At 42.6% G+C, this 144,179-nt stretch overlaps 2 protein-coding genes and 2 long non-coding RNA genes across 22 annotated transcripts; 2 read left to right on the forward strand and 2 right to left on the reverse strand.

Moving 5' to 3' along the window:
- The first annotated feature begins 55,743 nt into the window (after positions 1-55,743).
- On the forward strand, positions 55,744-58,245 carry LOC148755201 (uncharacterized). The gene is made up of 2 exons (XR_016018943.1): positions 55,744-55,995; positions 56,356-58,245. It is a non-coding gene; the product is annotated as an uncharacterized LOC148755201 (long non-coding RNA).
- A 19,384-nt stretch (positions 58,246-77,629) lies between these two features.
- HNRNPF (heterogeneous nuclear ribonucleoprotein F) lies at positions 77,630-96,472 on the forward strand. 12 transcript variants are annotated; one of them, XM_074337307.2, is made up of 6 exons: positions 77,630-77,709; positions 78,030-78,095; positions 87,996-88,466; positions 88,887-89,020; positions 90,339-90,403; positions 94,580-96,472. In XM_074337307.2, the coding sequence occupies exon 6, from the start codon at positions 94,629-94,631 to the stop codon at positions 95,877-95,879; it is 1,251 nt and encodes a 416-aa protein (XP_074193408.2). In that variant the 5' UTR covers positions 77,630-77,709; positions 78,030-78,095; positions 87,996-88,466; positions 88,887-89,020; positions 90,339-90,403; positions 94,580-94,628; the 3' UTR covers positions 95,880-96,472. The 12 variants fall into 12 exon arrangements, with proteins under 12 accessions (XP_074193408.2, XP_074193404.2, XP_019573981.2 ...); XM_074337303.2 differs by having other exon boundaries at positions 87,996-88,154; XM_019718422.3 differs by lacking the exon at positions 90,339-90,403 and having other exon boundaries at positions 87,996-88,154.
- An 8,948-nt stretch (positions 96,473-105,420) lies between these two features.
- On the reverse strand, positions 105,421-111,612 carry FXYD4 (FXYD domain containing ion transport regulator 4). 8 transcript variants are annotated; one of them, XM_019718418.3, is made up of 8 exons: positions 109,834-110,416; positions 109,526-109,624; positions 108,411-108,470; positions 107,160-107,192; positions 107,029-107,052; positions 106,277-106,351; positions 106,136-106,172; positions 105,421-105,592 (listed from the first exon to the last, which is right to left on the reverse strand). In XM_019718418.3, the coding sequence occupies exons 3-8, from the start codon at positions 108,448-108,450 to the stop codon at positions 105,436-105,438; spliced, it is 366 nt and encodes a 121-aa protein (XP_019573977.1). In that variant the 5' UTR covers positions 108,451-108,470; positions 109,526-109,624; positions 109,834-110,416; the 3' UTR covers positions 105,421-105,435. The 8 variants fall into 8 exon arrangements, with proteins under 8 accessions (XP_019573977.1, XP_074193413.1, XP_074193414.1 ...); XM_074337312.2 differs by having other exon boundaries at positions 109,808-110,416; XM_074337313.2 differs by lacking the exon at positions 109,526-109,624 and adding an exon at positions 105,809-105,846 and having other exon boundaries at positions 109,834-110,026.
- Positions 111,613-111,655: 43 nt separating this feature from the next.
- On the reverse strand, positions 111,656-114,421 carry LOC148755202 (uncharacterized). The gene is made up of 3 exons (XR_016018944.1): positions 114,188-114,421; positions 113,852-113,997; positions 111,656-112,488 (listed from the first exon to the last, which is right to left on the reverse strand). It is a non-coding gene; the product is annotated as an uncharacterized LOC148755202 (long non-coding RNA).
- Positions 114,422-144,179: the final 29,758 nt, after the last annotated feature.

The following is a 144,179-nucleotide window of genomic DNA, read 5'->3' on the forward strand; positions in this document are numbered from 1 at the left end:
CAAAGCAAACACAGAGAATCAGCTAGAATGAGGAAACAAAGAAACATGTCCCAAATAAAAGAACAGAAGAAACGTCCAGAATTGGAACTAAATGAAATGGAGGTAACCAACCTATCAGACACAGAGTTTAGAAAACTGATGATAAGAATGTTTAAGGAACTTAGTGATGACATAAAGAAGGATAGAGAAATCATAAGAAACAACCAGTTAGAACCAAAGAATACAATAACTGAAATACAGAACACACTCTAAGGACTTACCAGGAGGTTAGATGAAGGAAAAGATCGAATCAGTGATTTAGAAGACAAGACAGCAGAGATCACCCAAACAGAACAACAAAAAGAAAAAAGAATAAAAAACAGTGAAGATGATTTAAGAGACCTATGGGATAACATGAAGCGCAACAACATGCGCATCATAGGAATACCAGAAGGTGAAGAGAGGGAGCAAGGGATCGAGAACATATTTGAAGTAATAATGCCCGAAAACTTCCCTAACCTGGTGAAGGAAATTGACATACAAGCCTAGGAAGTGCAGAGAGTTCCAACCAAGATGAACCCAAACAGGCCCACACCAAGACACATTATAGTTAAAATGGCAAAGGTTAAAGACAAAGAAAGAATCCTAAAAGCAGCAAGAGACAGACAGCAAGTTACTTACAAGGGTGCTCCCATAAGACTATCAGCTGACTTTTCTACAGAAACTTTGCAGGCCAGAAGGGAGTGGCAGAAGGTATTCAAAGTGATGAAAAACAAAGGCCTATAACCTACACTGCTTTATCTAGCAAGGCTGTCATTTAAAATTGAAGGAGAGATAAAGAGCTTCCCAGAAAAGAATAAGCTAAAAGAATTCATTACCAGCATTGCAAGAAATGTTAAAAGGGCTTCTGTAAGCAGACGATGAAAACAGAAATATGAAGACCAGAAATACAAATAACTAAATGGCAATAACTGTGTACCTATCAATAATCACTTTAAATGCAAATGGATTAAATGCTCCAATCAAAAGACATAGGGTGGTTGAGTAGATAAGAAACAAGACCCTTGCATATGCTGTATACAAGAGACTAACCTCAGATCAAAAGACACACACAGGCTGAAAGAGAAGGGATGAAGTAAGATGTTTCATGCAAATGGAAATGAGAAAAAACCTGCAATAGCAACACTTATATCTGACAAAAGAGATTTTAAAATGAAGAATATTTTAAAAGACAAAGAAGGGCACTACATAATAATAAAGGGATCGATCTGACAAGAGGACATAACCCTAGTAAACATCTATGCACCCAACATAGGAGCACCTAAATATATAAAACAGATATTGACTGACATAAAGACAGAGATCAACAGTAACACTATCATAGTAGGGGACTTCAACAAACCACTGACAACAAGGACAGATCCTCCAGACAGAAAATCAATATGGAAACAGCAGCCTTAAATGACATATTGGACCAGTTGGATTTAATCAATACTTTTAGAGCATTTCACCCCAAAGATGCAGAATATACATTCTTCTCGAGCACACATGGAACATTTTCCAAGACAGATGACATGTTAGGCCACAAAACAAGTCTCAATAAATTTAAGAAAACTGAAATCATATCAAGTGTCTTCTCCAACCACAGTGCTATGAAATTAGAAATCAATTACAAGAAAAAACTGGAAGACATACAAATACATGGAGGCTGAATAACATGATACTAAATGAATGGGTCAACAATGACATCGAGGAAGAAATCAAAAGATATCTCGAGACAAACAAAAATGAAAACACAATGATCCAAAAATCTATGGGATGTAGTGAAAGCAGTCCTAAGAGGGAAATTCATAGCAATGCATGCCTACCTAAAGAAACAAGAAAATCTCAAATCAACAGTTTATCCTTACACTTAAGGGATCTGGAAAAAGAACAGCAAAATAAGCCCAAAGAGAGTACAAGGAAGGAGATAATAAAGACCAGAGCAGAAATAAATGAAATAGACAATACAAAAAAAATACAAAAGATCAATGAAACCAAGAGCTGGTTTTTTGAGAAGATAAACAAAATCGACAAACCATTAGCTAGACTCATCAAAAAAAAGAGAGAGGACCCAAATTAATAAAATCAGAAATGAAAGAGGAGAAGTGACAAGAGACACCAAAGAAATACAAACAATTTTAAGAAATTACTATGAGCAAATATATGCCAACAAATTAGACGATCTGGAAGAAATGGATAATTTTCTAGGAGCATACAATCTTCCAACACTAACTCAAGAAGAAATGGAAAATCTGAATAGACTGATTACTACCAAGGAAATTGATTCACTAATCACTAGGCTCCCAACAAACAAAAGCCCTGGGCCAGATGGTTTTACAGGTGAATTTTACAAAACATTCAAAAAAGAATTATCATCTATTCTTCTCAAACTATTCCAAAAATCCAGAAAGAGGGAAGGCTCCCAAACTCTTTTTATGAGGCCATTATCACCCTGATCCCAAAATCAGACAAAGACATTACAAAAAAAGAAAACTACAGGCCAATATCCCTAATGAACATAGATGCAAAAATCTTCAACAAAATATTAGCAAACAGAACTCAGCAATACATTTAAAATATCATATACCACAATCAGATAGGATTCATTCCTGGTATGCCAGGGTGGTTCAATATCCACAAATCAATTAACGTGATAGATCACAAAATGAAAAACTCATATGATCATATCAATAGGTGCAGAAAAAGCATTTGACAAAATCCAGCAGCCATTTATGATAAAAACTCTTTAGAAAGTGGGAATATAGGAACCATATCTCAACATAATAAAGGCCATTTATGATAAACTCACAGCTAACATCACACTCAATGGGGAAAAGCTATAACCATTTCCCTTAAGATAGGAACAAAGTAATGTTGCCCACTTTCTCCACTTTTATTCAACATAGTACTGGAAGTTCTAGCCACAGCAATCAGACAAGAAAAAGAAATAAAAGGCATCCAAATTGGTAAGAAGTAAAATTGTCATTTAATGCAGATTACATGACACTATATAGAGAGAATCCCAAAGATGCCACCTAAAAACTATTAGAACTGATAAATGAATTCAGTAAAGTAGCAGGATACAAATTAATATTCAGAAATCAGTTGCATTTTTATATACCAATAATAAACTATCAGAAGGAGAAATTAAGAAAACAGTCTTATTTGCAGTTGCTTCAAAGACTATAAAATATTTAGGAATAACTTTAACCAAAGAAATAAAAGACCTGTACTCAGAAAATTATAAAACACTGAAGAGAGAAAGTAAAGAAGATACAAATAGATGAAAACACAGACCATGCTCATGGATAGGAAGAATTAAAATGTCCATAGTGCCTAAGGCAATTGACAGATTCAATGCAATTCCTATCAAACTACCAAGGACATTTTTCACAGAAATAGAACATATAATCCTGAAATTTATATGGAACCATAAAAGACCCCGGGTACCATGGTAATCTTGAGCAATAAGAACATTGCTCAACATCCACAAATCAATTAACATGATAGACCACATTAGTGGTCTATCACAATGCCTAACAGCAAATTATACTACAAAGCTATAGTAATCTAAACAGCATGGTACTAGCATAAAAACAGACACATAGATCAATAGAACAGAATAGAGAGCCCAGAAATAAATCCATGCCTATATGGTCATTTAAGCTACAACAATGGAAGCAAGAATTTACAGTGGGGTAAAGACAGTCTATTCAATAAATGGTGCTGGGAAACCTGGACAAACACATGCAAAAAAATGAAGCTGGACCACCTCCTATAGAAGAATAAATTCAAAATGGATTGAAGCCTTAAATATAAGATCTGAAACCATAAAACTCCTAGAAGAAAATATAGGAAGAAAATTTTCAGACATTACCCTTAGTAATATTTTTACTGATGTATCTCCTCAGGCAAGGGAAATAAGAGAAAAAATAAACATATGGGATTACATCAAACTAAAAAGTTTTTTCACAGCAAAGGAAACCATCAATAAAACAAAAAGGCATCCTACTGAATGGGAGAAGATATTTGTCAATGATACATCTGATAAGGGGTTAATACCCAAAATTTATTTTTTTTAAAAAATCATTCAACTCAACACCAAAAAAACAAACAACCCAATTAAAAAATGCGCAGAGGACATGAAGAGACATTTTTCTGAAGAGGACATACAGATGGCAAACAGACATATGAAAAAATGATCAACCTCACTAATCATTAGAGAAATGCAAATAAAAACTACAATGAGATACCACCTCACCCCAGTCAAAATGGGTATCATCAATAAATCAACAAACAAGTGCTGGTGAGGATGTGGAGAAAGGGAACCCTGGTGCACTGCTGTTGGGATTGCAGATTGGTACAGTCACTATGGAAATCAGTATGGAGGTATCTCAAAAAACTGGAAATGGAATTGCCTTATGATCCAGCAATTTCACTCCTAGGTATCTTTCTGGAGAAATCCAAAACACTAATTCAAAAAAATTTATGCACCCCTATGTTTAATGCAGCTATTCACAATAGCCAACACATGAAACAAAAGAAATGCCCATCAGTAGAGGACTGGTCAAGAAACTGTGGTACATTTATACAATGGAGTATTACTTGGCCATAAAGAAGAATGAAATCTTACCATTTGCAATGATATGGATGGACCTAGAGAACATTATGCTAAGTGCAATAAGTCAGACGGAGAAAGACAAATACAATATGAGCTCACTTATATGTGGAATCTGAAGGATAGAATAAATGAACAAACTAATCAGAAACAGTCTCAGAGCTATAGAGAAAAAAAGCTGAGCGTTGCTAGATGGAAGAGGTGTGGGGATGGGGGAGAGGGTGAGGGGATTAGAAAGCACAATCGGTAAACACAAAATTTCCATGGGGATACGAAGGACAGTTTGGTGAATGAGTAATGTTGTAAAGATTTTATAGGGTATCTAATGGATAGTAGTCTTACTGGGGAGACCACTTCATGGATGGTGTAGGTGCCCGACAGCTGTGGCGTGTGCACCTGAAGCTCAATAGTGATGGGTGGCGACTATGGTTTAATATATGTGTGTGTGTGTGTGTGTGTGTGTGTGTGTGTATGTGTATATGTATATATGTATATATGTTAATATGTATATATGTGTGTGTATATATGTGTATATATATATGTATATATAGAGAGAGAGACACGGGATGTGGAGTGCAGCACAGGGTATGGGGTCAGTGGAACTATGGCGGCTACGTGCGATGCAGTAGGGGTCGTAGGTTGGGGGTGGGGGGTTGTGAAGGGTGTAAATATCTTACTATTACATTGTTTTGTACACCTGAAACAAAAAAATAAATAAATAAATAAAGTAGAGATAGTAAATGGTTACCAGGATATAGAGAAATTGGAGCCCTCTGCTGACAGGAATGTAAAAGTGCAGTCACTGTGGGAAACTGTTCCACCATTCTCCAAAATGCTAAGGATAGATTTACGGTAAGACCCCGCAATTGCAGGTGTAGGTATACATCAGAACTGAAAATACATGTCTACACAAAATCTTGTACATAGCAGCATTATTGCTAATAGCCAAAAAAAGCAGAAAAGCCAAATGTCCATCAACTGATGATTGGATAAATAAAATGTGACATATCCATATGATGAAATATTTGACCACACACAAAAAAATGATGTACTGACATACAAGTAAGCCACAGCATGGGTGAATTTTGAAAACACTATGCTAAGTGAAAGAAGCCAGACACAAAAGGCACATATTGTACGTAAAATATTTATATATTTGTATGAAATGTCCATTATAGGCAAATCATATAAAAAGACCGAAACACACACTTTAAAAAAGATATAAAAATAGTTAAGAAACATGAAAAGAAGCTCAAGACATCATCAGTCATCAGAGAAGTGCAAATTAAAACCACAATGAGATGTCAGTACATTCACCCACAAAATACTAAAAAATAAAATAAAGGAAAACCTCACAAACAATAGCAAATGCTGAGAAGAGCAGCAGGACCTCTCACATAAAGCTACTGGGAGTATCAAGTATGCAGCTACTTTGTCAAAACATTTAAAAGAGTCTATCCAAGCAAACATGTAGGTGTTATGATGCATCAGTTCCACTCCCAGGATTGCATCCTCACAGTCAAGTGCACATGTACACCAAAAGACATGCACAACAGCCAGAATTAGCAACAGCCCATATCTCTGTCCAGAGCAGAATGGATGACTGTGGTGTACTCATTCTTACAATGGGAAAAGGCAAGCTATTGAGATCATCCCACGGATGAGCTCACAGACACGACATTGAGTAAAAGAACTCAGATACAAAAGAATGTATATTGCAAAATTCTTTTCATATGAAGTTTAAAATGAGACAAAACTAATATATGATAATAGAAGTCAAAATAATAGTTACCTTTGAGTGAGAGTGGGCAAGTACAATTTTGGAAAGAACACAAAGAAGCCTTCTACGGGGCAGGATAAGGGCCTTCACCTTATTTTGTTCAGTGAAGCTATCCAGATGCAGAGCACATGGAAAATTCATCAAATTGTAACCTTAGGATTAGTGCACTTTACTCCAATTGCAAAAAACAAAGGAAATATTAACAACTTGGAAGATTTGATCACTGACTGAATGTCTGGGCAGCAAAGGACAGCACTTGGAATAAATGCCGTGGCAGAAGGCTGTGTACGAGGGAGTTCAAGACGGCAATGACCCTGTTCCAGGCGGAGCTGAGGAGCTGGGAAACCAACAACAGCCAAGCTGCGGGTAATGATGGCTGAGCCACACCCAAGGGCCTCCTGATGTCCCCAGCTTTGTGGAATCTGTGGATGAATACCAGTTTCTGGAGTGCCTGTCACCCCCCACCAGCACCCCAAAGCCCCCAAAACATGACCATTATTCCATTCCTAGGGGCTGGAGCCCCCCCAGAGATGCGCCACCCTCCTGCCCACTCTGTGTGGCACTCTCGGATGTACATGTCATCCCTGTCTACAAGGACATCACACATGGCACCCACCAGATCACTGGTCACGATGCGGAGCGGGACATCTGGGCCCTGCAGGACGTGGAAGATTTTCTGAGCGCACAGCTGGGAAGCCACCTGTCACTCAGGTCAGTAAGGGGAAAGGTACCCTGTAGGTCAAGGGCTACTCTGACCAGCATCTCAAAGCCTGGCTCCTAGAAAAGGGCATCTGAGGCGCAGGTGAGCAGCCTGCGTGACGGTGTCCCCCACAGACGGGAGTCCAGGGTGTCCCAGGAGGAGGGAGGTGGGCGTTGGGGCAACTAGACCAGAGCTAAGGGCTTATGCAGGATCTAGTGAGGGCTAAATGTCTTTGGGGCAGGCCTCGTTTGCATAAAGGGGAAAATGGGACCCTCTGCATAGGTGACAGCACTGGAGGAGGGCTGTCTAACTTTAGAGACCCACCAGAAACAGCAAAGCTAGTAGGGAGCATTAGTTGCTGTCCCCTTCTGCCCCAGACTTTGGCCTGTTCCTGCTTTCCCTTCCTGGGATCAGCTATTCAAATTCTGGAGGTTGTTAACTATCCCTCTGGAGCAAGCAATAGCCCAACCCAGTTTAGGGGAGGGGAGCACAGAACAAACCCCTTGGGCACATTCCTTCCTTGGCCCTCAGACCCTCACTGCTGCAGACATTCCCAAGCCCTTGCTTTAAGCCAGACCTGCTTGGAGGCTATGGAGACCAGAGAACGGACGATTCAGACACGGGTCCTGGAAGTCTTCAGTTCCAAGTGAAGTGCCGGGCACAGGGGCACAGAGTACCGTGTCAGCCCCTGGGCTTTCTTTCTACCGATGGAGAGGTAGAAGGCCCAGTCCCCTCTGTTCCATTCCAGACCAGAGTTGGGCCTGAATGGGTTTCCAGCTCCGGGAAGCCAAGTGATGAGCTTTAGCTGGTCTGCCCACAAGGGACTGCTTGGGCGCTCCTGGTAGCCCAGCATAGGGCCGTCCTTCCCAGCTTGCTGACCTGTTATCAATGCCGCCTGCTTTGCAGGCAGGAAGATGCTGGCCTTTTTGCCCCTGCCATCCCATCCCACCCACAGCCACTGAACTTTCACACTTGCCCCATTTGTCACAAGGGCCAAAGGCCTGAGTTCTCACCACCATCTCAGCATCGGACTGGCTAAGAGAAGAGTTCAGAGCCTGACTCCCCTACTCTCTGACCTAAAAGGGGTCAGAGGGATGGTACTTAACATTTTAGGGGCTCAGTTTCTTCATATGTAATATGGGTACATCTTCCTAATAGTTTAATAATCAACAATGTGCCCAAGGACAGTACTGGCTTCTATAAATAAATCCTTACTCCAGGAGGTTCCAGGCCAGTCTCACGTCTACTAGAGCCTGAGCAAGAAAAAGGAGCCTGGCACACTATGACAGCAGCTCCATCAATTGTTAATGTAAGTTTTTATTTGGCTGTGGAGGGAACCAAAGTTTTGCCACCTGAAACTGCCTTTTTGGGATATTGATTTTAAGTGGTTTGTTAAGAAACAAAAGACTCAGAAAGAACCTTTGAGCCTCCCTCTTTTCCTGCCCAAGAGGGTCAGACAGAAAAACCAGCTTTAAGAAGGAAATCTTAGGATATTCACCTTACTCTAATTTGAATTAAGTATGGTAAATAGGAGGACTTCAGGCTATTAGCTAGACATCCATTGTGTCCCATTGTTTCTGGGTTGCCCAGAAAGAATTTTCCTGCCATGTGTGTTCCTCAACTACTTGTAAATCACCCATCCTTACTTCTGAAATCTAAGACCCCATGCCCACCTTTTCTCCTTGGCCAAATGTCATACATATCCAATGTTGCCTCATTGTCTTAGGAATTTTCATGCATATGTGAATTCCACATGCACATGTATTAAAATTTGATTTTTTCCTGTTAGTCTGTCTCTGTTAACTTGATTAGCCCAGCTAGAAGAACTTTGAAGGTGGGAGGAAAAGTATTAATTTTTAGCCCCCATAGGTGTATATACAAGCTATTAAAATGTGTACAGTATTTACAGATTTTTTTAAAAAAGGAATAAATGCCATGTTTGTCACCTGGATGATGGACTCCTGGTGATGACATTTGATGGGAAATAAAGAAGGGTGTGGGCTGTTAATAACAGCTTTTCCTTTTGGGTCTTCAGAGTTTGAAGGGCCTGTAGAAGACCTGTACAGACATGTACAGCAGAGAGGTGGCCACAAAGTCTAAGGAAGAGGAGAAGTCTGAGCTTGAGAGCCAGATTCAAGCATCCTACTAAATGGCAGATTCCCGGAGAGATCAGTAAGCAAGACCAGGAGAGTGAAGACAATAGGAGATCAAAAATGGACACTTTGAGAGAAGCAAAAATAAGAGGCAAGAAGAGGAAAAACACTCCATGGAGAAGACAGAAAGAAATACCAATGATGGGGAATTCCGGTCAAGATGGCAGAGTGGGTAAACGCTATGCTCCATCCTCCATGACACATCAAAATTACATCTAAATTATAGACACACCACCTTTGAAAACCTGAAGGCTAGCTGAATGGAATCCTATAACTAAAGATATAAAGAAGGCACATCAAAACTGGTAAGAGGGAAGGAGACACAAAAGGGCTGGTCCCACACCCAAGTTTGTTGGTTAATAGAGAGGGATAGCAGGGTTGCAGAGGTCACACCATCTGGAAGCAGGGTCCCCAGCCCCACACTAGGCTCCCCAGTTTGGATCACCAGTGACGGGAAGAGGAGTCCCCACAATATCTGGCTATGAAATCAGCATGTATTCTGTCCGGATGAGACAGAGGGTTGCTGGAGTCCCAAGCATTCCTCTTAAAGAGCCCACACATGGACTTACTTACTGAGAGAATCACTCACTCTGAGTTCCAGTTCTGGGGCAGCAGCTCAACAGGCACTAGGGACTTACAGGGAGGAACTGAATCAATAATTACTTTAAATGAAATGGATTAAATGTTCCAATCTAAAGAAATAGGGTGGCTGAATGGATAACAAAACAAGGTCCATACATATGCTGCCTACAACAGACCCTCTTCAGATCAAAAGACATGCACAGACAGAAATTAAGGAATGGAAAAAGATATTTTATGCAAATGGAAACAAATGAACAAAAAAATCTACAGTAGCAATACTTATATCCAGTATAAAAGGTTTTAAAACAAAGGCTACAACAAAAGATAAAGAAGGTCTTTGCATAATAAAGTGATTAATGCAACAAGAAAATATAATCCTTGTAAACATTTACACACCCAACCTAGGAGCACCCAAATATATACAGCAAATATTGATGGATATAAAGGGAGAAATCAACAATAATAATACAGTCATAGTAGGGGTCTTTAACACCCCAGTGACATCCAAACACAAAATCAACAAAGAAACAGAAGGCTTCCATGAAACAAGACCAGATGTATTCAATTGATATTTCTACAACATGCAAGCTTGGTTCAATATCCACAAACCAATTAATGTGATAAACAAAATGAAGGGGAAAAATCATATGATCACGTCAATAGATGCAGAAACAGCATTTGACAAAATCCAGAATCAATTTATATAGTGGAAATAGAGGGAACACTTATCAACAACTTGAAGCTGAACATAATAAAGGCCATGTATATCAAACCCACAGTTCACATCAGACTAAATGGTGAAAAACTGAAAGCATTTTCCTTAAGATCAGAAACAAGATACGGATGTCCACTTTCACTGCCTCTGTTCAACGTAGTATTGGAAATCCTAGCCACAGCAATCAGACAAGAAAGAAATATAAAAGTCATCCAAACTGGAAAAGAAGTAAAACTGTCATTATTTGCAGGTGACATGATTCTATATAGAGAGAACCGTAAAAAAAAAAACCTATTAGAACAAGTATATGAATTTAGGAAAGTAGCAGGATATAAAATTAATATTCAGAAATCAGTTGCATTAACAAATTATCAGAAATAGAAATTAAGAAAACAATCCCATTTTCAATTGCATCACAAATATAAAATACCTAGGAATAAATTTAACCAAGGATGTAAAACACCTGTACTCAGAAAATTATAAGATATTGAAGAAGTACAAATAAATGGAAGCAAATACCATGCTCATGTATAGGAAGAATTAACATGGTTAAAACGTCCATACTACCCAAAGCAATCTATAGATTCAATGCAATCCCTATCAAAACACCAATGACATTTTTCACAGAACTTGAACAAATAATCTTAACATTTACATGAAACCACAAAAGACTCCAAATAGCCAAAACAATCTTGAGAAAGAAGAACAAAGTTGGAAAACAAAGTTCGAGATCAGATCACACTATCTGATCTCAAACTATACTACAAGCCTAGAGTAATCAAAATAGAATGGTACTGGCATAAAAACAGACACACAGATCAACGGGAAAGAACAAAGAGCCCAAATATAAACTTACCCCTATGATCAATTAATCTATGACAGAGGAGGCAAGACTATACAATTGGGTAAAGATAGGTTTCTTCAATAAATGATGTTGGGAAAACTGGACAAATACATGGAAAAAAATGAAACTGGAAAACCTTACACCATACATAAGAATAAACTCAAAATGAATTAAAGACTTAAATGTAAAACCCTAAATCATTAAACTCGTAGAAGAAAACAGCAGCTCTTAGTAATATTTTTTTGGAAATGTCTCGTTGGGCAAGGGAAACAAAAGAAAAAACAAACAAACGGGACTACATCAAACTAAAAAGTGTTTGCACAGCAAGGGAAATCCCCAACAAAATGAAGACAACCTACGAATGGGAGAAGATATTTGCCAATGACACATCCGGTAAGGGGTTAATACCTAATATATATTAAAAACTCACACAACTTAACACCAAAAAGACAAACAATCTCATTAAAAAGTGGGCAGAGGACCTGAATGTTCTCCAAAGAGAACATACAGAGGGCCAACAGACACAGAAAAAAATGCTTAACATCACCAATCATCAGAGAAATACAAATAAAAACCACAATGAGATAACACCTCACTCCTGTCAGAGTAACTATCATCAATAAATCAATGAACAAAAGTGTTGGCAAGGTTGTAGAGAAAAGGGAACCTTCGTGCACTGTTGGTGGGACTGCAAATTGGTGCAGCCACTATGGAAAACAGTATGGAGACTCCTCAAAATATTAAATATACATCTATCATATGACCCAGCAATCCCACCTCTGGGTATTTATCCAATGAAATCCAAAACACTAATTCGAAAAGATATATGCAGGACTTCCGGAAAAATGGCGGCGTGAGGTGAGCCTCTGTAAAGCTCCCCTGGAATTTACAACGAATCAAACAACAAAAACTCCACAAAGGACTCCCTGCACAGCAGACAGGCAAGACGAAGAGGCCCACTACGGACTGAAATCACCTACAGATGGGAGACTCGCGCGAGTGGAGGGAGGAGGAAAGGGAGAAGTGCGCGGAGACGGAGCCTCGCGGGTGCGGGACGCAGACCTAGCTCAGTGCTCCGAGCTCGCTGCTTCCCGGAACTACCGCAGCTGCGGGAGAGGGAAGAACTCGGACTGCTAGGGCTCCGCTTGTGGCCCACAGGGCTGAGGGGACAGCATATAACATGGCTGAACCCAACGCTCACGGCAGAGACCTCGGAGAAAAGACTGAGGGAAAAAGGCTGAAAACGGTGGTTTAAGCCCGCACTGCCGAGCAGAGAACGGAGCCTTAGGCACTGAGACTAGCCGCCCCCTCCCATCCCTCCCAGAGCTCGCCCCGCCCCCACCTGCCCGGTGCTAGAAGCGAAACAGTAGCAGTGTCAGATCAAAACAACAGAAAATTTGCTGTTTTGAGAACTATGGGCCGCGGACACAGATTCACAGCCCAACTAGTTCCGGAAGAGGGGAGGGAGCGGTGGAAGCAGGACCGGCTGTGGTGGTGGTCGCCGCCATTGCTCTGGGCCACCTCTCAAACCTACCCCGCCCCTGACCCCACCTATCTGGGCGGATCCCTGCAGGAGTAAACAGAACTGCTGAAACATACGGGGTCTGAATCAGGAGCTTGAAGAGCTTTGGAACATCAAAAGCTCTCCGCATACCCACCGGGACACTGCGCCCTGTGACCTAGACGAACTATTAACAGAGGAGAAGCCCGTCTCCCAGGGAATCCCCCCATTGTATGAGAAGCAAGAATAGTGCAGAGAAAACAGCACTACCGTGTGGGAGAAGAAAAACAAATTGCAGTTGGAGAAATAATAAGACATTCTAACAACAAGTACTGGAAAACAAAAGAAAGACCTCTTCCTATCAACTTGTTGCAGAAGTCACTCCTGTAGATGTCTAGGAAGAGAAACAGTAAACCAGTAATCGCCATGAATAACCAAGGCAACAAGATAGCTCAGAAAGAAAGTGAAAAATCTCCAGAAAAGGCACTTAAAGATACAGAAATATGTGACTTAAGTGACGGAGAATTCAAGATTGCAGTTCTGAAAAAACTCAACGAGATACAAGAAAACACAGATAGGCAGTTAAATGAACTCAGAAACTCAATCAAAGAACAGCATGCGCATTTTACGAAAGAGATTGAAATTTTAAAAAAGAACCAAATAGAATTTCTGGAGATTAAGAACTGAATAGAAGAAATTAAGAATGAAATAACCAGCCTAGGTAGTAGAGTTGACCAGATGGAGCAAAGAATCAGTGACATCGAAGATAGAAACCTGGAAATGACACAGATAGAAGAAGAAAGAGACTTGAGACTTAAAAGAAATGAAAGAACTCTACAAGAACTTTCTGACTCCATCAGAAAGAGCAATATAAGAATAATGGGCATACCAGAAGGAGAAGAAAGAGAGAAGGGAACAGAGAATATATTCAAACAAATTGTCGATGAGAACTTCCCAAATTTGTGGACAGAACTGGACCCTCGAATCCAAGAAGCAAATAGAACACCTAGTTACCTCAATCCCAACAGGCCTTCTCCAAGGCACATTGTGTTGAAGCTGTCTAAAATCAACGACAAAGAAAGAATCCTCAAGGCAGCCAGGGAAAAGAAGACGGTAACTTACAAAGGAAAGCCCATTAGATTATGATCAGATTTTTCAGCAGAAACTCTACAAGCCAGGAGGCAGTGGAACCAAATATTCAAACTATTGAAAGAGAGAAATCATGAGCCAAGAATAATATATCCAGCAAAGATATCCTTTAGATATGAAGGAGGAATAAAGACGTTTCCAGACATACAGAAGCTGAGGGAATTTTCTAATACACGACCTGCACTACAAGAAATACTAAAGGAGGCTATTCGACCACCATCAACAGGGACAATTTGTGGCAACCAAAACTCAAAAAGGGGGAGAGTAAAGGCCTGAACCGGAATATGGGAATGGAGAAAGTAAGTGTGCTGAAGAAAATGGAATACTCTAAATATCAAACTTTCTTTTACATAAACTTAAGGGTAACCACTCAAAATAAATCCAAAATTGAAATATATACTGAAATAAAAGAAGAAACAGAGGGAAACATCATAGAATACCACCACACAGAAATAATAGACAACAACAAAAAGGCAAAGAAACAATGGAGACACAGCCTTACCAGAAAACTAAAGATAGAATGACAGGAAATCCTCACATATCAATAATCACCCTAAATGGAAATGGACTGAACTCACCAATAAAAAGGCACAGAGTAGCAGATTGGATCAAAAAACTAAACCCAACCATATGCTGTATCCAGGAGACACATCTCAGCTACAAGGACAAGCATAGACTCAAAGTGAAAGGGTGGAAATTGACACTCCAAGCAAATGGTACCCAGAGAAAATCAGGTGTAGCCATAATGATATCAGATGAAACAGACTTCAAGGTGAAAAAGATAACAAGAGACAAAGATGGACATTTCATAATGGTGAAGGGGACTGTACAACAAGAAGACATAACAGTCATCAATATTTATGCCCCCAATCACGGAGCACCGAAATACACCAAGCAACTACTAACAGAACTAAAGGGAGAAATTGACCAAAACACAATTATACTAGGGGACTTAAATACATCATTGACAGCTATGGATAGATCATCCAAACAGAAAATAAATAACGAAATAGTAGCCCTAAATGACACATTAGATGAAATGGACATAATTGACATTTATAGAGCACTTCATCCTAAAACATCAGACTACACATTCTTTTCTAGTGTACACGGAACATTCTCAAGGATAGACCATATATTGGGACATAAAATCAGTCTCAACAAATTTAAGAAGATTGAAATCATACCATGCATATTCTCTGATCACAAGGCTTTGAAATTGGATATCAACTGTAAAAAGAAAGCGGGAAAAAACACAAATACATGGAGATTAAACAACATACTTTTAAAGAAGGACTGGGTCAAAGAAGAAATTAGAGGAGAGATCCAAAGATACATAGAAACAAATGACAATGAAAATACATCCTACCAAAATTTTTGGGATGCAGCGAAAGCAGTTTTAAGAGGGAAATTTATCTCATTACAGGCCTATCTCAAGAAACAAGAAAACTCCCAAATAAATAACCTCATGTTACACCTTAAAGACCTAGAAAAAGAAGAACAAGTAAAACCCAAGGTCAGCAGAAGAAAGGAAATAATAAAAATTAGAGCAGAACTAAATGAAATAGAGAACAAAAAGACAATAGAAAAAATTAATGTGACAAAGAGCTGGTTCTTTGAAAAGATTAACAAAATTGACAAACCCTTGGCTAGACTTACTAAGATAAAAAGAGAGAAGACACTGATTAACAAAATCAGAAACGTAAAAGGGGAAGTTGTCACGGACACCACAGAAATACAAAAGATCATCCAAGAATACTATGAAGGACTATATGCCACCAAATTCAACAACCTAGAAGAAATGGACAAGTTATTAGAAACATATAGCCTTCCAAGGCTGAACCATGAAGAACTGGAAAATCTAAACAGACCGATCACCAGTAACGACATTGAATCAGTCATCCAAAACCTTCCCAAAAGCAAAAGTCCAGGACCAGATGGCTTCACTACTGAATTCTACCAAACCTTCAAAGAGGATCTAATACCAATTCTGCACAAACTCTTCCAAAAAATTGAAGAAGAGACAGTACTCCCTAACTCATTTTATGAGGCCAACATTACCCTGATACCAAAACCTGGTAAGGACAGCACAAAAAAAGAAAACTACAGACCAATATCGCTGATGAATACCGATGCAAAAATCCTAAATAAAATTCTAGCAAATCGAATACAGCAATGCATTAAAAAGATTATTCATCACGACCAAGTGGGGTTCATCCCCGGGGCACAAGGATGGTTCAACATACGCAAATCCATCAATGTGATACATCACATAAACAAAATAAAGGACAAAAATCATATGATTATATCAATTGATGCAGAAAAAGCATTTGACAAGATACAACATCCATTTATGATTAAAACACTTAATAAAATGGGTATAGAAGGAAAATACCTTAACATAATAAAGGCCATATATGAGAAGCCCTCGGCTAATCTCATAATTAATGGAGAAAAACTGAAGCCCTTTGCTCTACGTTCAGGAACACGACAGGGATGTCCCCTATCACCTCTGCTTTTCAACATAGTGTTGGAAGTCCTTGCCAGAGCAATCAGGCAAGAGAAAGAAATAAAAGAAATAAAAGAAAACTACAGATCAAATTGGGAATGAAGAAGTTAAATTATCACTCTTTGCAGATGACATGATGCTATATATAGAAAACCCTAAAGACTCCACCAAAAAGCTATTAGAAACAATCAACGAATACAGTAAAGTTGCTGGCTACAAAATCAACGCACAAAAGTCCATTGCCTTCCTATATACCAACAATGAAATCTCAGAAAAAGAAATACAAAAAAACAATTCCTTTTGCAATTGCAACAAAAAGAATAAAATACCTAGGAATAAACTTAACCAAGGATGTGAACGACCTATATGCTGAAAACTATAAGACGTTTTTGAAAGAAATTGAAGAAGACACAAAGAAATGGAAAGACATTCCATGCTCATGGATTGGAAGAATCAACATAGTTAAAATGGCCATATTACCTAAAGCAATATACAGATTCAATGCAATCCCCATCAAAATCCCAATGGCATATTTTAAAGAAATAGAACAAAAAATCATCAGATTTGTTTGGAACCACAAAAGACCCCGAATAGCCAAAGCAATCTTAAGAAAAAAGAACAATAATGGAGGTATCACTCTTCCTGACTTTGGCTTGTACTACAGGGCTACAATAATCAAAACAGCATGGTATTGGCAGAAAAACAGAAACATAGACCAATGGAATAGAATTGAGAACCCAGAAATAAAACCACATAAATATGGACAGATAATTTTTGACAAAGAAGCTACAAACATACAATGGAGCAAAGACAGCCACTTCAATAAATGGTGCTGGGAGAATTGGATAGCCACGTGCAAAAGAATGAAATTGGACTGCTATTTGTCACCATGTACCAAAGTTAATTCAAAATGGATCAAAGACTTAAGCATAAGACCTGACACAATAAACTGCATAGAAGAAAACATAGGTACTAAACTTATGGACCTTGGGTTCAAAGAGCATTTTATGAACTTGACTCCAAAGGCAATGGAAGTAAAAGCTAAAATAAACGAATGGGACTATATGAAACTTAAAAGCTTCTGCACAGCAAAAGAAACCATTGACAAAATAAAGAGGCCACCAACTGAATGGGAGAAGATTTTTGCAAACAGTGCCTCCGATAAGGGGCTAGTATCCAGAATATACAAGGAACTCATGCAACTCAACAACAAAAAAACAAACAACCCAATTGAAAAATGGGCAGAGGACTTGAAGAGACATTTCTCCAAAGAGGACATACAAATGGCAAATAGACATATGAAAAAATGCTCAACATCACTAATCATCAGAGAAATGCAAATCAAAACCACAATGAGATATCACCTCACCCCAGTCAGAATGGCTATCATCAACAAGACAAATAGTAACAAATGTTGGAGAGGCTGTGGAGAAAAAGGAACCCTCATACACTGTTGGTGGGAATGCATACTGGTGCAGCCGTTATGGAAGGCAGTGTGGAGGTTCCTCAAAAAATTACGAATAGAATTGCCATATGACCCAGCAATCCCTCTCCTGGGTATCTACCCAAAAAATCTGAAAACATTTAGAGATAAAGACACGTGTGCTCCAATGTTCACTGCAGCTTTGTTTACGGTGGCCAAGACATGGAAACAACCAAAATGTCCTTCGATAGATGAATGGATAAAGAAGTTGTGGTATATATACACAATGGAATACTATTCAGCAGTAAGAAAAGATGATATAGGAACATTTGTGACAACATGGATGGATCTTGAGAGTAATGCTGAGCGAAACAAGTCAGACAGAAAAAGCAGAGAACCATGTGATTTCACTGATATGTGGTATATAAACCAAAAACAACAAAAGAACAAGACAAACAAATGAGAAACAGAAACTTATAGACACAGATAATAGTTTAGTGGTTGCCAGAGGGTAAGGGGGGTGGGGGGTGGGGGTGGGAGATGAGGGTAAGGGAGATCGAATATATGGTGATGGAAGGAGAACTGACTCTGGGTGATGAACACACAATGGGATTTATAGATGATGTAATACAGAATTGTACACCTGAAATCTATGTAATTTTACTAACAATTGTCACCCCAATAAATTTAAAAAAAAGAAAAGATATATGCACCCCTCTGTTCATTGCAGTATTAGTTACAATAGCCAAGATATGGAAGCAACCTAAGTGTCCATTGACAGATGAGTGAATAACAAAGATGTAGTTACATATACACAAAGGAATATTACTCAGCCATAAAAAATGAAATCTTACCATTTGTAACAACATGAATAGACCTACAAGTCTAGGTTGTCTTTTCATTTTGTTGGGAATTTCCCTTCAGGGTACTGTGGTAAATTAAATGTCAGACAGAAAGACAAATACCATATGATCTCACTTATATGTGCAATCTAGAATAAACAAAATAAATGAACAAACAAAACATTAACAAACTCAGAGATACAGAGAACAAACTGATGGTTGCCAGATGGGAGGGGGGTTGGGGAGGTGGACAGATGAGTGAAAAAGGTGAAGGGATTAAGAAGTATAAACTGGCAGTTTCAAAATAGCCATAGGGATGTAAAGTACAGCATATGGAATATAGCCAATAATACTGTAATAACTGTATGGTGTCAGGTGGGTACTAGACTTATATGGGGACCACTCATAGGCTATACAAATGTCTAACCACTATGCTGTACACCTGAAACTAATATAATATTGAATGTCAACTGTAATTAAAAAAAATTTTTAATTAAAAAAATAAATAACCACAGAAGGAGGAATCAGAAATCAACCGAGAAAACTTTCCAGGAGAGATTGACTTTGAGCCTCAACTGGAAAGAATGTTCAATTAAGGCAAACACTAAAGTATCCATGACATTTCCTCATAAGGTCATTGGTGTCCCTTACCTGACAGATCCAATAAGTGATGTAATTTGAAATGTGAAAGGGAAATGGGGAAACATTAGCCAGAAAATACATCTTTAACCTACCTTCTGCACAATCTATTCATAATATTAAAGGAGATTATCTGAAGGTGAGATAGTCCATTCTTTCCTGCTGATATCCCAGCTTCTATGACTGGTCAGAAAGAGATCCATGGGACCACAATGTTTCAGCCCCTAGAAACCTGCATTGACTGAGTTCTCCTTTGGCACGAAGTATCCTGCTCCTTTGAGGAGCAATTACAGGCAGCTGAACTAATTTGCAGCAGTCACTGAAAGATTGTTTATTATGTTACCTACAGGAAGACCAGGAAAGGGACATTTTTTAGAACTCTTAATGTCTCATGAGGAATTAGAATGATGATTTCTTTAAGGGCCAATGGAAATTATGTAACAGAACGTTTGCATTTTTGCTATGACCATCAGAAAAATCAGACAAATTTGGCTGATAATAGCACAGAATAGCACAATAATAGCAGAGAGCCTGTATATTTCTGCATACCACTTTGTCCTGATATTGATATGTTCCTGTATATTTTCCCTGAAGTTGATTTTCGTCTATTCCCATATTTCAATTCCGACCTACCGACTCTTAAAAGCCTCATAGGAGACATTGTAAACAAAGTAGAGAAAACAATAAACAATTCATCTGAGATCTGCTCATTTTCTGCAGATCTTGGAAACACATAGAGAACGACAAAGATGGAGCTGGGGAGAAGAAAGAAAGAATGGATCACAAGAGATCTGATCTGCTTTGAACCTCTTGAATCCTCCTGCCTGTAAAGCTCCACTCGCTAGTTGGATAAAATGTCCTCCTGTAGGGGAACATCCTTTGGTTCTGACAACCTTGGCAGTAGCTTTTCAGTCTTTTGACAGAAACTGGTTTTGACTTAACTATGTATGAAAATCTGACTACTGGCCAGGGCACTGATGAATGGGATGACCCAGACATTCACCTTCTCAGGCCCAGTGGTTTTCATCTCTCATGCTACACAGAAAAGAATGATCCAGGGAGCTTTTTCCTGCATTACTTTCTAAGTCTGTGAAGTCAATATGGAGGCAGCACACACATCTTTCAACACTGCATGGCCCTTCACACCATGCTCTGGAAAGAGCAGCGAATTTAAAAGAAGTCAAAGGATGTTAGGGAGGTCTGAGACAGAATTTTCTTAGTGGTAGGTGGTATTTCTTTCCCCCTGACCATGCTCTCTCAAACCCTCAAAAGAAGTGTAATTTCCTGGGTGGGCTTGTCCCTTGCCTTGGCCCCTGCTCACCTCTCCTGAAACTTGTCTCAAACCTCAGGTTGTCACAGTTTGAAGCGTGGCTTGTGGAGAACGAGGAGCACATATTGCCACTATTATGCAAACCTAGGGTCTGCTCTTTCTTGGCCTCCGTCCTCTTCTGTTCTGCACTCCTGATGGGAGGCCTGGGAGGTCGCCATTCAGATGAGCCATCTTCCAGATAGGAGTCCTCCCTACCTCAGAAAATCTGCTTTGTGCCTCAGAACCAGGAGTTGAACCTAGGAGACAAAGTCATTTTAGTTGGAACCTACATGAGGTCCCCAAATCTTGGAACTTCCTGTGCCCGGAATCTCTGGCTGGTCTTTCAAAAAAGTCAATTCAGGACCACTGAGAATACCCAGGCTGGACAGTTCAGACCAGGCTCAGAATTAACCATTGTGAAGTGTGACCCAAGAGCCCTGAAGAGACCAAGAACCCCGGAAATACAAGCACCCCGTAAGATAACGAATATACTTGACGGCAACGCCGTTTGGCTCTAGGCAGAATCATTTTTTTTAGGAGGAGCCAGACGTGGATGTGTCTCCTAGCGCCGTCTCCCGCGGAACAAGTGGTCGTGAGGTGCTCAGCGGGCTTTCTGCGTCGGGGGACGGACCCCCGGCAGCCGTCACTGAGCGCTCCGCTGCCCCAGAACTGTGCCGCCAACCCTACTGCAACCTCCGTGAGGACCCGCAGGCGCCGCTGGGCACGTAAGGACTAGAGCGACCCGCTGCGGTCGGCAGCTCCAGCTCTCCGGGGTCCGAGGCGCGGGCCCCGCCTTCCTGCAGGCTCCGCCCCCCGCCCCAACTGCGCTACAAACCGGGGCGGCGCCCAGAGCCAGACAGCGTGAGGGGCAGCGCATGCGCCAGAGCATCCGTCCCTAGCTTCCAGGTGGTGCGCGCGAACACCGGAGGGGCATTTTCCCGGCAGGCCCCACTCGGGGACCCCGCCAGGGTGGCGGGGCCGAGCATCGTTGGCCAGAATCCAGAAGGGTCTGGGCTCCAGAAGGAAGTGAGGCCCTTCCTTCTGGAGCCCAGACCCTGACGGGGCTACCGACAAGTAGAGGAGACCCGCAGTGCGAATATTTAGAAAAACAAGCCCCGACAGCAGGGCTTCAGAAGCTGGGTATAGTGGTAGCAATGATGATAAAATGTAATGCCAGATTCTCGAAATTATTTGCAATACACGAAAATTGTAGATGAATAAAAATACAAATTAAAACGACCGCCATACAGCCGCATCCCTTTTAGACGACTGTGTACAACCTTCTGACAAAAGCTTTTTACAAAAATGGGATTGTAGGGGCATAACTATTAGAGCAGTTCTTCCTTATTGAAAATTGCAAACAAATAGAGAATTTGAAAGACTTCAATGAGCAGACATACGTCTAGTTGTTACTATGGACCCTAAGAAAGAAGATACCTATGGAGAAGGGCTCCTGACGGCTAACTGGGCTCAAATTTAAAAGTGGTGCCTAGCAGCAGCTCCTAAACAGTGGCCTTTCACACAACCCACAGTTCAGGGAGAAACCTGCGCCAAACCGCCAGCCTCCCACACTAAACTGTCTGCCTGCACTGTGTTGCCGCCAGCTGAGTTCCTGAAATTGTGTTTCAGCCAATAGGACTGAGACTTTCCCCATCCAATCAGAGCTGTTCTGACAGCCTTGCTGCATCACAACTGAGCTGTTTGCACTGAATAGTTTCCTTCTTCACATTCCAAATTGGGGGTTCCGTTTGGTGTTGAATTGGCACCAACGACCATTGGTTGATATTACTAAGCTAGAGGTCCCTGCCCTATGCACATAGAAGCCAATACTATGACACCAGTTTTTGAAGAAAAAAAAAACTTTTACTGTGAGGCGGAGCAATAAGGTGACAGACAAGTTTCAAATCTGTCTTCCCGATCCAGGGACCACATCTTCCTGGACAATGGACCCTTTGCCTCTGAAAGAGTTCCAGCGTTCAAGTTCTGGTCATGTCCTGGTCCTTTAGTTCCCTAGTGGGGAACAATTAAGGGGTTCACAAGAGTTACTCGTGAGTGGTGTATACAAGGTTTAAACTTTGGTTCCAAGTCTTGTCAGAAAAAGCATCTGACCGGTTTGTGCTGATTCTGAGGTTACAGAGTAAACAGCTGTTATTATTTTGCCATATTTGCTTTATCTAGATGTGTATTTATTTGTGATGACACATCAGCTTTAAATATGTCATCATGTAGCTTCTCAGATTAAGGACATACTCCTACATAATCACAATACCATTTTCACACCTATAAAATTTCACAGTAATTCCATAAAAAGCATCTAACATCAAGTCCATATTCAAATTTCCCCAGTTGTCCCAAAAATGTCTATTAGAGGTTTTGTTAAGTTTAAAACAAAAACCAGAAGTCAACGAAACCCACATATTATAATACATAGTAGTGATGTGAGGAGTGTGTAAGTTTAGACATGAGATTCACTCCCTAAATAATCAAGCACTAATTTTTCCGTTGGAGTAAGTATAGAGTATTCTCAGAGCATAAATCTACAAATAGAATAGAAAATGTTTGTTTTAATTCTGGTTCACATTTTCTGAGCATTTCAGACTGTTCTCTACCATTACTACTGCACAGTGCATCAAAATTAAATGTTATTAGAAATCAAAATTCTATTCCAGATTTATCATTTTTTTCAGATATGTCTTACAGCACAAGTATTAAAACCACGTCTAAATATTTGTGTTAGTTTAAAACTTGTTTTTAACAACATTGAGTATTAAAATAGCAGCACAAGTCAGAAGATCATTCACAAAAGTTTCAAAGCACATAGACAACATTTATAGGAAACTGACATGTGGTAGAGTTAAATTTTTTGTGTTAGTTTAAAGGGGACTAAATATAGCTATAAACACTGCCCTCAATTTGATGTTCAAGTGTTGCGTCCAGCGCAACACGGGCAGTGAGGGTGCGAGAAGGGGCGGTTTGGGTTAAGTTTTTTAGAAAGAAACAGAGACTTAATGCAGTTAAATCTCTCCGAAGGCCAGGGGTCTCTCAGTCTCAGAGGACTGGACCCCAGAATATGGCTGACTGGGGGTTTTTATTCAATAGGTATGCAAAAACAAGAGAAAGCAACATTGTTTCTTACACAGTCTCTGAAACTCACACATCATAACAGAAAAATATTTATCTCAATCACCCTTTGTCAGTCAACAGCTGAAGCACAAGGTCCCACAATGTCCTAATTAAGGTACATACCTTCTCAGGGTCAGAAGGGTCAAGTCTCTTATTTTGTAAGTTCCCGTTGAGCTAAGTGGAGAGAACTGATCTTTGTTGTTTTTGTAACTTCTGGCACAAACAGGTGCCAGGGAAAAGGCAGAGCTGGCAACAGCTTTTCCCAGGCAGGGGGAAGAGGAGGAAAGGCCCCTTCCCATATCCTTCTAAGGCAGCTCATTGGGGTCCCCACTCAGTTCCGCCTGGCTTAAGTTGTATCTCCCGTGAGATATCTTACCCGTCTTTGGCTGCAAACCATCTTTTGGGGACCAGACAGAGAGACATAAGGTGTAAACATAAGGATGGAACAAAGACCCAGAAAGGCACAGTCTCACAGACTCTTCTTTCCTTAAGGAAAGACATGGGGGGACAGTTGGCTAGGCTGTTGTGTGACTACATTCAAGAGTTTTGAAATTCTGTGATTCCTAAAAATATTATTAAATATTAAGAGTATTGCATTATTTGAAACTTTGTGAATAATATAGAACTTTCAACCATTTCTCCACGGTATTTTTGTTGACGAAAAACATCCAGCCTAAGAGAAAGCTTATAAGTTTATTTGAGCCAAACTGATGACAACTGCCAGGAAGCAAAATCTCAACGGATTGAGAAAATGTTCCGCAAAATGGCGGTTTGCAGCTTATTTTGTACATAGAATCAAAGGAGGAGGGTTCCATGAAATCCACTGGTGGTAGATTAAGGGGGTAGGAAAAAGCAAAGCGGGGAAATATCTGATTGGATAAAAGTCAATTGGAGAGACAGGTACTTCTTCCGCAAAGGTGGGTACAGGATAGTTAATAGTTCACTTTTTATAGCATATAGAGACGTTAATCAAGGGACAAGAATAATAACCAGGGATTCTGTACTTTCCTGCTCTGCTCCGGAGAAAGGGATTACTGACATTCCATTTTCCATTTTAGGTGCAAAAAGACAATAGACAGGCTCACTTAAGGTAAAGATTGACTTTATGAAGGAAGCTTCAGGCTTAAGATGTGATTTCCAACCTTGGCCCACCTTAGTTATGAATTTTTTTATATTCATGCCATCTAATGTGGTTATTTTCAGTCTCCTGACTTTGTCAGGTTTAACCTGTGGCCCCTTTTTCATCCTCATTTTAAATTTGCACAAATTACATTCTCATAAGATGTAGCAGCACTATACATGACAGGCAGTCCTTTGCACGGTTCAGATATATATGAATTTCAGTCACCATGGTTTTGTTAAATAATACCAGTTCCCTAACAACACAATTCAATTCAAACTTCAGTTGCCACATTATGTTAACTGTGAGTAATCACATAAAGTACAAACTTGGCTGCTAACTCTTCGGGCTATAAATCACTACATTAATAATAGATATGCATTATAATCAGTGACCAGTCACATCACTATTTTCAGTCTTTTGTGACCGGTGTCAACGAAAAAACATCCAGCCCAAGAGAAAGCTTTTAAGAGTTTGAGCCAAACTGACAACAATTTCTGGGAAGCAAAGTCTCAACAGATTGAGAAAATGCTCCAGAAAATGGCCGTTTTGCAACTTATTTTATACATTAGAATCAAAGAGGAAGGTTACATGAAATCCATTGGTTGTAGATTAAGGGGGTGGGAGAAAGCAAAGCCCGGAAATCTCTGGGATTGGATAAAAAGCAAAATGGAGAGACACACACTTCTTTTACATTGGTGGTTATAGGATAGTTAATAGCATTTAGCAGCACAGAGATGGTATTTGGGGAACAAGATAACAATGAGGGATTTTGTAGTTTCCTGGTGTAGTGGGTTGTGCTCCCTGGGAGGTCCAGAAAAAGGGATTACTCTGACATTCCAAGGGTATGTTTAGATGCAAAAAGACAACAGACAGGCTCACTTAAGGTAAAGATTGACCTTTGTCAAGGAAGCTGCAGCCAAGGATGTGACTTCCCGCCATGGCCCACCTTACTTAGGAATTCTTATGTTCACACCATCCTATGTGCTTATTTTCAGTCTCCTGAGCTTGTCAGGTTTAACATGTGGCCCCTTTTCCATCCACACTGGTCACTGCAAATTTGTCATTCAATTCACGCAAAGAAAGCAACAGCTATAGCTGTGTGGGCTCTTTGTCTCCCAGTGATAAATTCTTGTGGTTACTAAGAATTGTACAACTCTGGGCAAAGAGTCCCTTCAGAAGTCTACAGAGAAAACCAAACTCTAGCATGGCTTCAAGCAGCATAAGGCTGTGTTCCTAGGGTGACACCTCTTCCCTCCAATCCTGAACCCACCCTGCACACCCCCACCCCTACCACAAGCGCGTGCACACACACACACAACCATTAAAATGCCTGCCCTAGGAAATGCCAGAATTTACTGTTAGTTCCAGCCAACACCTGACGATAGGCCCCTGACCTCCTTTTCTTAGATCATTTATTAAAAAGGACTTACAATTATAAATCCTTCCTCTGTCCCTCTGAGATGTATGTGTGTCTCCCACAACTCAGAAGTGTCTCTCACAAGGACCTGAAAGCCATTCCTTTAAAATGTAATCATCAGAAAGGATGATTACATCTGTCTCCCAGTCTGTAGGGTGGAACTGTAACTTGATACTTGCAGACACAGCTGGCCTTGTGTGTTTACACTGACCAACACTTAGTAATTTATCACTTCTCTGACTACTTGAACCCCTACTTGTCCCCTGCCCCCATTCTCCTTTTTAAAATGTCACCTCTGCACAAATCCAATGGAGCTCAGCTCTTTTCCTCCTGTCAGTAGTTACTGAATAAAATGTTTTCACTGCTTTAACTGATTTTCAGCTCTGTTTATCTCTGACATTACCCAGAAGAAAAGAGATGGACTCCCCACCCAAAATTTGCTTTGGATGTCAAAACTGATCACACTCCACATGCACAAAGAGGGTATGAAAAGATTTATTACATAACGAGGCTTTCTGGAGTGAAGAGCAATGGCTCCCAAGCAGGGCCAAAAATGGCTTGAGAAAGCAGGGAAGACTGGCTTGAGGTTTTTATTGTGGTTAAGGGGTGTGGCTGAAGTGTGGGTTCCAAGACACATGCCAGGACTTGTATGGCTTGTACTTCCCTTCAGAGCCAAAGGAGGGAGCAACTGGGCTTCCATTGCAGCTTGCCCAGATGAGGGGCAAAAGGGGAAGGAAGATTGGTTGAGCTTGAAGGCTGTCATCAAACATCAAATATGGAGTCAGACTATTACACAAACCCATGTTACAGTTTACATAAAGTACATAAAGAGGGAATTGGCCAATGAAGATGAAATTGCAGCAAAGAAAGGAAAAATGGTAACACTGGAAATGAAATGTGAATTGAACATAAATGGAGTTACAGAGGAAATAGCTGATGGAGGTGTGGGGGGGTGTGGGCACTGCCACCACTGAAGAAACTCTACATTTGCACCAGAGGAACTTGTTGGAGGGGAGCTCACCAATAAACGGGAGAAGTGATAGAAAGGATAAAGACATCCCAAAGGAAGTGACGCTGCTTTTCTGGAGTTTTATTCTGAGTCACTGTTAGTATTCTATCAGAAGGCCTACTTAATATGTCGGTGTCCAGAATTTCAGAGGGTGTCCAGCAAACTGCTTCTGCACATATGAAAACAGTGGGGTCAGCTGTCCCTTGCCAAGTCAGTTCTCTCAGAAAATTGTTACAATCACAGATTTCGCAGGCAGTTTTTCAGTTATCTATTGCTGCATAACAAATTGCCTACAATTTAGTGGCTTAAAACAACAAATACTTGTTACTTCACACCATGTCTGAAAGTGAAGAGCCTTATCTGGGTGGTTCTGGCTCAGGATTTCTCTTGGGGTTGCACTTCAACTTTCAGCCAGGCTGTTGTCATCTGAAGGCTTGGCCAGGGCTGGAGGATTCACTTCCAGCTGGCACACTCACATGGCTGTTGGCAGAGGCCTCGACTCCTTGCCATGTGTGCATCTCAGCATGGCATCCGTCAGGGCAAGCAATCCAAAAGAGGCAAAAGCCAGTGTCCTTTATAATCTTGCTCAGAGTGACATGCCAGCCACCAGGAGCATTTGAGGTCTTGTTCCCCAGCATATGTCGTCAGTTTGGCTCAAGAAAGCTCTTATAAAAATTACCTAAAAAAAGAAGTAGAAAAAAAGAAGTGGCATGCCATTTCTGTCACATCCTATTTGATGGAATAGATGACCCTGACACAACATGGGAGGGGACTATACAAGGATGTGAATACCAGGATGTGACTACCACTGTCATCTCCCTTCTGGATGATCTGTCATTGTGGGATCACCATGCCTGTGTGAGGTTCTTTGCACCCATCCATATTTTTCTTTTCTAGATGTTTTACTGCATTGTTTTCATTTTTTGACGCTCTTCCCTTGTATTCTGCTCCTGCTCTTTATAGTTTAAAAAATGGTTCAGAAACATTTTTATAGTTGAATGTGTTTTATAAGTTCAAGTCCCAGGTTTGATGAGTTATGCTAATTTTGTTCCTCTCCCAGTGTGAGGGTTGCAGGCTTTGTGACAGATCAAATCAGGGAATTCTGATTTTTAATTTGAAGGGGGGGGGGGGGAGTTACCAACATGCCACCACTAGCAAAAGGCCTACGAGAGGAGAAAGGAGTTAACTGTCCCAGTCCTAGGATGGGAGGCCACATGCTCCTACCTCTGCTCTTAGAGGTCTTTTAGAGCACCACGTTTTGGCTGGACAGCTGCTGGTAAACATGGACATAAGTGCCTGATGCAGTACAAAAGCCCATGTTCTCTATTATCTGAGATCCTAAGGTCCTTCAGTATATATTTAAGCAAATACATAAAATGGGAGGCGATGGTCCCTAATTATCTATAACATCTGCCTCTATTGATAATCTGTATATTTCAGACACTAACCCGATGCCTAGCCCTGAATATGACCAAAGATCAAGTTCAGAAGCACGAAGGCCAGTTAGGAGGCCATTGCAACAAGTCACATACAAAATGATGGTGGTAGATGGGGTCATACTGGTGGAGAGACAAGTGGTCAAATCTCAGGTGTATTATAGGGAACACCTGATAGGATTTGCTGACAGTGCATGAGATGTGTGAGAGAAAGAAGGGACTCAAAAAATGACTGAAGTTTTGGGCCTGAGTAATTGGGCAGACAGAATTGTCACTATTATGGGAAAAAGTCAAGAACAGGTTGATGGGAGATTAGGAATCTCATGCTGGACACAGTGATTTTAATATGCCTACTTAACAACACACAAGGTTGTGCAAGGTTGAATATGTGACTTCTGGGTATCAGGGTAGGGATCTGGATTGAAGATCTCAGTATGAAATTTTTAGGGATACAGATGTTGTTTAATGCTTTGTGATTGTATACGATCACCTAAGTAAACAGTGAGACAGAAAAAAGGTCAACCAAGTGCCCTGCTGTAAAGATTTGGTTATCTGTTGAATATGAATGGATGTTTTTTTTTTTTAAGATTTTATTGGGGAAGGGGAACAGGACTTTATTGGGGAACAATGTGTACTTCCAGGACTCTTTTCCAAGTTGTTGTCCTTTTAATCTTAGTTGTGGAGGGTACCGTTCAGCTTCAAGTTGTTGTCCTTTCAGACTTAGTTGTGGAGGGCGCAGCTCAGCTCCAGGTCCAGTTGCCATTACTAGTTGCAGGGGCCACAGCCCACCATCCCTTGAGGGAGTCGAACCGGCAACCTTGTGGTTGAGAGGACGAGCTCCAACCAACTGAGCCATCCGGGAGCTCAGCGGCAGCTCAGTTCAAGGTGCCATGTTCAATTTTAGTAGCAGGGGGCGCTGCCCACCATCCCTTGCAGGAATCGAGGAATCGAACTGGCAACCCTGTGGTTGAGAACCCACTGGCCCATGTGGGAATCGAACGGGTAGCCTTTGGGGCCAGGAGCACGGAGCTCCAACTGCCTGAGCCACCAGGCCGGCCTGAATGGATGTTCTGAAATCCAATTCCAACTTGAGGGGGGTTAGGGCATCCCCACACCAACAAGCGATTCTGACACTATCTAGCAGGAGACAGAATCAGATTCCACAGGTAAAGGGCTCAGTGCTACAAAACTGCCCCACACTTCAAATGACAGTCACAAACCGAGGCTACTACCGATGCTTCTCACTAACCAGTTACAAATTGGAGGTTCCAATGTGTTGTTTGATTAATTTGCTAGAATAGATCACAAAACTCAAAGAAACATTTTACTTACTAGATCACCAGTTTATTAGAAAAAGATATAACGCAGGAACAGCCATATGGAAGAGGTGCGTAGGGCAAGGTATGTGGGAAGGGCATGATACTTCTGTCCTCTCGAGGCACGCAACTCTCCTAGCATCTCCACGTGTTCACCAACCTGGAAGCGTTCTACAACCTGTCCTTTTGGGATTTTATGGAGGCTTTTATGGAGGCATGATTGATCAAATCATTGGCCAATGGCAATTGAACTACATCTCCAATCCTTCTCCCCTACCTGGAGGTCGGGAGCGGGGGAGGGAGAGCATGGGGAGAGGCCTGAAAGTTCCAAACCTCTAATCACATGACTGATTCTTTTGGCAACCAGCCCTCAGGAGGGGGTCCAAAATCACCTTCATTGAATGAATAAAAGATACCTGGATCACTCTCAACACTTAGGAAATTCCAAGGGTTTGGGGAGCTGTGAGCCAAAAACTGTGGATAAAGATAAAACACTTTATAAATCACAATATTGCAGAGTAGATTATAATTTAACATGAACACTTTGAGAATGGAAATGAGGACTACTAATCATTAGATCTAGATAACAGGAGTAGACCAAGACTTTCAAACCAGTAAGGATGGCCTTCTTGCTGACAGGAGCAGAGAACATACTAAGTATTGAAATAATTAATGTATGAAGTAAGTATAAAATAATTGTCTGGAATAAAGGAAGAGTAACTAGACTCTGTAGTTACATATGGTATCATTGTTGAACACATTAATTGTCATGAATTTGAAGCAATCAGAATGACATTGTGTTCACCCAAGTCCAGCTGCATGGCTGGAGTCACATAATAGGCAAAAGAGCCAGGTTTAGGGTTTGGACAAATGACAAAGCAAGAATGGAGGGATTCATAATGATTGAACATCAACATTAAGCTGGCCAAGTAAGTAAAGGGGACATCACTTTGTGAGGGACACCTAGAAACAACAAGGTCTCATGCAATAATGACAATGAGCAGGGCACACAGGTAGAGAATTAAACCTGTGGAGTCGTCACAGGGATGAACAACCAGTGTGTTTGACTAGTCATTTTGTGGATACTAAAATTACCAGTTCTGACATGGATCGGTTGAAGAGAATGAACCAGTAAGAAGGCTAAAGTTTTCAAAGAATGAGAAATGACCAAAGATCAATTCTGCACTTCTCAAAGACCCCTTTACAACTTCACAGACTTTTAAAAAATCTACTATAACCAGGCTTCTCCCAATTCAGCATTTCTCTTTCAACTCCAGAGTTCTTTGTCATACTAGCTATATTTCTTCCAGCTCCATGACTGAGTGCCCAGCTTAACAATAGTGTTGGGTAAAAAACTCTACAATAGAGTATATTTTCTACTTTTGTAAAGTTCCTGCTGGCCTCAAACATATGGTAAAGTAGGGCAGTTTGCCATCCATGCGGTGGTCATGACTGTTCCATATCTGGGTGGAGATGGAGTGAATTTCAAGAGGTATGTTGGGCATTCATAGGTATGAGACTAAAAATCCATCATGAATATCATTAGCCCCTTTGTAACTCTCTAGATCTTCAGGGTTTAGACAATCCCATATTGATCAAGGTCATAACTGACCATTGTACATATTTCTTACTCACCATTCAATGAATAAAGTAAAAATATATCCAATTAAAAATATATCCAATTAAAAGAGGATCCCACCCCACCTGACGCACCCAAAGCCACAGGCACTTCCTCAGTAAACAGCCAGCCCCATCCACATTACGCTCTTTCATGGATAACTCTAGGGTCCAAGAGTCCCACAGACAGGCTGTGACTGGCCTCAGTGTGCTCTAAGACTTTTCTGAGTAGCGTCAGGCTCAGCACTAGCACCAAACCAGAACCTACATTAACCTACAGAACACCACTCATCCCACCCTGGTGACTCAGAGACCCCGCCTCACCCAACTCGCATACCATATGATGTTTTATCAGTGGCTGACACTTACAGGAGCTTGCAGGTGGCAGCAGGCCTTGGTGTGTCCTGGCTTTTTGAGGAGCTACCCCAGGTGTAACTACCTGGAGCTACACCTGGTGACAGCCATCCTCAGATCACAGCATGGCCTCTCCCACATGCCTCAAGTTCCAGCATAAGCAACGAACCATGGATCGCTTTGTAGCTCCTACCAAGTAGTCCCTGGTTGGTCACACGCAGTGGGTAACAGGGGCCAGCACCAGAGTCCCTCCTAAGAAGCCTTAAAACCATACTTGGAGGTTGCCTTCAGACCACAGCAGAGTATCACCCAATTAGCCCCAAAAGAAGCACATACAAAGGGCAGTCTCAACAGAGCCCATTGGGGTGAATCCCACTCTGCAGGGTAAGTCCCCCATACAGCAGCCTGTAAGCTGTGGAAGTGGCCAAACCTCACAGCTAGTCAGTCTAAGGGTCAATCCCACCCACTGATATGCCAAAAGCAATCATGATTCAACTATAACAGGAGCGCATAAACAACCCACACACAGGACACTCTTGGAGCACCCAACACAAGTGACCAGGGAGACTGTGCCACTGGGCCCCAGAGGGCACCTACTACATGAAGCCACCTGGCCAAGACTGGGAAATGTAGCAGATCTACCTAACACATACAAACAAACACACAGAGACAGCCAAAATGACAAAACAATAAAAAATGTCCCAAATGAAAGAAAAGGAGAAAACTCCAGAAAAAGAACTAGATAAAACGGAGGTAAGCAACCTACCAGACACAGAGTTCAAAACAATGGTTATAAGGATGTTCAAGGAACTTAGTGAGAACTTCTACAAAGAGATAGCAAGCATAAGGAAAAGACAAACAAACCATAAAAAAAAAAAGAAAGTCAGAAGTAAAGAATTAATGGAGAATGAAGTAGAAAAAATCGCCAGCAGATTAGATGAAGCAGAGGATCAAATAAGCGATTTGGAAGATAAGGTAAAAGAAAACACCCAATCAGAACAGCAAAAAGAGAAAAGAATCCAAAAACAATGAGGATACTTTAAGGGACCTCTGGATAATACCAAGTGTAACAACATTCATATCATAGGGGTACCGCAAGGAGAAGGGGAAAAGCAAGGGATTAAGAACCTATTTGAAGAAATAATGAATGAAAACTTTCCTAACCTGGCAAAGGAAATAGAAATACAAGCCCAGAAAGCACAGAGAGTCCCAAACAAGATGAACCCAAACAGGCCCTCACCAAGACACATTATTGTTAAAATGGCAAAGGTTAAAGACAAAGAGAGAATCTTAAAATCAGCAAGAGAAAAGCAGGTATGCACAAGAGAGCTCCCATAAGACTGTCACCTGATTTCACAACATAAACTTTGCAGGCCAGAAGGGATGGGCACAAAATCAACATGATGAAAAGCAAGTATTCCAACCAAGAGTACTCCACCCATCAAGGCTATCATTTAAAATCAAAGGACAGATAAAGAGCTTTCCAGAAAAGAAAAAGCTAAAGGGGTTCATCACCACCAAACCAGCATTACAAGGAATCTTAGTGAGACTTCTTTAAGTTGAAAAAAAACAAAATCAAAAATATCAGTAACAAAATGGCAATAGCTACATATCTATCAACAATTACTTTCAATGTAAATGGAGAAAATGCTCGAATCAAAAGACATGGGGGGGGGGGGGCTGAAGGAATAACAAAACAAAACTCTTACATATGCTGCCTACAAGAGACTCACTTCAGATCAAAAGACACACACAGAATGAAAGCAAAAAGGTGGGAAAAAGTTATTTCATGAAAATGGAAACAAACAATAACAACAAAAAGGCTGGGTTAGCAATACTTATACCAGAAAAAAATAGACTTTAAAACAAAGGCTATAACAATTGTTTCTTGTTAGTAGTCCCACTTCTGAATATTTATCCAAAGAAACCCAAAACGCTACTTCAAGGGGACGTGTGCGTCCATAGTTCTGACAATTAAGTTCGCAAACTCAACCTAAAAAAAGTGCTACACACCTCACTGCTGAATATCATTATGGTCACCTTCGAAGTACTCCCCTTGGGAAGCTATGCACCGATGTCAGCGCCTAGTCCACCCTTCAAAGCAATTTTGGGACTCTTTTTCTGGAATGGCCATCAGAGCTGTCATTGTATTACCTTTGATGTCCTGAATGTCATCAAAATGTCTTCCTTTCAATATTGCCTTTATCTTTGGGTAAATAAAGAAATCATTGGGGTCCAGATCAGGTGAGAAGGGAGGGTGTTCCAATACAGTTATTTATTTACTGGTTAAAAACTCCCTCACAGACAGTGCCATGTAAGCTGGTGCATTGTCGTGATGCAAGAGCCATGAATTGTTGGTGAAAAGTTCAGATCATCTAACTTTTCCATGCAACCTTTTCAGCTCTTCCAAATAGTAAACTTGGTTAACTGTCCAGTTGTTACAAATTCATAATGAATAATCCCTCTGATATCAAAAAAAGGTTATCGACATCGTTGCAATAAGTTTGCAAACTTGTCAGACCTTCATATGTTCATTGCAGCATTGTTTACAATGGCCAAGATGGGGAGGCAGCCTGGGTGTCTGTCAATGGAAGAATGGATAAAGAGGAGGTGATACATATATACGGTGGAATATTACTAGGCCATGGAAGGGTATGGGTTCTTGGCATCTGAGGCGGCATGAATGGACCTGAAGGGTGTTGTGCTGAGTGGAGTATGTCAGACAGAGAAAGACAGATGCAATGTGATTTTGCTTATATGTGGAATCTAAAGAACGAAACAAACAGACAAACAAAACAGAAACAAATTCACAGATACAGAGAATATTTTGATGGTTGTCAGATGGGAGGGAGGTTGGGGGAATGAGTGAAAATGGGGAAGGGATTAAGAAGTGGCAAAATGGTTGCTACAAAGTAGTCAAGGGAATGTAGAGTACAGCATATAGTCAATAACATTGTAATAACTATGTATGGTGTCAGATGGGTACTAGATTTGTTGGGGTGACAGATGGGAGGGGGTTGGGGGTTGGGTAAAAAAGGTGAAGGGATTAAGAAGTACAAATTGGTATTTACAAAATAGTCATGGGGATATAAAGTAAAACATAGGGAATATAGTCAATAATATGGTAATAACTATGGATAGTGCTAAGTGGGTACTAGACTAGTCGGGGTGGGTCACTTCTTAAATTATATAAATGTCTAACTACTATGCTGTACACCTGACATTAATATAAAATAATATTGAATGCCAACTGTAATTAAAAAATCAAAAAAGGAATGAAAAAAGTGAAGTGGAGTAAGAGGATTTTAAAAAAAAAGAATAAATAAAAGAGAAGGGACAGTTCTTTCTTACAAAATAATTCCAACAAATAAAATGAGAAGGAAGAGGGGAATGTGAAATCACCACAGGGCAAAGAGTATGGTAGCAAAATCAGTGGCAAAAGTTTGAGAAACACTGTATGTGTAATCTCAAAATATCTCCCCACAAGAAAAGTAACACTTACAAAGGAAAAAATACTAACTTTATAGTGGAGAGACCCAGAAGACACCACCTTAACCAAATGACCAAAATTAATACCACCAGCAATAAGACATATAGACATCAATGACACAATAAGACCTATCACTTCTGTTGTAGTCCTACCAAAAGTGCATAAGCCCAATCTAATTATGAGAAAATAGTAGACAAATTCAAATTGAGTAACATTTTATAAAAATAACTGGCCAGTACTCATCAAAAGTGTCAAGGTCATGAAAAACAAGACTGAGGGAGTCTCACAGATTATAATGAGACACAACTAAATAAAATGTAGAATTCCAGACCGAATCCAGATCAGAAAAAGGATATTAGGGAGAAAACTGGTGGGATGTGAATAAAGTTAGTATAGTTAATGTATTATATACCAATGTTAGTTTCCTGGTTTCTACGGTTCAGTAAGTTGTTAACATTAGGGGAGGCTGGCTGAAGGGTATACATGAACTCTATACCGTGTTTCCCCGAAAAGAAGACCTAGCTGGACCTTCATCTCTAATGTGTCATTTGGGGGCTGGCCCGGTGGCTCAGGCGGTTAGAGCTCCATGCTCCTAACTCCGAAGGCTGCAGGTTCAATTCCCACATGGGCCAGTGGGCTCTCAACCACAAGGTTGCCGGTTCAACTCCTCGAGTCCCGCAAGGGATGGTGGGCTCCGCCCCCTGCAACTAAGATTGAACATGGCACCTTGACCTGAGCTGCCTCCTGGGTGGCTCAGTTGGTTGGAGCACCGGCTCTCAACCACAAGGTTGCCAGTTCAAGTCCTTGAGTCCCGCAAGGGATGGTGGGCTGCACCCCCTGCAACTAGCAATGGCAACTGGCCCTGGAGCTGAGCTGCGCCCTCCACAACTAAGACTGAAAGGACAACAACTTGACTTGGAAAAAAGTCCTGGGAGTACACACTGTTCCCCAATAAAGTCCTGTTCCCCTTCCCCAATAAAATCTTTTAAAAAAAATGTCTAATGTGTCATTTGGAGCAAAAATTAATATAAGACCCCGTCTTTAATATCATCTAATATAACACCAGGTGTTATATTAATTTTTGCTCCAAAAGACACATTAGAGTTGATGGTCTGGCTAGGTCTTATTTTCAGGGAAACACGGCACTATTTTTTCAAATTTTCTGTAAATTTAAAATAATTTCACTTAATATTACTAATCATTAGAGAAATGCAAAACAAAGCCACAATGAGGTACTTTATACCCATTAAAATGGCTATCATAAAAAAAAAAAGCAGAAAACATGAGTTTGGACAATTAAGTTCGCGAATTTGTTGCAATGATGTTGCTAACCTTTTTTGATATCAGAGGAATTATTCATTATGAATTTGTAACAACTGGACAAACAGTTAACCAAGTTTACTATTTAGAAGTGCTGAAAAGGCTGCGTGAAAATGTTAGACCTGAACTTTTTGCCAACAATCCATGGCTCTTGCATCACGACAATGCACCAGCTCACTGTCGTGCTGCATTGTCTGTGAGGGAGTTTCCAGCCAGTAAACAAATAACTGTATTGGAACACCCTCCCTACTCACCTGATCTGGCCCCCAATGACTTCTTTCTTTACTAGAAGATAAAGGAAATATTGAAAGGAAGACATTTTGATGACATTCAGGACATCAAAGGTAATACAATGACAGCTCTGATGGCCATTCCAGAAAGAGTCCCAAAATTGCTTTGAAGGGTGGACTAGGCGCTGACATCGGTGCATAGCTTCCCAAGGGTAGTACTTCGAAGGTGACCACAGTGATATTCAGCAATAAGGTATGTAGCACTTTTTCTAGGATGAGTTTATGAACTCAGTTTTCCGACCTCGTAAGTGTTGGTGAGGATGTGAAGAAATTGGAATCCTTGTATACTGCTGGTGGGACTGTAATGTGGTGCAGCCATTATGGAAAATGGTATGGTAGTTCCTTAAAAAATTAAAAATAGAATTAGTATATTATCCAGCAATACCGCTTTTGGGTATATACCTAAAGAATTGGAAGCAGGTCCTTAAAGAAATATCTGTACACTAATGTTCATAGCAGCATTACTTACAATAGCCAAAAGGTGGAAGCAACCCAAGTGTTGATAGATGAATGGGTAAACAAAATGTGGTACATACAATGGAATATTCAAAATTAAAAAGTAGATGAACCTTGAGGACATTATGTTAAGTGAAATAAGTGAGAGACTCAAGGACAAATACTGTATGACTCCACTTATATGAGGTACCTAGAGTTAGCAACTTTATAGAAAGTAAGTAGAATGGTGGGTGTAGGACTGGGATGAAGAGGAAAGGGGAGTTGTTTAATGGGTGTGCAGTTTCAGTTTTGCAGGATGAAAGTGTTGTGGAGATTCGTTGCACAACAATGTGAATGTACTTAACACCTCTGAACTGTACACTTAAAAATGGTGAAGATGGTAAATTTTGTTATGTGTGTTTTCTGACTAAAAATACAAGTTATACAGAGACGGATGGTGGTGATTGTTGCACAATAATGTGCATGTAAATGGCACTGAACTGTATGCTTAAACAGTTAAAATGGTAAATACTACATTATGTGTATTTTACCATAATGAAATAATTTCAAAATCAGAAGTAAGCTAATTCAGACCATAAAATTTGAAAGGAAACTATAAACCCCAAGAGCCCTCAAAATGGGTGTTAACCTGTTTAACAGGTTATGTTTTAAATGTTTAAAAGTTGGGTCGTGTATATGCAAAAGACTGAGTCACACAAAATAAAGAGATTACTAGAAAAATAAAAAGGGTGCCAAAGAAATGTACACACATTTTAAAAAAGGAAGAAAACAGTGTTAAAATTGTAATACTCAATATATACCGATAACAAAAGATGAATACAAGTCACGTTTGACTTCTGCAATTACAAGAGGTGCTCAAAGTGGTTATCATCAGTGTCCAGACACTTCTGATTACGGCGAACTACTGCTTGAGCAACGTTGACCAAAGTGCCCACTTGTATCACTGCATATGCCATTTCAGTTTCTTCACACAGTACCATGCGCCTCAAACTTATTATGAAATGTGTGCAATTGTTAAGCATCTTGGAGGTTCTGTTGCATACTCATGCCTCCATTGTCATCGTACTTCCACAACATTCTTGAATTTCAAATACCACTTCAAAATGGTCTTAACGCTCCTTGAGCAACAGTGCTTCCGCCATTTTCTTTGTCCTGCCTGTCGCATGCTAGCATTCATTTGATTAATGCCATGTTTTAAGCAAAAGTCATACTACACATTGCTACCATAATTCAATTCAACTTCTAAAAGTAATACATAGATTACATCTCTTAAAATGTGTAACCATTTTTTTGGCACCCCCGGTATTTCCAAACTTAGGTTTTTAGTCAGACTACAGAACAGAGTGTCAATCGATTCACTCAATGGGCTGACTGCTTTTTCAATTGCTTATTGTCTGCATACTCCATAACGCTCTACCCAGAGCATTAAACTGTCCAGAGATATTATCAAAAGCCTTTTTCTTCAGACTCCCCACTCAGTAAGAATTGTGATCCTTGATTTGGTAAAATTCCTCTGGGAAGAAAGGTTGACTGTTGTTGTGCTTGCTCCCCACACCCCAAAATGGAGATTACCAAAAAGACTGCAAATACTCTCCCTTCTTTATACATTCTTGTTATTAAAATTAAAAACAAAAAAGGAGAGGGGACAAATAGCAAGAATAAGACATTGGGGTAAAACTTGATCCATACATTCATTCAATAAGCGAATTATCATAATTAATAATACCTCTTTCTCCTTTGTGAAATATTCTTTCCTCCTTAACCTGGTTCCCTTTCATAATTTTAGACCCAGCAGTGCTGTCCAACAGAAATACAGTAAGAGTCATACATGTAATTTTAAATTTTGCATTGGTCACATTAAAAAAGTAACAACAGGTGAAATTAATAGTATATTTAGAACATATATTCAAAATATTATCATTTCAACATGCAATCAATATAAAAATATCAATGTACTTTACATGGTTTATTGCAAAGAGTTTTTATATCACTAATACTTACCAGTATTTCACACAATTATCACTTTGGATTTTACAAGTCACAAACTCTGAGCCTCGGTGTCTTAATCTGTAAAATGAGAATACTAATATGCATTTTATCAGGTTAATATAGGACTTAGATAGCTTATGCAAATTACTTGCAGCAATGCATGCCCATAGATGTTTATAGTTTCCCCTTCTTCCATTAATCTTCATAACTACTCCAAGCAAAAAGTAAAATTGGTATCATCCCTTACCTACAAATGAGAACACTGAAATGCAAGGACAGACTTGTCCATGTTAACATGGTAAGGAAAGGCCACCCAGGTACTCTGCCCCCAGCCCAGTCTATTCACTCATTTACATCCATAAACTACAATTTCTGGGGAGGAACCAGTAAACAAAACTGTTGCTGTTCTCACAGAGTTTATGTTTTAATGGGAAGACAATTAACAATGAATATTTATTTCATGCATATAGGGAAGCAAATAAAGCAGACTGAAGGGATGAAGATTGACGAGGTGTGGTGAGTGAGGTGGGGCATTTTATGGAGGACTCTGAGGAAAGTCTGTGAGGAAGTCATATTTGAGCAGAGCTCTGAAGGATGAAAGGAGTGAGGCATGTCTATACCTGAGAGAACACAGCAAGCCTGATTGCTGAAATCTAAAGACAGCAAGGCCAGTGGGGCTGGAGGAAGCTGAGGTAGGAAGAAGAGCAGCGGGGTGAGGAGCAGACTCCGTAGTGCGGGGCAGTCCCTCATTCTCCCACGCTGCTGTTCTGCTCCTCAAACCCCAGTGTAGTTACTAGTTTGTGATGCAGGAACTCTTTTAGTACTTCCATCTTAGCATTAATTAGTAGGCTTTGTAAATGCTCTTAATACCAAAATGATGTAAAATTTGAAACTTACAATTCTCCTCCAAACAGATTGCTTGTAAGCTTGTCAATCACATTTAGCTGATGTGGAAATGCAAACACTGATTTTTTTTGTACTTTGTCTTCAATATCTGCTGTGTACTTTACAATTAAGAGTATCTCAATTCAGATGCTAAATTTTCATAAGAAATATTTGATCTATATTTAGATTTCACAAAATTTACTATTGAAAAAATATTGTTTATGTACCAAGTTATTCAAGGCACACTTAAAAGTTTTCTAATAACTGAATCAAGTATTTGTATTTAAACTTATATTAACATTAAAAGGAAAAATTCAGTTCCTTAGTCACACCAGTCACATTTCAAGTGCTCAACAGCCACATGTGGCTTCATATTGGATAGGGCAGTTTTAGACAGACATTACCTTTTCAAGGAATAAGCTTTGTGAACATCCTAATTTGTGTTTCCACAGGATTTGTATTTATCTCTTCATTGTACTTAACATATATCATTATAAGTGTGTGAGGGTTTTTGCATCTTTCCTTGGAATAAGACTATGTGATATTAAAGGTATCACTTTTATTCACCTTCCTCCCTCCACAGCGTGGATCAAAAGAGGGACTCTGGCAAGTTGTTAAATTTAGTAAACAGAAGAGTAGTATAGTAGTTGAATAGTGGCCTCCAAAATGATATGCCCTAGTCCTAACCCCCAGAACCTGTTAAGGTGAAATCTTTTCTGGAATAAGGGTCTTTGCAGGTGTAATTAAAGTTAAGGACCTCAAGATGAAATTATCCTGGATTAGGGTAGACCCTAAATCTTGTAAGGATGTGTGTCCTTACAAGACAGAAAAGAAGACATACAGAGATAGAGGTAAAGGCCACAGGAAGATGGTGGCAAAGACTGGAAGGCAGCCACAAGGAACACCAAGGACTACCAGCACTCCCCAGAAGCTAAGAGAGAGCTGGAATGGACCCTCTCTCAGAACTTCCACAAGGAGCCAACTCTGCTGACACCTTCGTAACAGACTTCTTGGCCTCTGGACCTGTGAGAGAATAAATTCCTTTTTAAGCACCAGGTTTGTTGCAATTTGTACAGCAGCCCTAGGAAATTAATACAGATGGTCTGTATCACTACCATGGATCAGGGATCACGTCAGAAAGTAGAAAGTCTCAGGAGTGATTGAAATAGATCGCCACCTCCCCAGGTTTTATTAATAACCAAAAGGGGTTTTGTGACTGGGATATAGATGGTATGCCACAAGGCTCTGAACATGATTTTAGAAAAGAACAGGGAGATAATATAATCCTGTAACAGAACTGAAGCGTTTTAGATAGCCCCTATGTAATATTTTACCTAATTACTCACCACTAAAAGAACTCCACAAAATTGTTTGGTTACCAAACAAGGGTACTTAGTATCACTATTATTATTACTAATATTAATACTGTCCAAAATTCTTATCAATGCAGTAATTCAAGAACAAAAGTAGGATACCTATTAAAAAGAGATTAAGTTTTAAAAACAAATTGAAGACCAAACTAAGGAAAAAAAATTTACTGAAATCTAGCAGGACATTTGAACTATTTAAGCAAATCATCTAAATCTTTCCCATTGGCCAATAGTAATTTGACAAAATATGATGAAATTCTATTCATATTGCAATAAATATGTAGGTGTCAAGGTGTAACTTTACTGAGAAAACCATGACATTTATAAGGACAAACCAGAAATGGTGTGGAGAAATACAAAGTCGAACATGTTAAATGGGATAAAACGGCGGGGTGGGGCATCTGAGCACTGAGCAATCCAGCTGGGTCCAATTCCAGGACAAGCGACAGAGGCCACGAGGGTGGTTAACCTCTTCACCTTTCCAGTCCAGGGATCATCATGTTTCCTTCGAGGCAGTAATGCCAAAGAATAAGCAACACCATACAGACGGGCAATTTGTGATTTATTAACAGGATCAAGAGGAGAAATGAGCTTCCAATATCCAGACTCTTGAGAAAGTCTTCTAAAATATTTGCTTCTTACCCCCTTTTCACCATCTCTCCTGTCACACAAATCCCTTAGGAACCATTACTACAAGTCTCATCTACAAGCTGTGTGCCCTTAAGTTACTAATCTTCTATTTGCCTCATTTGTAAAACAGTGATAGTGACAATACTACTGTTACCAACATCATAAGAAGGGTATTCTTAGGATGTACTTCAGTTGCTGTTATTTCAACACGGTCCTAAGGGGCTTAACCAATAAATTATTTTACAGTCTTATATTTGGATCAGTGAGCCATTCTGAGTTAATGCATCAGGTATGAGCTTTCAGTTGGGGTTCATATTTTTTTTTGCTTATGGATATCCAGTCATTCAAGTACTTATTTGTTAAAAATTATCCTTTTTCCATTGAATTGCTATAATTTTGTCAAATATCAATTGGCCATATTTGTCAATTTCTGGGCTCTTTATTGTTCCACTAATCGATCTATCCCTTCACTAACACCATGCTAGCTTGATTCCTATAGCTTTATAATAAGTCTTCAAGTTGGGTAGTGTGTTTCCTCCAACTTTAGTCGTCTTCTTCAAAACAGTTTTGGCTATTCAGTTTTTTTCATTACATACTGTTTCTCTTTCTCTCTGGTAATTTCCATTTTTCGGAAGTCTACTCTGGTATCAATAATCACTTCAGATTTCTTGTGTTTCTTGTCTGGATCTTATCTTTTCCACCCCTTTATCTTTAAAACTACCTATATCTGTAAGCAGTCATATATATAATGACTTTCTGATAGACACTGAGTCACTTTTTAAAATCCATTCTGTCAATCTGTTGTTCAGCTGGTGTATTATGCCACTTCTATTTTGTGCCAAAAGGAGTTAGCATAGTACACCTGAGCCTGCTATCCTTAGAAAGGCCTGCTTGCAAGGCCGGCCCTTGGCTGGCATCTGAAAACTTGCCTGGTAAACAGTTGCCTACACACATATTAAACTTTCCCTAAATGATAAGAGTGGCTCACTGTGCCTAAACTAACAAACAATGTGGTATATACTGAACACCTGCTTTCATCCCGGGTGTCTGGAATTTCAGTGACTCTCATCAGTCAGGAATTGTGTGCCTCCATGACTGACCCCTGAGAAAGACTCTGGGCTCCTAGCCTCAGTGAGCTTCCCTGGTAGACCACATTTCACATGAGTTGGTGCAATCTATTGCTGGCAGCAGTTAAGTGCATCCCGTGTGACTCCACTAAGAGGACTCTGGGAAGCTTATGTCTGGTTTCCTCTGCACTTTACCTCATGCACCTTTTTTTTCCCTTTACTGACTCTGCTTTGCATCCTTATGCTGTAATCAATCTTAGTCATAAGTATGACTGTATCTTGAGTCCTGTGAGTCTTTCTGTGAAAAACAATTTATTTTAATTTGGTAACAAAAAATGTAGTTAAATGTTTCCCTTAGCAAAACACAACTAAAATGAACAGAAAAAGAGAGCTTTAAATTAAGGCTTCACAATTGCATATAATCACAAAGACCAAAATCCTACAGTATTAGTGTTATGTTTAAATTTTCATATTTAATATTGTAAAATCTTATCTTAAAGGATTATAAAGGAAAAAAAAAGATTAAAATGGAAAAAAAAATCAAATTTAAAAAAATTTATGGATCTAACACCTTTAACTGAATTTTTCAAAAGCATGTCTGTTGAATGTATTTAGAGCAGCATGGTATAAAAGTAGTATTTCAAAAAAAAGTTGTATTTCACATAACCAAAATTACTTCAATATACATATACAACTTCTGAGGTACGCTACTGCAATATAAATTGAAATAGGCTCAAAATGCAAGAGCCATTTTGAGGTATTATGTAATACTGAAAAGGAATTTTTTAAAAAAAATACTGATTTCACAAGTTCATGGTGCACTTGTTTATATAGCTTCCACTTCTGTAATAACACCTATTTCCTATAGAAGGTTAGACTGAAATCAGTGGAGTTTTCCTATAAAACTGGCTGTATCAGCCTGAGCTGCCTTCACTGGTACTATGTTGTGTCACTGTGCTTCAACACCCATCTGCTTCGGTTCTGTGGGACCTGAGTTCTTCAATACATCTGTGTCCCATGGTTTTTTTCCCCAGGGCCATTTGATATAATCTTCTGACCAGAGTTCAATAAAAGGTTAAATAAACACCTGATGCCCCATCTTCCATACTGGAAATTCTGCACATTTTGGCAAACAGCACCCGGGAGAGCTAGGCCGCCAAACCTCCACAGCCTAGGGGCAAAGCATCAGAACACTTGACAGGCAGACATCAAACTTGTTTGAATATATCTTTTTGTGGCTGCAAACAAAGCAGAAACTACATGTTTCATTTAATATACATAATATGTAATAAACATTATTTTCCCATTTTATAGATGAGAAAGGTAAGCAAGTATAAGTGACATTACATAAAGAAACTCGATTATAAGGAACTCCTCTGTAATAGTCTTAGTTATAATTATTAATTGTAAAAAAAACTCTTACAATTAACCAATAATACTGGTTAACTTGTTTGTGATAGGAGGTATATTTATACAGAGTATGACTAATAATGGAAGCTGAATTTCACCTGATGTTCAAACCTTAACATTTTTAACCCACTATCTATGGCTTTAATAATTGTTATAATTAACAGAACTAATAAAATAATTGTTCTTAATGCCTTGTGGTTATAAGCAACTACCTGCTTTATCCTTATAAAACACTTAGGTTAACATTAAAATAAATGAAGAACATATCAGAATTTTCTAAACCACAGGTGGAAAATAAAAATTTTGGCCAGCTCTAGAAAAGAACCAGAATCACATCAGCAATAATACTTATAGGAATACAAAGGAGCAATGGCTTCTATGTGCCAAGGGAATGTAATTTTGATCCTAAAATTCTCAATTAGAAAAAAAGCAATCAAGTAATGCCTAAATGCAGATTTATTTCAATCCCTAAATACTATTTTTAAGAATTATTAGAGGATGGAGTCTATAAAATAAAAAACTGATTCTAAAAAGAAAACATGATACAAATAAACAATAGTGATAAGCAGAAAAGTATATAATAAATTGCTAAGTCTAAATTAATATAGAGTTTTTAGCTAAAGTAAATTCTAGAATTAAGGTGATAATTTCCACATGGACTGAATAAGAGGCAGGATATACACATGCATAAACTATGACCAGCAATCCTGCTTTCAAGTGAAATATGGGGAGGAACAGAATAATGTTAGATGAACAAGCAGAAAACGGAAGTTTAACGGAGTAACTATCACATATCAACATGATGTGAAAACACTGTGCTGGAGGACAAATGAACAAATTCGCCAGCAGAATATTAGTTATGTGCATTGCAAATAAATTGCTCAATAAACAAGTTATACATTTTACAAGTTCACATATAATAAAAGGATATACGTAATTCAAACTAGAATTGTTGCCAATGAGATCAGAGAATGGAAATAGGAAATGCGGATTAAAGGGAATATATACATACATAATGTATAACAAAATGGACCATAGAGTGTTGTAAAACTAAGAAAACAATGTACTCACCACTCTGTGCTCTGGTCCAAATTAAAAAATAAACTTAAAATGACTTGAGTGAAAATAAAAACAAGGGGTGACTGATTAGCTCAGTTGGTTAGAGCATGGTGCTAATAACACCAAGGTTGCCAGTTTGATCCCTGCATGGGCCACTGTGAGCCGTGCCCTCCTTAAAAAATAATAATAACAAATAAAAAGAAAAAGACATTAAAACAAAATATGGAAGACTGCCACCCCTAGGCAAGATAGAGTGAGTAATGGGGATGAAATTAACCTTCCAACCTGAAACAATCCAAAAAGTTAACAAAATATGAGGAAAAAAATGTTTCCATGACAACGGACGTCAGGCAACAAAGGAGAGACAGAAAACAAATGAGATGAACCCTATGACTACCCCAGCTTTCCGCCTCGAGAAGTTTTTGAGCTATGGTGCAGGAAGAAAAAAACTGAGGCAGAGCCTGGCAGACTCCCACAGTTGAAGAGACAGATTTGAGAGTCTGGGGTGATCAAGGCAGCTAGAGTTCATTGAACAGAGCATCAGAGAAGAGAGAGATACAGGGAGAGAAAAACCCGGAGATCTACAGAGGGTCCCCCTTAAGCACTCAGCAGAATGTAGCTAAAGAATTACCCAGGTCCTGGGAAAGAACCACCCAAAAGCATTAGAGGGAAAGGTGCCCAATGCTCACTGAGGGCCTGTTCCTGGAATACCATGTTTCCCCGAATATAAGACCTAGCCAGAGCAATCAGCTCTAATGTATCTTTTGGAACAAAAATTAATATAAGACCTGGTATTATAATTATTATGTAAATTATATTATGTTATGTTATATTATATTATATCCGATCTTATAGTAAAATAAGACTGGGTCTTCATTAATTTTTGTCCCAAAAGTCACATTAAAGCTGATTGTCTGGCTAGGTCTTATTTTCAGGGAAACACAGTAGGTAGTGCCTGTTCTAAGCAGGCAGACTGAAAATTTTCATAATTCATGGTCAATTGGGTAGAGTACTCAGAAAGATCTTACCTCAGTAGTGGGGAATAATTAACCCTAGACTGAGAACTGCCCTGGACCTGCCTAACAAATCCTAAAAAAATGATGAAGACCAAAAGGATCAAACTATTTTCAAGTAACTTAATTATAACTCAGAACAGAGCTCAAGAAGATTTATAGGAATACAAAATATCCAACATCCAAAAAAGTAAAATCACAATGCCTCACATCCAGTAAAAGATTACCAAGCATGAAGAAAACATGATCTATAATGAGAATACTCAATAAATTGAAACTGATCCAGAACTGACACAGGTGTTAGATTAGCAGAAAAGGATACAAACACAATTACTGTAACTGTATTCTGTGTGTTCAAAAAGTTAAGTACAGGCATAGAAGATGTAAAGACCAAAGTCAAACTTCTAGAAACAAAACAATAATGTCTGAGATGAAAAATACACTGGATGGGACAAAGAGCAGGTGAGAGACAGCAGAAGAAAACATTACTGAACTTGAAGGCAATCAAGTTCATTTCTCCAAAAATATCCTCCCAAGTTGAAAAGAACATCTGTGAGCTATAAGATGACTTCAAGCAGACTAACATATAGATAATTGGGGGTGAGGGGCGTAAGGAAAACAGCAAAAATATTTGAAGAATGATGGCCTAAAACTTTCCACACTTAAAAAAAAAAAAAAAAAAAACTAAAAAACTAAAACCTGCATTTCCAAGCTCAATGAACCCTAAACAAAAGAAACATTTAGAAAACTACACCAAGGAACATGTAATCAAACTGCTCAAAACAATTAAAAAATAAAAAAATTTAAATCAAACAGAAAAACAGATATGTTAAATAAAGAACATATATCAAGATAACATCAGATTTTACACTGGAAACAATGGAAGTGAGAAGACATTAGAGTGACATCTTTAAAGTACTGAAAGAAAAAACTGTCAAACTCTAATTCTAGAGATAGCAAAAATATCTTTCAAAAGTTAAGGCAAAGCTTCCAGTTCAGGACAAGACAGAGTACATACTACATCATATTCTTCCCACTAAGTGCAGCTAAACATCCTGAACATTACATAAGCAAACATGCACAGAGTATAACTAATGGCAGCTGAATTTCACCTTGATCAAATCTAATTTTTAACCCACTGTCTATGGATTTAATAATTGTTACAATTAAGAGAACCAATAAAATAATTGTTCTTAATGCCTTGTTAGTGATAAGCAACCAACTGTTTCATCCTTATAACAAATTTAGGTTAAAATTAAAATGAAAAGAAAAATAGCAGACCAAGAAGAGATCTTGGGACACAAGGAATGACATGACATTGGGTTCCCTGGGTTTTATTTTTGCCTCATATATTCCAGACTGGGTGTTAGAGAAACAAGCAATCTGAAAGTGTCAATAGGTGCAGAGTTTTAAAGTCTAAGAAAAGCCTGTTCTCTCTAGCCAAAGGACAAAGAAAGAGGCAGATTTGTAAGACAGAAAACTTGTAGGCAATAACCACCCTACTATAGCCAAACACCATAGAAAAACAGTCTGACACCACCCCACCCATATCAATAAAAGACTAATAGGAATCCCAGACTTCCACCCTCACCAGGCTGCAATACAAAACATCACAGGCATGGTGTTGCCACTGAAGGTCCAGTGGGGAACCTGAAGAGCCACTCACTCCACTAGAATGAAGCACCGCTCCCATTCCCTCTCCCCACACTGTCCACAGAAGCTGAGTGGAGAACTGACAGTAATGAGGCAGAACTCCCCTTCCCTTGCCAGTATGGTGCTAAAAACAGGAGGTTTAAGTAAAAGCTAGAGTCTCATCTAAATGCTCAAAATGTCCAGAATCCAATAAATAAAAAATCATCATCATAACAAGAACCAGGAAAACACCCACTTATATGAGAAAAGAAAGTCAAAAAGATACTGAAAGGGAACAGAATGTCACCCCAAAATGTGCCACTTTGTCATGTGGATTATTTTGAGCTAAAGGCAATCAAGACCCAGCAGAATCAAGAAAGTTTCACTTCTCCCTTATCTGCCTAAAAAAATGTGGATATGGGGCCTGGCCTAGAACGAGAGCCATTACCAGAGAGAACTTCATCTGAAAGACTCACTGACACCTGCAGGGCAGGGCAAACAACGGATCACCAAACATCTGCTCTTCTTATCTCCTTGTGAACTGCCCTCCTCCCCTTTGAAGCACCAGGTCCCTTTCCCATTCTTTGTTAAGGATGGCAGATAAGCCTCAATTGCCTGACTGCCTTTGATTCCGATATTTTTATGGGGCTTCCTTACATACGAAATTAAATGTTTTTCTCCTGTTATCTGTCTTACGTCAATTTAATGACCAGCCAAAGAACCTAGAAGGGAAGAAGAAAAAACTTTTCAGCCCTTACATCATCAAACACCAAAATGCTAAAATATCTGACAAAAACTTTAAACCAGCCATCATAAAAATGCTTCAATAAGCAATCATGCATATTTCAAGTAACTGAAAAAGTACAACCTGGCAAAGAAAGATTTAAAGAACCAAGCAGAAATTCTTGAACTGAAAAAAATAATTACCAAAATAAAAAAACTCACCAGATGGGCTCAAAGTAGAATGGAGCCAAAGGGGAGGGTGCGGGACAGCGAACTTGAATACAGAACAATAAAAATTACCCAACGTGAACAACAGAGATAATACAGCAGCAAAAAATGAACAGAGCTTCAGGATCTCTGGGACTTCAACAAAAGACCTAACTTTCATGTCAAGAGAGTCCCAGAAGGGAACAGTGTGGGACTGAAAAGTATCTGAAAAAATAATGACTGAAAAGATTCCAATTTTGGTAAAATGACCTCAAAGGGTATAATGGGAAAACTATAAAGATCTCCATTCACAGAAGTTTGACAACTGAGATGAAATGTACCAATTCCTAAAAAGCCTACTAACTGCAGCTCACTCAACGTGAAACAGATCATCTGAATAGACCTATAGTTACTAAAGGAATCGAATATATAAATTAAAAACTCCCCCCAAAATCTCCAAATCCAGATGGTTTTACTGGAAAATTATATCAAATATTTACAGGAGAATCAAAACCAATTTTACACCAGCTCTTCCAGAAAATGGAAGAGGAGGAAACACTTCCCCAACTCACGTAGTAAGGTTCCTGACAGTGCAAAAAAAAGAAAACTAGACCAATAGCCTTCATAAATATAAATGTTAAATCCTTCTCAAAATATCAGCAAATAGAACTCAGTGATAGAGAAAATAATTATATACTATGACCAAGTAGAGTTTGGAATGTGAAAGGGTGGTTCAGCATTTGAAAATCAATCAATGTAATGCAGCATATCAACAGGCTAAAGAGGAAATAATACACAATTACATATGAATTGACATAGAAAAAGTATTTGACAAAATGCAGCACCACTCATTCATGATAAAAACTCTCAGCAAGTTAGAAATGGAGGGGAACCACCCCAACTTGATGAAGACCATCTATAAACCACACTTAATGGTGAAAAACTGCATGCTTCTCCCCAAAATTAGGAACAAGGCAAGGATGTCCACTTCACCACTCTAATTCAATGTCATAATTTAGTCCTATTCAGTGAAATATGGCAAGAAAAGCAAATTAAAAGCATACAAATTAGAACATTAGAAGTAAAACTACCCCTTCAGCAGGTGGCATGATGGGCTACATAGAAAATCCCAAGAAACATACCCCCCAAATTCCTAGAACTAATAATGTAAGTAGTATCAACATATAAAACTCAACTATATTTCTATATAATAGCAATAAAATATGTAGAAATCTAATGACAGCTCAAAAAAAAATTCAGGTATCTAACAAAACATGCAAGACTTGTATGCTAAAAACTGCAAAATGATTATAAAAGAAATCCAAGAAAATCTAAGTAAATGGACAGACATTCTGTGTTCACAGATTGGAAGACTCAACATACTAAGATGTCAATTCTTCACCAAATGATATACTGTATAGATTTAACACATTTCCTATTAAAACCTCAGCAAAAGTTTTTATAGATATATGGACAAACTTATTCTAACATTTATATAAAAAGGCAAAGGGACTAGAACAGCCAAACAATTTTGAAAAAAGCCAATAAAGTTGGACTCATACTACCCAATTTTAGAAATTAGCAAAAAGTTACAATGAAGACAGTGGAGTATTGATGAAAGGATACACATATAAATGAATGGAACAGAGTAAAGAGTCCAGCTCTAGATCGACACAAAAATGGCCACCTGATTTTTTACAATGAAGCAAAGCCAATTCAGTGGAGAAAGTATTTTCAACAAATGGCGTGGGAACAAAATTATATCCATATGCAAAAAAAGAGAGAGAACCTTGATCTAAACCTCACAGCTCATTCAAAAACAAACAAAAAAACCTTACAGTAAACCTTATACTTGTGTGTAAAATGTCAAATTGTTAAGATAAAACTTTTAAAAGAAAATATAGGTGAAAACCTTCAAGTCCTAGTGTTGTGCAAAGAGTTCTTAGATATAACACCAAAGGCAAGATCCATAAAATAAAAAGTTGACAAACTTCACTTCATCAAAATTAAAAGCTTTTGTTCTGCAACGTATTAAGCTACAAACTGGAAGAAAATTTTGCAAATCATATATCTGGACTTGTTTTAGAAAGTATAAAGAACTGTCAAAAATGAACTGGAAAGAAACAAGCCAATTTTAAAAAGTGGGGAAACCACTAGACCAGATAGATACTTTATAAAGGGATATAGGATAATCAATAAGCTCATGAAAGATAATCAACATTATTAGCAATTAGTGAAATGCAAATTAAAGCCATGAAAGAACATAATCATATACCCCTATGGAATGACTAAAATAAATATTTTTAATTTTCTAAACTGATGATGATATCAAGTGCTGGGAAAGATGTAAAGTCACTGGAACTCTCATACATTGCTAATGGAATGCAAAATATAAAGTTAAATATTTACTCACTATATAATCTAGCAATCCCACTAGGTTACGGAGGGAAGCTGGTATACCTGTTTGGAAAGTGTCCTTATGTGATGAAGTTGAATGTGGACAAATCCTATGACCCAGGAATTCCATCATAGGTATGGAGCCTAAAGTAAGTCTGGCACATGTGCCCCAGAAAACATATGCTGGTTCAAAGCACCACTGTTTATAATATCCCAAACTAGAAACAACCTATATATCCTTTAACAGAACAGTGGAGAAATAAGTTGTTGACTGCTTATTAAACTTATTAAATACTATAAAACAGTGCAAAATACTATGGCTTTATGCTCGGTCTTGGAATCATCCTGCGAAGACAACAGGCAAGATTGATTAACAGAAAGGCACTGAAAAAACATAAGAGTATGGAAACACCTTATATATAGAATCCAAGGACATCCAAAACTATTCAATACATTTTTTTCTGGGATACAAATAACTTTTGTCCAATTATAAAAAGCAAGTAATTGACAAGAATAAAATTCAACACAGTGATTGGAGAAGGATGTGCTGTGATGATTTGGATTTTACAGAGTCATAAATGTAGAGAGAGTTCTATTTAAGATTAGTGGTGGATACACAGATCTTAGGTTGAGTAATATTCTTTACACCTTTGAGATATGTTTTACAGTATATCTCTTACATGTCATATTTCCTGTTTTTTTAAATGGAGGGAAAAAACTACATACAAAAATCTTTTTTTATATGAGTTTACTTGAGCCAAACTGACATATGCAAGACAGCAAGATCTCAAATACTCACCCAAAATCTTGATCATAAAGAAAATATATATGAGCCTGAGACAAAGCCCTGGACCTACTCCTAGCACCTGCTAAATTCAGTCTCATTCCAGCTGTCAAAAAAGAACCAATGCAAATGTAAGATGTGTGATCAAAAACTACGGTGAATGTTTAAATTTTTTTTTTTTAATTTATTACAGTAAAAGACACATTGCCATTAATCCCCCTTAAAATACTCCCCCTCACTTCAAACACATCCCATCGTACTTGCCACCTTCTGAAGCAGTTCTGAAGTTCTCTTTCGTGTCTTTAGTTGCGCTTACCTTTCATGGTCATTTTGACTTTGGGGAAAAGCCAGAAGTCTCAAGGTACTAAATCTGGTGAATAAAGTGGATGAGGACACACCATAATGTTTTTATTTGACAGAAATTGCCATACCGGAAGCGATGTGTGACAAGGGGTGTTGTCATAATGGAGTATGAAACTGTTTGCCCATTTCTCAGGCCGTTTTCTATGCACATCAGTTCTTCAACGCTTCTAATAAGCCCTTATAATATTCAGAGGTCACAATAGTGTTCCTGGGTACAAACTCAGCTCACACAATTCCATCAAGGTCAAAACACACAATTAACATCACCTTGTTGTTCAATCTTGATTGCTGTGCTTTTTTCGCACGAGGAGAACTGGGTGATTTCCATTGAGAACTCTGAACGTTGGTCTCAGGATAATAACCATAGACCCAAGTTTCATCTCCTATGATGACATGTATTTAAAAAGCTGGAATCTGAAGCAGCACCATTGTACAACTCCAAAAATACTGACAAATGCTGTTGCTTTTGTTCGACCGTCAAAATGCAGGGAACAAATTTCCCACTCACTTGCCTCTTGTTCAAATCTGTTGTTCAAATGCTTTGAACGGAACCATAAGAAATGTTCAGAGCCTCGAAAATTTCCCTACTAATCAATCGCCTGTTTAATCACTTACTCTTTCAACATTCTCTTGGGTATTTGATGTAGAAAGATGTCCCCATCTCTCCTAGTCTTCAATTGATTCACAACCATTACAAAACTGCTCAAACCATTTATAAACCATCTTCATGGTCACTACAGAATCACCATAAACTAATTTTAACATTTCGTGTGTTTCTTTAGCACTTTTTGCAGTTTGAAACAAAATTTCATGTTAATGCGTTGTTCACGATCTATGATTTACGGCACACTTTAAAACACACCTCTCAACCGTAGCTCACACCCAATTGACTGCACCGAACAAGCTGAAACCTGTCACACAGCAACAAGGTTCGATGCGGCGCTTCCAGTATTGAAGATCCCTGCCTTTCCATAGGATGGCACTTGGCAGCAGCATTCACCATATTTTTTAATCACACCTGTAGTCAAGGATGTGACTAGAAAAAGGGAAAGAAAAACAAATGGCCGACTACACACACGCAGCAGCAAAGTGTGACTAGGAAGCAAAGGAAATCAATGAGGAAATATTTCAGACCAAATTTAGTGAAACTGGAGAAGGAAGAACACAGCGAAGAAATGCAGATACCAGAGGAAAAAATAAAACTTCTGGAGAAGAAAAGTTCAAAGGTTTGAAAATATTTCCTGAGGAAGCAGGAAATAGAGAGAAAAAAGTTTTTGAGTGATAAAGCTGTGTGCAAGTTTGTGACTCTTTTAATATGTGAATGTACTGCCTTAAAAAAATACAACTAAAATAAAAGGTCAAACTAAAGTAAAAAGAGCCTCTTTCCCACCAAGTTTCAAAACCCTTGAAAGTGTCCTTGCAAGCTGGCACAGATCCCTCAAACCTCCAGGTCCCGGGATGCCCACTGACCCAGGACACCCTTCCCCCAATCCCTGCCCGAAGGAAGGGATTCTTTAAATTTGGCAGCTGCTGGCTTCCTTGGTCTCCATATCCCGAGGTGGGCTGGCGACTTCTCACCTGGCTCCGTCTGCAAACTCCTGCCTCCCCGTGCCAAATATCCGGCCTGCTGTCCCCACCACTGGGGTGCCCACTCCCCGGTCAATACAGGGTCAGTCCCCGGTTGGTCCAGCGTCTGTGTGGGCGTCGGGCCTTCCGCCCGTCCTGCCCCCTCACCTAGGGTTCCGAGTCTCCACGCACCCACTCTTCTTCACACCCCGCACTTCGGTGGTCGCTCTGGGCACCCAGAGGAGGGTGGAATGCAAGGGAATCCATAGTACCCTGTTTCCCTGAAAATAAGACGTAGCCAGACAATCAGCTATAATGCATCTTTTGGAGCGAAAATTAAATATAAGACCAGGTAGTACATTATACAGACCCGATCTTATAATAAAATAAGACTGGGTCTTATGTTAATTTTTGCTCCAAAAGACGCAATAGAGATGATTGTCTGGCTAGGTCTTATTTTCCAGGAAACAGGGTAGCTGCAGCTGTGGCAGCTGAGGCTTATTTACCACCACCATGAAAACCCCTGGCAGCGAGCCCTGGGAGGGGCCTGAAGGGAAGAGGTGATCTGCCCAGCGTGCTGTGCGCATAACTCCCGCCAGCCTTGCTCACGTGGCATTTCCGGAAACGCTGCTGCTCTCGGCGTGCTCCGCCCCCGCTCAGCCCTGCGCCCCAACACCCAGGAGCCCGCGCCCCAACCCCGCTTCTGGCTGCCCACGTGACCCTGGGTCGGTTTCCCCACGGGACTCCACCTTTTCCAGGAGGACGCGACGTAGTCCATTCTTACGCAACCACAAGGACGCAAAGGCCGTGGTAGGGTGAGGCGTGGCCTCCTGGACAGGCATCCGGGGGCGGGGCGACGAGGGCGCTATTGTGATGGGACGGAGCCCAGGATTGGTCAGCGGGTGGGGGCGGGGCCTGGGCCTGTGGAGGGGAGCGCGGGACTCCAGTGATCCGGGCTCAGGGGAGGGAAGCGTCAGCTGAGCATTTCTGTGTCCCTGGAGATACTGGGAGTTCTCCCCGAAAACAGTGAGCCCAAAGGACGCCTGGGTTGAAGACCCGCGTGAGGGAAGAAAATGAGAGCCGTTTCCTGCGGAGGAAGAAAGAGGGAACCGGAAACCGGAGACGGATAATGGAGACTATGAGAGCTTTGAGAAGTAGTTACGGGTGTGCTGTCTGTTCTTGGGTCACTCCTCCAAACCGTCAAGTCGACCCAACTGGCTCTCGGTTCCGCCCGAGGGCTGAGCTTTGGCCTCGGGTCTGGTTCTCAGGGACAAAGTGCTGGCGCAGAGGGTGTCACCACTCAGGTCACTGCTGGAGAAACGCACCAGTTCAGTATCACTTGAGTTCCTACCAGCTGTGTTTTTATGATAAAGACAGACTAAACTCGCCAGCCCTTAGTGAGGAGTTTTTGTTAAGCACGTGTACGCAGTCAGAGCTAGCAGTGTCAGGGACCAAGAGTTGTCAGATCTCTGTAGCAAAAGCTGATAACAATCTCTTTTTGGTTTCTATCTCAATTATGATTAGGTGCAGCACTAAAAAGAAAAGCAACCCTGAGAGCCAAGAGTGGGAGCTGGCTTGGATGCCCCGATGAACATAAGCAACGTCATGGAATAGTGACATCAAATGAGGACTCTGATGGGATGGAAGGAGAAGAAAATGATTAGTCATGCCTGAAAGATAACCATACTTTCCCCAGCTAACTTGAGTGACTACTGTTTCTCCAGTGACACCTCTAGCCCTGTTCCATCCCTCCTGCTTTCTAGATAAAAGTTGCTATGTTTTGCTGTGTATAATGTGCTCCCGTGTATAATGTGCAGTCACGTTTTTTGCCCAAACTTTCAGGGGGAAAATTTCGTTTTTTTAACTCAAATTTTTATTTGTTTGCATTTAGATACTTTGTCGGGTGCAGCACAACACAGGCAGTGAGAGAACGAGAAGGGACGGCGAAGGGTTAAGAAAGAAACAGAAATCAAGAAAGTTATGAAACGGGGCCAAAGGTCTCATAGCCTCAAAGGACTGAGAGCCCCCGAATCAGGCCACCTTCTGGCTTTTATTGATATACACGCAAGGAAGTAGTATTGTTTTCTCCACTGTCTGAGTCTCATACATCATACCAGAAAACTAATTCAAATCAATCATCCTTGCCTGCAAACAGCCGGAATAGAAAGTCCCATGATGTCTTAACAATTATGATATGTGCCTCCCCAGGGACAAAACCTTTATGCTGAAACTTATTGATAAGAAAGGAAGGAGAACTGATGTTATCACATCATTGACTCACTTCCCAAGCAGGTTGTGGGAAGGAATATGGCCACAGAAGCAGAAGCTCTCCTTAGCCAGGGGAAGGTGGGGGTTGTGCCCACCTCTATTGACCCGTGAGTTCTCCTGGTGGTCCATACATGGTTACGCCTGGCTTGGGTTGTTCCTCCCGTGAGGAATCTTACCCGTCATTGGCTGACCAACTGTCTTTTGGGGGCCAGAGAGACATGAAGTGTAAGCACAAAGGTGAAGCAAAGTCCCTGAAAGGATCAGTCTCACAGACTCTTCTTTCTTTAGGGATAGGCACGAGGGGACAGACAGTTAGACTGCTGTGCGACAACAATACTTGTTTTTTGTATTACAAAGGAATTTTAGCATTTATTTTTTACCATATTACGCTACAAGAAATTTTACATAACAAATAATTACAAAACATAAGAACAGGTACAAGGTACAAGAAATTTTATGTACTGGTAACAAACTTATGATAGAAGGCAAAGAACTCTTAGTGGTTGTAAGTTCATCTTAAGTTCAACAAAACCGATTATCATATTCCAGAGTATTATTTTGCATACAGATATCGTTATTGATTTCTACTATTACACTTTTAACGCATAAGCATAAATAAAATAATTAAAAACATTTACATAGATGTAGAATTAGTACTACCCATGTATAATGCACATCCTTTTCTCTCACAAATTTGGGCAAAGAAAAGTGCCCATTATACACTACAAAATACGGTATTAAGCTAATCACTGAATTGCCCCTGCTGATAGCACCAGAATAGACCCGTTTCCATGGACCCTCCCCCAAATCACCTAACAAGTCTAAATGCTATAATATGCCCTCTTTAACACCCCCCTCAGTGGTGTGAGATCTCCCTCACTATAGCAACTAACCCTTCACTGTTTGATCATAACTATGTCTTTGGTGGACATCACCAGTATGAATGAATTTATATCTGAACTATACATGACCATACACACACACAAATAAAGCCTTAAAGCCTATAACCTAATGAGAAAATAAACATTAATGTGAATGGTAAAATAGGGGAGAACTTGGTATATAATAAATGCAATGTGGGACTGTTGGTTGGATTTTAAACAGTAGGACGCTAATGGTAAAATCACATTAAAGTCTGTAATTTAAGAGCATTGTACCAATATGAATTTCTTAGTTTTGACAAATGAGCTATGGTTGTATCAGACATTAAATATAGGAGAAATGGAGAAGGGTATACAGAACCTTCTTGTACTATCTTTGCAACTTTTCTGTAGATTTTAAATTATTCCAAAATTATTTTTTTAAAACTTAGGCACAATTTATCCTCTAGGGAGGAGGCTAATTTTTGCTGTTAACTCAGGTGGTGGTGGTGGTGGTTATTGCATCTTGAGTGACCTTGGTGTGAGCAACAGAAATATAGTCACAACAGCTTTTCTGCTTCAATTCCAGCTTCTGGCTGTTCCCTACCCAACATTTCAGGGTTCTTTCCTGGATTCCCTTACACACCCTCACCACTCTGGACATGTGGCCATCAGTCACTGAAAGTGACCACACCTCCTCTAGGTCTTGCCCCACTATTTTGTTGTCACAGAGGTGAAAGTAATCCAGGATTCCTGACTGCTTTCAGAGTGGAAATAAGATGTAAGTAGGTAAGAACCACAAAGATACAGGAGGCAAAGTTGTGTCAAGGCAGCATTGTCAAATCAAAGGAGAAGGAAGGAAACTTTGCAAACACATTAACACATCTCCTGAGCTTTCCTTGGTGTGGCACTGTCCTGCAGCCCAGAGCCTTCACCCAACAACAGGAGTTAATCAACTCTGTAATGGAAGGCATCGGGCTATTATACACCAACACAACATAGAAAATAGGATACCCAAGCCTGGGCACCAGATAGTCACCGGGGGACTAGATATAACAGACAGCCCAGCTTTTCGCAGTAACAATTGATAGAAATTTTCATTCAGGGACTCCTCCCATGTAAAAGAATGATGGGTGTAAATATAAACAGCAGAAGAGAGGATTAAGAGAATTTATTTGACTTACAACTATTGGGACTCCAGGAGGAGTTGTCTTCTGGAATCTGGTGACTTGCATTATGTCAAGGAGTAAAGGCTACCTCTATAGTAGTGCTTGCTGTCCGATAGAAATATAATGTAAGCTACATACGTAATTTAAAATTTTTCTAATAGATGCATTTACAAAAGTAAAAACCAGTTAAAATTAATTTTAATATTTTTATTTGTGTTATATCCAAGATATCATTTCATATGTAATCAACATATGAAATTATCGATGAGATTTTTTTTTTTTTTCTGTACTAAATTTTGAAACCTGGTGTGTATTGGCCACATACAGCACATCTCAATGCAGACGCTAAATTTTTATTGGGAATACTTAATGTATATTTAGATTTCATAAAATTTACAGTTGAAAAAGTAGATTCACATATCCACATTGTCCCAAACATACTTAAAAGTTTTCGAATAACTGAATCAAGTATCAGTTTTTAAATTAAGGCAAGGATGTGGAGAAATTGGAACTCTTCTGTATTGCTGATAGGAATGTAAAATGGTGCAACTGCTATGAAAAACAATATGGCAACTCTTCAAAAAATTAAAAAGAATTACCATATGATCCAGCAATTCCATTTCTAGATATATACTCAAAAGAACTGAATGCAAGGTCTCATAGCATTCCAATGTTCATAGCATGATTTACAATAATCAAAAGGTGGAAGCAACTCGTTCATGTTCATTGACAAATGAATGGAGAAACAAAATACTGTGTATACATGTATTGCTGTTCAGCCTTAAATTGGAAATTCTGAGACATGCTACAACATGGACAAACCTTGAGGACAATTGCTACATGAAAGAAGTCAGTCACAAAAAGACAAGCACTGCATGATTCCACTTATGTGAGGTATCAAAAGTAGTCAGATTCACAGAGCCAGAGAGTAGGATGGTGGTGTTGCCAGGGACTGTAGGGAGGCAGGAATGGCAAGTTGTTGTTTAATAGGTATAGACTTTTAGGTTTTCAAGGTGGAAAATGTTATGGAAATTGGTTATACAACACTCAATGTACTTAACCCTACTGTACTTAAAAATTGTTAAGATGGTAACTTTTATGTTATGTATTTTAGCACAATTAAAATAAAAAGTCAGGTCTTTAATCACACTAGCCACTTTTCAAGTGCTCAACAGCCCTGTGTGGCCAAAGGACCCACTTATCATAAAGTGCAGCTTCATACTGAGAGAAAGGAGGAACTAAAATCCTATCTTCAACTGTCACTCTGAAAGGGCAGCCTGTGGCTATCTCTTTTCTAAGCCACTTTCTTTCTTCACTCCGCCAGGAGAATTAGAACCTGTTACCTAAGTTTTGCATGTGGTAAATACACTGATTACTTCAGAATAAGCTTCAGCTTCCTTTAGGAAATTCACTTGTGTATAGAAGGAAGTGCAGTCTTCTAATAGTTAGGCACCCACTTTAACTCTGTGGGTGTAATATTTCTCAGAAGGGAGACACAGGAGACTTCCTCTACTTGTCACCCTGTGAAATTTCACCCCAAATGGATTATTTCAAACCGAAATCACTATGATCCAACATCTAAGATTTGAAAGCAGCTTTTATGAAGTTGTCTGATTTGTGAGTAGCACAGATATTTGGAATCTCAGGGTGAAGGAGCAATATGAGACATCATCAAGGTTTGCTCTTGACTTTCCTCCTAGAGCTTAACTGGTTGGCTTTTATTTGTAGCTTTTAGTACAGTTCAGGGTTCCTAACAGGTGTTCAATGTGTATTTTAGACAAGGACTTATTGTAGTCGTGTTTTTATAGTAATTGTATTTTGTTACTATGTGATTTAATCAAATTTTCTATTCTCAAAGTATTTTTAATTACATGTGGCTCCTGAGAATACATTACCTTTCAGAAAATAATAAAAATCCCTAGCATGAGAAAGACACACAGACCAATGGAACAGAATTGAGAGCTCAGAAATAAACCCATATGTAAAAGGGCAACCTATCTACAACAAAGGAACCAAGAATATGCAATGGAAAAAGTAAAGTCTCTTCAATAAATGGTGTTGGGAAAACTGGACAGCCATGCAAAAGTATAAAACTAGACCACTATCTTACACCATACTCAAAAATTAACTCAAAGTGGATTAGAGACTTGAATATAAGATCTAAAACAATAAAAGACATAGAAAAAAACATAGGCATTAAGCTTCTCGACACTGGTCTCAGTGGTGTTTTTATGAATTTGACTCCAAAGGCAAGGGAAACAAAAGCAAAAATAAATGGGACTAAATCAAACAAAAAAAGCTTTTGCACAGCAAAAGAAACCAACAACAAAACAAAAAGGCAACCAACCAAATGGGAGAAGATATTTCCAAATGATACTTCCAGTAATGGGTTAATATCTAAAATATATAAAGTACTCGTACAACTCAACAACAAAATACAATCCAATTAAAAAATGAACAGAGAATTCGAATAGACATTTTTCCAAGGAAGACTTACAGATGGCCACCAGGCATATGAAAAGATGTTAAAAAAAAAAAAAAAAAAAAAGAATGTTCAACATCACTAATTATTATAGAAAGGCAAATCAAAACCACAACGAAATATCACCTCACACCTGTTAGAATGGCTCCCATCAAAAAAGAAATGAAAGGGGCAGCTGGATTCCTCAGTTGGTTAGACCTCAAGCTCTGAACAACAGGGTTGCTGGTTCAATTCCCACGTGGGACTGTGAGCTGTGCCCTTATTGAAGACAATGATCTGCTGCTGAGCTTCCCAGGGGGGTGGCCAGGTGGCTCAGGTGGTTAAAGCTCGAGCTCTCAACAACAAGGTTACCGGTTCAATTCCAGCATGGGATGGTGGGCTGCGCTCCCTGCAACTGAAGATTGAAAATGGCGACTGGACTTTTGGAGCTGAGCTGTGCCCTCCATAACTAGATTGAAGGAATAACTACTTGAAGCGGATGGGCCATGGAGAAACACACTGTTCCCCAATATTCCCCCAATAAAATTAAAAAAAAAAAGAAATGAAAAATAAAAAATAACAAGTGTTGGAGAAGATGTGGAGAAAAGGAAACCCTCACACACTGTTGGTGAGACTGTAAATTGGTACAGCCACTCTGGAAAAACAGTATGGAGGTTCCTTTAAAAATTAAGACTAGAGGGGCCAGCCCGGTGGCTCAGGCGGTTGGAGCTCCATGCTCCTAACTCCGAAGGCTGCCAGTTTGATTTCCACATGGGCCACTAGGCCCTCAACCACAAGGTTGCCAGTTTGACTCCTCGATTCCCACAAGGGATGGTGGGCTGCACTCTCTGCAACTAAGATTGAACACGGCACCTTGAGCTGAGCTGAAGCTGAGCTCCCAGATGGCTCAGTTGATTGGAGCGCGTCTTCTCAACTACAAGTTTGCCAGTTCAACTCCTCAACTCCTGCAAGGGCTGGTGGGCTGTGCCCCCTGCAGCTAACAACGGCAACTGGATCTGGAGCTGAGCTGTACCCTCCACAATTAAGATCAAAAGGACAACAACTTGACTTGGAAAAAGACCTGGAAGTACACACTGTTCCCCAATAAAATCCTGTTCCCCTTCCCCAATAAAATCTAAAAAAATTAAGACTAGAACTACCAAATGATCCAGCAAATCCTCTTCTGGGTATTTACTTGAAGAATATGAAAACACTAATTCAAAAAGATATATGTGCCCAGATGTTCATTGCAGCATTATTTACAATAGCCAAGATATGGAAATAACCGAAGTGTTCATCAACAGATGAATGGATAAAGAAAATGTGGTAAACATCTATAATAGAATAAAAAAGATGAAATACTGCCATTTGCAACAACATGGATGAATCTTAATGGTATTATGCTAAGTGAAATAAGTCAGAAAAGGACAAAAACCATATGATTTTACTCACATGGAATATAAAACAAAGTAACAAATGAACAAAACAAAATAAACTCCTAGACACAGACAACAGAATGGTGGTTACCAGAAGGGGGACAAATTGGGTAAAGGGGGTCAAATATATGGTAATGGAAGGAAACAAGGCTTTTGGTGGTGACTGTAGGGACAGAGCCAGGAGGGCAGTTTCCAGGCTCTCGGCCTCACATGGAAAGTTGCTGACTCAGGTAGTAAACGGCCATCAACTGTGATTGGATGGCCATCAGCTGTGGCTAGTTGGCCGTCAGCTGTAACCAGTGAGCCATTGGCCACTAATATAGCTGCTGTGGCTATGCTAGCAGCAAATGGGGGCTAACCAGAAGATGGTGGCTGAGCTGGCAAGCAGAACAGTGAGGGTTGCAAACAGTGTGGCTCTTGCTTCCTGTGTCTACAACCCAGCCGCCAGCGAGAATATAGTGGTATGACTCCCCTACCTATGGCTCTGTGGGTGTTCCTTTTTGGCCTCACCATATCCTGCGTTCTTATGTGGGGAGCGGGAGCTGACACCCCGCATGACACCCCGCGTGACACATGGCGCAGCCAAAGCTCTCCGAAGGACGGTAGAGCAGTTTGTGCGTATGAACACTCAGTCTCAGGAAGACCAGGAGGAGCAGCTGCCGGAGAGCTGGACTCCGTGGAGGGGTGGGAAGACGTGGACGGTTCTCCAACCAGCATAGGCCGGAGAAAGCAAAGGTTGTTGCAGCCCTGTGGGCTAGGAAGTACTTGCTAAGGCAGCCTGAATGCAGGACTTGTAGTCCCAGGAGGAAATGCTTGCTGAGTCCTCCGTGGGAGATAAGGGTGAAGTCAAGGTCGTCCCTCACGAGCAGGACAGCCCTGGTGAATGACTATGGACTATGGGGAATGGGCTCCATCCCTAATTTAACGGACCACTTGACTGTTTGTTTGGGAGCATACCACCATGTAGTGGAACTGGGGGATGTTTGCTTTTGTGTCTTGACCGGCTGGGAGAAAATGTGAGAAACCCTGGCGGTGCCCTGAGAGGCCCAGAGAGAGTGGCAGTGCCCTGAGAGGCCCTGGCTGTGTCCAGGAGGTCTGGCTGTGTCCAGAGAGAGTGGCAGTACCCTGAGAGGCCCTGACTGTACCCAGGGAGACTGGTGGTGCCCTAAGAAGCCCAGGAAGTCTGGCCATGCCCAGAAGGACTGGTGGTGCCCTGAGAAACCCTGGCTGTGCCCAGAGAGCCTGGCTGTGTCCAGGATATTGCATTCACGTCTAGGCTCTTCGCACAGGGCCCCTCGCGGAAGACGCTTGTCGCATAGATTGTGAGGCGAGACCCTGTAGGGGTGGAGTGTGGGGACAGAGCCAGGAGTGCAGTTTCCAGGCCCTTGGCCTCACGTGGAAAGATGCTGGCTCAGGTAGTAAATGGCTATCAACTGTGTTTGGATGGCCATCAGCTGTGGCTGGTTGGTCATCATCTGTAATCAGTGAGCCATTGGCCACTAATATAACTGCCGTGGCTAGGCTAGCAGAAAATGGGGGCTAGCAAGAAGATGGTGGCTGAGCTAGCAAGCGCAGATTGCAGTTAGCAAGGCGGATTGCAGTTAGCAAGTGGGGTTGGTTGGCAGAGAGAAGTGGACAGTAGGTAGTGGATCATGTGGTTTCTGCTTCCTGTGTCTCCGACCCAGCCGCCAGCGAGAATATAGTGGTATGACTCCCCTATCTATGGCTCCGTGGGTGTTCCTTTATGGCTTCACCATATCCTGCATTCTTATGTGGGGAGCGGGACCAGAGACCCCGCCTGACACCCTGCCTGACAGTGAGCACACAGTAAAGTACACAGATATCAAATTATAATGATGTACACCTGAAACTTACATAATATTATTAACTGTTACCTCAGTAAAAATTTTAAAAATAAATTAACAATCCCTAGCATGGTGGTAAGGTCTCTAAACACAAGGACAGAACAATTTATTTTTCTTTATCTTCTATACCATTAAGCACAGACTCAAAATAAATTCTCAATAAGTATTTGCTGATTGTTAGAAATGCTTTTTCTGTAGGTATTCGTGTGTGTTTTAAAGGAAATTATCCAGTTTTGTTTAACAAGGGTTAAATGTCTTTGTTGCTTACCAGTAATCAAGGCCAGGGTCCAAGTTTATCTTAGTTACTGCTGTATCCAAAGCAGCTGGCATAGTCCCCTGTCTGAAGGAAGGACTCAAGTAATGTTGAATTAATAGATAAATAAATGGAAGCTAGCAACTTTTTAAACTAAACTGCTTTGAAATGAATAGATAGTTGCATTTATTAATCCTTAGGAAGAACTCTCATATAAATATTTTAAGTGTTATAAAATAGAGCAAAAGAGAAGTTTTCGACATCCTCTCAGATTTTATAAACATAAAGGCACATTTTTAAGGGGCACAACTGCCCAAGGGCATTCAGCCCCAAGAGCTATAATCACAGGAGCTCTTGACCTGTGTGGTTAAGATCAACAAAAACTAATTTTGTGACTCCAAGTCAGCCAACATCCCGATAGCAAACGAAGAGCTTATAGTTCACATTTTCAGGAAATGCATAATTGCTTTTCATTTCATTTACAGACTTTAGTAATTTGTTTATAGATTCAATATTCATGACTGCATTGAGGATTGAATCAGTAGTAATTTATAGATTGCCAATTAGCAGAAGTCAGACTGGCCAGGACAGAAGAGAGTCACAGCTAGGACCCCTTATTTCACTGACCATGCTAATGGTCTCCTGCTTAAGCTAAACTGATTCTTTGCTGTATGTTTATGCATGTACATGTGTGTGTTCCTCACTTTGCATGTAGTGTGGGACTATAAAAGTGACCATGCAAGTTGAAATCGTGCAAAACGATCTTCATGCTCAATGGGAAAAGTGATGGTTTTGTCACATTTAAAATTTTTAGCCAAAACATTTAAAAATCTGACAGTTATATCAATGTATTGGGAAATGAAAACAAAACGAATATTTACTCAGTATTTTGTAACTTGATACATTACATTGAGAATTAAAGTGTTTTTATTTTAAAAAACTTACCGAGAGTATTGTAGTTTGAACAATGCTTGCCTCTTCCTTTCATCACATAATTTATGATAGAGTGAGCATTTGCCTCTGCATTGGCAAATTGTCATACTTCTTTATCAATTTGGATCACCTTCCAACATTTTCTCCTTTGCATTTTTAATGCCATGAAATTCCTCCAAGACTCCTTTAATGTGAAGTTTTTTGCCTGCATCATTTCCCCCTAGGACACCTTCATCCTTTTCATCACACTTTCCTCACTCATGGTCATAAGTTCTCCTTCAACAAGCATCTCTGGCTGCAAAGCTAGTCTCCTGAACAGAAGCAGTGTCAACACACTCCCAGTCAGCTATTTCTTCTGTAACTCCATTTGCACTCAGTTCCAATTTCCTCCCAGAATTAGAACTTTTCATTTACTTGCTGCACTTTCATCTTTGTTGGTTAATTCCCTCTTTCAATCATCTATTTATGTAAAAATGTCAGATGGTTTATTTGGGGAGACAAGAAGCAACAGAAGCCCACGCTTTTCTGTCCATGTGTAAGCTAAGTAACAGACTCCAGTGGTCACCCAGACTTTTTAAGAGAACTTACCTGACTGTTCACTGAACATAATGCACATGTGTTATTTACGTAGCCATTTGTGGCCTGATGATCTAGCAGCCAAGTTTATATTTTATGTAATTAATGTTAACATACCATAGTAACTGAAGTTTGAACCATATTGTTAGGGGACTGAAGGGGACTTAACTAAACCACGTAAGTGAAATTTGTGCATATAGGAACCCTACAAAGCAAGGTTTGGCTGTGTCCAGGTGCAACCTAGTAGAAAGTTTAAGAAGAACATAGACTTAAGGGTTCAACAGACTGATTTAAATCTAGGGTCTGTCACTTCCTAATGGATGACCTTAGGTAAGTCCCTCACCTGTAAAACAGATAAAACTATCCATCTCTCAGGGTTACTATGAGAAGCAGTGATCACATACTTACTCCAAACAACATTCGGCAGACGCCTGCCAGGCATGTGAGTAGGAGTACAACAGAAATAGAATCCAAATTTCCCATAAGCAATTCCAGAATTGCTTTCAGATTCTTATTGATATAAATAAATGCAGGGAGATAAAATAGTTTAAGAAAAGCATATTTATTCACCTTCTTGCATTCTGAAACCTCTTAACTACTAAGGTGTCTAGTTTTGAGGGGGTGGGGAAGGAAGTTAGAATGTTAAAAGCAAGAAACCATGTAACCACCTAAGAGGATTATTGCCTTGTTTCCCAGGAAGAAGGAGATGGAGCTGGGCTGTAAGAAGAGGAAAGGTTCTGCCCAATGTTCTATATTTTTCTGAGTCAAATCTACATGGTGCCTTCATTATTTGGTTTGCAATAATGCCTAGAAGATTTGCCAGTCTATTCACAAGTGCAAGAATAAATACATTCCAGTAACACATAAAAGTGATATTATCTCTCTGACATCTGTAATTAGTTTTCTATGCCACTGTTGTATTCTAAGAGAGTATATATAAAAGTACAGCTATACTGGTGAGTCATAGACATTAAGGTTAACACAGTAGATGACTCAGTCTTTATTACCATTTTCTTTCCTCACCTATAAAATCGTCATTCAGGAGAGTGTAAGATTTTTTTCTCTGGGGCAGCCGGTTGGTACTGTGGTTAGAGCACAGTGCTTGTAACACCAAGGTAGACGGTTCGATTCCCACATGGGCCAAAGAGCTGCGCCCTCCACAACTAGATTGAAAACAATGGCTTGACTTGGAGCTGAGCTGCATCCCCCACAACTAGACTGGAAACAACAACTTGACATGGAGCTGGTGGGTCCTGGAAAAACACACTGTTCCCCAATATTCCCCAATAAAAATTTTAAAAAATTTTTAAAGAAGAATTTTTTTTCTCTGATGAGGAGAGTGGTCCTCAGATTCTGGTGGTTGCCAGCAAAATTAACATTGATAATAGGCAGTAAGAACAAAGAGAGACGACTTATTTCAGGAGGCACCCAGATGACTTGCAGGTGAGTTTGCTGCAATGAAACCCCTAAGTTTGGAAAACTTTGAAGGTCAAAGGATTGAAATAATAGATGGTTCTCCCAATACTCAGAAGAGGGGCACAGTAGAGAAAACCACTGTTAACACTTTCAGGACAACCTTCTAGAACTTTTTAATGTATGTAGATATATATTGCACATTTAATCACAATACCAGAATATGAGGTATGACAATTAACTTCGCCAACTCATCCTAGAAAAAGTGCTACATCCCTCATTGCTGAATATCACTATGGTCACCTTCAAAGTACTGCCCTTGGGAAGCTATGCACTGATACCAGTGCCTAGTCCACCCTTCAAAGCAATTTTGGAACTCTTTTTCTGGAATGGCCATCAGAGCTGTCATCATATTACCCTTGATGTCCCGAATTCATCAAAATGTCTTCCTTCCAATATTTCCTTTATCTTCGGGTAAAGAAAGAAGTTACTGGGGGCCAGATCAGGTGAGTAAGGAGGGTGTTCCAATACAGTTACTGGTTTACTGGCTAAAAACTCCCTCACAGATAGTGCCGTGTGAGCTGGTGCATTGTCATGATGCAAGAACCATGAATTGTTGGAGAAAAATTCAGGTTGTCTAACTTTTTCATGCAGCCTTTTCAGTACTTCCAAATAGTAAACTTAGTTAACTGTTTGTCCAGTTGGTACAAATTCATAATGAATAATCCCTCTGATATCAAAAAAAGTTAGCAACATCGTTGCAACAAGTTCGCAAATTTAATTGTCTGACCTCGTACATCATTTTAGGAAAATGTAAAGTGGACCACTTTATTTATTTCTATTTATTTATTTATTTATTTATTTATTTATTTATTTATTTATTTATTTATTTATTTATTTATTTATTTAAAGGTTGTATTGGGGAAGGGGAATAGGACTTTATTGGGGGAACAGTGTGTACTTCCAGGATTTTTTCCAAAACAAGTTGTTGTCCTTTCAATCATAGTTATGGAGGGGGCAGCTCAGCTCCAGGTCCAGTTGTTAGTTGTAGGGGGTGCAGCCCACCACCCCTTGCGGGAGTTGAACCAGCAACCTTATGGTTGTGAGAACGCACTCCAACTACCTAAGCCATCATCGGGGAGCTCAGCTGCAGCTCACTTCAAGGTTCTGTGTTCAATCTTAGTCTCAGGGTCAGAGCCTACCATCCCTTGCGGGAGTCAAGGTGTCCAATCGGCAACCTTGTGGTTGAAAACCCACTGGCCCATGTGGGAATCAAACCAGCAGCCTTCGGCATTAGGAGCACGAAGCTCCAACCACCTAAGCCACCGGCCAGCCCCTACAGTGAACCACTTTAAAAAAAAAAAAATCTCTGCTGCCATACTTCAGGAAGGCAGCAGTTAACTGCTTGTCAGAACAGGTGATTTCTCTCTCCCATGTGTGTTTTGTACTCACAGATAAGCACTAAGAACTGAGCCATGTCCCTAAGTACCCATTTATTGTATAAGTACAACTGAAACTTTGAGTGACTTTCTGTACCAAGGTTCAAAAAGCGGAACAGAACCACCAGGAGATGTGTATGTATAATTTGTTACAGGGAGTTGACAGTTAGGTCACTGTGGGAACTGGTTAAGCAGAAGGAAAGATGGATGTAAAGTGGGGGACAGCAAAAACAAGCTGGAACTCACAATGTGAGTCAGCATTGGAGCGGAAATTCATCTGTTCTCCTTGCCTTGGACCATGGATAGCCAATAGAAGACCCTTCCTTGCTGAGCTAAACACACACCTGGCCCAAGAGTCAGGGAAGTTAAGGGAGGATCCGGGAGAAGTGGAACAGTTGAAAGGCTGGCCACTGCCGCCCACCAAGGAGGGTAGTAGGTTCCACCCCCACCTAAATCTCACACAAGAATCTCTCTTGTAGCCCTGTCCCCAACCAGAAATACACAGGGAAGGGAGTTCTGGGCAATGGCCTTCAGCTTAGCCAGGCTGCCAGCATGAAGCCACCACCCCTGGGTTCTTTATAACACCCCATGTGGCCTGCCTCTTGGGATGCCCTGACAAGAGCAAGAGTTCAGGAAGCTTTAATGATTCCTGACCTGAGGCTGTCTGTGATACAGAAAACTTTTGGTTTCTTCTTCCTTGTACAGAAGAGCAGTAAACCCTATTCTTTTATTTCTGTCTCATTACCACTCACATACACCAAACCACTTTAACTCAGCTGATCTTCTTTAACTTATAAACCTCCTTTTTTTTCCTATTGTAGCAGAAACTTTCAAAGTCAACATTATTAAGAACTCCTATTATGAAGATAAAGATCTCATAATTTGTTCAATGTTTCAAGGATAAAACTTGAGGTTTATTTTTTCATTAAAAAAAGTGTTCCAAATGTAAATGTTAGCAGGACACATTGCTGCTTAATAAACCCAAAGTGATAAAAAAGAGAACTTTTGAAAAAAACATAGGTAATGAAATTGCTTAGCATATATTCAGCTCACAGAGGGAGGACTGGAACCCGTGTAGCCTGGTCTCACACCTCTTTCCCATGTGGAGTGAGGCTCAGGAATCATTGGCCAACGCTGGCCTCCTTGCTCATTTGCCCTTGGGGAGCAAAAACTCTGCCATGAAGAACTGGAGGCAGGAGAGGCTGCTCCCCCACAAGGGCTAGCACTCAGGAGCAATGTGGGGCTGATGCAGGCGCCCCAGGGCTGGGCTCCCTCAACAATCCAACCATGATGGTTTTGAAATGGATGCTGCAGTGGGAAAGAATTGTAACCATATTATCTCGGTTGAGGTATGGTGAGGTCAGATGCAGATCATGAGAGAAATACCAGAAAGAACTTTACACTTTTTTGTACTCATAGCTCTCGGGGAGAACACAGCATACCAGCCAAGGCCACTCAGGGGAAGCACCAGGTTGGTCACGAGGCAGAGCGAGGGCAAGCTGTAGGCAAGCACTTTTATTGTGGCTTCGGCTGGAAGGAAAGGGTTAGACAGAGCAAACACAATTAGGAATAGCTAATTTAAATAATTTCAGTGGGCTCTGGAGCTATCCTTGTTTGTCTGATACCTGACCCTGGGGCATTTAGAGTAGGAGTATGGTGGCCCAGAATATGAGAGCCCAATAAGGGAAGAGTTTGGTGGTATGGACATAATCAGCTGTTTAAGAGGAACCGACAGCTTCTAGCCAGGGCCTCAAAAATGGATCAAGATAGCATATACCTACACACACAATCTATATGATAGGAAAAAAGTCTTTAAATAAATTTATGTAAATGGGCCACACATTTTGTTACTTCTCTGATCCCAAAACTTCAATATTCCCCACTAACTGTATATTGCTTTTTAAAGAGTTGAAAACCACCTCGGAGAACAGGTTTATCTGTAATTTTTGGTCTGAAAACAATGGAAGGAAATAGTCAATATTTCAAAATATCAGTATATTTTATATCTGTACAATATCTGTAACTTTCTGTGTTTTATTTATAATTTTTAATGAAGTTACTGCAAGAGAGGCAGAGAGAAGCTGCAAGCTGCCTTGTACCCAGCACCTTTTTTACCCCCTTCCAGCTTTAGAATTGATATATAACAGTACATCTTGATCCAAATGAAGTTTTCTGACTCTCCTGAGGCCCCACAGAAGTGAAGGCATCTAAGTGTACATATTTTGGGGTGGGAAAACTCATTATCAGGCTGAAAGCTGACAAGTCAATATGGAGAGAGATAGACCTCACTTCACTAATGTCCAAGCTAGGGCTTGTTGCAGGCTGGGCCTGCTGCAGAAATGGTTAAAGTTAAGGGCAAACACCCAACACTGCTTAGTCTCTACCTGTAGTCTTTTGCTAGGCAAAGAAACTAATTCAAGCAAGTACCCATCAAGCTAAGGGGGTACCATAACTCCTTTCACTAACACAAAGTGCTGTTTGAAAGAACTGTAAACGCAGAGGCCAGTCTCCCCTGGTGGGAACTCACATGTTGTTGTTGTTGTTTTACTAGTTTCAGGTGTACAAGACAATGTAATAGACACTTACACCCCTCACAGTGATAACCCCCTCCCCCAATCTACTACCCCTCTGACATCGTATATAGCTGTTACAATTCCATTGATTATTCCCAATGCTGTACTTTACATCCTGTGACTATATACATATTATAGTTGACATTCAGTATTATTCAGCCTCAGCTTCAGGTGTACAGTGCAGTAGTCAGGCATCTACACTGTCCATGAAGTGGTCTCCCTAATAAGACAAATGCCAATCTGACACCCTACAAAATATTTACAACATTATTGATTATATTCCCCACGGAACTCCTTGAATAAGTATTAGCACAGCTTCATAGGTGCATTGTCTATATTGATCAAGAAAATTAAACAGACAAGGCTGTGACTGCTGAATTTGACTTCATCCCACCTGGGCTATCTTATTCTCATCTCTACCTACCAGACAGAGCACCTGGCCTCAAGGAAAAGCATTACATTTGGACAGGACCTATACTGTGTCTGGACAGTTCAATTTGCTTTCTCACTTCATTCTTTCCTTCTCTCAGATGGGAAAGGGAGGCAGAAGAGGGGCCTGAAAAACCTCCTCTCCCTGAGCTCAAAAGTGCAGCAGTTGGGCGGCCAGTTGGCTCAGCTGGTCAGAGTGCCATGCTAATAACACCCAGGTCGCCGGTTCGATTCCCACATGGGCTAATGAGTTGTGCACTCCACAACTAGAATGAAAACGACTTGACATGGAGCTAATGGATCTTGGAAAAACACATTGTTCCCCAATAAAATAAAAACAAATTAAAAAAAGAAAAAAATAGTGCAGCAGATGAGTGCAGACTCCAGAACCAGAATGTCTCAGCTTCATGCCCAGACTGTCACCTACAAGCTGAGCAATCTTAGGAAAGTTACCTTAATGACTTTGTACCTCAGTTTCCTTCCACTTAGTGTGATGATTGTAATAACATCTACAGCTGTTTAAATGAGATTAAGTATTCAGAATAGTGTAAAGCACATTGAAGGTGAAATACATGTTAGCTATTGTTATCACTGCTATGTGGCAGATACTGTGATTTTTGTCTAAAAGCCTTCGCTGAGCTAAGGTGATCCTGCCTACCCACTGGTATTCTCCTGGAGAAGGAGGTCAAACTTAATGCGTAAAGTGTTCTTTCAAGGGTTATCAACTGGAAAATTTTAATAGACCATAGATAATACAAACCTCTGTATCATCTGTTATGGACTAATGGTTTCCAGAGAGGAGCTTATTTTAAAACTTAAAATATTGAAAGTTATTAAATTTGTGATAATCTATTTACATAAACAAAAGGCAGGTACGTCTGTAAGGATACAGCTTGGAGTGATCTTCATTTGTGGTGAATTCAATTGTTTTTAAACCATATACCTTAAAGATACATCTCCGTACAGGTATTCTCAAGAATCAAAAAAACATGAGATTTCAGAGCTTAGATAAGACACTTCTGTAGACACAGAGATGAAAAGAAAGGGTGGAGGCCCCCATGGCCCCACAGCTGAAGTGGTCCCCAGTTGATGAGATAAGCCAGACATTTGTGAAGAAGGCCTGGGATCTGTAACACCAGTGGACGATTCCTGCACTTGCCGTGGAAGTGGGCTTATATGCGACTCCTCATATCATAGTGCACACCTGGGATGACTTCCTAGGACTAGACACAGGCTCAAAATCAGTCCAAGGCCCTAGCCTTTCATTGAGAAGAAAGATTATTGCATCATTGATGAATGATGGAGAACTCTCAGACTTGAAAGGATCAAAGAGCTGCTGGGTTCAAAGACCCTCTTAATGGACTAATGAATATATCTTCCGGGACATGGTTTCATAGTCCCTAAACTTAAAAGCAGTACTATTTTTTGGTTTAATATTTGCCCTAGATTGACTACTTCCATTTTCTCTCCAGAAACAGACTTTTCTACACCATGAACTGTGATGGAGTCATTGTGGGGCTTCTTAAACATACCTACCTGATTTTAGTAGGACCCGTTTTCTGTAATTTTGCCTTTGATTAATTTTCACCTCTCTGACAGCTCCTATTTTTATTCTTCCCACTTTTGTCTTTCTTGGAAACAACTTTTTTTGACAAACAGTGCTCCTTCCTCTACTATCTTCCAGTCATAATCTGACACTATTTCAAGCACTCCCTTAATTTAACTGGTGATTTTAAAATAATATTCTGCTTAACTTGTGATGAGTGCCTTGATTATTTTTTCTTTTTTTTTTTTTTTTAATTTTACTGGGGAAGGGGAACAAGACTTTATTGGGGAACAGCGTGTACTTTCCAGGACTTTTTTCTTTTTCCAAGTCAAGTTGTCCTTTCAATCTTAGTTGTGGAGGGTGCCGTTCAGCTTCAAGTTGTTGTCCTTTCAGTCTTAGTTGTGCAGGGTGCAGCTCAGCTCCAGGTCCAGTTGCCATTGTTAGTTAGCAGCCCACCATCCCTTGGGGGAGTCAAGGAATTGAATTGGCAACCTTGCAGTTGAGAGCCTGAGCACCAAACCAACTGTGGGGGCGGAGCCCCAGAGAGTAGTTTCCAGGCTCTCGGCCTCACATAGACAGGTGCTGGCTCAGGTAGTAAATGGCCAACTGTGATTGCATGGCCATCAGCTGTGGCTAGTTGGCCGTCAGCTGTAACCAGTGAGCCATTGGCCACAATATAACTGCTGTGGCTACGCTAGGAGAGAGGAGAGAAGGAGAGAAGAAGGATGGGGCTAGCAAGAAGATGGCGGCTGGGCTGGCAAGCGTGGATGGCGGTTTGCGGACAGTGTGTATCCAGCCTCCAGTGAGAGTATAGTGCCGCCAGAGAGAATATAGTGGTATGACTCCCCTACCTATGGCTCCGTGGGTGTTCCTTTTTGGCCTCACCATATCCTGCGTTCTTGTATGGGGAGCGGGACCAGAGACCCTGCAGGCCTCCCCGCACGACAAATGGCGCAGCGAGCAGGGTCTCCCGCACGACACATGGCATAGTCGGCAGGATATGGTGCCAGCCAAAGCTCTCCAAAGGACGGTGGAGCAGTTTGTGCGTGTGAACACTCAGTCTGAGGAAGAACAGGAGGAGCAGCTGCCGGAGAGCTGGACCCCCGTGGAGGGGTGGGAGGACGTGGACGTTTCTCACACCAGCACAGGAAAAGCCATGCAGCTGCTGGAGAGATGGAGCCCCGTGGAGAGGTGGAAAGATGTGGACGGTTCCCCAACCAGCACAGGCCGGAGAAAGCGAAGGTCGTTGCAGCCCTGTGGGCCGGGGAAGTTCCTGCTCAGGCAGCCCGGATGCAGGACTTATAGTCCCAGGAGGTAACGCTTGCTGAGTCCTCCGTGGGAGATGAGGGTGAGGTCACGGTCGTCCCTCACCCCCAGGACAGCCCTGGCGAATGACTATGGACTATGGGGAATTGCCTTCCATCCCTAATTTAATGGACCGCTTGACTGTTTGTTTGGGAACTGTTGTTAGTGGAACTGGGGGATATTTGCTTTTGTCTCTTGACTGGCCGCCATTGAGAATATGTAAGCACCTTGATTGTGAGTCGCTGTTGTTCCAGCAGGGTACCCTGCGAGGCACAGAGAGAGTGGCAGTGCCCTGAGAGCCCTGGCTGAGTCCAGGAAGTCTGGCTGAGCCCTGAAGGTACCCTGGCTGTGCCCAGGAAGTCGGGCTGTTCCCAGAGAGAGTAGAGCCCTGGCTGAGTCCAGGAAGTTTGGCTGAGCCCTGAAGGTACCCTGGCTGTGCCCAGGAAGTCGGGCTGTTCCCAGAGAGTGGCAGTGCCCTGAGAGCCCTGGCTGTGTCCAGGAAGTGTGGCTGTGGCAGTGCCCTGAGAGCCCTGGCTGTGTCCAGGAAGTGTGGCTGTGCCCACAGAGAGTGGCAGTGCCCTGAAAGCCCTGGCTGTGTCCAGGAAGTGTGGCTGTTCCCAGAGAAAGTGGCAGCGCCCTGAGAAATCCTAGCTGTGCCCGGGGAAACTAGTGGTACCCTAAGAAGTCCAGGAAGTCTGGCTGTGCCCAGGAGTACTGGTGGTGCCCTGAGAAACCCTGGCTGTGTCCGGGAAGACAGGTGGTACCCTAAGAAGTCCAGGAAGTCTGGCAGTGCCCAGGAGTACTGGTGGTGCCCTGAGAAACCCTGGCTGTGTCCGGGAAGACAGGTGGTACCCTAAGAAGTCCAGGAAGTCTGGCAGTGCCCAGGAGTACTGGTGGTGCCCTGAGAAACCCTGGCTGTGCCCAGAGAGCCTGGCTGTGTCCAGGATATTGCATTCACCCCCAGGCTCCTTGCACAGGTCCCCTCGCGGAAGACGCTTGTCGCGTAGATTGTGAGGCGAGAGCCTGTAGGGGTGGAGTGTGGGGGCGGAGCCCCAGAGAGTAGTTTCCAGGCTCTCGGCCTCACATAGACAGGTGCTGGCTCAGGTAGTAAATGGCCAACTGTGATTGCATGGCCATCAGCTGTGGCTAGTTGGCCGTCAGCTGTAACCAGTGAGCCATTGGCCACAATATAACTGCTGTGGCTACGCTAGGAGAGAGGAGAGAAGGAGAGAAGAAGGATGGGGCTAGCAAGAAGATGGCGGCTGGGCTGGCAAGCGTGGATGGCGGTTTGCGGACAGTGTGTATCCAGCCTCCAGTGAGAGTATAGTGCCGCCAGAGAGAATATAGTGGTATGACTCCCCTACCTATGGCTCCGTGGGTGTTCCTTTTTGGCCTCACCATATCCTGCGTTCTTGTATGGGGAGCGGGACCAGAGACCCTGCAGGCCTCCCCGCACGACACCAACTGAGCCATGGGGGGGGGGGGGGGCGCAGCTCAGCTCATGGTGCCGTGTTCAATCTTAGTTGCAGAGGGTGGAGACCACCATCCCTTGCAGGACTGGAGGAGTTGAACCCGCAACCTTGTGGTTGAGAGCCCACTGGCCCATGTGGGAATCGAACCCCCGTAGCCTTAGAAGTTAGGAGCACGGAGCTCCAACAGCCTGAGCCACCAGGCCGGCTCCTATTTTTTTCTTCTTTATGAAGACTTCCCAAAAACAAAATGATAATAATTATTGCCTCTAGAACACATCAAGAAAATCTGCTCCACTGTCTCAGGCTGTAGACATCCATTTCCAGCCAGCGGGTAGGCTCAGGTACTAACTGAAAACCGTGCATTCCCCCTGAGTCTTGAGTCACCTTCAAAGGCTTTGGGACTTCTTAGCCCAAGTGATAGTCACATGAGCAACCTCAGTCAACCTATTAATTCCTCCCTGAAGCCTGCCCTCCGAACCTCCTTTATCCGTCTCTGCTGTTCCGTTTCCTCTTTCTTCCTCCGCAGGAAACGACTCTCATTTACTTCTCTCATGCTGGTCTTTAACCCATGCATCCTTGGGCTCACTGTTTGGGGGCCTCCCCCAGTCAGTAACTTAAGGAGCAGTAGGCAAACGCATTCGTCAGCTGAGCCAGGCTTGCGCACGACCCGCCGCTACCCTTGGTGCACCCTCCCCTCCCTAGGCTCCGGCTCCGCCCCCATCCGGCTGACCAATCCCCAGCTCCGCTCAGAGCGCGTCACAATGGCGGCCCTGCAGGACCGCCCCCGGACGCCTGCCGCGAAGGCCACGCCCCGCCACGGTCTTTGCGTCCTTCCGGTTCTGTGGTGGAAGTAGGACTGCGTCTGGTCCTCCTGGAAAAGGTGGGGTTCAATGGGGAAACCGACCCTCCGTCGCGCGGGCAGCCAGAAGCGAGGTGGGGGCGCGGGCTCCCGGGGCCGCTGCTCCCGGGTGCTGGGGCGCAGAGCCGAGCGGGGACAGGCACACCGAGAGCAGCAGCGCTTCCCTAAGCGCCGCGTGCGCACGGCGGGCGGGAGTTGTGGGCACCGGCCCGCCGCGCGCCTGACCTCCTCCCCCAAGCCCCGCCCAGGGCGCGCTGCCAGGGGTTTCCATGGTGATGGTAAACAAGCCTCAACTGCTTCAGTTACAACTGCCAAGTCTCCCGCGTTCTACCCTCCTCTAGGTGTTCAGCGACGACCAAGGTGCCGGGTGTGAAGAAGAGCGGGAGCGTGGAGACTCGGAGCCCGAGGTGAGGGGCGGGACGGGCGGAATCTCCGAGGCCAATAGCCGCACACCGGGGACTGGGCGCCCTCGAGGTAGTGGCGGCGGGGCTGAGAATTGGGTTTGTCCCAGATGAGCTTGAGGTCGAGGGCCTTACATTCGGGGACTAAATCTCAGGGCTGAGATTTGGGGTCCGAAGACGACGGGCCCACGGCGAGGAAGGGAAAGAGGGCCTCGTGCGGAGCCCAAGCGCCTCTGCTAGGAATAAGGGGAGAGCACCGGGTGACCGTCGGAGAGGGAATTCGTTTAAAAATGAAAGGAGTCCCTCCACGTGGCTGGAAGCGCCGGGGAGTTGCGCAGGACTGGTTGGTAACTGACTCCTCCCCCTCCCACGTTCCCGCTCGCCCGGCCTCCACTTTCGGCCTTTGCGGCCTTTCTTCCTTTTGGTGCGGCGTGTGTGCTCTGAGCGTTTGTCTGCGTCTGTCTCCTGCTCTGAGAGGTATGTGTCTGCATTTTGGCCGAAACTCTAGTTCTTATTATCTTTGCCTGTTGACCACACTTCTGCTGAGCGAGGTTGATTATTTAGTCGTTTCTTTTTTTCTTGTCTTGTACATCTTTGTATCATTGAATATATTTGGTGGTTCTTGACTGCGCCTAAGAAACTTACGGACGCTGTAGGCTCTCGCACGGCGCCCTATGCTTCCCCTGTCTTGCGTGGTTCACCGAAGGTGGCGCCGGCGGCCTGGGTGACGCCGCGCCAGTCGCGTGGACCCGACCTACCCTGGTCTTTAATAGAAACGGTTGGGAAGCCACAAGCCGGGGAGAGCCCCCTTCCCAGGGCACTTAGGAGACTGCCTTCCTGCGTCCCGTTGATCCCGCGGGGTCCCTTCGCGGCAGTTTCCTTCCCCTGGAGGCCCGAGGACGAAAGAACGTGCTTAACTATTTTTCACAACTGTTTGCAGGGTGCCGGGGGCTCCCTGCCATTGCAGGCTGGGGTGTGGGGGGGGTGAAGAGAGAGGAACCCGCGAGCGGCTGCGCGCTGAAGGGACCGTGAGGCGGCGGCAGCTTCCGGGAACCGCGCGGGTCGGCGGAGGGTAGAGGAAGGAGATCCGAGGCGCCTGAGCTTAGGGGCGGCCCTTGTGCGTCCTAAACCTGGTGGAGCAGGGAGAGTTTTGAATGCTGAAATCTTTTAATTCACAACCCATCGAAACTACCGATCTTAATGTAATTCTCACTATTTCAGTCACGTTTTTAAAAGTTTACTATCTGTTTCTGAATTTCTAGTAATGAAGATACCTTGGGCTCTCTGGTTAGACAAAACATATTAGGATCTATCGGTGGAAAGTGATGTTTTCAGTGCTAATTTCTAGACGAGACTGCTTGTCACTGATGTTAAACGAGTCCATTCTTTGTCTTGGGGATCTCATGTTCCTGTCTGCATTTCTGTAAATTGAGTAGGTTTGTTATTTCCATGTTATGGTCTTTTTGTTTTTAGCTTTTTTTTTTTATTTTAGTAACATTCTTTTTGTAGTATTTGCTTTTATTACCTTTTTAAACTGACAAGTGACTGGTTTTCACTTGAGTATTATTACAAAGCTCCCATTAAACAAAATATTTAAGTAAAAATGTGAATCGACTTAAGGGCAAAGAGTGATTCAACAGGACAGTTAGTCCTTGTATAGGAGGGCCAAAACTGAAGGATCGTGTGGAGGCACACGGTGCCCATCAGCAGAGGTGTCTGGAGAGACTGCAGAATTGGGAGGGTTTCCCCCTTCCACGGAGGTAACTTCCCAAAAACTTCCCCTCCCCAGTGTGAGCTCTAGCTCTCAGGTTCTTTGTAGAACCACATTAATTGACCCTTACTGGGTTCGGCACAGAGTTAGGTGTTTTACAACATTTTCTTAACCACATGCTCATAACCAGGCTATAAGGGGGGGTATTGCTTTTATATCCCCCATTTTACAGATGAGAAAATGGAGGCTGGGAGACAAGACAATTTCCCAGTGACACAGCTGGGACTAGCACTCAGGTCTTTTTGACAGGAACAGCCCTCTCCTGCCAGGGCCCCTGCCGCAACCTGGTTGCCCTGAAACAGGGTTCTTGTGGAAGACAAAAGGCAGGGCAGAAGGAGAACCAGGCTCAGCTAAGACCAGCCTGGTTTGTTTTACAGCACGTTCCAGACATAAGATTTTTATCCATAAATATTTCAGTTTGTATTTCTAAGGACCTTTAAAATATAATCACAATATCATCACACCTAAAGAAATAATAATTCTTTGATATCAACAAATACCCAGTGTTCAAATATACCTGATTGTTTAATAAAGTATTTTTATACAGCTGGTTGGTTTGAATTGGGATCCAAATAAGGTTGCACCTTAATATTTGGTAGATTATATCTTTTTAAGTTATGTTTTAATACAGAGTAGTTCTGTCCAATAGAAATGAAATGCAAGCCACATAGGTAATTTTACGTTTTCTAATAGTAAAAAAAAAAAAAAAAAGATGCAATTCACTTTAATAATTTACTTTAACCTAATGTAGATCCAAAATATCATTCATGATGTAAATTTTTAAATTATCTTTAATTTTTTTTTAAACTAAGCTTTCAAAATCCAGTGTGTACTTTATATTGACAGCACATATCAATTTGTACCAGCCATTTCAAATATGACAAGTGGCTATCTTATTAGTAAACATCAAGAGGTTCTCTGCTCTTAAAAGATTCTTTGTTGAACAAATCAAGTTTTGTGTCATGTAGAATTCCTTCCTTACTCTGGGTTTTTCTGATTGCATTCCTATGGTGGTGTTTGAATCTCTGTACTCTGTCTGCATTTCCTGTAAAACGGTATTTACCTCTAAAGGCTGTTCTGATTCTGTTGAGATTTTTTGTGGAAATAACTTCATTTGAGGGACTGTGTACTCCTGCCAGAGGGCACATATTGGTTGGCAGTTTCCCCTTTCTGATCTTAGCAGGCTTTGGTGATCATTCCCTAGATCCATTGTTTTGTTAATGGTTTCCAAATTAGTTTATATTTTAAATATTCTTTCTCATTTATTAGCAGGAATACTTATATAAAGAAATTGCTTCGTTAATCATTTGATTACTCTAAAATGTACTTTATAAAAGGCAGGTTACGTTTCTTTTTAGTCCTTATGTTTATCAATATCCAGCATTATGAATTGAATTCCTAGCATGTGCCAAAGACAATTTTTAGGATATCATTATGAAGTCATTGATTTTAAAATATAGGGTGTATTTTAATGTAGGTTTTATTCTCTTTGATGCTCAAATTATCCACTTTTTGGCCAGTGGGAGACCTTCGTATTGCTTCCTTAGTTTAAGGTATAATACTTCATTAAATGGATCCACAAAAGTTGATTCAACTGGACCTCTAGTGATGGGCAATTGGGTTGTTTCTAGTTTTTTCCTACTAGGAAGTGCTGCAGTGAATAGCCTTTGCAGGTGTTTTTTTCCCTGTTTTGACGAACAGGGGTTGAACCATTTAATATTTCCACAAACAGTATTTGAGAGAGTCTGCTTATTATCTACAACTTTGTCAAGGGAATGTGTTTGCAAACTTTTATATAGATATTTTAAATGTCATTTCATTTAAAATTTTAGTTTATCTTATATAGGTGAGCTTGAGCATCTTTTTATGTTTAAGAGCATTTCTTTTTCTGTCAACTGTCCATACCTCTTTTTGGATTGTTGGACATTTTGTCTCTTTAGTTCTTATACTTGGGAATTAAATTACAAATATCTTTCCTATTTTATCATTTGGTATTTTTGCTTAGCTTATGGTGGTTTTAGTCATGCATGCATTTTCCCAAGTTCTGGTTTTTGTGTCATGGTCAGGAAAATTCCCACTCTCAGATGATAGAGGAATTCATCTGTTTTCTACTTTTATTATTTAGGATATTTCTTAGCATTTCTCACAAAATATGAAATATTCTTAGTTAACATTTTGCCTTCATTAATATGTCAGTGCGACAAATTGCAGTGATGATTATCTACAGTTGCATTCCTGGAATAAACCCAACTTGGTCATCGTGTGTTACTGCTTTGTGTATTACTGGATTTGGCTGGCTAACATTTATTTTAGGATTTTTCCCCCTGAGTTTTTATGAGTGAAAGTAGCCTGTGAAACTTTGGGCAAAAGTAACTGCGGCTTAAAAGGTTAAAAATAATTGCAAAACACGGCAATTACTTTTGCACCAACCTAATAATTCTAAAACTCTTGGAAATGGAAAATCAATTCCAGATTGTTGTAGATCAAATGTAAAAATGCAGTTGCAAACAACAGGGCTTCATAAGTAAAAAAATAAAAATAAAAATGTGGCCTTGGACTAGGAAATTGTTTTTATTAATAAACAGGACATAAAAGCAATATATAAGGGGAAAAATGATAAACTAGAATGAAATATTCTAAACTTCTTTTAGGCTTCCCCTGACAGTGTGCCTCTTTTTCGAAAACTGTCACCTACTAGGAATATTAAAAATTCCTATTTTTATAATTTACATTGTAAAGATGACCATCGCTGACATCTCCATTCTTCATCTTCCCTAGTTGAGATCTCTGTTCTGCTTTACACAGTATTTGTTTAGAATAGTGCTGTCCAATAAAATTATGATATGAATGACAAATTTTCTGTTTATTGAGATATAATTCACATACTATGCAGTTCACCCTTTTAAAGGGTACAATTCAGAGGTTGTTAGTATATTCACAAAATTGTAAAAACAATCACCACTAATTATGGAACATTTTCTTATGTTAAAACACTGTAAGCATTTCTGGGATAAATTCTACTTGGTCATGGTGTATAATGCTTTTTATATGTTTCTGGATTCGGTTAGTAGTTTGTTGAGGAATTTTGCATCTGTATTCATAAGTGATATTAACATGTAGTTAGCCTTTTCTTGTGATAGCAGTCTGGTTTTAGTATCATTGGTCTGCTAGGGCTGCCATAACAAAATACTACAGGCTGAATGGCTTAAACAACAGAAATGGATTCTCTCACAGTTCTCCAGGCCAGAAGTCCTGGATCAAGGTGTCAGCAGGGTTGGTTCCCTCTGAGGGCCATGAAGAAAGAATATGTTCCAGACCCCTCTCCTTGTTTTGTATAGTGGTGTTCTCCCTGTGTCTTCACGTTGTCTTCCCTCTGTGTTTTTCTGTCCTAATTTCCCTTATATAAGAACACCAGTCATATTGGCTCACTCTAATGACCTCATTTTAACTTAATTATCTCCGGAAAGACTCCAAATCCAGTCACATTCTGAGCTACTAGGGATTCAGCATATGAATGTTTGGGACACAATTCAGCCCATAACACGGGAATACTGGCCTTTTAGAATGAGTTGGGAAATTTTTAATATTTCAATTCAGTATATTTTAATATAGTTGGACTAACTCTATACATCCAAAATATTTCAACATGTAATCAATATTTGAAAATTGATTTTACATTCTTGTTTTAATCTTTGCAATTCAGTGTGCATTTTATACTTAGAGCACATCTCATTTTGTACTTGCCATATTTCAAGTGCTCAGTAGCCACATGTGGCTAGTGGCTACCATATTTTTATTCTTTGTACCTAACCCGTTCAGCAGTTTTTCTCTATACTGTAAATTTAGGAGTTTTACCACATACTTGCATTGGGTTGTGTCTTTCTAAAATACCTTTTGGGAACGACACAATTTATCTTAAAGCCACAAAATCTCCTTCCATTCTTTATCTGTTCTCTTGCCTCCATTTTGTGTCTTTTTCTCTTGGAACTTCTGTTATTCACATGTTAATTTCTCTTGTCCCAAGTTATATCTTATGTCCTGCAAATTGTATATCTTTTTCCCCTTACTATTTCTAGTTTTTTTCCCCCTCTGTTTTATTTCTTCAACTTGGTTTTCCAGGCCACAATCCTTTCTTTCAATTCATTACTAACTTTATAAATTTTAAACTCAATTTTTAGTACCGGAAAGATTTTAATTTTGTAGTTGAGTATCTGAAAGTGCTCGCTATTTTTGGTTAAATATTTACGGTTTTGTCTAGCACTTGTTCTCTGCAAACTGCTGTTCTGAGCTGTTGTCTGATGTATGGTATTTCTGGGTGCTGGAGACACTCTCGCGTACATTGTCCACATGTCTTCCCTCCTCTTGGTTTTCTGTTCTCCACTTGGTTTTCTCCACGCCCCCAGGACAGTGTGCTGTGGTCCCAGTGGTGAACACTGAGCATTCTCCACTCCTGTGGCAGCTGTATGGCACCTAACAAGGTGTCAGCTCTCCACAGAACCCCAGGAGGAAGCTCTAGGCCCCCTTAGGGACACCTGGAGGCAGCTGTGGACATGTACTGCCAAAGTCTCCCTGGTGACCATAAGCTGCCCTGCTCCCAGCTCTAGATCTGCTGCTTGCCTACCTAGGGGCTGCTTGCTCCAGAGGAGCGAGTTACAGGAAAGTTGGTAGGAAGACTGTCTTCATAACAGTTGTATTTTCTATAGCAGAATACCGTCCGTTTCCCCCCCCCCCCATTTCTTAGCAAGGCTAGAATCATGTTTTCTGTGGGGAAAGCCTACTAATTAATACAGATGATAAAATTTTCCCCTCAATTGAGAACAGATTTTACCTTTAGCAAAGGAAATCTAATAGCAATTTCTTTTTCATGAAGACCTCACCTGATACATTTTTTGTTCTGTTAACTTTAGATCTTGATTTTTTGAGTCACCTGCAAAATGCAATCAATATAGAACAATAACTGTCCAATACTGTAGAAATGTGGCTAGTCCAAATTGATATGGGCTGTAAGTGTAAAATACACACAGGCTTTTAAGATTTAAAATGAAAAAATGTAAAATTAAAGTTAAAAAACAGCAATGGTTGCTTGTTCTGTTGTATAAAAATTTATCCCTATGTTAATTTTAATACAAGCATTACAGATATAGTTTATCTAACATCACATTATACTTTTTTGCTTTTTAGTTAACACAGCTTTTGCGAAATGAACACTGAGGAAAAACAGTGTATTACTCCCAGACTTAGTTACAATAAGTAAACTAAAGGGCCTGACAGTTAAAACATAATAAACAGCTTTCCTGTTGCTTACAGATCATGATATACACCCTTTGATGGATAAAAATGTAGTGATAGCAATAAACACTTAAAATAATAGTAATGTATTTCATGATCTATCTACAGCTTCTCTCTTTTAAATAGTTTTGTGTATTGAACTTGACATGTGCAAATTAGATCAGAGTTCTCACTCTTCAGGTGCATGAGCCCCTTGACATTTTAGGTACAACAGTATGTGTGGGCGCATTTTTTTTTTTTTTTAATAAGTTGGTCTAGGCCTGCATCATATTATCAAGTGAGTCCCTGGCAGCAAGAAATGTTTAAAAGCTACTAAATTGGGACTTTATAAAATTGGTGGGTTGGAAGAGACTTGAGGTTTTCAATGTAATTTCTAGTAGAGAAGGAAAACACAATAAATAGGGGTCTGGGATTATGACAGGGAATTGCTTCTTCCCCAGAACTCCCAAGTGGAAAACAGACATGAGCAGCAGAAATGATAATCAAATCCTCTTGTGGCTTTAACAAGAACTCAATATAAAGATTAAAAGGATGTACTACAAAATAAAAGTATTTATACAAAGCAACCAACACCAAGCAAACATATCCTGGTAAAGGGTTGCATTTTAAAAATATAAAGAATTTGAACAAGTATTCAGGGGGAATAAGTAGGGTAACATACAAAGGAAAAAAAGAATAATAATTAAACTTAACGCTTTGAAACCTTAGGTGGGGGGTAGGCATTGCTTCCGGTGTATTTAAATGTCACTTTCTCAGAACCCCTATGTAAATTAATCTCCATTTTCTAGTTTTTGGTCATTTCAGGATTTGTCATCAGACCTTTCTTTCATTGGTTTCCCAGTTCACTGTTCTGTGGCCCTAGCACAGTACCTGCATCATGTAAGAGCACAGAATGGCTCTAAGTTTGGTTAATTTTACCTACTGCACATCAACCAAATCCTTTCACATGGGCAATTTCTACCACAGTTTCTGTTGCAGGGTACGATCAGCCTTCCTAAAATTGCCTAATTCCTTCCCATCTCATTTCCATGCATCTGTTCTCACCTTTCATTCTACAGACAGCAGTTACCTTGTTCTGTTGAAAAGCAAAACAATACATTTTGAAACAATTACATGATTTTCCGTTGGCCTTTGAATAACTTCCAAACTACCAAACTAGGCCTTCAAGGCTATAGCTATCTTTCTCGGCCTACCTCCTTTGTTGGGTTCAGCCCTGGCTGCAGGGGTTTTCAGGTGCCTTCTGTCTCAGCACAACAGGCTCTCTGTGTCTTCTGTGTATGTTGTTCCTTTGCTGGCAGGAATCATTATCATGAGTGATCAATTATTAACACTCCTCTTGCTAGTGTCACCAACCAGTTAAGCCAGGAAGGCTCATGTCAAACTACTTAACTGCAACAAATACATTCAAATAAAATAGGTGTGAAAATGCATGCTGGTCATGTAAATTACCAAGAATATATTTTGAGTTAGATTTTAAGAAATGAAATAAATGCTTATGAGGCTGTCAAGGTACCCATTTCTATGTAGATATTTCGAAAAACAAGCCAATTTTGTGGTTTAACTTTTTTCCACAATATTGTTTTACTTCTCTTGAATGTGAGTTTTTAGTGTCTGTTTCTCATTTTCCATGGGATGGCTAGATTTTGAATCCTATCACTCAGGTTCAACAATTACCAATCATGGACAGTTTTTCTCTATATCCTCCATCTACTTCACTCAGATAATTTTGAAGCAAATCCCAGCCATCACACCATTTCATCCACAAATACTTCAAAATGCATTTCTAAAAATTAATTCCTTTATTTTTAAACCTAAGTACAATGCTGTCATATTTAAAATAAATAACAAATTTCTGGTTAATATTCAAGTATCTGTTAACTTCTCATAAATGTTTACCAGTTTGCTTAAATCAAGATGTATTGTGAATCCTTGATAAATCTCTTAAATTTCTTTTATTCAATAAATAGCCCCTTGTTTTTTTCCATTGCAGCTAATTTGCTGAAGGGCTGGCTCATTTGTATTTGTAGTTTCCTACAGTCTAGTCTGGCTTTGCAGACTACATCACCATATTCTTACCTAGTACCTTCTTCCTTCCCTATTAATTCTCTAATTTGGTAGTTATTTCTAGTTTTTTCTCTTAAAAATAATTTAATTACTAAAAGTGTTAAACATATACAAAAGTAAAATAAGGAAACTCTGTATGCCATCACCCACCTTCAGTCATGACATGCATGCTGTTTCATTTGTATTCCCTCTCCTTCCAGATTAGAAACAGATTCTAGACAGCAGATGTCTCTAAATAATGACCCTTTAAAAAAATATTTAAAATTATTTTCATTTATAGTTGACATTACATGATTCAAATAAAATCAAAGCAACATAATCACAAGTAAAATTCAGTCACTGCTCACATTTCTGCAATTGTCTTTTACAGTTTATTCATTTGAATCAGGATTTAAAGGTTCATAAAAATGGAATTACTTGTTAGGTATAAAATTTAAGAATTCCATATTTTAAAATTAATCTTTTAAAAATTATGCAAACCATTTACATGAGTCTATGGTGAAATCTACAAAACAAGGTACTGTATATCCACAAGTTTCCATTCTAAATTCTTCCTGTCTTCAGAGGTGATTTTTTTTTTCTTTTAATTTTACGATTTCTCTTTCCCTGTAAGCCTTGCCGCTACTCCCCACTCTCCTCCCCTCTCCCCCCGCTGGCACTCTGGACTTTTCCCTACCCTGGCACCTTTCCTGAGAACTCGCTTAGAACGGTCTTCCTCGTTGCTTTTCTTCCCTCCTCCCCCCACTTCCTGCCTTGGCCGACCGCGCGGGCCGCACCTGCAGAACGCGTTTCCATTGGTGACATCTTGGCGGGCCTGTCGGTGGCACTTCCTCCTTTACACCCCGTGACCCACGTCCGGCTCGCCGCCCTCCCAGTCACGCGGCCTCTGCCTCCGGGACGCAACCCCGCGCGCCGGCCTTCCGGACTCCGGACCCGTCGTGGTGAGCTGCCGCGAGCGCACGACCCCCACCCGCTCGCCACCCCCTAGGCCGTGGGTGGGGAGCTCTTCCCCAAAACCGCCCAACTCTTTCCCCCCCGCCCCCCGCTGCCCCAGGAACTCTCCCCGCCCCAGGAAGTACCCCCGGCCGGGGAAGCCACCGGACCCCTGCTTGTCCCGGGAACTCTCCCCGGCCTCCCTAGGAAGCCCCCCTCTTAATCGGGAGCTCCGCCCCTACCCCCGTGGCTCTGGGAAGCTCGGCCGAGAACTTCCTCATCCCACCCCCGGCGGGAGAACTCTTTCTCCGGCCGCTCCCGTAAGTGCCCCTACCCGTAGCCTCCCCTCCCGCCGCTCGGTCCGGGAAGCCTTAGCCCCGTGCTTTCTCCCCCGCCCCCATCCCCCCATGAGGCCCAGGGAGCCTCTCTCCTCCCGCCTTCCCCCCCCAACCCCCCCGAACTCGCTCCGCACCGGAAGCGCCCGCTGACCACGCCCAGGCTCGGGTTGGGGCGCCCAGGGGTCCGGCCTTGTCCCCAGCTGGGCGGATAGAGACTGTCGCGGCGCCAAGTGGAGGCGGGGTGAGCTGCTACCCTTGTACCCTGGCCTGGTGGGTCCCAGGAGCTCGGCGTCCGAGACCGCGGCTGCGCTTCCCGCCGAAATCGCTCCGACGCGCCCCTGGTGGCTAGCTGTGCTTCAGCCTCAGACGAACGCGCCGATAGCCAGGCGGTTTCAATTTCAGGTTAATAACAGGAGATGCACCTGGACTTGCCCCGGAGCCCTCTGCATTTTTAAGCATCGGGTCGAATTGGGGTCCTTTGGCTGTAACCCGTGTTCACTTGATGAAAATAGAAATCCGCCCTGCTCCGTTCAGCGGTAAGTCTTACAGCAAAAAAAGTCAACTGCGTGACCTTTGAGGCGGGTTGAGATTTAGCAGAACTTTTTGAGTAATTAAGGTGTCCAGGACAACCTGTTTTTTGCGTGCTGCCAGCTGTAGGTTAAAATTCGTTTACAAATAAGGGTGAAAATGCTCTTCGGTTCTCACTGGAACAGGACTGAAGGAGGGTGAAGCCAGGCTCCCACCAAGTTCTTGATCCCTGAACCTTCGAGAACATGGGAGGTGCGGTTTAAGCCGCCCTGTTTATTGCGCAGATAAACCTAGTCAGTCCGGGCCGCGGAGGCGCACCCAGTTTATCTTGATTGGATCTACCAGTATCCGAACCAAATCCTGTCTAACCAGTTGAGTGATGGAGGAGCGTATTCGGGGTGGCCTCACAGGAGTCCAGGCAGCCTGTTAGAATAGCAGAATATCTCGGCCCCAGACCAAATCTGTCCTTTTAAACTGCAGTACCCTACATTTACACAATGTTTTTCCCCAAATAGCCTCATGTAATAGTCACAGGACTCTAGTAAGAAGGCAGATACTATCTTTAAGACAACGTGTTCAGCGAAATTAACTTTCCCAGGTCTTTGTTTCCAAAACTAGGGAGGTAGCTTAGTTTTCAGACGCATTCCCTGGACTTCACATAGACTAGGTCTTTGGGGGCAGCTTTGTCACTTGGCTGTGGGCGATGGTAGTAATGGTGTTTTTCCTTTTGAAAAGCACGTTTCAACATTTTCTCTTACTCCTCAGTTAATTAAAAGATCAATGTCAGGATACAAAAAGTGAAGTTACCAAGTAAACTGGGAAATAAAGTATTTTTGAGTATCTCCATCCTGCTCCCAGGGATTTTTATAAATTGTAAATTCTGTTAAACGATTTCTCACAAACCTTTCGCTAGACTCCCTTCCAGTGAAGATAGGGTCTCCTATACCTGTGCGCACTGCTGCTCCGTCCTCCCCTTCCCCGGACAGCTCTGGTCTTGCCCCGCCAGCCCTCGATATTTAAATTTTCTTACTGCGATTAAGAGTCCTAACTCGGGAGTTTGAATAGGTCTCATCAGGGCGAGTGGGGGGTTACCCTCTGTGTGCCCTGTGAAAAAGGTAAACCTTTTAAATGCTTGGGCGGGGGGGGGGGGGGGGGGGCGGGGGCGGGTGTGTTCTTGACTCAGGAGTCCTATCCCTGCCTGCCTTCCCGGTATCCCCCAGCCCAGCCCCTCCCCGGGGACTGCCGCCTCCGGCACTGCTGAGTGCTTCGGTCACTCTGCTGAGTACTTCAGCACTGAGGCTGGACGACCATATCGCTCTTTTTTAGGATAATTCGTATCTGCCAGGAGTGTCTCGGACTGTTGGCACCCCCCCCCCCCTTGTTCTTTTAAGGTGAGCTTTTTTTTTTTCTTTTTAAAGTAATTACTTAGTTTATATTTGAATTATTCAAGCGGAAATTTTTCTTAGGAATGTGAAGTAAAAATTTTCATGTTACTTGCTGTAAATCTGACGTTTAGCAGAACTGCAAGACTTTTCTGAGTTTTAGTTAATGTCCTAAGTACTGTAAGTCCACAAAGGATCTAAATGTGTAGAGGATTCTGAGGGCAAGAGTGAGGCTATTGTATAATGTTAGCACCAGAAATTAGGTTTGAATTTCATTCAACGTTCAGAAGAATAAGAAATTAAAAGTCATAGGACTTTAAATGAGAAATCAAAGATAAGAATTTTGGAGTAAAATAAGCAATAAATGTTTAAGTATAGACATGTGTTTTGGGAAAGAATGCTCTTTTTACCTTGCCTTCAAAGAAATCACTTTGTTTTTTGAAACATTTTCTGAAACAACATTTGTGATCTGTACTGTTTTAGGCATTTTATTTTTTAAAGTTTTTGTGTTGCTTAATTACACAATTAATTGTTACATGAAATGTCTTTTTTATGCTTTTTGCATATGTGTTTTTCAGCCTAACCAGGGACGTGTTGAACCCACACACACACTTCACCCTCAGTTAATCCCTTGCTAATCTTTGGGCTGCTTTGCTGGGGGTGGGGTAACAGTGACCAACAGAACAGGCACCGTCTGTCCCTCATAGACTCTCAATGTAGTTTTGAAGACACCTTTTAAACAAATCACAGCAAAAATGCCATGGGAGCATAGAACTATAAGATTTAGTTTGTTAAAGGGGAAGCTCTTTTGGAAAAGTGGAATATTTGACCTGAGACCTTAAGGATTAGTAGGATTTAGCTAGACAGAAGGTTGAGTGGAATATACTTGGAAAGAGAATTAACACGTATCAAAGGGAGCAGAGAGCCTGGCACATTCCAGACACAGGAAAAAACAGGTTTAAAATTGGGATGGGGGCTAGATAGTGTGTTGCAATGCTTGAGCACCCCTTAGCCCTGTGGTTTGTGTAACATCAGTGGGAAGCTGCCAAGGACTTGGAACAGGAGTCACATCAGATCACCTTAAAAGAGCACTTCAATTGCTGATTGGGTTGCAATAGGGCTAACTATTAAGCTTGGAGAAATTGAAGATCCAAGTATCCTGTAATGGGCTTTTCGTATGGGAAGTAAAAGGTAATAAAAGGGCAATGCAGAAAGTAAATGACAATTAGATAATTCGGATCACAAAGAAAGGAATTAGTGAGCTCATACTTTGCCATGCAGTGCACTGGGGCCGAGTACAGAGCTGTGAGAAGCCTTGATTGTTGAAGTCCAGAGTTACTGAGTAAGGGTTGGGAGTGTGGTTAGGGTGGAGAATGGCACCACCTGGGAGAGAGGACAGATTTCATTGAATTTGAGTCCTTGGGAGAAGTTCAAGGATTACTTTAGTTTCCTTCTAGAGCCTCTTGACAGGTAAGGCCATTTATGCTGCAACCAAGGTGCTATAGAAGTTTCAGAGTAAAAGGCTTCGTTCGTTTATGGTACTTGGGGAGCTGTGGAGTAAAGTTCTGTATACCATTCTGGGTTCAAGGAGCCTAAGGCTGGGGACGGGTGTCTTGAGTGCAGTACTAGTTGTGGAGATGAGAGATCGGATGAGGCTGCATAGTAAAGGACAGGGCGCAACCCCAGTGGTTCCCTATAGTTACATATGCAGAGGAAAGTCTCAGGAAAAGGCTGAGAGAGCGTCTAAGGAATTAACAGGAGATAGTTGCACCAGGAACTAAGGGAAGAAAGGATTTTCAGATGGAACAGTTAACTCCTGTAGAAACAAATAAGATGAGGATAAGAAAATACTTGTTCTCTTTCTTGCCGTGGAGGTCCTTGGCAGAGTGAGATTGTGCATTTTCAATGGGAGTGACAATGGAGGACTTTTGAGATTTTAATTGAAAGGGAAAGCAAATTGATATCAGGAAAGATACATATTCCAGGATTAGTTAGAAAAGAGTGGTGATAAAGAATTTGTTGAGGTTGGATGGAGTTGGGACCAGAACAGATTTGTAGATAATGATCTTGGTTGTAAAGACCAGCAACTCCTTGTTTATAAATTCCTAGACTTTGTGGCAATTTCCTTCACGTGGTCCCTATTCTTTGAAGTAGATGATGATCAGAAGTAAGGGAAAATTGGAATATAGGGATTTAGGACAGACGTCTAAGATTTTTGGAAGAGTGGGGGTTGTGGTGGAACTGTATATGGTTGGGGACCCTGATTTTCTACACTAGTCATTCCCAAGTTGGGGTAATTTTACCCACCAGGGAGTGTCGGGAGACATTTTTGGTTGTCACAGCAGGGGAGGAGGATACTACTGGCATCTGGTGGGTAGAGCCCTGGGGTGCTGCCCAACGTCCTGCAGTGCGGGGCCTGCCCTCACAGCAAAGAGTGTCTGGCCCAAAATGTGAACCATTTACCCCCTCTGTTCCACTGAGCCATTCAGTACACCCAGGGAACAGATCTGTGCAGCCCCCGGGACACTTTTTATTGAGTACACAACAATGAAGGAGGAAGTGCATACAAATTGTTGGTTTATTACATAAAATATTTAAATTATGAAAATTATGAGGGGTCAAAATGTAACTTGTCATTAATTTGTTTTCCCTGGTAGTAGTGCAGTTGAGCATTTCATATATTAACAGTTTGCTTTTCCTTTGCTTAAATTTGTCTCTCCATGCTTCCTAATTTTTAAATCGTGGGGGTTTTAAGAAAAATTAGTTTAGGAACTATATATTTGTCTATATTTTGCTCTAATCGTGTAAATACCCCATTCCATCTGGGATGTTTTTGTGATTCATTTGAGTTAAGGTTCTATTTTATCTTTCGCTATTCATGTGCCCATATTTCTTGAAAAGGTATCTGTCTCTGCATCTATTACATTTGATGTAAAATGACAGTTTAATGAAGCATTTAATTTCCATACTTGTGCCCGTTTTGAACATTGATTGACAAAAGTATATTTTTGGCCCTATCAATATTTTTATTGTCTCTGGTATGCGTATATTGCTACCCGATGGCTCAACTCCTATTCTTCTGAAGACTGCCCTTCCACTTGGATTTGACCTTTCTCTTTCAGTATGGACTCTGGGTGCCACGTGCATTTCATGACACCCTATGGGAGGGGCACCTCTCATCCATCTTGTACACGGAGAGGTGTTCATTCCCTTTCTTGGCAGTCTCAACAAAACGTAGCAGTAAGCGTGGGTTTTATGTTAAGCCTTTTATTTATATGTGAACTTGGAAAGCTTATAGTTTGATTTCTGTATTTGCAGTGTGCATAACATTCGGTTGATGGACTTGTCTGCCATGCTGGATATGTCTTCACACTTGGTCTCACACTTAACTCATTTTCTTTGATTTGATAATTTAGGAACAAAATGATCCATAGACCCTGGAATCCATTGTTGTCTTGTATCTTCTCGACAAAGATAACTGATCTCTGGTAACCTAATGTCAAAACATTATTCTATATTGTGGTTCAAAATAATCCGTTCATCACTTATTTTTTACTTCTGTAGTATTTTGCCACAAACAAGCAAATTGATTAAATGTAAGGCTTGTAGTTTAAGAAGAATCTCACAGAGGAGCTCTTAGAAATGAAGTACCAAATTTCATCGTGACAAATATCTGGAGTAAATATGTAACAATATGTTCTAACCTGACTAGTAATTTAGATTTCCCTGTATTCAAGGCACCAAGTTACACCTAATCCTGCCTTTTATTAATACTTTAGCGATACAATAATATACCCCATGTTTTCCTCCAGTTCTGAATTGTCTTACTGTTTCTGAATGTTGCTTCCATTCTTTCATTCTTCCCTTCTACAACTTACACAATTGACTATTTATAGATTTTGACTTACTGACTGAAGCTTCTAGGTCACATATTTTGCTTTTCAAATTTTACTCTCCATTCCGTTTCACCTTTTTTTTTAAGACCTCCTGGTTGGTTCTTTTCAAGTCTGAATACTATGCATATTTTTGGAGAGACCTGGGCTTGAATCTCAGATCAAGTGTACTTGGTGTATTTCAACTTCACTTAGCCTACCTCATCAGTAAAATGGAGAAAACTGTATTTACTGCATAATCTTGTTACACATACTAAAGGGAAAATTACGTAGTTTTTTGCTTTCTTTTCAGCCACCAAGGCAGCAGCTGACTTGTTTGAAGTCTGCCCTGTCAAGTGTCCATGATGCTGGGCCCCGAGGGAGGTGAAGGCTTTGTGGTCAAGCTCCGTGGCCTGCCCTGGTCCTGCTCTATTGAGGATGTGCAGAATTTCCTCTCCGGCTGCATAATTCATGGTGGGGCCGCAGGCATCCATTTCATCTACACTAGAGAAGGCAGGCAGAGTGGGGAGGCTTTTGTTGAACTTGAATCAGAAGATGATGTGAAAATGGCCCTTAAAAAAGACCGGGAAAGCATGGGACACCGGTACATTGAGGTGTTCAAGTCCCACAGAACCGAAATGGATTGGGTGTTGAAGCACAGCGGCCCAAACAGTGCTGACACCGCCAACGATGGTTTCGTGCGGCTTCGAGGACTCCCATTTGGATGCACCAAGGAGGAGATTATTCAGTTCTTCTCGGGGTTGGAAATCGTGCCAAACGGGATCACCTTGCCTGTGGACCCTGAGGGCAAGATTACAGGGGAAGCTTTTGTGCAGTTTGCCTCCCAGGAGTTAGCTGAGAAGGCTCTAGGGAAGCACAAGGAGAGAATAGGCCACAGGTATATTGAAGTGTTCAAGAGCAGTCAGGAAGAAGTTAGGTCATACTCGGATCCTCCTCTGAAGTTCATGTCTGTACAGCGTCCAGGGCCCTATGACCGTCCTGGCACTGCCAGGAGGTATATTGGCATTGTCAAGCAGGCAGGCCTGGAGAGGATGAGGTCCGGTGCTTACGGTGCAGGCTACGGGGGCTATGAGGAGTACAGCGGCCTCGGCGATGGCTATGGCTTCACCACCGACCTGTTCGGAAGAGACCTCAGTTACTGTCTCTCAGGGATGTATGACCACAGATATGGAGATGGTGAGTTCACTGTCCAGAGCACCACTGGACACTGCGTCCACATGAGGGGGCTGCCATACAAAGCCACAGAGAATGACATTTACAACTTCTTCTCTCCACTCAACCCTGTGAGAGTCCATATTGAGATTGGCCCGGACGGAAGAGTGACAGGTGAAGCTGATGTTGAGTTTGCCACTCACGAAGAAGCTGTGGCAGCTATGTCCAAAGACAGGGCCAACATGCAACATAGATACATAGAACTTTTCTTGAATTCCACAACAGCAGCTAGCAATGGGGCATATAGCAGCCAGATGATTCAGGGCATGGGGGTGTCGGCCCAGTCCACTGCCCAGTACAGTGGCCTCGAGAGCCAGTCTGTGAGTGGCTGTTATGGGGCTGGCTACAGTGGCCAGAACAACATGGCTGGATATGACTAGTTTTGTAGGAGCATTTGAGTTGCAAATTTTCACAGGCAGCCAACAAGCAGTGAAAAGCAGTTAGAAGCTGTGGGACCCATTTTGCACCACGAGTTTGTGAAATCTGGATTAAAATATTACCTCTTCAGTGTTTTCTCATGCAAACTTTATTCTAGCATGTGATATGGAGTAAACTAAAACTATTTTCAGCTTTTCTCAATATTTTGGTAGTGTACTTCAGAGTGATGTTATCTGAGTTAAAATAGTTTTAAGTATATCAAACGTAGATCTTTTACACCACATCACCGTGAACACTGGGGAGATGTGCTTTTTGGAAAACTCAAGGTGCTAGATCCCTAATTCAAAGAGGAACATTTCTCATGTTTGTGCATTCTATTTTATTTTCATTTAAAATCTTTTAGGCTAAGTTTAAGCTTTTTAAAAGTTAGTTTTGAAAATTGAGACACATTACTAATACTGTAGGATTGGTGAGGCCTTGACTTAACTTTCTTTGTAAACTGTGATTTCTTTTTGGGTGTATTTTGCTAAGTGAAATTTGTTAAATTTTTTGTTAACTAAATTTTTTTCTTAAAATAAAGACTTTTTCACAATGACTGGAATAGACTATCTGCTCACCAAAAAGTTGCAAAATGGGTGGTTGAAGAGAATTCATATCAATACTATATAAGTCAGATTTTAAAAGTATTAAGTATAAGTGGTGGAAATCGTGACAAGAAACACAACCCAGAAATTGTGAAGATGGAGTCCCACTGGTGGTTCCTCACTTTATGCTGGAGCCACATCGGTTTTTCATAGCTAGAGATTTAGTTTGGAGTGCCGCATACATTGTGAGTCACAAAACCTGAACCTGTGGGTTCAGGTTTTTTAATAGGAAATGTGCTGGTCAAACATTCTTTTTTCACACTTAATGGTTATTTCTGTGAGTACACTCCTGGGTTAGCAGTTGCAGGTTATTGCAGGATACACATAATCTCAACTTTTTGAGACCTGTTTCCAGTTTGTTACTGGAAAATTATCTGCTGCAGCAGTGGAAAGTCACATCCAAATTCCAGGCAGTTCTGCACATGGTATATTACCATCACTTCACTATAACGTGCACTAAATAAAACCAAGACTAATGTGAATGGAGTTTGTTTTTTAAAAACTTGGCTTATATTAGTAATTTTCCCAACCTTGTCTTTTAATAACTAGCGTGCAGCCCACATGCCCTAATTTCTTCACCAGCGTAAGGATCATCATCTGGCATCTTCAACGGACCGGCCTCAGTTACAGAGAAGGGGCTCTGTTGATTAAGCCCCCGAGGGTTTTACTGTTTTAAATAAAAGTACAGTCAGACTCGTCTTGCTCCCTCCTTTCCTGACCTAATTGAGCTATCCTTCCCACTAGTGTTCTGCGTACTCAGCGGCAGCATCACCCAGGAATGCCAGGACACACGGAGCTAGGAATATCCAGAGAAGACTAGAAGGAGAGTTGGGAGGCAGAAGCCATGTTCACAGGGTCTGCCCTTTCTGTTAGCTTCCCCCCACCCCAGTTTTAGGATGCAGTCCTCAGGGAAGGAAGCAAAGACCTTGGTTGTGAGAAAGACCCGGAGAAACCCAGGAAGACACCTAGGAGTGTTAAACTAATGACAGGCTAGGATGCCATGAAAGACCAAAATTGTGCAGGGCAGTAAAGTTTCAAGAACTACACCACCCTGTAAATCTTCAGGGTCCAGTTAGGGAAGGAGTGGGCTCCAGTAAGTCTGGGACAGCAGCAATGGCCCTCCTTACTAGGACTGCCCAGAGGCCTCACGTGAGGTAGGTGATAAGCTGATTTCTGGCCCTCAGTCTGCTCCAAGTCTTACTGTTTGTAGCAGGGATTGGCATGCTGCTTGTATGTGAAATCAACTTGTCACCTGTTTGTGTAAGGCCCATGAGCTGGGTCAATTGGGTAGCAGGGAACCCCAATTAAGGAAAACTTTCCCAGAAAGAGTTCTAATAATAGACCTGTAATGCAGAATATTGTACATAGGGTTTTGTCAAAAAGTTGTGTGGAATTTCAAATTTGCCTTGGCCCAACTGCAGTAAGAAAGGTTTGCTGACTTTTCTGTTCTTAAAAAAATGGCATCAGGACTGAGCATGGCACAGAAGGGAGAACCCCCACTACAGAAGGATGTGGATTTTTACCAGAAAAGCTGCAGGGTCTGGTTAGAATGTGTGGAAGGAACTTGGCACACGTAGATCTCGGTACTGGGTCAGAGGGTTGAGTGAAAAATGGTAAAGGGGGCATCTCGTGATTTCAGGATTTAAATTATGAGCACAGCGGTCTGGAGTTGACCCTGGAAGCTTGGAGACTGCCTGTGGGAAGGAGAGATGTTGGGTATTGAAAAGGGGTCTGAGGACTCAGGCACACTAGGAAAGTAGGGCCAGGAAAAAAAAGCTAAAAATGTTCCCTGGAAGGGCCCAAGGGACACAACCCCAATTGGCAAGGAGTGTGCAAGCGAGTGAGGCGCACCAACATTTTGAGACACTTAATGGAAGCTCTCGTCAGCCAGGGTTGGCAGTAGGAGGAGATGGGGATAGAAGGATTCCAGAAGAGCAGAGACCAGGTAAGGGCAATCAGATGGGAGGTTAGCAGGGTGCCATAATGGGCAGCAAAGGGGCCTTACCTGGCCATGTCTGTGGCAAAGGCTAATAATAGATCTCTGTCCAGGGACTCATTCAGGCACAGCTGTGAGGTCTCAGCCTTCTGCTCCCAGCTCTTACTACTCTTCAGCTCTGACTCAAGGCCGATTGAAAACCAAGGTCCTGTTCTAGGTACTTCTAAAACAACCGGGTCCCAGATCCAGAGACCAACTGAAAATGGAGAAAAGGTCTGGTACCATTGCAATATAGTCTCTAAATCCCCTCTGAGGCCAGGGGAAGGAAGTGATTCAAGTCTCACGTGCTGTTGGATATGAGATCTGAATTGATGCTGATAGGGGATACAAAATGGCATCATGGCCTCTCAGAGTGGGAGCATGGGGAGGCTAGATAACATGGATTCCTGGGCCACACTCATCTCACTGGGTCAAACATTTGCAAGACTCCTCAGGTTATCCCTCCAACTGAATGAGGGGAGGGGTGTACCCTAGGCAGTTTCCAGAGCCTGCACACTAGGTCCCTGGCTTGTGGAGAGCTACATGGCGGGAAAGGCCAAAAGGAACCTCTGCTCCCCATCCAAGACTAAGGAGAGGCTCTAGTGTTTGTGCAGTGTCTAAAGTTAGGGCCACACATGAAGACTTGAAAAAGATAAGCATAGACCCTTTTGATTTGCCTGTTTGGTCCCAGCAAACAACAGCTAGTTTTCCAGGCAGGAATTCCTGCCCATTCTGAGGAATATTTTTCGCTTTCCCATTCCTGAATCCCGAGAAAAGTTGGTGAGTAAATCAGCTCCTTGAACCCAGTAATAAATGTACTACTCACTATATATCTCTTAGACATTTTTCCTATTTATTGCTAGGGTTTCCGGATGGGAATTCCCACCGTTCTCGAGATTTTTTTTTTTTTTTGATTTTTCGTTGCCGAATCCCCAGAAAAGTTGGTTGGGAAATTGGGGAAATCGGCTCCTTGAACCCAGATGGTTGGTACTAACAGCTGTCACTTTGTGGAAATGATTCATTGTGGAGAACAGAAAACAGTTTATATCTTGGGATTCAGGAAGGGGAAAGTGAAAAAAATTCCCGAGAACGGGCAGGAATTCCCGCCTGGAAACCCTATCGATGATAGAAAATTACCAAGAACTTAACCAAGTAGTTGCCACATCCACAGCTCTACTTAATGTGGTGTCTCCCAGTACAGATCAACAAGCTTCTGGCACTTGGGAAGTCCTGACCTGTTGAATATACTCAGTCGGCATCAAGCAGGAAATTAAACATTTTACCATCTCAACATGGCCATCAGAACACATTCCCTGTCTTTCTCTAGGGCTGTTGGTAACTCCTGCTCCATTACAGTAGTGCCTAAGAGACACTGGTCACCTCACCATGGTCCATAATATTGACGACAGCTCACAGGACTTGGCGAGGAGAAAGTAGCAAGTACTCTGGATGCCTAGGAAGAAACGTGCTCGAGGGAGGAAGCATTCAGGGCTCTGCCACATCAGGGAAGTTTTTGGGTCTAATAGGCAGGGATTAGCAAACCAGGGTCCATGGGCCACATCTGGCCCACTGCCTGTTTTTGTACCGTGTTTCCCAAAAAATAAGACCTAGCCAGACCATCAACTCTAATGCGTCTTTTGGGTCAAAAATTAATACAAGATCCGGTCTTATATTACTATAACACCGGGTCTTATATTTTTGCTCCAAAAGACACATTACAGCTGATGGTCCACTAGATCTTATTTTCAGGGATACAGGGTAAATGTTTTGTTGATGCACAGCAATACGCATTTACGTCTTGTCTATGGCTGACTTTGTGCTACGTTGGCAGATGAGTAATTTTGTCAGAGACCATGGGGCCCGCAAAGCTATGCCCTAACATATTTATTACCTGAGCCTTTACAGAAAATGTATGCCAACTTCTGGCCTTGGGTAGAACTGGGACATTGCCACTGTAAAGGTCAAAATATTGCATCACTAAGAGGCATAGTTTTTGGTAGGACATTTTGAATGTTGGATAAAGCTTGTTTGGAGAAAACACTGTCCCTGCTCAATCAGGTGACCAGAGGCTACAGGGTTCCCCAAGCTGCCCTGCCATCCGTTTCAAAGGACAGAGCTGGCCCCGTCCTTGAGGTATCTATATGTTCGTAAATGGTTTTGTGTGGTGTCTGTGATAAGTCTCAACAAACAGTCACAGCTCAAACCCTGAGTTAAGAATCAACACATGTCTTCTGCAGCAGAGAGCTAGTTAGGGCTCAAAACGCAGTTTCTCGAGTTCCTGAGCCCATGCTGCACCCAGACCACCTGCACACACTCTGGGTGTGGGCAGATGCAGCAAATCTAAAGGCTCTAAGGCTGCTCAATTTTGTTTCTAGTTTTCTTGTAAAAATTCATGCACTTATTTCATCAAAGTTATTTCTAAGTATTATATTTTAAATGGTGTCTTATTTCATTTGCTGAGAATTTGTTGCTGGGGCTATAAATACTAGGATTAAAAGATAAATATGCGTTTTTACATTGAACTTTGTGGCCCTGCTAAATTCACTTATCTATGCTAATTTAAATGTGGATACTTTGGATTTTCTATATACAAAATCATGCCATTTGCAAGCTCATCTTAACATGATTATGTCTGTCAAGACCCTGTTTCCAAATAAGGTCACAGTCTCAGTACTGGGTGTTAGGACTCCAGTATACCTTTCTGGAAGATACAATTTAACCCACCACACGTAGGTTCAGTTTTCTTCTGAAAATCTCCGTATATCATATTCCTTGAACATACTGGTCTAATCATACCAACAGCTGCATCTTTCTCTGTGTTTATGTTGTCTGTCTGGTCTGTTTGTCTTTTATGCCTGGATATTTTTTATGAAATACCAGAGATTGTGTACAAAATTGTAGGTATAGAATAACTACAAGACCCATGTGCTATTATCATCTATCAGGGATTGCTGCAAAGAATGCAACCAATTTTTTAAAATTACCCTGAGAACAAGAGAAGTTCAAATGGCCAATATGTACTCAATGGAAACCAGAAAATGGCAATCTGAGAACAGCCAAATCTGAGCCAAAACTCAAAAAAAATCTGCAGGAGCCTAACAGAATGTACATTCTGTTAGGGGTGGGAGACCATAACAAATCAATGAGTCAAATATAAATAGTACCTGACTTAGGGCAGAGTGCAGAGTAGTAGCCCCAGACAGATGGGAAGGACAGTGTTGGTGATGCAGTTGTAGAGTGGCCCTGGAGGTCTGAAAGAACGAAGCGAATGGGGGTGCAAAGGTGCAGGGGACTTGGGACAGTGGCTAACAGAAGGAAGTTCAGTGGTGTCAACACAACATCCCGGAGGCAGCATGAGTGGGAGAGCACTGGGGTAAAGTTGGAGCATTGATGGTTAGACATGGGGCGAGGAGTCAGATGCAGGGCCAGTAGGCCATGTTCGGGATTTTTCTGTAAGATAAGTAGAGGATCTTTGGTGTTCTTTGATCGACCTTGCCTTAAGAATATTCATCTGATGGCAGGGTTGAGACTTGAGTAATAAATAAACCGCTCTACAGAGCCAGGCATAGGACCTAAGCAGTGATCAACCGAGACAGCCCCGGTCACACACCCTCGTGTTAGCTGGTAGCCTTTCTTACCCTGGGTTTTATAGTATTTGACACAAAGTTTGAGGGTAAGATGCTGATACATTCTGGGGGAAAAGAAATAGTGTTTTCAAGCCATTAATCTTAGAATAAACCTTACAACTTTTTATTAAGTTGGTATGGCCTTGCTTTAAAAGCACTCTTTTAAAAAGACTGCTATTTAACAATACAAAGTAATGAACTATTGATTTATATAAACAACCTGGCTGGATCTCCAGAGTGTTATAGAAAAATACATATATGTAAGTACTGGGTTAGAAATCGGTTTACCTTCTAAATGAGATATCTCTGTAATGTTCCAGTTTTCTATAATAGCATGAAAGATGTTTGCAATCAGAAAAAATAAAGATTGTTTAAATAAAAATGGGAAGGGGTATATAGTCCCCAAGCAGGCTCAGTCAGGGGTTTCTCGGATAACGGTAAGGACCAGAAAGGCAGACGGCTCAGGCGCCAGATGCCCTGTGAGAACCTGAGAGTGTGGGTCCCTCTCAGGCACAGAGGGGATAACACAAGTCACCACCTCTTATGTGGCTGGGAAAAATGAGTTAACGTGTGTAATGTTGATAACAGTGCCCATCACATACTAAGTTCAGTTAAGTGGGAATTACCCTTTGCTTTCTCTGGTTCTTTCCTGGGCGGCCCCTCATCTGGGGAAACGACAAGAGGAGGGAATTGTGACTAAAGCCACCACCACCCCGCCCCCCTCCTGCCCCAGGAGAAATAGGCCAAGGGAAAGGATCTCTAAAGCACAGTGAATAATTCCACATAGGAAGCCTGGACAGAGACTTATCTCATACCATGGCGACCTTTCCGGATCCCTCCATGGAGGAAAAAGAGAGAGCTCTTTTCCCTTGGGAATCAGCCGCCCAACTCCAGGGCTCAGTCGCCAAACTCAGGTTAACACCGACTGCATCCTGCACGGTCCCTCTCGCCCCCCATCAGTCCTGACTTCTTCCACCCGGGATTAACCCAGGCTCCCAGGCGGCCTCCATGAGCTCCCTGCCCAGGCCTTGGACAGCTAGAATCAACCTAAACCAACAGGTACCAGCCTGCTGTTGAACAAAGGCTCACTGACGCTGGGCAATAGTGGTTGCTTATAAGGACTGCGGGGGCTGTGGAATTGGTTCAGGGGAAACTTAAATGAAGCCATGCTTGGCCGACTGCGAGCACAGCAGAACAGGACCGTGTGTTCCTGGCCCCTACCCCCACCCCGCTGGAGCTGGGGGGGGGGGGTGGAGGGAGTGGGAACACGTGAGGATGGATGTGGAATGCTCTCCCGGGTCTGGGTTCGTGGGCTGGAACCGCCGCGGCTGCATCTCGGGTCAAAGTGACTAAGGTCCCCAGGCCAGAGTGGGCTTTCCTTGTTACTGAGAGATTTCAAACAGCAGGGCTTGTCGCAGCGTGTGGCGGTGGGGACCCAGGTTTCTCCTAAAGAAGTAGTTTCGGCGGGCACTCAGAAGGGTCACGCTGCCAAGATCACTTCCGTGCTACCACTCAGGCCCCACCAAAGGCCAGACTTTACTTTCTCACATGCGGTCCACTCACGCCAGCGTCCTTCGCGTCGGAGGAGAAAAAGGAAACGCACCCACCCGCCAGGGGCCGCCCGGCCCAGGCGCGTCCCCGCTGAGCCCGCCCCCCGGGCTGTGCGCAGGCGCCCTGAGCCCCTGCCCGCCTACTCTTGCCTATGCCTCCTGCTCCCTCGTCCCTCTACCGAGTCCCAGCTCAGCAGGGGGCAGTGGTTCTCTGCAGTGGCCACACTTGCCTCCTCTTTGATCTCATTGCCTGCATTCCGGTCACACTGACTTTCCTCTGGTCCTCAAAAAGCATGAAGACCAGTGTCCCCTCAGGTCATTTGCAAGCATTGTTTCCTCTATCGGGAAAGATGTTTGCGTGCCTGGCTCCTCTCACCATTCTTGGTTGAGGATTTAGCTCGGATGTCACTTCTTGGCCTCACCACGGCCCCTGTGCACCCAGCTATTACAGCACACTCCTCTTAGCAGACATCCATGCAGCTCAGAAAGCTGGGACCTTAAAGGATCCATCAGGTGGATAATGGGCTTGGCACTGCTGCCCACCCCCATGGCTCCCTGCCACACTGTGTCACCCACCTTGAACAGTGGCTGCACTTTCAGCCAGGTGTCCTGAGTCCCACTCAGGTTCTTGGAGTTCCTGTTGCAGCTCTGGGACAGCCTTAGAACCCTCCCCTACCCACCTCCTATGTCCTGCTTCAAAGGCCCTAAGCAGATCTAAGAACCTCGTTTTTAGACCTCAAGGCCTGGGATGGGCTACACAGGGCAGGAGGCAGGGTCCTCAGCCTCAGACTCCCCTGCACTGGCACACAAGTGAGGGGACCCAAATTCTAGGACACGTCATACTTTCCAGAGGATCTGGCACCACTCTGAGAAGTGGAGGGAGGCTTTGGAGCAGTACACCATCGGAAAGCTGGCTTGAGACAACCCCATCAACACAGACCCAGACCCACTGCCTGACAGAGACAGGGTAGACTTCTGCTGTCCCCACCTGTCCCTGCCCCAGGGTCTGCCAGGGCCGGCTGGGATGAGTGCACCTCAGCTCCTTACACCTGGGCTGTGGAGGTTGGCAGGAGGGGTGAGGCTGCGGGATGGACAGGCTCCCGAGGTGGGAGAGGCATGTTCCCTAGCCCTACCCCCTCCAACACACATACACATACATGCATGCAGGGACCTTTCAAGTGAAGGTTCCAGAAGTGGACTCGACACACTGAGGGACCTACCTTTGCAGGGATGGTTTGGGGTTCTAAAATGCTCTATGTGGGGCTTCTTGGGATGTAGCTGGGGGGGTGTACATGGGTTGGTCTAAGCATTATACAGGGTTTTACTGGAGTGGGTCAAGGAAGAAATTGCTGCATTTCCTGGGCTTTGTGAGCAGTAGAGAGCATTCACTGAGTGAGGTGGGGTCTTGGTGGACGGAGAGCCACTGCAGAATCAGTCTAGGTTACAGGATGTCATGGATACCTGGCTCATTGGGACTTCTAGGGTCTCCAGGCAAGGTTGGAAATTGTGAGGTCCTTCAATAAAATATTGAGGTGTCTTGAATGGTGCATGGATGAGGCGGGGGGGGGGCAGATCAATTATCAGGAGGTTCTCAAAGTGGGGGCATGCTGGGAGTGGGTCACAGGACAGACCTGTGGCCACAGGAAACATTAGCAATCCACGCCCCACCCCCACCACCCCAGCTGCTGAGGAGCCTGGGTTTTCCTGAGCAAGCTGCCCAGCCCCATAGAAGGTCACAAGACCACAGGAAGAGTGAGACCAGTTTAATTTAGAAATAAGCTTTGGACGGCCTCCTGGTGAAAAGGAGCCTGAGGGCCCACCAGTGGAAAGAAAGGCCCCCAGGTGGGGAGGGAACAGCATGGGAGCTGGCGCTGGGAGTGCCACGATGCTGGTCCTGTGCTCAGCAGGTACTGGCAGAGCCTGCAGAGAGAGAGAGTGGGGTCCAAGGTCCTCACAGACACGGTGACTACATAGACACGCCCCTCAACCTTGGGTGACCCCAAGGCTGGGCTGGCTCAGGACAGTCCCACCTTACACACAGATGTCTCTTAAAAAGGAGACATCATTTTTTAACTCTCAAATTATGTGGCCACTCTGCCTGAGTGCCTGGAAGCCTCTCAAAGAAGCCTGTCTCACCTGGAGTGATGAGTGGAACAGCTTTCTCAGGTAAGGGACTGAGAAAGGAACACATCAGATTAGCATCCTTGGACCTTCTGTCCCCTTTCACCAAGACTCCTGGTGCCTCCTCCCCAGGGGGTCCCCAACTGCCTCCTTGCTATTCTTCCACTGTTGTTTTAAACAATACCCGGGGTCAGAGGTTTCCCTGATTTAGGGTCCTTCAGAGTTGATTATTTGTGAATAATCAACTGCAGACCCAGGGAGCAGCCAAGTGACTGTCCTCTTTCTCCAGTGTAGGACTTTACCCCAAATTGTCTGCTCAGCTTGAGGTGCACCCAGCCTCACCTCGGCTTCCGACTGTGCTTGCATTTGCATTTTCCACCTGTGAAGAAGAGACATCGGTGCGAAGAGCCAGGACCCTGGGCCACCCCTTACCACATGCCACCCCACCCCCACCCCTCCAGCCCCACCAGCCCCACCACTCACTCAAGGCGAACAAGAGGCCAGCGATGCACAGGAGGCCTGCGCAGATCGTTCCTCCCAGCTGCAGGCCTTCCCAGTCTAGGGGAGCAGAGCGTGAACTGGCGCCAGCCTGGCTCCACCCCACGCACTCATTCAAAAGATATTTATGAGCACCTGCTTGTGCAGTTGCCCTTACATTCCACGCAACCAGAAAAATAAGCCAGTAAGTAGATGCATAGTATACTGTCTGGTGGGAGCAAGTGCTAGAAAGAAAATAAAAAAGCAGAAGAGCACAGAAAAAGAATGGGGTTTGAAGGATGATCAAGGAAGGCTTTTCTGGAAGGTGGCATTTGAACTGAAGCCTGGCATGGGGGACCTCCGGGGGTGTGTAGGGATATTGGAGGACAGTGCCAGGTAGAGGAAGAAGAAACCTGCTTGGGGGCGCTGCAGGGCAGCAAGGAGCCAAGTACTGGGGAAGGCATGTAAGAGAAAGGGGAAGGAAGGAGGTTGGTGTGAGATACCCGGCCCAGCAGCCCAGTGCCTCAGCCCAGAAGTCTTCCTAAATATGCAGGGTTGTCTTCCCTCCTTGCTGGAATGAGAATCTTTCAAAGACCAGGTGCATGTTGGCCTTTTGTTCTTTTAATTACCACACTGACTCCTTAATCCCCACTCCCAGCCCCATCTAACTGGGCTCCACATCACCCCTGACCAACCTCTAGCAAAGAGGTGCAAGATAGGCAAGGGGAGGAGTGGGGATGAAGGATATCAGCTCTTACCGTAGTAGAAGGGACTGTCTTTATCTGCAGGAAAGAAAAAATAGTAAGGACCGGAACTAGGACGCAGGATTGGAGTCTTAGACGGAAAAACGTGACAGCAGGAGCAGGCAACTTGTTGGGGCCTCACTCACCAACAAGGTCATTGGCTTCCAAGGCAGACAGGCCTGGGTGGGAGAAGTAGAGGGATTGCGTGATAATTCATGACACTAGTCTCAACATCATTCAGCAGGCAGGATCTCAGCCCAAAAGATGAGGACAGATAGACAGCCTCGTTGGGAGACACCCTGGGGTCAGTTCCCTTCCTCACACCTTCCCAGCCTCACACAATGCTGGGATTCTTTCTGTCTCCCATCCCACAGCCTTTGCTTTCCTCGCTCCACCCCCAACCCCCCCACCCCCCCACAGGCACACAGCCAGCCCCTCCTGCTATCTCTCAGGATTCCTGCTATTCTTCCTTGCACTGGAAATGGGATGGTGTGTTGGTTATCTTTTTACCCTCTCCTGAGAGGCTTCTTACCCAGACCCTGGCTAACCCTCTGCTTCCTGAAGAAATGGGGAATGGAATGCCTTTCTCTTCAGCCACCAGATGGTCACAGTTTTCCAGAATTCAATTACCCAGGATAACTTTTGCAATATCCACTTCTTACCTGTATTATTTCCTCTACTGATGATAGGGTGGGTAGGTAGACAGAAATGAGCAAGAGAAGGAGAGACCTAGCCCGGATAGAAAGCCCCTTGCTGCAGCTCCTACTTGGGTCCAGACCCCTTACAGCTGCCCTCACTTAGGGCACCGATGCCTCACTTGCCCAGCAGGACCCCAGGCTCACACTTGCCCCTAAATCAAACCGATGTGTTGTAAGAGGGCAGAGAAGGAAGGAAGACATCCCACTCATCAGCGTATACAGGACCATTTGAATGAGTTTCTCAAACAAATCATAAAAAGAACATTGACAGACACTGCTTTGAGTAGCAAAAGGGAGAACTGGACACCTCAGCAGGAGAGAGAGAGAGAAGGAGAAGGGAGACGGGGAGGCAATTCTACTCACAGAAATCAAAGCCTTCATAAAATGTAAGGAGAGGCCTTTCCCCCTCTTGGATCTGTCTGCTCCATATCTTAGAGTGTACCTACCTTTGCTAATAAACTTCTTACTACCCTATCTATACCTGTACAAAATGCTGTCTCTTGGCTGCATTCTTTCCCTGAACACAAGAGCTGAGGAATATTATCGCAACCCAGTAACAGCATTATTTCTTTTTAAATCGAAAGTGTAAATGAAAACACATTTATTCGACACCAGGCCCCCTTTGAGAGATGCTGCCCTTGTCTTCACTGCCTTAGAGGGCACCTGAGAGGCAGCAGGATCACCCTTGGGGGGACTCACCTGCCAGCGCAAGGAGAAGGCCCCAGGTCACTCCCTCCATGTCACAGCTGCAGGGCAGGGCTGTAGGGAGGGGGTCGGGCTGGGGTCAGGTGGCTTCCACCTGCCCTGTGGGAGAGCAAGGGCACCAACCACCAGGGTGCACTTACTTATGGGGTGGTCTTGGGAAAGTTACCCACTTCTGTTTCTTCACTGAGAGCTAATACTAGTAGCGTCTTGTGGAGTTATATGGATTGAATTAATACTAACTAGTTAAGTGCTTAGAACAGCTCCTGCATGTAGTAGTGCCCTATAACGCATTGTTAAAATCTGTAGCCAGATGCCTAGCCCAAGGTCAGGTGAGCAGGGCTGCTGTTCTAACTCTGGCTTTGATGTCTGCCTTCCTAACCCCAACGCAAAGAGCAAGGCTGTCAGGCCTGAGGCTATTGCTCCCAAAGGTCTGGGCCTGGGACACAATCAGGCTGAATTCCAAGGTAGCCTCCACAAAGGGCCACCTGGGCCTGAGCTGGGCAGAGGAGGGAGCCGCTGACCAGGGGGAGTGGGCAGCGGAGGATGCCAGGCACAGATGTCCTCCCACCCCAGCCCAGCCTGCGGAAGGGACCCTCCTCAACGTTCCACTTTCAGAGTACAGAATGCTATTGGCAGCAAATTGCTTGGTGGGTGGGATATCGCCCCTTTCTTCTTCCTCCTTGGGGTGGGAACAAGTCCCTGCTGGCTATGCCAGGGACAGAAGGCTCCTCCCAACTTTCTGCATATGGTTAGGTGCAGGAAGCCCTAGGGATGTCTATGTTCCATACAGAAGTCATTGTTATTATTTGCTGGGACCAGCTGGACAGAACTCTAATCCACTTATTAGCTGTGTGCCTTAGTGGGTTACTTAATGTCTCTGAGCTTCTGTGTCCTGTAAAATGAGGATAATTATAGTAATAGCAACCTCATAAGGTTATGACTGAATTAAATAAGTTAACATGTCAAGTCTAGCACATAGTAAGTACTAAAACATGTCACAATAATCAATACATGAATGCCTAGGTCTTATTGCCATAGAAGGGAGGGACTATTAATGTGCTGCTTCTGAAGGCGGGAGGTTCTCATCTTTGAGCTGTCTCTCCACTCACCTCACTCACCACCCTGGCATTCCTGGAGCATGAAGGGTACCACTCCAGTTTACATATTCTTTAGCCAAAGGCTGGCTCCTGTGTCCTCCAGGCCCCAACCTGCCGTCCATATGACAGTGGTCACAGAGCAGGCAGCCTCCAATCCTCCACACCCCCAAACACGCACCCCGTTACCAAGAATACCCAGGCACTCCCATCCCTTCCTAGGCTGGTACTCTGGGCCACCCCTCTGTCCCAACCCCTCCACATAGCAGCCCGAAGTCCTAGCAATTGCCTGCTCACCTGAAAGCCAGTTCTCTTGAGCTCACCTGAGAGCAGGGTGCACAGAGCAGGTCTGAGGAGGTTGCTGGGACAGTGTTCAGCCCAGTGGGTTCTGGCTCTTTAAACGCAGCAGGCTTGCCCGAGGGGACAATATCTTCAGACAGGAGGGAACTGGTCAAACTCTGTAAGATTCCTGCAGCTCCCTCTGCCCTGTGCTCTTAAGGAGACAGATTGCCCTGCCACACCCACTGCAGAGGAGAGCTCCTGAGGGCCTCAGGGCCAGCTCAGAGTGAGGTGGTGGTGGGGGAGAGGGGTGGGCAGGGCCTCAGACTCTTCTCTTAGGCAGAAGATGACTTTCAGCTTCTTCAGCTCACCTGGATCCTAAAAGAGGGGCCCTGAGGTGTGCTGGAGGGGGACAGGGTGTTTCTGGGCTCTTGTGCCAGCAATGAAGTTCCAGGATTTTTGTGTGGGGATGTTCTGGGGACAGTTGAGACAATGTGGAGTCAGGGACTGGTCTTGAGTCTCCATTTACTCAGTGGTCCTGCTGCTTTTTCCTGGCTGGGTATACATGGGGGGGGGGGGGGTGCTGAGGCTGATGGGCACCCGTCAGGATCATTCACCCTCTGACTAGGCCTTGACACCCACTTCACCCAGGGAGACCGACAGCTGGAATTCAGAAAGCCCCTAGGCCCAGGCTCTGGTTTCTTCCCGACTTCCTGGGGGTGGTGATGGGGGCAGAGAAAGCCCACCAGCTCCAGGATAAGGGGTGGGCTGCTGCCCGCTTCAGACCCGGATGCCTGCCTCCTGCACTGCCAGCTGGCTCTCCTCTTCCCTCACTCCACCACACATCCCTTTTAGCCTGTGCCCTTAGCCCTGGATGGTGCTGGGCCTCTCTATTCTGCAGTCCCCCTCCCCAATTTCTCTGTTCACTGCTTTTCCTACTGCATGGTGAGCAACTGAAGGCAGGGATGTTGCCTCCCTTATTCCTAATGCCCAGCCATGGACACCAATAAATAGATTTTGACTGCATTGTTTGTGGAGAAGGTAATCAAGAGGACGTGACTGCCGGCTGACCCTTGGGCTGAACCCAGGCAATCAAAGGCTCCTCAGCTCAGACCCTGTTCTTGAAATTTATGCTCTGCTTGCCGGTTCCAGAGTGGGGACTGTTCCAAGGACACAGCCTTGTGTGTTTTTACTCGTCACAGCCTATCAACAACCAATGATATAGCTGGACCAGCCCTTGTGGTTCTTATTATGATTACGAGACACCCTTCAGCAATAACCATCCAGAAACTTTGGAAAAAATAAAGGTTTCTTATTCAGAGGACCTGAAAATTACAGCACACCTGGGGCCAAACACTGAGGTCGCAGGTAGAGTGAGAGAGTGCGTACACATGGGCTTGGGGCTTTGTATTCATTGGCATCGAGGGTGGGGGTCTAGAGTTTCATGGGCTCACACTTTATTGGTGAATTTAAAACATAAGAGTGGGAATTTAAAGCCCGGGAAGTGAAAAAACAAACAAACAAGTAGCCCAAATGGCCAGTTATTGAAATCAACCAAGATCTCTAAAGCATGGGAGCCTCAGTGGGTGGAGGTGGCCTGGCTCTTTATCTAGTCTTTATCTAACTCTTTATCTATGTGGCTGGCAGTGTGTTTATTTGAGATAGCCATCTTTGAAATGGATACTTCATACCTCACAATCAAAGTTTAAGTCAGGCACTTGCATTACAAAAAATAAAACACTTGTCAGGCTAACATAACACTAGACCTTGAGAGAGTAGGTGGTATTGAGAACACCTAGACTGTGTACATGGCTGAACCTAGTTAAGGCCCTCTATAAACTTTTAACATTCTGGCAGGCGGAGGTGGAGATTTTCTCATATTGCAGTTGTCCGAGACAAGCTTTGTAAAGTTCTCTGGCTCATTACACCTGCACCTCCCAATCTGGAGTGGCCTGCCTCTTTCTTCAGTCTCTCCTTGCCCTCTGTGTAGGGGCCAGTTTGCAAACCAGCAATTGTTGAGTCAGTGAGGACAAGAAACCATGAGAGGCTCCCAGTGCTGGGGGCAGGGGACAGGCCAAGGCCAGGAAAGGCAGGCAGGGAGCATGCTGCTGAGTAGGGATGGGGAGGGCATTCCTAGAGCCAACAGGTGCATCTCGTCATGAAAACCTTCCATGCTGCTCCCTGGTTTCAAGATCCAGTTTCTGCACAATTTGACCAGAGGCTCTGGCACCAGAAAAGACTGGATGTGAAGCCCCACTGTGCCACTTGCTTACCAGGTCATCTCAAGAAGCTCCTTCATCGGTCTGAGCTTCAGCTCTCTCTCCCATAAGTGGAGCAATGACAGGATTTACCTCTGGGGTTTAGGATGGGGTGCTGCAGGGGCTCGGGGCTGCCCCACGGTCAACCCTCAGTGTGTACTTACAGGATGAATGCCTCCCAGGCCTGGTGTGAGGAAAATTTGTTAACCTCAAGATTCAGAAGAAACATAATAAATAGCACATTAATAGTCAAATCCAGGCTCTGTTAGTTACTTGCTATGTGCTCTTGAGCAACTGACTTACTGTTTACTTATCTATAAAGTGGGAACCATGACCGAGACTACTTTGAATGTTTCTGGTATGATGACATCTGATCGTGCTGCTCAGTTCACAGGAGCTTTTATTGTAGTGGGAATGGCCCTCATACATATAAGCTGAGATCTGCAACATGAGAGAAAGAGGGTCGTCATTAGAGAGACCCCACGGGAAAACTGAATTCTAGAGAAGAGAACGGTCTTGCTTAAGGTCACACTGGGGACTCAGCCAAAGTTTCCAGACTCCACAGTTGAGTTCATCTGCCCTGGCAGCCATAGTGGGAAATAAGCAGCACGGGAGCAGGCATTTGTAGAAGGGAGACCCTTTAAGTCCCCAGTGCCATATTTGCTTTGGAAAGTCTCCATGAAGTATGAAAAGGACTTCAAATCCACTTTTCCAGAAGAACTAGTGCTTTTGCCCTGCCCCCACCCTCTTCTGGGACCCACCACTCCCATCTCTGTCACCATGAGGTATTATCACCTTTAAAAAGTAGAAAGAGAATTTCACCTGAGCCAGGTGGTAAGTTTGGGGCAGAACCAGGGGAGGGAGCCCAGCTACCTGTGAGAAACTTCTGCCAGCACAGTGCTCCTCTTTTTGCCAAAGCTGGCCGTGCAGTGCACCGTGGCCGAGTACTGCGTCCCCTGAGAGGCCCCAAAGACCACACACACACCCAATGGCTGGCAGCAATGCCTTTCCTCCAACTGGAAGTGGTGTGAATTCAGTTCCCAGGTCAATGAGTTATCTTCTTAGGTATTAAAACCAGTACTTTTAAATGGTCATGAAACTGGGTATAGAAAGCTTTAGAAGCTTTGTGTACCAAGAAGTATGTGGGGATAGAGCCCCAGAGTGCAGTTTCCAGGCTCTTGGCCTCACGTGGAAAGGTGCTGGCTCAGGTAGTAAATGGCCATCAACTGTGATTGGATGGCCATCAGCTGTGGCTAGTTGGCCATCAGCTGTAACCAGTGAGCCATTGGGCACTAATATAACTACTGTGGCTATGCTAGCAGAAAATGGGGGCTAGCAAGAAGATGGTGGCTGAGCTGGCAAGCGTGGATTGCAGTTAGGATGGCGGGTTGCGGACAGTGTGGATCCAGCCTCCAGTGAGATTATAGTGCCGCCAGCGAGAATATAGTAGTAGCCCCTATCTGTGGCTCCGTGGGTGTTCCTTTTGGCCTCACCATGTCCTGCGTTCTTGTGTGGGGAGCGGGAGCAGAGACCCTGCATGACACCCCACATGACAAAGTAGTTACTAAACTGTCCTTTTATTGGTTAGGAGTGTTTAGGGTGAACAGTTGCTCTCTCAGGATGTGATGCGTGAGGAGCTTGACCGGCAGTGAACACTGTTTTCAGAGAGTCACAGTCAAGGAGGGCTGGCCACCAACATGCATTCCTCACGCAAATCCCTGGAGCCATCCATTTGGGCCTGATTTCTTATCTACTACATGGGAGAACTGGGTAAGAGGCCCTGAGATCTACAGGGAAATCAAACCTCGGGTGATGAAAGGCTGGGAAGAGTGGGTGGTGGAGAGCCAGCGTCAGTTGGGTGGGTGCAGATGAGAGCCTGGAGGTATCAAAAGTTGAGAGAGAACTGCCAGGTCCAGCTCTGAACTCTTTCTTCCCCTTCTGGACTCAGCACTGCAAAGGATACAAAAGCCCTCAGCACTCAATCCAGGACTTCCTCGTCGTTCATGTCAATCACCGCCACAGCTCTCACACTCCCAAACTGCTTTCCTCCTTCTCCAAGCATTACTTATTGCTCTGTGAAGAACACATGCATCCTAGAAGCCATTGATTTCTGGTGGAAAGGTAATGAAACAGGACTTACCTAAGAGTGACGAGAGGTAAAATAAGAAGGAAGTGGCTCATATGCTGTCTGGAATATAGTGGGAACATAACATGAGTATTTTTCCTATCTTCTCTGATGGACTGAATGTCACAGGTGTTCGTAGAAGGCTGACATTGTCTGTACTGAGGGCTCTGGTGTAGGAAAAATACCCCATTCATGAGAGAACCAGAGGAACAGCAGAGGAAATCTCTGTTCTCTGCGGCCTCTCCTGCCTGGATCTACTTCCTGGAATCTGTCTCTTCAGGAATCCCCCCCCCCCCCCCCCCCCCCCCCGTTCTTCTTGCCCTCTTACCCAGAGCTAATTGAACCAGACTGAGTTCCTAAAGCAAAGTAGAAACTTTATTCTTTGATCAAGGAATGGAGAAGGGTGAGCTCATGCCGGAAAGGGCCTTCTCCCTGACCTGGGAGGTCCGGGAGCTTTGAAGGGGTTTAGGGTAGGTAGGTGGGATGGGGTGGGGGTGAGTTCTAGAAAAGGGAAGGAGTTGGGTAAGAGTTGGGTATGCGCAGTCTTAAAGGCTCCATACTGTACGGCACTTATTGTGCTTAGCAATTTACATTCACCCCCGCCCCGCGTGACTTTTAGTATGTTAATGAAGAAAAAGTAAAAGGAGGTGGGGGCGGTGCACTGTTTCTAGCTATCCGGACCCGGCTGGGTCTGTGGGTGCTGTGGTTAACCGTTAGCAGTTCTCCTTAGTTTCTGTAAGCAAGCGTAGCTTGTGACCTAGTTTAGCCATTTGAGAACAGTAGGGTTTTTAGACGATATCCCGGTGTCGCTCTCTGCATATTCCTCAGGTCCCCCCATTTGTGCTCAGGGTGTTGAGCCCCTACTGGTTTTGGGCCCACAGATCTGGGGCTCACTCCCTTTGAGGAACGTGTGGGGAGGGAGGCAGCCTGACTCCCGGCTCACCTCCCTGCCTGTGAGAGCAGGAGGTGAGCAAGGGGAAGGAAGGGTGGAAGGACGACCGTCTGAAGGGTAGCGGCTGTGGGACGAAGGGCTAATTTTTCCGGAACTCAGCCTCCGAGGACTCCTGAGTGTTTTGGGGAGGCGGCGGGCGGCGCCCTTCGCGCTGCGGGATCTCAGAGCCTTCCGAACGAGGGGGTACGGAAACGATGTGAGGGTCTCAAGAGAGGAACACTGGGGCCGCTGCGGCAGCCACTCCACTCAGGACTCTGGTGTGAAGGCCCGGCTCGCTTTGGCCGGCTCTGGGGTCCACGAACGACTCCTAAAGCCTCTAGGAGACTCCTTGCAAGAGGTCGTTAATGACCCACCCTCTCTCTTCTTACAAGGAGTCGAGAAACAGCCAATCGTAGCAGGACCGTGGTGGCTTCTAGCCAATCAGCACCAAGGGACGGCCATTGAGGCGGGGCTGTGGGTGAAGCCGCCTATGAGGCTAGGGCCCAGGCAGTGTGGGCGGGGTTTTCCTTCCCTTGAGCGGTCCCGCCCCTCTTCGCGTGGATTGGCTGCGCCAGTTCACCAGTGCCTGTCTGGCAGCCGCCCAAGTACCTTTTCTTAGCAGCTACTCAGCTACCTGTGAGGGTCAGGTCTTTGGGTCATTCTTTGCCCGAGTCTTTCTCTATCCATCCGTTCGGTCTCCTATGATGGTCACGGTTTTCTGAAGGTCGTTGTCTTCAGTAACTGGCACCTTAGAGGCTGAGAGGGATAGCTGAGGTGAAGGGACAGCACACAGCTCGTGAGCTCAGAGCAGGCCAGGGCGGAGGCCTGGGGGGCGGGGGGGGTGGGGCTTCAGGCAGTTGGAGAGACATTATTGGATCTGCATTTGAGAACGCCCTTCGGAGGGTGGGAATGAAGACCTGTGCAAGAGGAGAGAAGCCGGAAGTGTTCACAGATCTGATATACCGGCGACTCATGCTACTTATTCGTCCCGCTTCTTTTAGAGCTCAGCAGCGCTTTCCGCTATCTCACAGGCCCCTTAGCACCCTTTGCTACTCGTGTCTCCCATCATCCAGATCACCCACCCTCGACCTGAGAACTGAAATAGCTCTGGGATACACCTCCCTTTGTATCCTACGGGCACTCCCCAGTCAACAACTTCTAAAACCTTCCCGTCGTCCTGCCGGCCCACTCACCCCAGCGTGTCTCGATTTCAGAGTTGCCTATGCCAGGTCACTCTTATCTACCTGGTCATAAGGGCCACCACTAAGCAGATCACATGGAGATTATCTGTTGACGTGTCTCCCCCTCAGGCTTTAACCCCTCGAGGGCACTAGCACTCCTCACTCTGGGTTACAGGTTCATCCACAATAACCTTAGTGAGTGCTGTTTTCCAGCACTTTCCAACTGTTAACTCTTGTCATCCTCACAACCTTTGAGGAGTCTCATCACCCAAATTCATTATGAGGACATGAGGTGAAGGGTGGTTAGGTGAAGTGCTGGGCCACACAGCTGGAAGTAGCTGCCCTGCCCCAGAGAAGGCTCTTCACCAACACTTTGCATTAAACTGTGCACCTGATTGATTTTTAATGTGCTTTTAAAGCAGCTTTGTAGAGTTATGACTCACCTACCATACAATAATCTCATTTAAAATGTACAATCCAATGGTTTTTAGAATGTTTACAGAATTTGTACACATTATTTTAAAAATATATCATTGGTGTGCATGCATGTTTGTGATTTTTATGCAATGATAATATTTAGATATTTTGTATCAATATGTATACATTTTATTTTCACTAGGGTGCCAGTTGTTGAAAAGTTGGTATCGCTATACATGTATTATATGTACCATGCTTTTTAAATAGGTATAATTTGATTATACAACTTTTAAAGTATTTTCATTCTAATATAATTACTTGCCATTTATTTACTCATTCAACACTGATTTTTTAAATTTATATTTATATCTATTTATCAATTCGACACTGATTTACTAATTCTATCTTTCGTGTCTCATTACAGTTCCGACACTTTTCCAGGAACTGGGGGTTCTGAACAAGTCAATGCAAAAAGCTTCTGCTTCGAGTAGCTGACATCATGGTGGGGAAAACAAGTGGGAAAAAGAAATAGATACTATTTCAACTATTGATTGACCAGTGTAGTGAATACATAAAACAGCTGAGATGTGGAGAGTGATGGGGTAGAGAGACAGCTTTCTTAGATTGAAAGTCAGAGTTGGGCAGTTGGTAGAAGCAGGTTGAAGAGACTTGTATGTCACAGCCATGATTTCCCCTTTGCAATTCTTTTCTGGTTAAATTGAGCCAGTGAAGCCAAATACATATCCAGATTTTAGAGCATAACTTATGAAAAGAGTTTCTTATCTAGAACCAGTGGTTTTCAGCCCAAGAAATCTCTCTCCCTGGAACTTGTTTATCTACATCTTTATATAAGTTAGTTATAATAAGATTAAGTGTCTGATAAGGAGACTTACTTACATATCTGGCAGTAACAGAATAAAAGAATGTTTTTCCTGGCACTGAATGCTGAAGTTGAAAGACTAAAAGCAGTGGCTTAAGAGACCAAAGATGCTATGATCAGAAGGGTCTATATTTAAGCAGGTCTTAGTTCTGTGCTTCATTAACATTGAATGTGATTATGAATGTCAATAGTTTCTAGAAGTTTGTCTGTCACCAGAATGCACTGAACTTGTGGACACCTGAGATCTGGATTCAAATGCAATCCAAGCTCGACAAGTCTTTGTTATCTATTGCAGTAGCTAATTAAAAACGATGCAGCCATTGTTACGCAATTTTACCAACAAAAAGGGACATGTTGGGTTCTACTCCAATCAGACTACAAGAGAGAATTACAAGTACCTTTAAGCAATGTAAGCTACTGAAGAAGTTGAAGTTTAGTAAACAATGGGAAAAAAATTTAAAAATTAGATAGCAGTTTTAACTTTTTTCCTGTAATGTAACATTAAAACATAGTTTGATATATAAAGTCTTGAGAGCTATTATTTGCCTTCAAGTTCTTAATACATTAGTAAAATATTAATATATTAACTTCTGGTGATCAAAATGGGGATTTTTCGCAGTGGGGGTCTGAATCCATCCCCTCCACCGTACAGCACTTGGAAAACCAGTTGTTCTGCTAGGAATCGGTGGCGTTTGCAATATTTCACCTTTTCATCTATGGTGACTAAGACCTTCTAGCTCCTAGGCGTGGATAGAGTCGGGTGCATGGGTCTCAGTTCCATTTCTAAATTGGTTCACCTGCCTTGGCAAACAATCAGCATGGCTTCAGAAAACTGAAATGTGCAAACTTGGTGCCCAGCAACAGTGCCCCAGGTGTGTCCCTCAGAGCACAGCAGCACCTACCTCAGAAGACAGGCTGCGGCATCCCACAAGTGGGAGCTGAAGCCATCCCAATACGGGAAGTTCTAAGAAAAGAACACAAAATTATGAACATAACATGTTTGTGTCAAAGTTTATTTAGAATGACAAAGCAAAACAATTGCAAATTTTTAAAAACTGACAAACAACAATTTTAAAAGCATTTTAACATTAATTGCCTGTCAAAGTATTAATTTTACTGGTATGGACGAAAAGGGGACACTGTAATAAATCATAAATTCCTAACTGGACAGATCTTGGTGGGTAATCATGCATATAACTTATTTAGTGAAAGGTTTTTAGTCAGCCCTGTCCACTGTTCTTGTGCATCTAGTTTAACACACCTTTGAAATGCCCCGTATCCATACCCCTCCTTCTAAAGCATAACCACCCTCAGGAGAGCACAGAATTTTAACTATCCTGTAATCTGATCCCCACCTGGCTTTCTCCCACCTTCATGTAATCTTCCTTAGTTCCCTCCTTAATTCCAAATGCATAAAAGAAACCGCAAACTGTTCTTCTCCGGCATTTGAGATCTTGCTCCCTGGTGTCTGTAGTCAGTTTTGGCTCAAATAAACTCTTCTATAATTCTCTACAGATTTGGACATTCTTACCTCAACACTAGTAACATTAATTAACTGCGTAATCATAGGCACTGCTTCACATGATAGTGATTTAGAATATTTAAATTAGAGTATGTAAAATTAAAACAATTTCTATGAGAAAAAATGGAAGATAACTTAGTCTTCTAGCATGATTTGACTGATTCTAAAAAAATTTTACTGATAGTTTAGAAAACTTGCTTTCAGTATCGTAATTTATTATTGCTGATGTCTTGTAAAAGTTTTGGGTGTTGTCAAACTTGAGAAAACCTCTATTGTGTGTTTTCCTTTTATGAGCAACAGGATATCAGGGTGTTTTACATTTTTCTTTGCAGTGCCCAGTCTTAAATATCCTTGGAATTGAAGATGCTCATTAAGCACATTGTTGCCACCAAACCTCCAGAGGCCTTGGGAGGGGCCCCAGGAGTGTCTATGGGGGGTGGGGGGTGGGGACCTGGTGTGAAGCAGGCCCAGGACATGGGGAGGGAGTATGTGTGGGGCCTGGATAGGTAGTGTGTGTGGGAGGTATGGTCACTGGGGAAAGTCCATCGTGGGGAGGGACCTGGTGTGAGAGAATAGATGCCTCTGGGGAGGCCATGGAAGTGTGGGGAGTGGCCAAAATTTAGGAGGATTAGACTAGGGGTGGGGACCCAGACATGGGGGAGAGATGCTGGCTTGGGGATGTGTGTGTGTGTGTGTGTGTGTGTGTGTGTGTGTGTGTGTGTGGCCTGGAATGGGAGTGGGGGCCAGAACACTGGCGGACCTTGGAGAGGGGCTTCAGTAGCGCAGAAATGTTTCCACCAGGACTGTTTTTAATAGAAAAAAATCCAAGAAACTTGTATCGGGGAAGAAAAAATTTCTTCTACCCTTTAAGATTCTTCTGGCTGGTCTGATAAACTGACATGAGACAGATTAGCAGGGGACAAACAAAATAAAGTTTAATAACATGTACATCTACTGTTTGCGCAGGAGAGACTCACAAACACTGAGTAACTCATGAAAATGGCAGAATCCATCACCTTAACTACCATCTTCAGCTAAAGATGAAAGATGCTGAGGGTGGAGAGTCAGTTTGGGGAGGTTACCAGGAAAAGCACAGTAAAAACGGGTAAGATTGTTATACAGATTTCAATTTAGAGCCTTCACAAACACTTACAGATGGGGATTTCCCTTACAAAGGTAAATGTTCTCTTACAAAGGGTAACTTCTATTTGGTTTTCTTCTCCCATGTCTGCTATTTCTTAAGCAGTCTAAAATAATATCCCAAAGACCAATATTTTGGGGTGGCAAAGTCTGCTCCCCATAAATTGACAGGAGAAAGATAATTATGACATTTTTGTGGGTTAGAACTTTATTCCTCAGTGAATCTGGTAAACTAGTCTTGTATACATACATGGATTAAGGTAAATATCAACATATCCAAAGAAACAAAGTAGCAGAAGAATTCTGTTTATATATATTTCAAGACTGTATATTTAGTAAAACTCTAAACGTGTCAACGTAAAAACACCCAAACTGTAGAGAATTTTTATGAGTTTATTTGAGCCAAACCGACGACACATGCCAGGGAGCAAGATCGCAAATACTACGGAGAATAATAGCTTTGTAGCTTCCTTTATGAATTTGAAATTAAGGAGGGGACATAAGGAAGACTGGAGAAAGCAAGGAGGGAATTGGATTACAGGATAGTTAACTAGATTATGTGCTCTCTTGAGGGTTAATGCCTCCTTTGAGGGGCATTACTTCTGGTATTTCAAAGGTGTGCTAACCTAGAAGCACAAAAACAATGCACAGGGCTGGCTTAGCACCTTTCACTGAAGAAGTTACAGGGCCTGCCCCGCTGGGAATTTATGATCTATTATAACACCCCCTTTTGGTCCACAAATGAAAGTACCGGAATAGATAACAATTTAAAAGTAAGTGCACCGTTCATACTGGGGTAGCTTGGAAAGGCGGGAAAGAGAGCGAGGCGTGCAGCGTGTGCACCCGAGGCCCTAACCTATCCCAAGAACGGCGGTGCTGTGAATCTGGACCGGAGCTGACTGCTCACTTTACTGTTTGTGTTGTACAAGAAAATCAACCAAAGCGCCATCAGCATAATTAAGGGCTCTTTTTGTCAAAGGTCAGGCGGGAGGCTCCGAGGAGCAAAGGGACAGCTAATTCCATGGAGGCCTGCAGGGGGCGCCATGGGAGGGGACATGGTCTCTGAGTGGGAACGAGGCCTTGTTCTGAGGCTGGGCAGGCTGGGCTTTCTGCAGACCGTGAAAAGGAGGACACACTAAGTGGTAAGGAGCCACAGTTGAAGGGACAGGACTTCGAAAGCTACAGTGGCCAAGTCTCACTTCTCAAGTCCTTCAGGATACATCCTACGAGGTTATAGTCATTGTGCCCATTTTACAGATGAGAAACTGAAATTTGGAGAGATTGTGTGAGTTCTCCAAGGGTAGTCTGCTTCCCAAGTCCCTGGTTGTACCTCTGTTTGGCACCTCACTTTGCAGCATTAACTGCTGAGTCCTCACAACAGCACCATGAACTTGACACTCCTGACATTCTTTATTAGGTATATTGGGGGGAGCAGAGGCATGGACAGCAGCTAGTAAGTGGTGAGACCAGAATTAGCGTCCAGGCCGTCAGCTTCTATAATTTAGGCCTCTGGGCCATAGACAGTCCCATGTTTATTAAAGAAGCCTGAATGTGCCTGGAGGTGAGATGGGGCGCGCAGGGTAAGAAGAGAATGCAGGGGAATGGTGGACTCAGCACCAGACATTTCCTACCTCCCCTCGTCCCTACTTTTAACCGCCTGCATCTTCCAGGAGCCTGCTAAGTACCAGCATGGAGGTGTCCTGGTTCTGCTGGTACATGAGTGGTAAGCTGAACTGACCGCTGTAGCTGTTGAGGCCACAGGCTGTCCACTCCTGGTTCGATAGAACAGGTCCTGTCCTTCCATCAGCCAGGCTGGGTCTTCAGCAAAGTCCAGGAAAGATCTCTGCGCCCTCCAACTTGATCAGCCTCTGGGACAGAGCCAGATGAGAGGAAACCCACAGTCAGTTTTGTTTTCTTCTAGGCAAGTGCTACAGAAGTTGTATCGATATGAAAGTATATATTATGCGTACTAAGGAGAATCGAGAAACATACTCACCAGGAGAAAAGGGGTAAAGGGACAGTGGCAGCCAGGTTTGGGAAGCTGGAAAGCTGGACCTCCCACACCAGAGGCGGCACCTTCTCCTATCTCGGGGAAAACCCCGAGATCATCTGATTTGTGCCAGTGAGTCCCAGAGAGGACTAGGAATTAGGACGCCAGGGCCTTCTGAAAGTGAGTGTTCAGAGGGGACCAGAGGACAGCCTGGGAGTCCGTGAGAACAGCAGGGGTTAGGATCCTTCCTGTTGGAGGGTCCCTTCTACAGGCCCTCGGCCTTCTGTGTGTCTTGGTTTCTGGGTCTGTCTCTGTCTCTTCCCTTTCAGCCTCTGAGTTTTTTGCATCTTTATTTCTGTATCTCTGCTATATCCAGGTGTATCTCAATGCCTCCCTGTGCTTGTTTACCTCTCAGCAATTTCTATGGCTCCAGATATCTCCTGTGTGTCTTCCTCCAGGTCAGGCCCAGTAACTCCCCACCTTGGGCCACAGCCCCACCAGGCATGAAGCCAGTGGTTAGCCCATCATTTTACCCACTAGGGCCCCTATTGGGGCCTGGCCTCTGAGTCAGGCTGGTAAGGGTGAGGCATCCCGAGGCAGGTTTCACTTGTGGGAGAGAGGGCTGAGCCCACCCCCACTAGCCAGAAGATGGCAATCAAAGACTGTTTCAGCATTATTCCTGCCTCCCCCTGCCCCTTTCACCCAGAGACATTCCAGGGAGAGGGGAAGTAGATTTTGGGTGTCAGCAAATTTTTTCACACTTGAAGTTTTCTTTAAAAACCAGGACTAGGCAATTAATTCTCACGACATTTAAAAAATTCATAGTTACTATTATGCCAGAAGTTCCTTATTGGGCCTGTTTCCTCCACTCTAACTTGGGGATAATAAAATTATTTTCCTCGGGAGGTAATTTGAAATGGGGTGTTGGCCTGGTACATACCAAGTGCTCACTGCCAATTCAATACCATTGCCATCACATCTTCATGTCTCATGTTTTCTCACCACTGGTGAGGGCTGCCCACCCCTGCCCCAGGTGCATTCCCTCTGGCGCCCTCCGGGCAGGACTGGACAGGACCACACTTGGCTTGACCTGACCAGCTTTTGGTGGGAAAAACTTCTCATCATGTCCAGGTGCCTTAACAACTGTACTTAACTATTAGATATCTGAGTATATATTTATTGAATCATGTCTCCCCTTAGAATTAATTTTAGCACTATGCTCACTTTTTCTTCATTCTTTAAACATTTATGTCACCACTATATTTGTTTAAGCATTCTATGTGTTTATTTACATATAATTTTTGTTAAACCAATCTACATTTCTATCTGTAGGAAGACAGATGTATAATACGTTTCTTACATATCTGGCACGTCAGATTCCTTCTGTGCTTCCTAAAACATGTTTTATGTACTACATGCTCCATATCACCAATGTGTGTGCCCTGCCAGTGCTCTTTTCAAGGACCTTTTCTGCGCAGGAAACAGCCTCTCACCAGACACTGCTGCTTTCAGCCATCATAAGCAGTCATCTTCTGGCAGGCCACTATAAACCACAGTTGTGGTCAGAGGGTCCCAGCCTGGGGGAACTGTTCGTGAGCCTCGGTTTTCTCATCTGCAAAATGGGCCTAAGAGTTAGGATTATAATCATTATTGGACACCCCGGGTTAGTAACTATAGATAGATGTTTATGTCCCCCCCCCCCCCAAGTTCATCCCAAAATTCCTCTGTTTAATCCCCAATGTGATGGTGTTAGGAGGTGAGTCCTTTGGGGGTAATTAGGTCATGAGGATGGAGCCCTCATGAATGGGGTTAGTGTCCTTACAAAGGAGACTTGGAGAGCTCCCTTGCCCCTTGTGCGAGGACACATTGAGAAGGTGACAGTCTGTGAACCAGGAAGAGGGCTCTCACCAGACACTAAATCTGCCAGAACCTTGATTTGATTTTGGACTTGCCAGTCTCCAGAACTATGAGAAATAAATTTTTGTTGTTTGTCAGCCACCCAGTCTGTGGTATCTTTTTTATAGCAGCCTGTATACACTGAAAAACACAATGTCCATTTTATCAGAACCTAGGCTAAGAGTCCTTCTGTTAATGATGTAGTGACTTTAAAAATAATTACTTTCAAAAGCTTTTTATTGAAATATGAAATTCCCATAGAAAAGTGCACCTAAGTGTCCAGCTTGATTGATCTTTACCAAATGAGCACGCGTGTGTTTCCAGCACCCAGCTCAAGAACCAACATTCCCAGAGGCCCCTTGTGCCCCCTCCCACTCCATCCCAGTAACCACTCTCTGCACTTCTAACCATAGATTCATTTTGCTGGCCTTTGAATTTCACATGAATGGAATCACGCAAGACGCACTGTTTTTGGCATTTGTGAGCTTTACCCATGCACTTGAGGCTTTTTCATTCTCATTACTGGTATTGCATTGGTGTATACATGTCCACTTATGTATCAGTTTTGCTGTTGATGAACATTTAGGCAGTTTCCGGATTTGGGCCATTAAGAATAGTGCTATTCAGGTGGCCGGTTGAAGCTCAGTGCTCATAATAGCAAGGTCACCGATTCGATTCCCACATGGGCCAGTGAGCTGCGGCCTCCACAACTAGACTGAAGACAACGGCTTGACCTGGAGCTGATGGGTCCTGGGAAAACACGCTATTCCTCAATATTCCCCAACTAAAAAGAAGAAAAAAAAGAACAGTGCTACTCAATGGTAACCACAAGATTGCCACGGGGATATGAAATCAATATAATATAATCATATTGATTGGGGAATATAATCAATAATGTTGTAAAGAATTGACAGGGTGTCAGATGGGCACTTGTCTTGTTAGAGAGACCACTTCATGGACGGTGTAGATGCCTGACCACTGCGCTGTACACCTGAAGATGAAACTGAATAACAATGAATGTCAGCTATAATTGATATATATGGTCACAGGATGTGGAGTACAGCATAGGGAATAGAGTCAATGGAATTGTAACAGCTGTATACAATGTCAAAGAATAGTGCTATTAGGTGAACCTCTGCCCACCTGTCTCTTGGGTCCATTCCTGAAATGGAAGTCACAGGGAACACAGGACATGCATAAATTCTGCCAAACAGCTTCCAAGTGGTTATTCCAATTCACACACTCCCTGGGGGGAGCTGGCTGCTGCCCCCTTCACAGGCTTGGCATTTTCCAGTGTTTTCATTTTAACCTTTCTGGTAGGTGTGAGAGAAACCACTTGTGCTTTTCATCTGCACTTCCTGATGGCTAGTGAAGTGGACTGCTCCTCACACGCTCGTCGGTCATGGACTCTCCTCTTAGGAACTCTTAGAGTCTTTTGACCCTTCATCTCTTAGACACCTACCTTTCCCTTTGAGTGTAGCAACTCTTTAGATGCATTCTGGGTGCAGGTCCTGTGGGTTGCCTTCTCACTCCCTTAATGATATTTTTTTTTTTTTTTAAAGATTTTATTGGGGAAGGGGAACAGGACTTTATTGGGGAACAGTGTGTACTTCCAGGCCTTTTTTCCAAGTCAAGTTGTTGTCCTTTCAGTCTTAGTTGTGGAGGGCGCAGCTCAGCTCCAGGTCCAGTTGCCGTTGTTAGTTGCAAGGGGCGCAGCCCACCATCCCTTGCGGGAGTCGAACCGGCAACCTTGTGGTTGAGAGGATGCGCTCCAACCAACTGAGCCATCCGGGAGCTCAGCGGCAACTCAGCTGAAGGTGCCATGTTCAATCTTAGTTGCAGGGGGCGCTGCCCACCATCCCTTGCGGGAATCGAGGAATCGAACTGGCAACCTTGTGGTTGAGAGCCCACTGGCCCATGTGGGAATCAAACCGGCAGCCTTTGGAGTTAGGAGCATGGAGCTCTAACGCCTGAGCCACTGGGCCGGCCCCTTAATGATATATTTTGAAGAAGAGAAATTCTTAGTTTAAATATCATAAAGTATCCAGTTTATTAATTTGTTTCTTTTATGATCAGAGCTTTTACTCACTGTTCAAGAAATCTTTGCCTATTTTAAAGTCATGAAGGTGCTCTCCTATGTTTTTCTTTTAAAGCTTTACATTCAGATCTGCTCTCAATCTCAAACTGATTTTCTATGGCATCAGGTAGGAGTCAAGATACATTTTTTCCCATATAGATATCCAATTGACCCAGTACTGTTCATTGAAAGGTAAATCTATATATATATTTTTCCCTTTAACAAATTTGGACTGTCCCCTTCTATTTCTGTTATGCTAAATGTTTTGTATATAAAAAATGGATATTTAAATTGTATAAAATGCTTTTTTCTGCTTCTCTGTTATTTTGATGAATTGCATGTATTGACTTTCTTCTTTTGCATTTATTGATTTTATTTTCAAATGAAACTACTTTTGTACTGTAATAAAACCAATTTTTCCAGATACAGTATCCTCTTTTTTGAATCATTCTTGATATTATTTTATTTTCAATTATTTATTTTTTTCAGTTACAGTTGACATTCAGTATTATTTTATGTTAGTTTCAGGTATATAGCATAGTGGGTAGACATTTATATAATTTATTCAGTGATCCCTCTGATTAGTTTAGTACCCACCCGGTAAAACATAGTTGTTTCAGCATTACTGACTATATTCCCTATGCTGTACTTCACATCCCTGTGACTATTTTGTAACTACCAATTTGTACTTCTTAATCCCTTCACCTTTTCCACTCAGCTCCCCAACCCTCCTCCCTGCTGGCAACCATCCTGTTCTCTGTATCTACGATTCTATTTCTGTTTTGTTTACTTGTTTATTTTGCTCTTTAAATTCCATATATAAGTGAGGTCATATGGTATTTTTCTTTCTCAGTCTGACTTATTTCACTTAGTATAATACACTCTAGGTCCATCTATGTTGTCACAAATGGTAAGATTTCATTTGTGTGTGTGTGTGTGTGTGTGTGTGTGTGTCTGTGTGTGTGTGTGTGTGTGTGTCTGAGTAATATTCCATTGTATATATGTACTACAATTTCTTTATCCAATTGTCTATCTATTGATGGGCACTTGGGTTGCTTCCATATCTTGCCTATTGTAAATAGTGATACAGTGAACATAGGGGTGCACATATCTTTTCGAATTAGTGTTTTGGATTTCTTTGGATAAATACCCAGAAATGGAATTGCTGGGTCATATGGTAGTTCTATTTTTAATTTTTTGAGGAACTTCCATACTGTTCTCCATACAGGCTGCACCAATTTGCAATCCCACCAACAGTGCACGAAGGTTCCCTTTTCTCCACATCCTTTGCAACACTTGCTGTCTGTTGATTTATTGACGATAGCTATTGTGACAGAAGTGAAGTTTTTATTTGCATTTCTCTGATAATTAGTGACATTGAGCATGCTTTCATATGTTTATTGGCCACCTGTATGTCCTATTTGGAGAAATGTCTATTCACGTCCTCTGTTCATTTTTAAATTGGGTTGCTTAATTAGGTCATCCCAGGGTGAATGTGCACATGCCCACAATGCACCCTTGAGGAATGTCATTGGAGGCTCCACATTGCAGGGAAAATAGGCTTTACTAAAATAGACTACTGAAATCATAAAACAAAGGAACAAGCAAAGAACAACAAAAGCAAGTCAAAGTTGGAGTGATATTCCTTGGTCCTTTCTCAGTGGGCCTCCCCACTCCCCGAATCTCACCTTCTGTACCTGGGATGGTGGCAACATCATCATAGACTCAGCTCTCGGACTTTCCTTTTTTTCTCTTCATCCACCTAAGTGAAGTTATTGAGGCCGTGGCTTTAGATTCTGTTTGTGTGCTGACTTTCCAAACCACTGTCTCTAGTCCGTTTTTCTGGACACAAGGCTCAAGTATCCAACTACATCCACACTTGTATGTCTAATAACTATCTCAAATGAGAACGTTCCAAATAGAATTACTGATGACCATGCCTGAAAAACACGATCATCCACCAGTGTTTCCCATTTCAGTAATGGAGGCACCCTTACTTGACGGCTCAGGCCTTGACCTCTGTTTCTCTCCCATTTCCTGTGTAGACCACATCTCAAATCCACTGCTTCCCCCGCCCGCCTCCACTGCTTCTGCTCTGAGTTATGGGAAGAGCCTAAGAAGGGACTCCCCACGTTGCTGCTCTGGAGCCCAATCAACTCTCCCCATGTTTTAAATGGGAGCACATCACTGTGACATGGGTCCCTGGCTCCCTCTCACCTGCCCTGCTTCCTTGCTCTGCTCACACAGGCCCCAATGGAATTCTTATGGCATTACAAGCTCATCGTTGCTTCAGGACTTACCTTCTCTGACCTCATAGTAAATCTGCCCAATGGTCTAAGGCACTCCCAAAAAGGTAGTACTCCAAAGGAAGAAGCACTGCTAATAAGCATGGAAATACTGCTCAGCTTCATAAGCTGTGATTGAGCACTCATCTGGGTGCTTCACTGTCCTGCAGAATAACATACAGCCACCGTGGCATCACGGGTGTAGCATGGACCTTCTGCACCTGGACATTGGCCTTGGCAGGTGGTTCGCTTTGAAACTCTTGTTGCTGTTATGTGAACAGACGCTTGTTTTCATGTGTTTCTGTCATTGCCAGCAGAAGGATGTGCACCGGTTGCCCGTTGTTACCAGGAGAGTGAGACTCCAGGAGAAAACCTGAGCACACCCTGCAGGTGGGGCTGAGCCATGACTATTGCCTTAGGCCCCGCCCCTCACCCCCCACAGGTGCTAGAATGTGAGACAAAAGCTTATATGCCTCAGACTTTCTGGCTATTTGTTGCATAGCATTCTGTGCTTTTTCTTTTTAAATTAGTTTCAGGTGTACAAAACAACATAATGATTAGACATTTACACCCCTCACAAAGTGATAACCCCAACTAGCCTACCACCCGTCTCACATCAAAGTTATTATAATACAACTTCCGGAAAAATGGGAGAGTGAGGTGAGCCTCTATAAAGCTCCCCTGGAATTTACAAAGAATCGAACAACAAAAACTCCACAAAGGACTCCCTGCACAGCAGACAGGCAAGACGAAGAGGCCCACTACCGACTGAAATCACCTACAGGTGGGAGATTCGTGCGAGTGGAGGGAGGAGGAAAGGGAGAAGTGCGTGGAGATTCGTGCGAGTGGAGGGAGGAGGAAAGGGAGAAGTGCGTGCGCAGGACGCAGACCTAGCTCAGTGCTCCGAGCTCGCTGCTTCCCGAAACTACCGCAGCTGTGAGTGAGGGAAGAACTCGGACTGCTAGGGCTCCGCCAGGGCTCCCAGGGCTGAAGGGACAGCATATAACACGGCTGAACCCAACGCTCACGGCAGAGACCTCGGAGTAAAGACTGAGGGGAAAAGGCTGAAAATGGTGTTTTAAGCCCGCACTGCCGAGCAGAGAACGGAGCCTTAGGCACTGAGACTAGCCACCCCCTCCCTCCCCTCCCAGAGCTCGCCCCGCCCCCACCTGCCCGGTGCTAGAAGCAAAACAGTAGCAGTGTCAGATCAAAACAACAGAAAATTAGCTATTTTGAGAACTGTGGACCGCAGACACAAATTCACAGCCCAACTAGTTCCGGCAAAGGGGAGAGAACTGTGGAAGCAGGACCGGCTGTGGTGGTGGTCGCTGCCATTGCTCTGGGCCACCTCTCACAACTCACCCCGCCCCTGACCCCACCTATCTGGGTAGATCCCTGCAGGAGTAAACAGAACTGCTGAAACATACGGGCTCTGAATCAGGAGCTGGAAGAGCTTTGGAACATCAAAAGCTCTCCGCATACCCACAGGGACACTGCGCCCTGTGACCTCGATGAACTATTAACAGAGGAGAAGCCCATCTCCCAGGGAATCCCGCCATTGTGAGAGAAGCTAAAGTAGTGCAGAGAAAACATAGCACTACCGTGTGGGAGAAAAAAAATAAATTGCAGTTGGAGAAATAATAAAACATTCCACCAACAAGTACAGGAAAACAAAAGAAAGACCTCTTCCTATCAACCTGTTGCAGAAGTCACTCCTGTAGATGTCTAGGAAGAGAAATAGTAAACCAGTAATCGCCATGAATAACCAAGGCAACAAGATAGCTCAGAAAGAAAGTGAAAAATCTCCAGAGAAGGCACTTAAAGATACAGAAATATGTGACTTAAATGACAGAGAATTCAAGATTGCAGTTCTGAAAAAACTCAACGAGATACAAGAAAACACAGATAGGCAGTTAAAGGAACTCAGAAACTCAATCAAAGAACAGCATGAGCATTTTACGAAAGAGATTGAAATCTTAAAAAAGAACCAAATAGAATTTCTGGAGATTAAGAACTCAATAGAAGAAATTAAGAATGAAATAACCAGCTTAGGTAGTAGAGTTGACCAGATGGAGGAAAAAAATCAGTGACATCGAAGATAGAAACCTGGAAATGACACAGATAGAAGAAGAAAGAGACTTGAGACTTAAAAGAAATGAAAGAACTCTACAAGAACTTTCTGACTCCATCAGAAAGAGCAATATAAGAATAATGGGCATACCAGAAGGAGAAGAAAGAGAGAAGGGAACAGAGTATATATTCAAACAAATTGTCGATGAGAACTTCCCAAATTTGTGGACAGAACTGGACCCTCGAATCCAAGAAGCAAATAGAACATCTAGTTACCTCAATCCCAACAGGCCTTCTCCAAGGCACATTGTATTGAAGCTGTCTAAAATCAACGACAAAGAAAGAATCCTCAAGGCAGCCAGGGAAAAGAAGACGGTAACTTACAAAGGAAAGCCCATAAGATTATCATCAGATTTTTCAGCAGAAACTCTACAAGCCAGGAGGGAGTGGAACCAAATATTCAAACTATTGAAAGAGAGAAATCATGAGCCAAGAATAATATATCCAGCAAAGATATCCTTTAGATATGAAGGAGGAATAAAGACCTTTCCAGACATACAGAAGCTGAGGGAATTTTCTAATACATGACCTGCACTACAAGAAATACTAAAGGAGGCTATTCGACCACCATCAACAGGGACAATTTGTGGCAACCAAAACTCAAAAAGGGGGAGAGTAAAGGCCTGAACTGGAATATGGGAATGGAGAAAGTAAGCGTGCTGAAGAAAATGGAATACTCTAATTATCAAACTTTCTTTTACATAAACTTAAGGGTAACCACTCAAAAAAAATCCAGAACTGAAATATATACTGAAATAAAAGAAGAAATAAAGGGAAACATCATAGAATACCACCACACAGAAATAATAGACAACAACAAAAAGGCAAAGAAACAATGGAGACACAGCCTTACCAGAAAACTAAAGATAGAATGACAGGAAATCCTCACATATCAATAATCTCCCTAAATGTAAATGGACTGAACTCACCAATAAAAAGGCACAGAGTAGCAGATTGGATCAAAAATCTAAACCCAACCATATGCTGTCTCCAAGAGACACATCTCAGCTACAAGGACAAGCATAGACTCAAAGTGAAAGGGTGGAAATTGACACTCCAAGCAAATGGTACCCAGAGAAAATCAGGTGTAGCCATAATGATATCAGATGAAACAGACTTCAAGGTGAAAAAGATAACAAGAGACAAAGATGGACATTTCATAATGGTGAAGGGGACTGTACAACAAGAAGACATAACAGTCATCAATATTTATGCCCCCAATCAGGGAGCACCGAAATACACCAAGCAACTACTAACAGAACTAAAGGGAGAAATTGACCAAAACACAATTATACTAGGGGACTTAAATACACCATTGACAGCTATGGATAGATCATCCAAACAGAAAATAAATAACGAAATAGTAGCCCTAAATGACACATTAGATGAAATGGACATAATTGACATTTATAGAGCACTTCATCCTAAAACATCAGACTACACATTCTTTTCTAGTGTACATGGAACATTCTCAAGGATAGACCATATATTGGGACATAAAATCAGTCTCAACAAATTTAAGAAGATTGAAATCATACGAAGCATATTCTCTGATCACAAGGCTTTGAAATTGGATATCAACTGTAAAAAGAAAGCGGGAAAAAACACAAATACATGGAGATTAAACAACATACTTTTAAAGAAGGACTGGGTCAAAGAAGAAATTAGAGGAGAGATCAAAAGATACATAGAAAGAAATGACAATGAAAATACATCCTACCAAAATTTTTGGGATGCAGCGAAAGCAGTTTTAAGAGGGAAATTTATCTCATTACAGGCCTATCTCAAGAAACAAGAAAACTCCCAAATAAATAACCTCATGTTACGCCTTAAAGAACTAGAAAAAGAAGAACAAGTAAAACCCAAGGTCAGCAGAAGAAAGGAAATAACAAAAATTAGAGCAGAACTAAATGAAATAGAGAACAAAAAGACAATAGAAAAAATTAATGTGACAAAGAGCTGGTTCTTTGAAAAGATTAACAAAATTGACAAACCCTTGGCTAGACTTACTAAGATAAAAAGAGAGAAGACACTGATTAACAAAATCAGAAACGTAAAAGGGGAAGTTATCATGGACACCACAGAAATACAAAGGATCATCCAAGAATACTATGAAGGACTATATGCCACCAAATTCAACAACCTAGAAGAAATGGACAAGTTCTTAGAAACATATAGCCTTCCAAGGCTGAACCATGAAGAACTGGAAAATCTAAACAGACCGATCACCAGTAACGAAATTGAATCCGTCATCCAAAACCTTCCCAAAAGCAAAAGTCCGGGACCAGATGGCTTCACTAGTGAATTCTACCAAACCTTCAAAGAGGATCTAATACCAATCCTGCACAAACTCTTCCAAAAAATTGAAGAAGAGACAGTACTTCCTAACTCATTCTATGAGGCCAACATCACCCTGATACCAAAACCTGGTAAGGACAGCACAAAAAAAGAAAACTACAGACCAATATCTCTGATGAATACCGATGCAAAAATCCTAAATAAAATTCTAGCAAATCGAATACAACAATGCATTAAAAAGATTATTCATCACGACTAAGTGGGGTTCATCCCTGGGGCACAAGGATGGTTCAATATACGCAAATCCATCAATGAGATACATCACATAAACAAAATAAAGGACAAAAATTATATGATTATATCAATTGATGCAGAAAAAGCATTTGACAAGATACAACATCCATTTATGATTAAAACACTTAATAAAATGGGTATAGAAGGAAAATACCTTAACATAATAAAGGCCATATATGACAAGCCCTCTGCAAATCTCATAATTAATGGAGAAAAACTGAAGCCCTTTGCTCTACGTTCAGGAACACGACAGGGATGTCCCCTATCACCTCTGCTTTTCAACATAGTGCTGGAAGTCCTCGCCAGAGCAATCAGGCAAGAGAAAGAAATAAAAGGCATCCAAATTGGGAATGAAGAAGTTAAATTATCACTCTTTGCAGATGACATGATGCTATATATAGAAAACCCTAAAGACTCCACCAAAAAGCTATTAGAAACAATCAACGAATACAATAAAGTTGCTGGCTACAAAATCAACGCACAAAAGTCCATTGCCTTCCTATATACTAACAATGAAATCTCAGAAAAAGAAATACAAAAAACAATTCCTTTTGCAATTGCAGCAAAAAGAATAAAATACCTAGGAATAAACTTAACCAAGAATGTGAAAGACCTATATGCTGAAAACTATAAGACATTTTTGAAAGAAATTGAAGAAGACACAAAGAAATGGAAAGACATTCCATGCTCATGGATTGGAAGAATCAATATAGTTAAAATGGCCATATTACCTAAAGCAATATACAGATTCAATGCAATCCCCATCAAAATCCCAATGGCATTTTTTAAAGAAATAGAACAAAAAATCATCAGATTTGTTTGGAACCACAAAAGACCCCGAATAGCCAAAGCAATCTTAAGAAAAAAGAACTATAATGGAGGTATCACACTTCCTGACTTTGGCTTGTACTACAGGGCTACAATAATCAAAACAGCATGGTATTGGCAGAAAAACAGACACATAGACCAATGGAATAGAATTGAGAACCCAGAAATAAAACCACATAAATATGGACAGATAATTTTTGACAAAGAAGCTAAAAACATACAATGGAGCAAAGACAGCCTCTTCAATAAATGGTGCTGGGAGAATTGGATAGCCACGTGGAAAAGAATGAAACTGGACTGCTATTTGTCACCATGTACCAAAGTTAATTCAAAATGGATCAAAGACTGAAGCATAAGACCTGACACAATAAACTGCATAGAAGAAAACATAGGTACTAAACTTATGGACCTTGGGTTCAAAGAGCATTTTATGAACTTGACTCCAAAGGCAATGGAAGTAAAAGCTAAAATAAACGAATGGGACTATATGAAACTTAAAAGCTCTGCACAGCAAAAGAAACCATTGACAAAATAAAGAGGCCACCAACTGAATGGGAGAAGATTGTTGCAAACAGTGCCTCCGATAAGGGGCTAGTATCCAGAATATACAAGGAACTCATGCAACTCAACAACAAAAAAACAAACAACCCAATTGAAAAATGGGCAGAGGACTTGAAGAGACATTTCTCCAAAGAGGACATACAAATGGCAAATAGACATATGAAAAAATGCTCAACATCACTAATCATCAGAGAAATGCAAATCAAAACCACAATGAGATATCACCTCACCCCAGTCAGAATGGCTATCATCAAGACAAACAGTAACAAATCTTGGAGAGGCTGTGGAGAAAAAGGAACACTCATACACTGTTGGTGGGAATGCAGACTGGTGCAGCCGTTATGGAAGGCAGTGTGGAGATTCCTCAAAGAATTACGAATAGAATTGCCATATGACCCAGCAATCCCTCTCCTGGGTATCTACCCAAAAAATCTGAAAACATTTAGAGATAAAGACACGTGTGCTCAATGTTCATTGCAGCTTTGTTTACTGTGGCCAAGACATGGAAACAACCAAAATGTCCTTCGATAGATGAATGGATAAAGAAGTTGTGGTATATATACACAATGGAATACTATTCGGCAGTAAGAAAAGATGATATAGGAACATTTGTGACAACATGGATGGATCTTGAGAGAGTAATGCTGAGCGAAACAAGTCAGACAGAAAAAGCAGAGAACCATGTGATTTCACTGATACGTGGTATATAAACCAAAAACAACAAAAGAACAAGACAAACAAATGAGAAACAGAAACTCATAGACACAGACAATAGTTTAGTGGTTGCCAGAGGGTAAGGGGGGCGGGGGGTGGGGGTTGGGAGATGAGAGTAAGGGGGACCAAATATATGGTGATGGAAGGAGAACTGACTCTGGGTGATGAACACACAATGAGATTTATAGATGATGTAATACAGAATTGTACACCTGAAATCTATGTAATTTTACTAACAATTGTCACCCCAATAAATTTAATTAAAAAAAAAGTTGTTATGATACCATTGACTATATTCCCTATGCTGTACTTTACATCCCGTGACTACATACATATGTAGTTATAGTTGACATTCAATATTATTTTATATTATTTTCAGGTGTGTTGCATAGCATTCTGGTAATAGCCAACCAATATACTTTTACGGGAACTTTATTTTCACAGAGACATAATCTTTCATCTGTGAAACTGGAAATGATGTATAGAGATAGAGAGACAGAGCCTATGAAACATGCCTTTGGCAAGGGCACAGGAAACAAGAATACTAACTTGTTGCTGGTGAAAGTATAAGTTGGTAGCAACCTGTTTGGAAGTCTTACTTGGCTATACATGTCAATTATTACACTAACTCAATAATACTATTACTAAAAATTTATTCTAAGAAATAATTAAGGGCATGCACAGAGAATTATTGGCAGGGATATGCACTACAGTATTACTTCAAAGGAAGGTAAATTTTAACAGGGACATTGTTGCTTTGTAAGTCCCAAATGATAGACACTTGAGCCTTTCTGACAGAAGTGTCATTTATGGGGAATGCTTAGCAATGTGCCAGGAAGTGGCTTTCTGAGGGAGGACTGGGACCCATCTCCCAGCCTACTGCCCAGAGTTCACCATCAGGCCTAACAACATGGAGTGAAGCTCTCGCATGGCCATTTGCTCACCCACCCTGCTCCTGGGGGAGCAGAAATTCTGCTCTGAGGAACTGAGGCAGGACCGCTAAGCCTCCAACAGGGCGGGGTCAGACAGGCGTGGGAGGCGCTGGGCAGGAGCGTGGGTGGAGCTGCTGGGATGGGAACACTTCAGGAAGCAGCATGGACTTGCTCCTGTATTGTCAGTGAGTGGCCCTTACTTAGGACCTCAGTTGATCTCTAGGATGGGGCTGAGATGGCCAGTGGGCACCAAAGCTCAAAGGAACAATATTCTTCAAGGTCTCTGAGTGAAAATGAGAGATAATACCACAGACACTCCTGATGCTGTACTATTACAAGTTTTTTGAACATATTACTCATTTAAGACTCATAACAAACTGAGGGGGAGGGAAAGGGGAAGGCTGTCATCATTAGTCTACGGAAAGGAAGAACGGAAATGCAGAGAGGCCACAGCCAGCTTGTGGCAGAGCTGGGGCATGAACTCGGGGTTATCACTCAGGGTCTATGCACTCAGCCACTGTGGCCGGATTCCAACTGCCTCCTGGGTCCACCTCACAATTTTCCAGCTGGCTTCAGATGCCTTCCCTGCCTCACTACCTTGCTCTGGGAAAAGGAGTAGGCTGTGGGCCAGGAGCAGGTGACTTATCCTGGCTGGCCACAGAAGGGACAGCTTCAGAACGTTAAGGTTTCTTCTTGATGCCAAGACCCGTTTTTAGGTGGGGTTGAAGCAGAGGATGGCAATACAGAGGACGTGGGAGCTGCAGATATCTCTTCAGGCACAAGTCAAGTCATTCATCATCTCACCATGAGGCTGGGGCAGCAGGCACCCTGGGCTCTCCTTTGTCTGTTTTCTCCTCCACTGGAGTACAGGCATGCCACTGTCTGGGCCATGGAGTTTGTAGTTTAGTGTATAGGTTCACTGCCTGAAGGTGTGTGACTTTGTTCCCCTTGCACACTGAGGGCAATGCAGTGACAACACACGATGCAACAGCACACCAAGTCCCATAGTTTCCTGAAACAGGTGAGAGCCCCAGCCACAGTCCTGGTGATTCACTCGCTTCTGTTTGCACTGAGAGTCCTAGAAGCCCTCACTCAGTTCCCTGGAACAGCTGTATAGGAGATGCTAGCTGGTGTTGAGCATCCTGGACCCAGGAGTCTTTTTTTGTAGTGTCCTTTGCTAAGTACCCACTCCAGTCCTTCTCACCCTGTCTCTGAGATGGTCTTGTGTTGGACATGCAATTTCTGGCTTTTAGCTTAAAATGGATCTTTAAGCAAGCATGGCAGGAAAGCAGAAACCATTTGTTGAAGACAAAACTGAATGGCCTAGTTAAACTATTACAGGAAGCAGCAGTATCAGAATGAAAAGAAATGACCTGTTGTGGGGTTTGATACAGAGCTATGTCCCAAGGGTGTCCCCAAAGAACAGGAACAGCACAGATAGTCGGCATTGACATGGCCAGGTTTTCTGAGTCACCCTGTAATGCACATGAAGTCTGTAACATTTTTATTAATATAAACATTTATTAATACTTTGTCTATTCTGCATATACAAAATTAATCTCCAAAAGGTTGAACTTTCCTTTTAGATTTTAGAGCTTTTTCTGCCCTGTGGGCTGGAGAAATAGGTCAGCACGTCGGTGATTTAATGTTGTGCTAATAAAAAATGTGGAACTAATTAAATGTCGAGGATGGCACTGTGCCTGTCATTTCCAGGGTCTCTTTTGCACGTGATTGCCATGTCAGGAGTGGGAGCAAGCCTCTGGGGCTTTTGGCTCTTCAGGAAGCACCAAGATAGCTGGGTGTGAAATCCTGCTTACAGTCTTCATTTGTTTCCAAGTTTAGTGTCGGATCATAAGGAAGACAACACCAAAGAGTCTTGTCTCAAGAGACTGGCCCCTTGTCTGAGGCTGAATCCTAAGCATCTGCGAGGAAGACCAAGGCACAAGGCAATGACCAGAGAATGGTGAAGGGCGTGCCCATTCAGCACACAACATAAATAGTAAAACTACAAAGAAAAGCAAGGAAGTCAGTAAAATTGAGGGTAAAAGTGAACCTTCGGGGATTAGGCAGATATGCCCGCATCCAGAGTCAACGTTTGCACTCGTGAGATGCAGATTCAGGCTCAGGCACACAGAGGACGTCTGAGATACTGTGTGTTCTTCGTAAGTGGAGTTCATACTGATTAATCCAGCACTTATTTATTAGTGCTCTTCATGCTTACCTTTATAACCTCTCATATGCAAAACAGCACATTTATCCTTTCAAGGTGAGATACATGATTACATACAAAAACTTGAATCACAACAAAATCTATGCCAGCCTAGGGCACAGCCCTGAGCTCTGCCTGGCACAAATGTCATGTGCAAATTTATTCAGGAAAACTTGCCTTCAAGATGAGTTAAGAAAAAGGAACCAACAAAGGATCATTTTGAAGATACTACACGAAAAGAGAAATAAAGGAAACACAAATGGATGAGTAAGAAGACTGTGGTGACAAGGCACATGAAAAGCACAACCAGACATCTTGCATCACAGGACACAAGCTGATGGAGGAGTCACTTCTGCAAACAAGAGACCCATGTGGAGACACAAGAATTTAGGGGAAGATGGCAGGACCTCAGAGGAGATGAAAGGCAACCTGGCAGAGCTCAGGGATGTAAAAACCCAACTTGAACATGTCCTCTGGGAGTAGGCAGTGGGAACAGGAGAAGGGAGCCACTGTTGTCTGTGATACAGCAAAATACTGGACTCTTCAGACTACATGATGCTTCACTATGATCTGACACGTTTACAAGGAGCTCTTTCTTCACTCCCATGCAATGTCTGAGCCTTCTGGGCAGATTCCCAGGCAGAGCACTAAGCAGTCTGCTCACACGTCTAGTGGCTGGGAGGCCTTAGGACTGCTGTGCAGGGAGAAGGCCTTCCTTAGGACAGGCGGTTCTCTCCCTCATCATTTCCCCAGCTGGTCCTAGGTCTCTGCTCTCTGGCTCCCTCTCATGGGCCTCCCACCCCTGTTCCCTAATCTAAACTCCTTAAATCCCAAATCCCTGATTTCCCAGGTGCTACAGCCTTGGTCCCGAAGTTCATCGTCCCTGTTCTCAGAGGCACTCTTCTCCTGGCACAAGTAACTTGGCCACCCCTTCCTCAGAGCCCTGGCCCTCCATTTGGGACTTCATTTCTCTGTGTTCTGGCTCATTGCATCTAGACATCTGAGCACTGAATTAGGAATGGGGGTGTATGGGTCTGGGAGTGATTCAGGGTTGTATATCATCACCATGGAAACACCCAGTTATGGGCTCTGGGTGCAGCTTCAGGAGGGTGGGACCAGAGAGGGATCAGGAGGGCTGCCATTTTCTACCCACAGTGTTTCTAAGTGGCTGCTCTCCTCTTAGGCCTTTTGATCTTTTCTTCTCTGATTTTCCCAGACCATGAGTCCCTGGGAAGCATCAGGTTCCTGGGGCTCAGTGAGGAACTGGGGAGCTCCAGGACTGAGAGGTTGTCCCACTTCTAGCTCAATGTGTGAGGATGATAGAACAAATATCAGATAAGGAGCCCATCACAGGACTCCCACAGCTGACAAGGGCAGAACAAACGCAAGCTAATGGAGATCGTTAGGGGACCCTCAGAACTACAGACAGAAGTGAGTGAAGTGAGGAGCCTCAGTATCCACCAGAGAAGATGAGAGAGTGGAGAAGTGAGCCTTGGAGTAGAAGGGCATGAAGAGGGCTGGATATACCGAAGACCCATATGCCCAAGAACTCGACACCTCTGACCCTGGCTTACAAGTAGAAGAGGTCCAAGTCTTAGGCTGTGGTGAGGGCAGGGCTTCTAACGAAACAACATCAGTGAAGAAGGACTGGGTGACTTAAGGGCTACGCTGCCCGAGGATCCATGGCCTAGGCCAGTTTCTTGATGTGCTTTGGAAGCCAACACTTATTACCATTTTATTCTTGGAGCTCTGCTCTCCTTAAGATGTTGATTGAATCAACAATAAATTGAGCCTAAATTTAAGAATATCTGCACAGAAATTCAACAAATGCTTAGACTGTGGCCAAATTGTGCGTACCATGTTTCCCTGAAAATAAGACTTAGCCGGACAATCAGCTCTAATGTGTCTCTTGGAGCAAAAATTAATAAGACCCAGTATTACGTTTTATATTATATTATATTATATTATATTATATTATATTATATTATATTATATTATATTACATTACATTACATTACATTACATTACATTACATTACATTACATAAGACTGGGTCTTCTATTATAATAAAATCATACTGTGTCTTATATTAATTTTTGCTCCAAAAGACGCATTAGAGCTGATTGTCCGGCTAGGTCTTGTTTTTGGGGAAACACAGTAGAAGGTCAAAGGAACAGAATTACCTTTTGAAAAACCTGCAAGGATGGTATCTAAAAGCCAACTCCTAGAAGAAATGTTCACCAAATCTTTCCAGAAAAATCACATCTGCGTCAAGAGGGCTATATGGCCCACCCCCTGGAATTGGGGAAGTATTCACAGCCATCAGTGATATCCCAAACTGGTTCTGCAGTTTCTGAATGTGCTTGAGAATGGGCCTCTGCCTCACCTGGGGAATCACCCCAGAGGCCTCAGGGAAGTCAAGGCAGGTACAGAAGGCAGAAGTCTGCATCACTGGGTTCCAGAGGCCCTGGCAGCCTGCAGAGGCTCACAGGGCAGGGGCAGTAGGAAGTACTGTGTGGAGTGAATAGCAGGGGAGGCAGAAAGGAAGAGAGAATTGAAAAGCACACGAAAGTGCTGAAACAGAAAGGAACAAGCAAAAATCATCTGAGCGAGTAAATCTTACATGGAGAGGAGTTAAAAACTGCAGGAAAAATGACAGAAAACTATGGACACATCTGGAACACAGGCGAGTGTCCTTAGGATCAGAGAGCACCTGACCTCCTTACTCCCACTGGTAGCTTAAGAGCAAGAGAAGACAGAAGTGCCAACTCCAGTCGAGTTTTCACAGAAGCACACCTCAAATTGAAATGTTTCAAAGACCAAGCAGTGTAAAATCATTTCCAGGAAGACCTGGGGAGTGGGGTATCAAGACAATGCTTCTCCTTATCATGCAATAGAATTTGGGTCAAAAAGGGCCCTCCGTAAGCCTCCACTTCACTGAGGGATTGAGAACGTTAGTGTAAATGTAATTCTTTACAAGACAATTTTTTTTCAATTTCTAGAATTTATTGTGAAGTGGAAGTGTTATGACTTTCTGCCAAATGTATCTTATGTTTAATGTTCTTCCTATTTGTGTATCTATGATTTCATGTGAAAAAAAATTTCAAAACTAAGGTTAATGAAAAGTAAGAATGCTTTTGTTTTATGTTATTTTATTTTATCTTTTTAAAATTGATTTGCCTTTTTACATTTTTAAATTTATTTTAAATTAATTTTTTATTGGGGAATATTGGGGAACAGTGTGTTTTTCCAGGACCCATCAGTTCCATTTCAAGTCACTGTTTTCAATCTAGTGTGGGGGGTATAGCTCAGCTCCAGGTCAAGTCATTGTTTTCAATCTAGTTGTAGAGGGTGCAGCTCACTGGCCCATGTGAAAATCGAACCAGTGACCTTGAGCTCTGCACTAAGCCAACAGGCTGCCCTGTTTTGTGTTATTTTAAAGAAGCTCCCCAGGAGTCTGTGTGCACTATGGGATGGGTACCATTCGTCCTGTCAAAGGAACTGGGATTTGAAGAGACTTGAATTCATGATATGGTCCCACTGGTGTCCCTTGATAAAGGCACTTTACTTATCATCCCATTTAGCCTCAGGACAGAGCTGTGAGGGAGGTGGGCACAGCAGGGCAGTATCCAGAAAACCCAATGATAGAGAGCTCTTGGGGCCCAGGCATGATCTGAGCACTTGGTATGTTAACTCAGTCAAAATTTACAACCAATTTTTGATGGGAAAGGAAGCCCCAGGACATAGGGTCACTTGCCCAAGACTGCACAGCTTGTCTGTGGCTGAACAGGCCCTGTCCTCTGGCTCCGGGCACTTCTCTCACCTGTGTTCGCTGGCAGTCTGCTGCCTCCACCTCACACTCCTCTGCCTCAGTCTCCCCCATTGAAGACAAGTGGCACCAAAATGTTACGATGCTATTTCACTATCCTACAGTGTTACTTTGGTGGAAAACAGACCATTGATTGGCTCTCAGTGACTAATATTGGATTTATGACACAAAAGCTTACTTGTTCCTACCCACAAACTCAATGGGAACTCATCACTTGCTTCCAGGATTGTCCCTAACATCACCCAGTGTTCATTTTGGCCCATCAGTTTCCCCTCTAGGAAAAAGAGGTTAGATAACTCAATTCAAGTTGGAAAAATCCTGGGCCTTGACTTACAAACACAAGCCCTAACCACTCAAGGGAAATTCTGGATTGCTTTCTTCTTTCCTCATGCCTCTTCACTTCATGCTTTACAAGAGGCCCTGGAAATGGGAGGACCCCATGTGCTATGACTCAGAGACTAGCAGATGACCTAAACTCAGATCTCCTATAGAAAGGAAGAAAAGAAGGGAGGAAAGGAAGGAAGGAAGGAAAGAAGGAAGGAAAGAAGGAAAGAGGGGGTGAATGAGAGAAAGGGGGAAGGGGAAAGGAGGAAGGAAAAAAGAAAAAGAAGACGGGGAAGAAAAAGAAGAAAAAAATAATAATAAAAAGAAACAAAAGGAGAGTGATGTCATAAAATGGTGGCGTGAGCCTCTGTAAATCTCCCCTGGAATTTATAACAAATTGAACAACTGTAACTCCACAAAGGACTCCCTGAGCAGCAGACAGGCAAGATTAAGATTCTCACTACTGAATTCACCTAAAGGTGGGCAAATTGCGCAGGCAGGGGAGAAAGGAAGGGAAAAGTGCAGAGACAGAGCGAGGTGGGTGCAGGACGCAGACCTAGCTCAGTGTGCCGAGCTCGCTGCTTCCCGGAACTACCGCAGCTGCGGGAGAGGGAAGAACTCGGACTGTTAGGGCTCCGCTTATGGCCCACAGGGCTGAGGGGACAGCATATAACTCGGCTGAACCCAACACTTACGGCAGAGACCTCGGAGAAAAGACTGAGGGAAAAAGGCTGAAAATGGTGGTTTAAGCCCTCACGGCCACAGAGAATGGAAGCCTTAGGCACTGAGACTAGCCGCCCTCTCCCTACTCTCCCAGAACTCGCCGCGTCCCCACCTGCCCAGTGCTAGAAGCGGAACAGTAGCTATGTCAGATCAAAAGAACAGAATATTTGTAGTTCTGACAACTGTGGTCGGCAGACACAGATTCGCAGCCAACTAGTTCCAGCAAAGGGGAGGGAGCTGTGGAAGCAGGACTGGCAGTGGTGGTGGTTGCCGCCATTGCTCTGGGCCAATTCTCAGAACCCACCCCGCCCCTGTCCCCACCTATCTGGGCGGATCTCTGTAGGAGTAAACAGAACTGCTGAAACACACGGGCTCTGAATCTGGTGCAAGAAGAGGTTGGAACTTCAAAAGCTCTCCGCATCCCCACACGGACGCAGTGCCCAATGACCCAGGTGAACTGGTCACAAAGTAGAAGCCCGCCTTCCAGGGAATCCCCCCATTGTGTGAGAAGCTGGAATAGTACAGTAAAAACATAACATTACAGTGTGAGAGAGAATAAAAGGCTGCATTTGGAGAGAAAATAAAACATTCTACCAACACATACTGGAAAACAAAAGAAAGACCTCTTCCTATCAACCTGCTGCAGAACCCACTCCTGTAGCTGTCTAGGAAGAGAAATAATAAATCATTAATGCCATGAATAACCAAAGTAACAATACAGCTCAGATAGAAAGTGAAAAGTCTCCAGAAAATGAACTTAAAGATAAGGAAATATGTGAGTTAAATGACAGAGAATTCAAGATTGCAGTTCTGAAAAAACTCAACCAGATGCAAGAAAACACAGAA

This window comes from Rhinolophus sinicus, chromosome 15, assembly GCF_057876585.1.
Source record: "Rhinolophus sinicus isolate RSI-liver-muscle chromosome 15, RSI-T2T, whole genome shotgun sequence".
NCBI classification, from domain to species: Eukaryota; Metazoa; Chordata; class Mammalia; order Chiroptera; family Rhinolophidae; genus Rhinolophus; species Rhinolophus sinicus.

Excerpts from the sequence above, each read along its gene's own strand:
- HNRNPF (XM_074337307.2), top strand. The coding sequence starts at position 94,629 with ATGATGCTGGGCCCCGAGGGAGGTGAAGGCTTTGTGGTCAAGCTCCGT.
- FXYD4 (XM_019718418.3), bottom strand. The coding sequence starts at position 108,450 with ATGGAGGGAGTGACCTGGGGCCTTCTCCTTGCGCTGGCAG. Across the intron at positions 106,173-106,276 it reads TGGCCTCTTGTTCGCCTTGA|GTGGAAAATGCAAATGCAAG; the intron begins GTGAGTGGTGGG and ends TCTTCTTCACAG. Across the intron at positions 105,593-106,135 it reads AAGCACAGTCGGAAGCCGAG|GCTCTGCCAGTACCTGCTGA; the intron begins GTGAGGCTGGGT and ends CTCTCTCTGCAG.